General features: G+C 42.3%; 1 protein-coding gene across 8 annotated transcripts; it reads left to right on the plus strand.

Moving 5' to 3' along the window:
• The first annotated feature begins 33422 nt into the window (after nucleotides 1-33422).
• On the plus strand, nucleotides 33423-110018 carry ST6GAL2 (ST6 beta-galactoside alpha-2,6-sialyltransferase 2). Of its 8 annotated transcripts, none has more exons than XM_072742509.1 (7): nucleotides 34316-34704; nucleotides 74337-75341; nucleotides 84623-84720; nucleotides 86179-86280; nucleotides 87712-87886; nucleotides 95224-95366; nucleotides 104998-110018. In XM_072742509.1, exons 2-6 carry the CDS (start codon nucleotides 74393-74395, stop codon nucleotides 95343-95345), a joined length of 1446 nt encoding a protein of 481 aa, XP_072598610.1. In that variant the 5' UTR covers nucleotides 34316-34704; nucleotides 74337-74392; the 3' UTR covers nucleotides 95346-95366; nucleotides 104998-110018. The 8 variants fall into 8 exon arrangements, with proteins under 8 accessions (XP_072598607.1, XP_072598606.1, XP_072598611.1 ...); XM_072742507.1 differs by lacking the exon at nucleotides 95224-95366 and adding an exon at nucleotides 35511-35639 and having other exon boundaries at nucleotides 34329-34704; XM_072742506.1 differs by lacking the exons at nucleotides 34316-34704; nucleotides 95224-95366 and adding an exon at nucleotides 33423-33590.
• Nucleotides 110019-144179: the final 34161 nt, after the last annotated feature.

Genomic DNA, 144179 nt, shown 5'->3' on the forward strand with positions numbered 1-144179 from the left:
AAAATATCAAAAAACTGAGGGACAATTAAAAAGGAGTAGCATATGTACAATAGAAATATCAGAAGGAGGAGAAAGAAGGGAATATAGGAAATATTTGAAAGACTAATGGTTGAGAATCATCCAAAATTAGTGATAAGCATTATACCACAGATCTAGGAGGCTTAGAGAACACCAAGTAGAATAAATAGCAAAAAAAAAAAAAAAAAAACCATCTGGGAATATCATATTCAAACTTAAAAAAAAGCAAAGACAAAAAGAAAATCTTGAATGAATATAGAAGGGGGAAAATATCTAAGCTGTAAAGAAACAAAAATAAAAGTTATGTTAGATTTCCCTTTAGAAACCATGTGAGTAAAAACAAAGGGAAGTACAATATTTAAAATGTTGGAATGAAACCACATCAACTTAGAATTTTGCCTTCAGCAAAATTACTCTTCAGAAATGAAGGAGAAATAAAGACTTCCACAAGCAAAAATTGAGGAAATTTGTCACCTTTAGACCTAACTTGCAAGAAATGTTAAAGTTCTTCAGAAAGAATAAAAGTTATATAGATCAGAAACTCAGATATACATTAAACAGTTTGTTCAAAATAATAGCAACAATGTGTCAAGTGATTATAGCTTATAGATGAGAGAAATGAACAGAATTGTCATACAGGATAGGAGAGAGAAACTGAGAAGACTGAGCTGTAAAATACTTGCAGTATCTGTGAAGTGGCATATTGTTATTTTAAAGTGGATTTAGTTGTAAGTGTATATTGCCAACTCCAGGCAACCACTAACAATTTTTAAAAAGAACTATAATTGAAATGCGAAGAGAACAAAGAAATGCTCATTCAAAACCAGAAAGGGGGATCCCTGGGTGCCTCAGCAGTTAAGCACCTGCCTTACGCCCAGGGCGTGATTCTGGAGTTCTAGGATCTGGAGTCCTAGGTTCAAGTCCCACATCAGGCTCCCTACGTGGAGCCTGCTTCTCCCTCTGCCTGTCTCTCTGCCTGTCTCTCTCTCTCTCTCTGCGTGTGTCTCTCATGAATAAATAAAGTCTTAAAAAAAAAAAAAAACAGAAAGGGCAGAAAAAGTGTAGGACAAAAAAAAGAGAAAAAGAAAAGAAACAAAGAACAAGAGTAACAAATTAAAGAATTATAAATACAGTAGATATTAATCCCATTGCATTTATAATCACTTTAAATATGAATGGTCTAAATATATCAATTAAAACACAGAGACACCTGGGTGAGACATCATGGAGACACCTGGGTGGCTCAGTGGTTGAACATCTGCCTTTGGCTCAGGTCATGATCCCAGGGCCCTGGGATCGAGTCCCGCGTCAGGCTCCTCACAGGAAGCCTGCTTCTCCCTCTGCCTATGTCTCTGCTTCTGTGTGTCTCTCATGAATGAATAAATAAAATCTAAACAAACAACAACAACCAAAAAAAAAAAAAAAAAAAAACCACGAAGCTGACAAAGTGTACTAAAAAAAAACAAAAAAACAAGACCCAACTATATTATCTACAAGAAACCCATTTTAAACATAAAGACGGGATCCCTGGGTGGCGCAGCGGTTTGGCGCCTGCCTTTGGCCCAGGGCGCGATCCTGGAGACCCGGGATCGAGTCCCACATCGGGCTCCCGGTGCATGGAGCCTGCTTCTCCCTCTGCCTGTGTCTCTGCCTCTCTCTCTCTCTCTCTCTGTGTGTGACTATCATAAATAAATAAAAATTTAAAAAAATAAATAAACATAAAGACATGGATAGATTAAAAGCAAAAGGATGAGACAATACACTGTGCTAACACAGATCAAAACAAAGCTTGGAGTAACTATTTAATTTCAGACAAAGCAGACTTCTGAGTAAGCAAAGTGACCAGGATAAAAAGAAGCATTGCATAATGATAAAGGGATTAATCCCAAGGAAAACATAACAGTCTTTATCACACTTAAAGAAAAACATCAAAATACAGGAGACAAAAATGACAGACAAATCCACCATTTTAGTGGAAGACTTAAACACGTGTCTATGAGTAACTGACAAATCCAGCAGACAAAAAAATCAGTAAGGATACCACTAAACTTAGTAACACCATCCACTAGCTAGATTTAACTGACACTCATATATAATATTTCATCTAATGATAAGAGAATACACTTTCTTCTCAAACTCATATGGAACATTCCCCAAATTAGAGTAGATCATAGAACATAGAGCACACTTTAATAACAAATTTTGAAGAAGAGAAATTATATGAAGTATGCTGTCATAGCACAGTGAAATTAAACTAGAAATCAGCAACAGAAAGAGCTAGAAATCCTCCCAAAATATTTAGAAATTAAATAGCCCACTTCTAAAAAATGCATAAGTCTTTGGGACACCTGGGTGGCTCAGTGGTTGAGCAACTGCTTTAGGCTCAGGGAGTGATCTCAGGGTCCTAGGATTAAGTCCCACATCGGGCTCCCTACAGGGAGCCTGTTTCTCCCTCTGACTGTGTCTGTGCCTCTCTCTGTGTCTCTCATGAATAAATAAATAAAATCTTTTTTTAAAAAATGTATAGGTCAAAAAAGTCCCAAAAGAAATTTTAAAACATTTGTAACTAAGTGAAATGAAAATGCAATTCATCAAAATGTGTGTTATGCAGGGAAAGCAGTGCTTAAAATTAAATTTAAATTTATAGCATTTAATGCATGTAACTGAAAAAACAAAAGATACAAAATCAATAATCAAAGCTTCCATCTTAAGATATAGAAAAGGGAGATCAAATTAAACATGCAGAAGAAAAGAAATAATAAAAATTAGAAAAAGTAGATGAAATTAAATTCAAGAAAACAATAGAAAAAATATATTAAATTGAAATCTGATTCTATGAAAAGATCAATACAATTGATAAAATATCTTGCCAGGCTAACCACAAAAAAAAAAAAAAAAAGATACAAAATTTTACTATTAGAATGAACTAAAGATGATCTCTACTGATACCATGGACATTAAAAAAATAATAAAGGAATATTTTGAATGCCTTTATGCCCCCAAATTTTATTCATTGATGAAATAGAGCAATTCTTTGAAAAACAAAATATACCAAACTAACACAAAGAGAAATAGATAATCTAAATAGACCTATATCTGTTAAAGAAATTAAATTAATAATTAATTGATAAGCTTAACCAATAAATAATTAATAACCTTCCAAATAACAAATGTCAGGCCAAGATGGGTTCACTTGGAAGCATTAAGAAAAGCAATGATATCAATATGTTGCTCATAATTACAGAGAGAACGCTTCCTAACTCATTCTATGAGGTCATGATTATCCTCTCCAAAACCAGACAAAGAAGTTACGAGACAGGAAAACTACAAATCAATAGCTATCATGAGCAAAGATGCAAAATTCCTCAGGGAAACATGAGAAATGAAACATAAGAAAATCGAATCCTAAATGAAACATGAGAAAATTGAATCCAACAATGTAGAAAGGCGATTATGGTATAAACATACCTTATTCCAGGTATGGAAGCTGCCTCAGCATTTAAAAATCAATGTAATCTATCACATCAACATATCAAAAGAGAAAAAACATATAATTATACAAATAGTTGTAGAAAAGCATTCAACAAAATCGAAAGCACATTTATGATAAAAACCCTCAGCAAACCAGGAATAGAAGTTAACTTCCATTACCCCACAACTTGACAAAGTGCATTAATGAAATGCCTGCAGGTACCAACTTACTCAGTGGTGAGAAACTTTCCCCTAAAGATCAGGAGTGAGGTAAGGATATCCCTTTCTACCACTTCCTACTGAAAGTCCTAGCTAATGCAATCAGGTAAAAAAAAAAGAAAAAATACACAGATTGAGAAGGAATAAATAAGCTTTGTGGACAGACAACATGATTGTTTTTGTAGAAAATCCCCAAGAACCAACAAAAAAAAAAAAAAAAACTCCTGGAATTAATAAGTGATTATAGAAAAATTTCAAGATATGAAGTTAATATACAAAAGTCAATTGTTTATATACCAACAATAAATTATTGAAATTGAAAATTAGAAACACAGTACCATTTACAATAGTTGTCTCCTCATGACTGCAAGGCAGATGGAAAAGGTCTGAGCATCTCCTCTTCATACAGCAACATCCAAGACCTGGGGAAGAATGGTCCTTATTTGCATCATTTTTTAATAAAGAAGAAAGCCTTTTTAGAGAAAAGAACCACCTCCCCCCCGCCACACACACACACACCACTACCAGCAATGACGAATTCTGTTCAAACCTTTGACCCATTTTTTAATTGGATTCTCTGTTGTCTTATTATTGAATTTTTAAAGTTCTTCGAATATTTTGGATACCAATCCTTTATCAGGTATGTTTTTGCAAAGATTTTCTCTCAGGCAGTGGATATCTTTACATTCTCTTTGCATTATCTGTGACAAAGCTGAAGATTTTAATTTTAATGAAGTCTAACTTATTAAATTTTTTTTTCTTTCATGGATCGTGCTTTTGGTGTTATATCTAAAAAATCATCACCAAACCCAAAGCAACCTAGAATTTCTGCAATGTTGTTATCCTTGGAAAAGTCTTATAGTTTGTATTTTGCAATTAATGTTATTCCATTCCTTCTACTAGTGATTGTTGTGAGTCTGTTGTGAGCAGAAGGACATTTGCATTCTTTTTTTTTTTTAATTTTTATTTATTTATGATAGCCACACAGAGAGAGAGAGAGAGAGAGAGAGAGAGGCAGAGACACAGGCAGAGGGAGAAGCAGGCTCCATGCACCGGGAGCCCGACGTGGGATTCGATCCCGAGTCTCCAGGATCACACCCTGGGCCAAAGGCAGGCGCCAAACCGCTGCGCCACCCAGGGATCCCGACATTTGCATTCTTACAGCAATCTTTGCTAAGAGGAATGGAATAGCTATAATTGGTTTTGACTATTGATTATCAAACTTCTTCCATCATTGGAATCACCTTGTGCGTTACCCAGGTCAGGGTTCTCCAGAGAAACAAAACCAACGAGGTGTGTGTGTGCATGTGTGTACATGTGTACATACGTGTGTGTATTAAGGAATAAGGTCACGCATTTATGGAGATAGGTAGGTGCAAAATCTGCAGTGTGGATCAGCAGGCTGGAGACCCTAAGTGGTACACTTCCAGTCCAAAGGCCTTCATATGGAGAATTTCCCCTTGCTTGGAGAGGCAGTTCTTTTTTGCTCTGGTCAAGCCTTTAGCTGATTGGATGAAACCCATCCACATTATGGGGAGCTATCCGCTTATTCAAAGTTCACTAATTTAAAAGCGAATATCTCATCCCAAACACTCTCCAAGTTGACACATAAAATTAATGATCACGAGTGAACCCCCTGTCAATTTGGGACTCCTTAAACTGTTGGTTGTTCATTTCCAAGTAGAGACACTAGCAAGGTCATACTTCCACTTGACATTCCTGCAACAATGAAACACTCACAAAATTCTTTCCCCAGGGAAGATACAAAGTCCTTGCAGGATGTTTACTCTTCTATCTGATATGCCATAACTTAAACACTATGATATGAAGCTAGCAATACTTAAGTAACATGTTAAAAAATCAATATGACATAGTTACATAATAAGAGAGTAAGAGAGGGAAGAAGACAAAGGTATTTGTTTAACACACACACACACATACACACGTTCATGACAAAATAAAGAAGAAATATTCATGACAATTACATCTCTCATTTCTGTAACTGGTGACGTGGTCTTAGCTGGTATCTATAACTACCTTCCTCCACTACTCATTCTGTATTCTCTTTACCTTCATCAAGCACTTTAGCCACTCATGGTTCTTTACCCAGTGGGATGACCCAAACTTTCATTAGTAAAAAGTCTGGGGCATTAGTAGTCCTGCCTGAATTGTGGTATTGTAGTTATCCATGACGTTAATCACAGGGCATGGTGATACTTAGAAATGCCTAAAGGATCTCGTATATTCCAGACATGCTCTTCCTTACCTTTACTGTGAAATAGCAGTTCCAATTTCCCAATCAGAATCAGTCGCTGCACCCTGCACTGTAACTCCCTTCTTTGCCTGTTAAGTCAGAGGCATAAGGATTTCCAAGTGGCTGGGTTAGCGGTCTTAACTTCCAGTTCAATGGAATCATTACTGTGCCTGCTGGAGGAAACATTCCTCCCTTTAGAAATAAGTCCTTTAGGGGCGCCTGGCAGGCTCAGTCAGCAGACCATGTGACTCTTGATCTCGAGCTTGTAAATTTGAGCCCCATGTTGGTTGTAGAGATTACTTAAAAATAAAGTCTTTGAAAAGAACTTAGAAATAAGTCCTCTCGGCCTGCAGAACCTAAGATCACAGGGATAGGAAACAAAAATTTTACTAGCAGGTCAGTAAGAGTAACAGTGAGTGATACCATTCACATTTCCACCCCTCGATTCCTGTACTGTGAATCCTGACTATGGAGGACACAGCACCATCTATTAGATGCTGATTTAGAGCACACATGGCCTCCTAGAGAACTTTGTCCCAGCTTTGCAAGGTATTTCCACCTAGCTGACACTGTAAACAAATTTTCTTTTTTTTTTTTGTAAACAAATTTTCAAAGGCCATTCCACCATTTTATCTAGCCAGTTGTTTCAGGATGGTAGGGAGCATGTTCAGACCAATGAATTTCATGAGCATGGGCCCATCACCACACTTCATTTGCTGTGCAATGAGTTCCTTGATCAGAAGCGATGCTGTGTGGAAAAGTATAATGATGGATAAGCATTCTGTATGTCCACAGATGATAATTTTGGCAGATGCACTGCACATAGGGAAAGCAAATCCATAGCTAGAGTAAATGTCTATTCCAGTAAGAACAAAGCCCCTTCCATGAAGCAAGCAGTCCAATGTAATCAGGTAACTAGCTAATCACCCTGGGGAATGGTGCCAAATCTGAGGCTCAGAACTGGTCTCTGCTGCTGGTAGATAGGGACTCAGCAGTGGCCATAGCCAGGTAGGACTTGGTGGTAGGAGTCCACGTTGCTGAGACCAGGCATAGCCTCCACCCTGCTACCACAGCCACTTTGTTCATGAGTCCATTGCATGATAACAAGAGTGACTTTGGAAACAGACTCACTATTATCTACAGAAAGTATCATCCTGTCCATTCCATTATTAACATCTTCCTCTGCTGATGTCCCTATTTGGTGAGTATTTTCATGAAACACAAATATGGTCATGTTGGCTTTTTTTCCCATTCAGAGAAGTCTATCCACATATGCCATCCTCAAGTTTCTTTTTTTTTTTTCATCCTCAAGTTTCTTTAACACTATTTCATTCATGTTCCTTTTAAGCCCCTGACTATCCAGTCCAACCTTTGGCCACAGTCCATGAGTCAGTATATAATCCTATGCATAGCCATTTCTTCCAAGCAAAGTGAACAACCAGGTGCACTACTCAAAGTTCTGCACCTTGGGAGGATTTCCCTTTACCACTATCTTCCAGGGATATCCCAGAAAGGGGCTACCACCCCACAGATGTCCACTTTTGAATAATGCCTGTATATCATGCAGAGCCACCCTTAACCCAGGTCTCAGTAGTCTTTTCTTTGTTAACTGATCATAAGGAACTCCCTATGAGGTCATAGGCATTTGGGAAGGAGAATGCAGCATGCCACTTCTTGGGCCTTAGGGCCTCCTCGGGCTTGATCATGTATATACCATCTCCATTTAATGATGGCATGCTGCTGTGCCCAACCAACTTCATAGTTTTGCGAGTCAGGTAACACTCACTTCCTGTTGGGCAGCTCAGCCTACATGGTAACTTGGTGGGCCAGACTTAAGCATTCAGTCTCTGCTGAGGCCCAGTAGCAGACCAAGAGTTGTTTCTCAAAAAAAGAGTAGTTATCTGCAGAAAATGAAAGGACTTTTTCCCCAAATCCTAAAAGTCTGCGCTGCAATTCACATATACGGACTGTCAAAAGTTCCAAATAGCATCCTTCTCTGCCGCTGACACTTCCAGCACCAGTGGATCTGCTGGATCACATGACCCAAGGGGCAGAACAACTGGAAGGTAGCCTCAACCTGTTGTAAAGCCTTCTCTTGCTCTAGACCCCAGGTGAAAGCAGACACTTCTGCTGGTCGTTATGAACAGGTATGGAGAAAAAAGTGTTTACATGATCAATAGCTGCATACGAGGTACCAGGCAATGTGGTAACTTATTCAAGCAAGGAGACCACATCCGATACAGCAGCTGTTGTTAGAGTTAACACCTAGTTGGATTTAAAATAATCTACCATCATTCTCCAAGATCCATCTGTCTTCAGCACAGGCCAAATAAGTTGAATGGGGATGTGGTGGGAGTGACAACCCCTGTATCCTTCCAATCTGTGATGATGGCACTAATCTCTGCAACATCTCTAGGTATGGATATTTCATTGGGTTTACTATTTCCTGGTTAGAGGCAGTTCTTGTGACTTCCATTTGGCCTTTCCCACCATAATAACCCTCATTCCATAGGTCAGGGAATGAATGTAAGATTCTTCTGGCGACTGAGTGTACCTATTCTAGTTATGCACTCCAGAGCTGAGGAAATACCTGTAAGATGTATTCAGGAACACACTGGACCCACTTTGAGATGGATCTGAGTTAAAACTCCATTGGTCACCTGACCTCCATTAGCCCCTGATGAACAGCAAAGACATTTTGGGTCTCTTGGCATGCATGTTATCTCAAAGACAGTATCCAGTGGTTCCCATCCCTTAAAGGTCTGGCTATCTCTTTTTCCCTAATGCAGGTACCCTGATAAAAGGCTGTAGGTCCCTTTGGGGAAGGCTGTGAGAAAGATTTATAGTATACGTTTTCAGTAGTGGGGTGCCTGGGTGGCTCAGTTCATTAAGCATCTACCTTCGGCTTAAGTCATGACCTCAGGGTCCTGGGATCAGGATGGAGGCCCACCTCGACATTGGCCTCTGCTCAGTGGGGAGCTTGCCCCTCTCCCTCTGTGTTCTCTTTCTCTCTCTCTCAAATAAATAAGTAAAATCTTTACAAAGATAAAATAAATGTTCAGTAGTGTGTCAGGGGTCTTTTCTCAAGAGCATGGCCTCCCCTACATTCAAAGTTTCTTTATCTGTAAATTGGCTCAAATTTGGGAATTACTATTGAGAGGCTGCTGATTCTGTTTTTATGATTCAGCTTGGGCTTTGTTTCATTTTACCTTGTTTTCTGCTTAAATAAACTGAGTAAGAATCTAGCAGGCTTCTTCTCTATTTCACTTCTTGGAACACCACCATCAACTAGTCACCTCCATAGGTCTATGTGAACCTGAGATTCTGAGTGCTACATTGATTCTGCTGGATGCTACAGTAATTATGTCCGCTCTGCCTTTGGGGGTTGATACTATTATTTGTCTCCTTCCACCCTAGAATCCAATCATTCCCAATGCATTTAGATTTCCCAATTCAGTGATCACAGTTCCCACTATGAGTTCTGGCCTAGAGAGAAGAACAAACCATGAAGTTTGTCAAGGATGCTGGGGCTCACTTCACAAATTTATTTCTCACAGTTTTGGTGGAAGGTAGATTTTCTGGATGCTTGCCGTGTAGATGAGTAGATTTGAAGTGAGAAATTCACTCTAACAGTCCAATCCCCTAACACCCCTACAAGCCTTCTTCTACAGTAAACTAAAGCAGGTCCAGCATTTCCAGTTCACTCACTAATGGGCTACCTTTTGGTTCATGTTTTAGTCAACCATTAGAACCTTTTCTAACCCTCAAGCTACAATATTAAAAAGAAATCTCTGGGGACGCCTGGGTGGCTCAGTGGCTGAGCATCTGCCTTTGGCTCAGGGCATGATCCTGGGGTCCAGGATTGAGTCCCACATTGGGCTCCCTGCAGGGAGCCTGCTTCTTCTTCTGCCTGTGTCTCTGCCTCTCTCTGTGTGTTTCTCATGAATAAATAAAATCTTAAAAAAAAAAAAGAAAAGAAAAAATTAAACATCAAATTGCCATATGATCCTTCTGGGCATATCCACAAAAGAATTTAAAGCAAGAACTCAAATAAGTATTTGTACACCTGTGTTCATAGCAGTATTACTCACGATAGCCAAAAGGTGGAAGTAACCCAAGTGCCCATCGGTAAATAAATGGGTAAACAAAATGTAGTCTATACAAACAATGGAATATTATTCAGCTTTAAAAAGGAAGGCAATCCTGACATATGCTACCATATGCACAGACCCTGAGGACATTATGCTAAGCGAAGTAAGCCTGACACAAAAAAGTCAAATCCTGAATGATTCCACTGATATGAGAGGCTAACGTAGTCACGTTCATAGAGACAGGAAGCAGAGTGGTAGTTACTAGGGGCTGTGAGGGAGGTATAAGGGGTAATATTGTTTAATGGGTATGGGGTTTAGTTTGGGAAGATAATTTTTTAAAGATTTTATTTATTTATTCATAAGAGACACACAGAGAGAGGCAGAAACACAGGCAGAAGGAGAAGCAGGCTCCATGTGGGGAGCACGACATGGGACTTGATCCCAGGATCCCAGGATCATACCCTGAGCCTAAGGCAGATGCTCAACTGCTGAGCCACCCAGGGGTCCCAATCCATAAAATCTTAAAAAAAAAAAAAGAAAGAAAGAAATCTCTGTTTAGTGGCCCCATATCTATAAATTCATCCTGATCCAAATTAATGTTCCTTTAGCTATTATTCCACACTTTTATCCATTCCCACACATATTCCTCAGATTTTGTGTCTGCAAAAATTAGAGAACTCAACAGAAGACAACATACCTTCCCGGGTCACACTTTGCACCTTATCTTTAAAAGCCTGCTGGAACTCGAGTCAAGGCATAGGTCTAGAAGAACAGAGGGGGCTAAAGTAGTTCTTGAGAATCAGCAGTGTCTTACTTGGCAACAGTCTCCAGGGAGGTCAGTGCAGGGTCCTTAGGCAATTCACGTCAATCTCCTCAAATGGATAATCTATTTCTACTGACAAAGAAGATTCACCAGAATTTAAAGACTCAATCTCTACAGCTCAATTTGGGTCTTCTCACATATCCCCATTCCAACTGTTAAGATCCTGTTCTTTCTCAATTAATGTCTTCACTTTAAACCTAGAAATCCTGAAAGATTTTGTAACTCAAAAAACTTGCTCAATGAAATTCTGGATTTGGTTTACAGCAATTTCTGCCAACTGGTTCCAGGAAGTAACTTTCCTCCTTCAGCAAAGACATGGAAACTCTTGAGTCATTGATGCAGTGCTTAAACTGGGATCCAAATCCTTAGGCTCATCCTTTGCTCCTCTTACTTTGTCCAGCAACACTAGGAACAATCAGTCTATATCATTATACTAATTCATTTGATGAAAATACTTGAAAATAACAAAAGCATGGTTACCCAGATCCTTCCTTCTTACAGTTGCTTGATTAGGAGTGTCCAGTGGTGATATTTGGAGTATCTCTACTGTCAAATCACACTATGGACTATGTGCTCTCCTTAGTACTTGAAATCAAGACATTAGTATCTTTAAATCTAATCAGATTATAGAGCTTATTCCAGCAATTTCACAATAAATTCTGAAGATTTATCCTTAAGATTCTGTTCCTCTAGAACCTCTCATTATCAAAATTTGTATTAGTCTGTATTCTCTAGAGCTACAGCACCAAAAGGATATGATTTGTGTGAGATTGCAACTGACTCATGAAATTGTGCAGCCTGGAAATTCAAATTTTGCAGTGTGGGCTGGGAGACTAGAGATCCAGGAGAATTAATTGTGCAGTTCCTGTTTGAAGGCAGTCTTAGGAGATTTTTCTCTTCCTTGGGAAGCCAGTTTTTTTTTTTTTTGTTTTGTTTGCACTTTCAACTGATTGATGAGGCCCATCCATGTTATGGAGAGCAATCTGCTTATTTGAAGTTTATCAATGTAAATGTTAACCCAATTGCAAAACACCTTCTGAGTTGACACACAAAATTAACCATATACCTGGGGAACTTTACAAAATACTGATGCTTGAGTCTCATCCGCAGTGATTTTGATTTCATTAATCTTACATGAATTCTGAGCATCCAGATGCTTGAAAATCCCTCAAGTTATTCTATTGTGCTATCAAAGTTAAGACCCTCTAGATTAGATGAATTAAGATTTATATTCCTGGAGCTAGAGAAGACCCTTGGAAGCACAAGACCTCTTGATGGCTGAACAAAACTAGAGTTAGCAAAAAAAAGGCACATGGGGGTATTACAGCAACTAGTTTGGTATTAGGAGCCTATTATCTCTACCACAAAGTATAAAATTAAATTCTTTTTCTAATTGTTTTTATTATTTATTAATATCCTCTTTCCTTCTTGTTTTATATGTGGCCATTTCTCTCTTTTTTAAAGATTTTATTTATTTATTTATTTGAGAGAGAAAATCTTCAAGTGGACTCCATACTGAGCTTAGAGTCCCAGGTGCAGCTCAATCTCACAACCCTGAGATCATGACCTGAGCCAAAATCAAGTCAGTCACTTGACACACTGAGCCACCCAGGCATCCCTACATGTGACCATTCCAATTTAAGTTTATATTAATTAAGAATAAGTAAAATAAAAAGTTTAGATCTGTAATCACATTGGCCATTTCCCAAATATTCAGTAGCCACCAATGTCTGGTATCCACTATCAGGCAGCACAGATAGAGATACTTCTATCTTCACAGAAAGTTCTGTTGGGCACCACTTATGAATAACAAACTTAATAATAATCTTAATAATTGTCTTAATAATCTCTGTTTTTAGTTTCTGGCACACACAAAGCTCACCTAAGTTTGCTAAGACACAATACTGCCCTCACAAAGTTTACTGGTGAAGCTGAAGAAGCATTGTATATAAATATGTAATTATAATAAAATGTTATATTGGCAATCATAACATATTTATTGCACCAATATTTCAGAGGTAAAAGATATCATGAGCCACTGAATTTTTTTAGCAATCCACTTTTTAAAATATTTCAGGCCATTTTTCCCTTTAGGTATTAAAACAGTACTTCCATATATTTCTTTTGAAAAAGGAATGTTTATAAGCATAGAAAATAGGGATATAGTGGTAAAAGAGACACCTTTTAAGATATTTTCCCACCCCACAAAAAAACTACCCTCTGTCATCACTGTTACTGGGTATAGGAGTTAACCCAGAGCAGCTGTGTCTATAAAGTTGGACTCTAAAGTCTTAGCCATCTTTGATAGAACCAGGAAGGACTCAAATTAAATTAATCCTCAAGAACTGTAAATGGAAGTGAGAAGCATGACTCTTGAAATTTGACCAGACCTGGGGTTGGTTCTCTCTTGGAAAGCTCACAAGATGCAAAAATATGCAACCAGAAGGCCAGCTCTTACATTTGCAGTCAAGCAGACCATGAAATTATTTCAGCCCTGCTGTTGAATTCTCTCCCAGTAGGCAAGCTACATGGGAATCCCAATCATCAAAAGTTTGTGTGCAGGGCATCAGAGTTAGTGCATTTGAGCATGAAGTGGTAGCAACCCCAGGTGGCCTGGGGTGTCTACAGTCATAAAAAGGAATTACTTGTTGGGCTGTCTAAACATACCAAGGTAATACATGGAAATGGGGAGCAGATCAATTTTGAAAATTTGGTTTTGGATCAGCTAAGGAAATATTCTCTCAGTCTTTCTCTAGTAACCATCACCTTACACTAAAATCTCTAACCAAGACTTATTTCCAGAAATTGTGGGAATGCCTTGTTTTCCCTTGCTTAGCATCCTCACTCACTCAGTACCCCCTTGCAGAGGTCGAAAGGAGATAGTCACGTGACCCTGGCCCTGCTAATCAGAGTCCTTCAGCGTGACTGGTCTGAAGGAGGTGACCATAGGTCTGTAACCTCTGAGATCATGGAGCTGACTGAAAGTGAAGTAGTTTAATTCTTGAAGCCTTGTTACCTTATGGAGAATCCTTCTTGTACTAACAGAGAATGGAAGATATTTAGAGACCTTTAGAGTGATTTGTAAACCTTTAAGTAATTTTGTCATCTCAAAAAGTTGAAATGTTAGAAAGGAAAAATATGAATAAAGAATGAAAAGATATTTGCTTTTCTGAGATAGTCCTAGTTTTAGTACAATTTTGATCCCATGGATAATATTTTTTTTAAAAAAAGAGATACTGGAATACCTGGCTGGCTCAGTCGGTAAAGCATATGACGCTTGATCTCAGGCTCATCATGGGTTCAAGCCCCATGTTGGGTATAGAATTTACTTTAAAAAGATTAAAATTTTTTTTAAAATACACTATAATGGATTAAATAGTGATTCCTCAAAGGATGTGTCTGAGTTAACTCCCCAAACCTACAAATGTGACTTCATGTGGAAAAAGGGTCTTTGCAGATGTGATTAAGTTAAGAAGGTCATCCTGGATTCTCTGGATGGGCCCTAAATCCAATGACAAGTGTCACACAGGAGACAACAGGAAATCAGGCCATGTGAAAATGGAGGCAGAGGTTGAGGTGATGCAGCCACAAACCAGGGAAGGCCTGGAGCTACCAGAAGCTACAAGTGAGGGAGGATTCTCCCCTATAGTCTTCAACAGGAAGACAGCCCTACCAAAACCTCAATTCTTGACTTCCACCTTCCAAATCTGGGAAAGAATACATTTCTTTTTTTGTAGCCCACCACATTTATGGTAATTTGTTATAGCAGACCTAAGAAACTAATCAAATGCTAAATAAAAAACATAGTTTGCTTACTCATTCAAAACTTTGGCTATAGGTGGTATACACCTAAAACCAATTTCTTATTCATGTTAATTCTTGGTCTGACATTAAAAGAATATTAAACAAAATGCTTTGGGGCTCATCCAAAAATATTTTCTTTCAACCTAAGCCAGATTTGGGAAAAGTCCTGGCCTGATTTCACAGACCAGCTTTGAATCCTATTTCTTAAGTCAAAAGCAATGTTCTTTTTGACTGCCACTGGAGGTGGCAAAGAAAGATCATTCAAAAGGGAATCTTTACCTTCAGATAAATTTCATATTTCTCATGTGGGGTGGGATGTTTCTAACCATGTGAGTATTTTGACAGGTACATATAAGGCATTTAAGAGAATTTTCATTGTTTGACTCCATATTCTTACATTTTGAGCCTAGATAAAAACATGAAGAAAAGATAAAATTGCTATTATCCTTCAGGAAATAAGGGATACAGTCTCTTCCATACATTTAAATTGGTTTCTTCATGTTTTTACATTTCTCTAAGGCTTGAAGCAGCCAAGAGCAGAAATGACACTTCCTTCTTATAAAACATCTTAGGGTCCCAGCAAGAAAAGCATCCTATGTGATTATAGGGAAAATTAAACAATTATATTTTCAATTGATTCTTACAATGCCCCACTGAGGTAGTTCAATATTATTTCTAATTTCCTGACAGATGAAGAACCAAAGTACTAAATTATTTTCCCCCAAAGCATTTAGTGGCTCAGGAAATGGCAGACCTCTTCCTCACGGGCATCTGCATTAGAACACCAGGCCTAGTGTTAATTTACTCATTCACAAGGTTCACTTGCCAAATCAAAGCTTCAGAGAGGTGCTCCTTGTCCTTAAGCTGAAGCCAGAGGTGGACTGGTTCCAGAATAGCTGTAGGTGGCAACCCAAGTGCAGTTGCTATTGTGTATTATCAAGGAGAGAAGGGAAGTCAGCATTCTCCTCCCACTCTACAATAGGCAGCCTCTCTTAGAGGCACAGTTGCCAGAAATTGGCCATTAGAAGCTCATTCATTCCCCGTTAGCATGTAACTCAACCTGCAGTGGTACCATACTCAATTGCTAACCTCTCATCCTGGATTTGCCCACAACTATTTTAGAGAGATGAGACTCAGGATCACTAGAGAACATTGAGGACTGCTTTTTAAGAAGGCTAGAATAGGGAAAGTTCTTTTAAACAAACAAACAACAAACAAACAAACAAACAAAAAGACCAGTAAGATGGTGAAACAAGACACAAGGAAGATAAGCTCCCCTCCTGAACAGTGTTCCTACAACCAATAAAGAAATAATTATGGACGGAAGTCTCTAGCTGAAGAACACATTTTTTTTTTCATCCAGGTACCAAAATGTGTTAGTGGAGAATTCCAGGTAACTTCTAGTTAAGTGCTCAGTTAGTGTTGCTGATGCTGTTGGTTCTCTGCCATTCTCTGTCAAGCCTCGTCACACTAGTGCACCAGGCTGACTTCCAACTGCCATCATTTAATCTCTGTGCCTGGGGACTTTCTGTGACAGCTGGAGTCCTCTTAGCCAGCATCAAAAATGGATACCTCCTCCCACCCACTCCCCCATTCCAGGCACCCTTTGAGCAGAGACTGACAGGAACTTATAAAACCCCAGCCCCACCATACTTGAAGCTGTGTGTATGACTGGTGCCCACAGCACCCCAGCAGAACTAGCTCTGGGGGCCTACACTGGTTATTTGTGTCACAAGGCACTCTTTACTGGCTGCCTCCATTTCCAATCCTTCTTTCCCCACACCTCCTCCCTGGGAGGAGCACCTTCAAACAAACTTGCACTTATCTCAAGGCCTGCTTCTGGGAAAACCAAACTGAAACAATTGGCAAAGTTAGCTGTAACCAGAAGTTTCCTCTGCCTAAATGACTGCTGCCGTTGCATTCACAAGGCCTTTCCTGCCAGGAGTGCTATCTTATCCTCTCAAAAAGAACCAGCCAAAAGAGTTATCGATCTAAATATGCAGTTTCCTTCTTGGCTTATGATTTGATTGTTGACAGAGACACACTTTTAGATCTATCGCTTTTAATATGTGAAGAAAAGAAAGTTTGCAAGGTGCCAAGATGGTATCAGCAGAGGCCTACAGGGCACCTACCCCCGCAACCCAGCAATACCAAGGAGTCCCATCTGTCCCCACAGAGGCCAAATAGAGAACTGAGATTTTTCCTGCTACCTGAAAGTAACAAGGTAGCACCCTCTTTCCCTCACTGGAGTAGTATCAGAGGACTCCTTCCAAAACACAAGATTTAAATACGATCCTGACTCCTATATCCAAAATATCTGGGTTTCAAGATAAAAAATCACTTGTCATATAAAACATTAGGAATATCTTAAGCTACATGAGAAAAAACATCATTAAATACCAATAGCAAGATGACACAGATATTAGAATTACCTGACAAGGGCTTAAAAGGAGCCATCAAAAAAATACTTCATTGATCAAATATGAAAACTTAAAGTTAAAACATAGAAAACCTTGGAAAATATATAGAGGATATAAGAAGAACCAAATAAAAAATTTAGAACTAAAAACTACTATAGTCAAAATAATAAACTCAGTGATGGGCTCAATAGTAAAACGGAGAGGAAAGAAGAAAGAATAAGTGAACATAAGATAGAATGATAAAGATTACCAAATTTGCAACATAGAAAACACACGCATACACAGAAAGATTGAACGGAGTCCCAGGGACATCTGGGATTATAACAAAAGATAAAACATTTATGTCATTAAAATCCCAGAAGGAGGGACACTTGGGTGGCTTTGTGATTGACCGTCTGCTTTTGGCTGAGGGCATGATCTCAGGAACCTGGGATTGAGTCCCATGTGGGGCTCCTCATGAGGAGTCTGTTTTTCCCTCTACCTGTGTCTCTGCCTCTCTCTGTGTGTCTCATGAATAAATAAATAAAATCTTTTTAAAAATCACAGGATGATCAAAAAAGGGATGGGAATGGAAAAATATTTAAAGAAATGAATACTGAAAACTTGCTAAATTTGACAAAAGTATAAAACTACAATTCAAGAAGTGAGCAAACTGCAAACAATAAAACAAAAGAAATCCACACTAAGATACATAGACAAATTTTTGAAAACTAAAAACAAAGAAAAAAATCTTAAAAGCAGTCAGACAGAAATGACACACTACCAACAGGGGGAAACCAATTCAAAGGACAGAATTTCTTTTCTTTTCTTTTTTTTTTTTTTTTAGATGACAGAATTTCTGATCAGAAACCATGGAGGTCAGAAGGACATGGCACAACAATTTTTCAAATGATTTGAAAAAAAGGCACTGTCAGCCTATAATTCTGTATCTAGTGAAACTATTCTTCAAGAATGAAGGGGTCATCCAGACACTCTCAGATAAATGAAGGTTAAGAAAATTTGTCACCAGAATATTTACCCTCACAAGAAAATGCTAATAGAAGTTCCTCAAATGGAGGTGCCTGGGTGGCTTAGTCAGTTAAGCATCTGCCTTCAGCTCAGGTCATGATCCCAGGTTCCTAGGATCAGCCTCCCAGCTCAATGGGGAGCCTGTTTCTTCCTCTCCTCCCTGTCTGTGCTCTCTCTTACTAACTGTCTCTCTCTCTCTCAAATAAATAAAATCTTTAAAAAAAAAAAAGTTTTGTAAATGGGAAGGAAATTATTTAAACAAACAAACAAAAGAATCTTGAACATCAGGACAGACCAAAGAAAACAGTTAGGAAGAATTTAGGTGACTTCAACAGAATTTCTCTCTCCTCTTGAGGTTTCTAAACTGATAGGGAAAGCAAAAATTATAATACTGCTTAGTGTGGTTTACAGTAGATAGAGGAAATGTTTAAGACAATTATAAATAGGGGAATATATGAATGTAAAGGGAAGTAAGGTTTCTGCACTTCACTTACAATAATAAAATACTGATGCCAGTAGAATTTGATAAGTATGTATCTGTAATACAAAATCTAAACAACTACTAAATAAGTTATAAATGAAATACACTCAAAAACACCATATAAAAATGAAAATAGAATTCTAAAAAAGTGTTGATAGCTTACAGAAAGTAAAAAAAGAGACCCAGAAGTAAAAAACAAAGATAATCAGTAGTAAACAAAATATAAAATATCAGACTTATGTTTTAACATATAATAATTGCATTAAGTGTAAATGACTTTTAAAACTCAGAGATTGTCAGAGTGTATTAAAACATTACCCAAGAATATATTTTCTTTAAGAAACTCACTTCAAATATAATGGCATACATAGTTTTAAAGTAAAAGGATGAAATATTATATACCATGCAAATATTAATCAAAAGAAAGGAAGGGTGGATATATTAACATCAGATAAGACGGTTTCAAAGCAAAGAAAATTATCAGAGACAGAGAGGGTCATCAAGTGACATAACAATCCTAAATGTGTGTGAACCAAACAACAGAGCTACAAAATGTATGTGAGTGTAACTGAAAAGAGAAATGGAAAAATCCATAATTATAGTTGGAAACTTCAACACCTCTCTCTCAAATTGACAGAACAGCTAAAGAGAAAGTCAGTAAGGACACTGAAGAATTCAGCTACTTCATCAACCAACAGAATCTAATTGATATTTAAGAACACTGTACCTAACAATAGCAGAAAACATTATTTTCAAACATCCAAGGGATATATACCAAGTTATACTATATCCTAGAATATAAAACCAACTAAAACAAACTTACAAGAATTACAATCATGAAGACCAGTTTCTCTGATTACAATGGTATCAAACCAGAAATCAATAATAGGAAGATAACAGAGATATGATCGAAATATAGAAACTAAACAATACATTTCTAAATAATCCATTAGTCAAAGAGGAAGTATCAAGAGAAATTAAAAAAATATGCTGAATTGAATGAAAATGAATCTACAGCATATCAAAATTCATGACATGCAGCTAAAGCAGTGAAATTTATCGGCCTGAATATATACAATAGCATAGACAACATCAACATCCAAAAATCTGTTATATTTCTGTATACTAGAATGAACACATGGAAATTGATATTTAAAAAAATGAATTTCTGAAGAATAAATCTAACAACACTTGTACTGAAAACTAGAAAATATTTATTAAAGAAATTGAAAGAAAATATAAATAAATGGAGAGACATACCAGATTCATAGATTCAGGAAGTCTCAACATATTAAAGGAAGTCAATTCCTCCCAAATTGATGCATGATTTTAACCAAATTCCCATCAAAATTTCAGGAAGAATTTTTAAAATATAAGCAAGATTATTCTAAAATTTATGTGGAAGTGTAAAATAACTAGGTTAAAATAATTCTGAAAATGAAAAATGAAGTTGGAGGAATCATTCCACCCAAGTTCAAGACTTATTATATAATAAAGTAATCAAAATTATGTGGTATTGGAGTTGATAAAGACATGTGGGTCAGTGGTTCAGATTTGATAGCCCAGAAATAGCCTGAAATGATTGTGATCAAGTAATATCTGATAAAGATGTGAAACAATTCAATAGAAGGGGGTGTCTTTTCAATAAATGATGCTAGAGTAATTTGGGCATATATGGGCAAAAACATGAACCTAGACTCACCTCATGCTTTATACAAAAATTAAAAAACACATTTAAATGTAAACCATAAGATTATTAAACTTTTAGAAGAAATGTAGGCAAAAATCTTCAGGGCCTAGGGCTCAGTGAAAAGTTCTAATATGTGACACTAAAAACATGACTCACCAAAAATAAAAATGATAAATTTAAGTAAATCAAAATTTCAAACTTGCTCTGCAAAGGATCCTGTTAAGGTGATGGAAAGACAAGGTAATACTTGTAAATCGCATGCATGACAAAAGACATGTCCGTGTCTTCTATGCAAAGCACTCACCAAAAATCAACACTGGAAATATAGACAATCTGGTCAGAAAATAGATAAAGACATGAAGAGAAAGACAGATGGCACATAGCACACAAAGAGGTGTTCAAAATCATTAAGCATCAGGACAATGCAAATTAAGACCAGGGTATGATATCCCCACACTCTTATTAGAGCAACTAAAATTAAAGAACGATGATAATACCAAATGCTGGAAAGGACGTAGAGAAACTGAATCACTCATTCATTGCTGGTGGCAAAGGAAAATGGTAGAGCCATCCTCAAATATCATGTATTCTTTTGTTTCTGAACTATTTCACTCAACACTGTGTCTGTGAGACTCAGCCATGTTGTTGCACGGGGCTACAGTTTGTTTACTTTCATTACCGTGTAATACTCCGTGGCGAATAGACCATAATTCATGTATGTCTTATGGTTGAAGGACTTTGGAATGCTTCCAGATTGAGGTATTAGAAATGATACTGCTACACAAATTCTCCTCTTTTTATTATTGGTATTATTAGTCTTTTACTAATTTTAGTTATTCTGGTATAGAGAATAATTATAGACTTAAGCCCCATTTCTCAGATTACTGAGAAAGTTGAACACAGTTTCAGATTTATTGGCCATTTATATATCTTGTTTTATGAAGCACCTGTTCAATTGTCTTGCTTATTTTTCTGTAGGTTGTCCCTCTATCTCTTGCTGATTAGTAACTGTTGCAAATGTCTTCTCCCATTTTGTGAATTTCCCTCTCCTTCTCTTAATAATGTCTTTGGATGAACCTCTTTTAAAACAGAGAAGTTTCCTATCCCAAGGTTAGAGGGAGGCCAAAATGCTATCTTGTTCCCATGACGATGGCATCATTTGGGAAGAAGAAAGATAAAGTCCCTAAGGTAAGTAAAGATGCTGCCATGGTGCTGCACTGGCATGGGCTGCCTGAGATGTAACTGGTGCTCAGCGAGGGCTGGAACACAGAAAAGATTTATTTTTGAGCACAGATGAGATCCTCCTCCTTCCTCCCTCCATTCCTTCAAATCTAGGGAAACTGAAAATAAAATGGGAAAGACTGTGAGACAATTCAGTGTCTAGCAATGGAGAACTAGAAAAAGATCTGGCAAAACTCTATTTGTTACTGTTGGCAGAACCAGGACATTGTAGCCTGAGAAAAAAAGGTGGGCAAAAAATGAAATACTTTCCCAGATTCCAGAGTTACTGATCGCATGATAGAAATGGATCCTTTGTGCTGTGATAAGTGGCATCATGGCACCACTTGGCACTTGTGATATAAGAGCCCAAAGAGAATGTGGCTGATGCTAACTGAAGGCAGGGGAAGGAAGTCAGGGGAACCACGCTGGGAAAGCAAAGAAGACCACATGTCAATAATCTGGGGAAGAGAAAAGAAAAATAAAAACCAAAGGTTCTCAAACTTTCTTAGTTTTGTGCTCTTGGTGCCTCAGAAATCTTTCTTCTTTCTTTCTTTCTTTCCTTCTTTTTTTTTTTTTTTTTTTTTTTAGATTTTATCTATTTATTTGAGAGACAGACATAGAACACGTGTGCAGAAGACCGGAAGAGGAGTGGAGGAGGGAGGAGGAGAGGGCCGAGCAGATTGTCCTGAGTGCAGAGTCTAATAGGAGACTTGATCCCAGGATCCCAGGACCAGGACCTGAGAGGAAACCAAGAGCCAGTAGCTCAACTGAATGAGCCACCCAGGTGCCCCTCAGAAATTGTTCAAGGTGTATTTAGGCCAAAAAAAAAAAAATACATCTAATAGCTTTAATTCACATATTAATTAATTAGGTACAAACCACTTTCCAAGTATATATAGTCTGACGTCTTAGTACAAGTGATCCTCATTATTTGTGGCTTCCATATTTGCAAATTCACCTACTTGCCCAAAAGTATCTGTAACTCCCCAATTGATACTCATGGCACTGTCAGGGTCATTTACAGACATACACAGAGCACTGAAAATTCTGAGGCAACATTTTGAGAACATGTTCCCAGCTGCGGTCACACAGGTGACACTGCCTTCTTGTTTCAGCTCTCATGCTGTAAACTAGTGTCTACATCATGGCCTATTAAGTGCCATATTTCTCACATTTCTGTGCTCTTTATTACTAGTGTTGCTGTTCAGAACACCCCAAGCATAGCACTAAGGAAGGTTCTGAGATACCTTCTGGAAAAAGATGTGCGTTAGATAAACTTCCTTCAGGTGTGTGTTATAATGCTGTCAGCTGGGAGTTCAATGTTAACGACTCAACAATGTATATTAAATAAGATGCCTCTAAACAAAAACACTAGTAAACAGGGCTATGAATTGATCAGTTGATGAAGAAGTTGTGGTCAGGAGCTCGCAGCAACCAGCCCTTGTATTTCTTCTTGGAGCGATGATTCAGTATTTGTGAATTCACTGTTTGCGGGAACATTCTGGAACATAACTACCAAAAATAACAAAAATCAACTGTAGCTATTTGAAAAATAATTTCTATAAATTGAAGAAAAAACACATAATTTTACTTCACTCTGAAATATCCAAAATTATTTAATAATGTGTATTCCTGTGGAGCACTGCACAACTTCTCAAACTCAGAATCAGGTTGAACACTGCTGCTTTCGTTTCTTATCACCAACAACAATGTAGCCCAATCTGATGTTCAGACTGTCAAACCACATTATCCTACAGGTATCAAGTGTCTCTGTTTTTGCCTTAAAAATCTAAAATATCCTGCAGCATCTCAGTGAGTTTGCTGTGACATCCTGAGCACCTCTGCACACATTTTGAGAACCATGGGTCTAATTAAAGAAAGAAAAAAGACACAGCAAAATTGAATATTTTTTCAGGAATAACCAATTTGGTTACAGTATGTATAAAAATTGCATACTTATGAGAAATGGTAGAAAATGAGGCTGGAAAATGAGATTTGAACTAGCAAAGGAAGACTATGAACACCACTTTGTAAAACTGTTTGGCTTTTATTCTCAAGGCAAGGGAGAGCCAAAGATTTTAAAGAGGGGAGGGCAGATGTACAAACCTGTATATAGATATGTTTAAATGATACGTAGATATAGCAATGCATAGGGATCGATGAATTCACATACATATATTTTAGAGAGAGAGAGTGGAGGAGGAGGAAGAGGCAGGGACAGAGAGAGAGAGAGAGAGAGAGAGAGAAAATCTTAAGCAGGCTCCACCCTCAGCACAAAGCCCAACATGGGGCTCTGTCTCATAACCCTGAGATCATGATCTGAGCCAAAATGAAGAGTCAGATGCCCAATAGACTGAGCCCCCCAGGGTTCCTCAAGTATATATTATACATACTTAATATATATGAAAATATAGGGGCACTTGGGTGCCTTAGTTGATTAAGCGTCCAACTCTTGGTTTCATCTGAGGTCAGGATCCCATGGTTGTGGGATTGAGCCCTGTGTCAGTCTCCACACTCAGCGGGGAGTCAGCTTGAGACTCTCTCTCCCTCTGTCTCTATGCCTGCTCTCCACTCTCTCTCTCTCACACAAGTAAATAAATGAATCTTTAAAAAGATATATGAAAATATATATTATGTATACAAATAAATCTAAAATTATAAAATTGTATAAAATTTACATGACATAAATAAATATATATTTATTTTATATAATATATAACATTATAAATATTATATTATAAATGAATAGATATATTTATATGTAATAAATATATATATATGAATACAATATGGTGGCTATGAAGGATGGATTGAATTGGGGAGAAATTAGAGGTGGAAAGATCAGACTGTAAACTACTTTCAGCCTCAGACCACAAAAATCTGACCCAAAGCATGGGACATTTGGGTGGCTCAGTAGTTAAGCATCTGCCTTTGGCTCAGGTTGTGATCCCAGGATCCTGGGATCGAGTTTCACATCGAGTTCCCTGCAGGAAGCCTGCGGCTCCCTCTGCCTGTTTCTGTTTCTCTCTGTGTCTCTCATGAGTATATAAATAACATAACACCTTAAAAAAAAAAAAAAAAAAAAAGAATCTGACCCAAAGCAACAGAAAAGGAAAGGAACATTTTAAGAGATTATGCAAATACAGGAGTTAAAGAAGCTAAATATTTATCAGGAGTTAAAGAAGCTAAATATTTATCATAAATATATATGTTGTTTACTTCCAGCTTCCTAGCTCAGGTGGAGGGTGAGGCCATTAACCAAGCTACACTCAGACTTGAGTTTGGATTTCTTTTCCCCAGTGTTAGATGAGAAGGATGAATTAAAGCTCAGATTTAGTCCCTATGCCAGTATCTCAAACACTGCTGCTGGTCTCCATCATAGTTTCATTTTTCTGTCAATGTTAAATAGCAAGCATTGAGAGAAGGACTCACAGAGATTCCAGAAAGAGCAGCAGATTTCAGGAACAGGGGGATAGCCCTGTGTTAGGGGGAAGGCCTGGTGGGTGGGGCTGAAGGGTGGACAGAGGTGAGGAGGAGCCTAGTTATCGCTGTTGACTCAGCATGCACCCAACAGATATTTGCAGAGCACCAAACACAACAGATGACATACTTGCTTTTATTTATGCAAATAGGGAAAAAGGATGTCACAGAAACTAGATCATTGTACTTAAAAACTGTATACTTCCTTATGATATTTAATAAATGAATAACATATTTTTATTGCTGTTTGCTGTACTCTCTTCTACCACTCTGAGGCCTTCCCCAGCTAGGTTTGTTCCTTCTTCTCTGTGAGGTTTTCCCTGATCAGCCTTTTAAAAATAGCAACCCTCACACTCCCAAGATCCTGTATGTTCCTCTATGCTTTATTTTTCTCTAGAGCTCTTATTATCTGGCACACTATATAATTTATGTATTTATTTGCTTATTACCTGTCTCCTACCACCCTATACCAGAACGTAAGGTCTACGAGTCCTGGGATTCTTTTTTATGTCTTTCATTGATGTGTCTCAGTGCCTAGAACAGGCCCTGGCACATGGAAGACATTTGATAAATATTTGTCGTGCTTGAATGTGATTCTAGTTTGTCACATGCAACAGAAGAAAAGCACTACAGGCCATGAAGTTGTATTTTATTAGTAAGTTTTTCCTGAGAAAATGAGATTGAAACTTAGATGTGTAGATTAGGAAGTGAGCAAAAAAAGGCCCAGGGGCTGGAAGACCTCTGAGGGGAGGGGGTCAGGGAAATGCTGTGCTAAGAAGAGGGCTGTAGCTGGAGAACCAGGTCATGCAAACTGTGAGGGACCAGCCCAAAGTCAATTAGCCTGGACCTCACCACATTTCAGAGCATTTTCATGGTCAGTTGTGCCCCAGCATTACAGCTTAGTGGTTCTCAAACTTTTTCATCTCAGGGCTTGTTTTCATTCTTGAAAATGACTGAGGCCCCTAAAGACCTTTTATTTAGGTGGGTTATATCTATTGCATATTTACCAAAATTAAAATAGAAGTTTTTAAAATATTGAATTTATTTATTTTGTTTTTTAAAGATTTTATTTATTTATTCATGAGAGACACAGAGAGAGAGAGAGAGGCAGAGACATAGGCAGAAGGAGAAGCAGACTCCATCCATGCAGGGAGCCCGATGTGGGATCAATCCCAGATGCCAGGATCATGCCCTGAGCCAAAGGCAGATGCTCAACCGCTGAGCCACCCAGGGAACCCCAAACATTGAATTAACTTAAAAATAATAATATAACTAAAATAAGAAATATAAGAAGCAAGCATTGGTTGGATGTGGAGAAAGGGGAACCCTCTTACACTATTGGTGGGAACACAAACTAGTGCAGGCACACTGGAAAACAGTATAGAGGGTTCTCAAAAAGTTAAAAATAGAGCTACCCTATAACCCAGAAATTGCACTATTAGGTATTTACCCCCCAAAAATACTAATTTGAAAAAGCATATGCATCCCTATGTTTATTGCAGCATTATTTACAATAGCCAAATTAGAGAAGCAGCATAAGTGTCCATAAGTGTCCATGGATAGATGAGTGGATAAGAAGATGTGATATATATATATATTGTATATATCACAATATTCACTATATATATATATAACTATATATATATATATATACACACATATATATAAATAATCTCCACAAAATGGAATATTACTCAGCCATAAAAATGAATGAAATCTTGCCATTTGCAACATGGATGGGTCTAGAGGGTATAATGCTCAGGAAAATAAATCAATCAGAGAAAGACAAATACCATATTCTTTCACTCCTATGTGGAATTTAAGAACTGAAATAGACAAAGGAAAAAAGAGACAAACCAAGAAATAGACTCTTAAGTCTAGAGAACAAACTGATGGTTACCAGAAGGGAGGTGGGGAGGGGGGATGGGTGAAATAGGTATCAGGGATTAAGAGTACACTTACCAGGATGAGGACTGAATGATGTATGGAAATGTTGAATCACTCTATTGTACCCTTGAAACTAATATAACACTATATGTTTATACTGGAGTTTTTTTAAGTTAAAAAAAGTAATAATAATATGAAGCTATTAGATGTTAACATAAATCATGTTTGGTGAAAAATTAACTGTTCTTCTCAAAACAAAATGAAATGAAACCTAGGAAGAAGAACCACATTGCTTCGCACTTTTGCAAACTGCTTTCATGTCTGATCAAAAATACAGGTGAATTCTCAGAGCTGCTTCTGCAGTCTGCTACACTATTACACGTCACACAGCCTCTATAAAACTCCACTGTACACTCATGACAAAATGAGAATAAAAAAGGAACTAATACCTAGTATTACTAGGAAAATAGCTTTGACTTCATGAGCCCTTTCTGAGAGGGCCTTGAGGCCCCTAGACCCCTGGCCTCACTTAGAAGGGGCTGCTCCCTCATTCAGGAAGATGACCATGGAATGCAACCCCTCTGTCCCCAGGACAATCTTTGTTGACATCTTGGAACTCTTCCTTCAAGAATGTTCTTAAGTCATTCTCAAAAAAGAGTAAAATCATGAATGTGTACTTTTTTCCTCTTACCATATCTCAGTGGCTCCATAGAAAGGAGCATCTTCCAGAACCCATGTAAAAAGAAAGAAGATGGAAGGAAGGAAGGAAGGAAGGAAGGAAGGAAGGAAGGAAAGAAAGAAAGAAAGAAAGAAAGAAAGAAAGAAAGAAAGAAAGAAAGAAAGAAAAAGAAATTTAAAAGTGCTCTCTCAGGAGAATAAATTATTCATTGTATCTCATCAATACTGCTACCATAATTTCCAGTTGAATGAATAGGGCAAAGGAGTTTGATTGTGTCCTTCTAATATTTTTACATGTCATGGGATAATTGGTTCCCCTTAGCCAAGTCAATCAAAAATCTAAAAATTATTTCCTGCATGTATTAGGATGCAGTTTGCTTTGTTGGTTCTTTTTTACTTCTGTTGATTTTTGATTTGAGGAATGTATGCCTATCTAAAATTGTGCTATTTAATATATAAAGTACAGTCACCCCTGGTCATGTGAGAATGCCTTTGGGAAGCGTGCATTTATTTTTAAACTGGGTTAGATGAGAATTATGTTGGAGAGAATAACTTGAACCAAACAAGAGAAATATCAGACGACCTAGCACTTCTTTTGAAAAGCTAACAGGTAGGCTTTTTAAAGGAAAAATTTAGTCTGAAATTTCTACTTTGTATTCACGCTTCTGATGTCTCTTAAATTAGTGCCATTATTATCTATTAGTTTCTATAACTGAAGCTATTTTGTACCATTTCTAGCATTGGCTGGGAGAAAAGTAAATTGCTGTAGGATTTAGGCTCTGAAATGGAATGGCATTTTCACCTCTGTTGTAATTGTATGGTCGGGACCGCCTGCTGCACCTTCAGATGATTTGTGTTTTGTGAGAGATGTGTAACAAATTGCAAGGCTAATCAATGGAAAAATTACCCAGTAGTCGAGGTAGGTTTTAATTAATTATATTGCTAGTTTGTTAGAAGAGAGGGCTTTGAACAGGTAATCAAAGAAACATCACATATGGGTGGTTTGTTCCTGTATCGTTATGTTTAAAAAAGAGGTTTCTTGACTAGCCTTGGACCACCTCCAGATCCTGCCAAGGAATGGGGATGGGATTAGTATCCTTCTGGCAACTTGCTGATGGGTCTTTCCTTGCCCTGTGAGGAAATAAATGAAGACCATCCGAATGAGATCCCACAGAGGCTATTTATTCAGAGCTGGCTCTAGCAAGGGAGTCAGCCACCATCATATGCGTTTGGCAGAGACTCAAAGACGCGAGGATGGAAGAGGGGGAAAGCTTTAGAATGGAGACAAGGGATGATTTCAGGGGTCCCTTGAGTGAGATGGTTGGAATGGGGAAGCAGCAGATGATGTGTTATCGTGCTAGGGCTGCCATAACAAGATGCCACAGAGTGGGTGCTTTAAGCAACAGAAATTAATTTTCTCACAGCCCTGGAGGCTGGAAGTCCCAGAGGAAGGTGTTGGTAGGAGCAATTTCTTTGAGGCCTATCTGCCTGCAGATGGCTAGCTGCTGGCTGTGTTGCTATATGGTCTTTTTTCTGTGAGAGGGTACCCTGGTGTCTCTATGTGTGTCCTAACCTCTTATTCTTATAAAGACACCAGTCAGAATGGATTGGGAATCACCCAAATGACTCCATTTTAATTTAACCATCTCTTGAAAGGCTCTATCTCCAAATATAGTCATATTCTGAGGTACAGTATGTTAGAGCTTCAGCATAAAATGGGCAGGGACATAATTCAGCCCATAAGCATGGAGTAACTAGACACAGGGCATCATCCCATGTGATTGGTTAGGGAAGCATATTTGGTTTTCTATATGATCTTAAGTTGTAAGTGGGGACAAATACTGGAGAAACTGGCAGCTATTACACCCTGACTGTGTGGGGTGGATTGTGCAAAGGTTTTGCTTCCTGGTTTGTTTGTCGCTGATTGTTAGTCAGAGTTTTATTGTTACAATATAATCTGGCTATTGTCGGTTTGTATGTTTAGTCTCACTTGGAAAAAATAGAAGGTAGTGAGAGCAAATCCCTGTTCTGTCGTCAACTTCTAAAGCACTAGTTCCTAGAACTGAGCCTGGTGGATAGCTGGCACTCAAAATAGTTGCTGATGGAATGGACTCGGGGTCATAATGTTTCTTGGTACCAAACAGTCATGCATCTCTCTTGCCCTCTATATAAAATCTACATAATATAGATTTTCTTATCTACAAAATGGGCATTCTCCATCACTTTAATGACAGTTATTGTTTATCAAACAATTACTATATGTTCAATTGGGGTAGGCACTTTGAAGTCACTATCTCATTTAGTTCTCTAAACAGCCCCATAACATGGATTATTGTTTTGATTTTATAGATGAAGAAAGAGAATCAGAGGCGCTATCTTGCCTGAGTGACAATTACTAGAGATACATTTTTTTATCCAATTTTCCTGTAAGACTGAAATTATCTCAAAATAAAAGGTTGAAAATGAAAAAAAAATTTTTAAACCTTTGCCTCAAGGATTAAATGAGTTGATACTTATAAAGAGCTTAGAACACAGATTCAAAAAATTTTAGTGACTACATATTCTTATCACCGCAGAATCAAGAAGTGACAGGGCCACCTCTCTGTGTGCCTTCCTACCTTCCCTTCATCATTCAGAGTTGTGGAAAATCCAGTGAGATAATTGACAGGAAATCCTTTACATAAATTGTGAAGTGCTGTACGCTCGCCAATGTTTCTGATAATTGACAGGAAAACCCTGACATAAACAGTGAAGTGCTGTACCCTTGCACACGTTCCTCAGCTTGTGGTGAGCTTAGATGCTTGTAAGTAACTGCAATGGGTTACTCCGTATTGTTGGTGAGGTAATTGAGGAACAGCAAGCTCAAATGACTCCACCAAGGTGACAAGCTCAGAACTAAAGGCGTGGCTTTCAGCCCTGTCCTTTCGATAGCAAGGAAAAGTTTAGGGAAAAGAAAAACGTTCCCACCCCGACTTCTTTCATGCTGTTTTGTCTGAAAGGAACAGATTGGCTAGGAGAGGTCAGGTGGTGACCCCTTAACCTCGCTCTGAGGCCAGCTCAGTCACCTAGCCTGGAGCCCCAGGCTGGGCTGGGAGTGGTGCTCACTGCAGATGAGGCAACTATTTGCATTTGTAACCTTCCTTCTGTATCTGATGCTGAAATGACATCTTTCTTAAGCTAGAAAATTTTTTGTCTTTCTCTCCACCTGGAAATATTGGAAAGAATGGTGTGGGGGGGGTGTGGGGGTGTGTGTGAGTGCGCACGCGTGCTTGAGAGTAGGAGGTCCCCCTGCATGCCCAGGATTCTGACCTCCACACACGTCCAAATTCCCAGAGTTGTTTCTTCTTCATAAGGATCTGTATCCTTATTAACATTTCTAAAGAGTAAATTAATTAAATTTAAAAAAATCTATATAGGTTGGCTAGAAAACAAATGCTTCCTCCTGATCTTAGTATCGCATAATGGGCTCCAAACAAATGAGTATCTGAAATTCATTTTTTTTACACTGACCACATACAGATTTGTTTCACTGATTAAATATGAAGAACACATCTATAGGCAATTTCCCTCCCTGAGGTGCTAAATGCATTTTACAGAATGGTGATCACAGGTGAGTCAAGACCAGAAGGGAAAATGCTTAGAGAAAAATGATACTTAAAAAAATAAAAATTAAAAAAAAAGTTCTCAGCCTCAGTTTCCCCACCTGTAAAAGAATCTGTGGGTTTACTGTGACAGCTGAATGGCACAATAAATAAGAAAGCAGTATTTTCTATAAACAGTACTTAAGTGAAAAGAAATACTCCAGATTCAGCAATTCAGTTCCTACCCAAATTCAAATCCTTCCCAGCTGGGAGATTTCACTGAGCCTCCTGATTTGACTGCTGCCCAGTAACAAGTTCCTGAAAACAGAAGGAACGTTTCCTGTGAAATATAGCCCATCATGGGTCAATAGTGGGTGGGACAGTGGAGGGAGCCCTGAGTTTAAAAACAGAAAAGGAAATTAAAGTTATTATGAGCAAATGAGTAAGAGCAAGCAAGTTTCTGGAATTTTTCTTATTTGGAGGAGTAAGTTTATTTTGGTTTTTTGTTGTGGTTTGTTCTGTTTAAGGAAAGGGATATTTAAGTGCCAGAACAGCCCAGGAATGTCTCACCAATTGGTAGACTCATAAAAACATTAAATTATCTGCTCCTATTTGGCATTCCTGTAAGCAATTAAACTAAAGGATGTCAAAACATTTTATTTACCATTACACTTCGACAGAAAGATTCATCAGTTGATAGCTTTATATACATCAACTGGCTTTCTGATTTCTTCAGGAAGCAATAGATTATGCCACTTTAGTACCACTTCATTTAGTACCCCCATAAATAATAATCGTAAATAATAAACTCAATTCACTTTAAATTTTACAACAATAATTTGCATATTTGCCTTCAAGTGGTAATTTTTCTACAAGCATCAAGTTAATTGTTATTTGGCCACTCTTCTTTAACTTCTCATTAAGATTTCTTTACGGTAGTCAACATGTCAACTTTTTCAGCACGCATGCAAAGAAACAAGAAATATATACAAATATGAGAATATACAAGAAATGTATACAAATTATTTCTTTACTTCACTGTTAAATTGTTTTAACAGCATTATTTATTAAGTAGTAGCATTTATTAAGTATCAGATTCCAGGCCCTAAGAGACACTGTTAACACCCGATCTCTACTTCTTACAGCAAACCTTGAAGGTAGGTACCATTACATGCATTACACAGAATGGAAAAGCAGGGTCCACAGTTGGTGACCTGCTCCAGTTGATAAGGGGGTTACTTCCCGCCTTGCATCACTTCCTTCCTCCACCTCCACCAGCCACTGGACCCTATCACGTTCCTTTTTTTTTTTTTTTGTTTTTGTTTTTTTTTCCTTCCAGAACTTTCTTTTAGCCCCACTATAGTATTTCACACTAGTGGAATACAGTCGTCCTTGTTGTTAAATCCGTGTGACACATTATCCCTCCATGCAGTTCTGGCCAATTCCAGGTGTCAGAAACCATTAGCATAACCCGGGAAATACTGAGTAAGCTTTCCGGACACATGCTCTTGACGGAGCACAGTGCATTTTGCCCAGTCAGTTTTAGTTGACCCCCGTGATGTTTTAAATTTCTGCAAACCTTTGAACGGTAGGAAAGAGGTTTCCATCACCTTTACACGCCTACTGCTGAACCCGGGTCCCCAGCACACAGCAGGCACTCCGTGATGCTGAATGACTTGGGTGCCTCGGTAACTGTTTTAGTTTAAAAAGCCTTCATTAGTCAAATGAACCTCGTACAAATTTTAAAGTGGTGTGTTTAGTGAAGGACTTGTCTCCGAAATGTTCCTAACCTCTGCAGGGACCTGCGCTGGGGAGGACAGAGGGTAACTTGGCCCTCCACGTGGTAATCCCACCCACCTCAGCCTGTTCTACCTGCGGGCTCCCCCACACCTGCACGGTCCTCGGCCGGGAGCCGACCCCGCGGCGGGGACCCAGCGCCCCCCGCACGCACGCGGCGAGCCACGTCGAAGTTCAAAGGAGCGTGTTTGTCAGCAAACAAAGGGCGGCGCGGTCTCGAGTCCCGCGGCCGGCTGCGGCCCCGGGGAAGGGCGGGAGGGCCGCGGCGACAGATGGACATTCCGCACGCGAGCAGACGGACACCCGATCTGCGGCTCCCGGCGGCCCCACCCACCCGCGCCCGCGGCCGGGGCTCCGAGCGCCCAACGAGCGGCCTCGGGCGCCGCCGTCCCGAGAACTTTCCCGTCCCCTTGGGGACTGGGGCCGGCGGTGGGGGGGCGGGGAGGCGGGGAGGCGGGGAGGCGGGGAGGTGCGGGCCTTTCCAGAATTCCTGCCCCGGACGTGGCGGGAGGCCCTCTGCAAGTGGGAGGTGGCTGGTGCCCAAGTCCAAGCCCTCCGGGGCGAGGAGCCGGCGGCCGCGCGGGGGAACAAAGGGACCCGCGGGCCGGGGAGGATGCTGCGCTGCCCTGCCCCACCCGGCGGGCGGCGGGCGCTGCCTCCTGCGCAGGTAGCCCGGCCTGCGGCGCGGCGGGAGGGTGTGTTCAAGGGGGGAACACAAAGACTCACTTCCGCGGGGCCGGGCGCCCGGACTCCCCTGCCCGCCTCGCGGCCCGCCCGCATTCCTGCGTCCCTGCCGCCCACGCGTCCCCGGTGCCCGCCGGCTGCCCCGCGGTGCCGGCGCAGGTGACCCTCGGAGGAGCGAGGGCTGCGGGCGGCGGCCGGAGAGGCGGGGAGGCGGAGAGGCGGAGAGGCGACCTTTCTAGGCGGCCGCGCCGCCCGCGCGCCCCACGCCGCCCGGGTCTGCAGTCGCTCTCCGCCGGGGCACGGATCAGCGCCGAGCCGGGTCGGGGGCGCGGGGAGCGGACTGTGCAACTTCCCGGCGCCCGGCCGCTAGGTGAGCCCAGGCCGGGAAGGCGGGGGACGGGGGCGCCGGCGGAGGGAGGGGGCCCGGGGCGCGCGGAGGGGAGGCGCGGGGCCCGCGGGCGGGGCGCGGCGGGAGCTGGGCGCGCGGGCCGGGGGCCGGGGGCCGGGGGCCGGGGTCGGGAGCCGCCGCCTCGCCCCGGGGCTCCGGGCCGCGGCTCCCCCCGCCGCCCGCGCCGCCGCCGCCGCGCTGCCGGGAACAATGAGGCGCGCGGCGCGGAGCTGAGCGCAGCGCCGCGCCGGCCCCGAGGCCGAGCCCCCCGCCGCGCCTGCAGCTGCCGCCCGGCGCCGAGGCTCCGGCCGGGGGAGGTGATCGCGCGGGCCTCCCGGGACGCGAGCGCGGGCAGCCGGGGGCCCGGGAGGCGGCGCGGGGAGGTGGCTGCGCGGGGCGGGGCGGGGCGGGCGGGGGCGGCCGCGGGCGGAGGCTCTGAGCCGCGCTCGGCCCCCGCAGCCCCAAGTCCCGCCGCGCGCGTCGGGCGCCCCGGCCCCGGTCCCGGCTCCGCGGGCAGCCGAAGGCGGTGGGAGCGCGTGGCGCGCGCCCGAGCGGCTGCCGGGGAGTCGGCGTGACAGGCACGCCCCCGCCTCCCCTCCCCTCCCCTCCCCTCCCCTCCGCCTCCGCCTCCGCCTCCGACTCCGACTCCAGCGCCGCGCGGCCGGGCAGCGCCGAGTCCCGGGGCCGGACGCCGCGCCTCGCGGAGAAGGTGGGTCCGGCGGCCGCGCTGCTCGGAGGGCGGAGGGCGGCGGGGCGGCGGGGCCTCGGGCCGCTGCAGCCGGGGCGCCGCTCCGCAGGGACTTGGGCAGGCGGCCGGGACCCGGGCTCGTGGACGGGCGCACGCCGGGGGCTTGGGGAGAGGCGAGGCGCTCTGCGGGAGGGTGAGCCAACCGGGGCTTGCGCTTTGGGGACCGGGGCACGCCGCTGTGCCCCTGCCTTCGGTCACTACAACCGCGATCTTTTATTGTATTTAATTTGGCTTTGGGAGGGAATCGGGGCTTTTAACTGCCTTCCTCGACCCCACCGCCGTGCAGAACTGCACTCCTTAAAGCCTAAAGTGTGCTCCATTGATCTCTGGTTCGCTGTGGCTGTAGTGTTTAGGGACAGAAGGGATCCTTCGCATCCCACGGCCCCGGGTGTTCATTCCTACGCATTTGCACGAGGGAAACTCTTGCTTTTTAAGTTGTACTTTTCACCGTGCAGAGAAGCTCTGCGATGCATTCTTTTGGATAAGCAGCGTTTATATCCGTCTCTTTCGGATTTGACGGCGCTGGGGCACGGAGTGGAGTTAAACTTGTGGCTCGCAGCAAGTGGTGCCTTCCAAAGCTAGAGCTGTATTTGGGGAAGCCCTGCTTTCCAGGAATTTAAATGAGACTTTTTGTGGTTGCCTTCCAGGGCTCTCCTAGTACCATATTTGTTTTGTCAGGCTGAACTTTCAAAGCTGTTTTATAATCCAAGAAGCACTTTGGGAGAAAAGTAATGCTTGGCTGGTTTTTTGTGAACTTATTTTTACAGGGTCTTGCTGAAAACTCGACGAGAGGCAAACCATATTTGGTTGAAATCTTTGTTTTCCGTGCCTTTCGCCTTCTAACAGTGAAGGGGCTTGCAGATCCTCTGTGCGGGGGACTGGCTGCCTGGGTGAAGGTATTATTGGAGCACCTGTAGCAGATTTTGTGTTAAGTGCTTTGTGCATGTTTGAAGAGCCTCATGCAGGTTACTTGATATTTATATTTGGGGGAATTTTGCTCGACATATCTTGCCGTTTTGAAATAATTGTGACTAATGAAGAATTTCAAAAATTGAAGTGCTCTATGTTGCCAATTGTTGCAGACTTCTTCCTTTAAAAGGAAAAATGATGTGTGGCCTTGAACTTTACTTTTACCCACTTTCCTTCTCCCGTTATTTTTCTGAAACTGACAGCCAGGATGTTTGCAACACTCCAAGGCTTGCATTGCCTACTAAAGACTGAGAGAAACTGCAGTTGGTGAATGAATATTATAATCAAAATGGAGAACAACCTAAAATAATAGGTGAATTGCCTTAAATTTTCCAGCTACGTTTAAAAATGGAGGCACTCAGACTTGTTGGATTCTTGATCCAGTTTTTATTGCGATTGATGTAAATTTTTGCATTTTACCTTTTTGCCTGGTGCAGTTGGAGCTTCTGGAGTTTTAAGGGAAATCTCTTGGGAACAGTGTGATGTGAGCCTTCGCTCTTAGTGGATTTCTGAGCCCCACAGTTTAGACAGAAGGTGGAGAGTTTTGGTGAGCAGTCAGAGCAGAGCCCAACGTTTGGTGGGTTTCTTATGTGGTGCAGGCTATCTAGGAAGTAAAGATCATGAAATGAGGATATGCAGACTGGAGGGTTCAAGGCTGAGATAATTTAATGTTTAAAAATAAGTGAACGGGGGTGCCTGGGTGATGCAGTCTGTTAAGCCTGACTTGACTTTGGCTCAGGTCATGGTCTCAGGGTCCTGGGATGGACCCCTGCATAGGCTTTGTGCCCAGTGGAGAGTCTGCTTGTCCCTCTGCCTCTGCTCCTCTAATTGTGCCAGTGTGCGTGCGTGCTCTCTCTCTCTCTCTCTTAAATAAATAAATCTTTTTAAAAATACATATATGTGAATGGATTTATTAGGCAGGTAAGCGCAATCAATCAACTATGCTCACTTTCTGGTGAGGACAGTTAAAAAGGAAGGGAAGGTTTTACTCTGGGGTTGAAGACTTAAACTGGGGCTAGGGGAAGATTTGTGGTCAGCTGGCGAGATACAGGTTAAATAGTGAAGTCGTTGCTGAAAAAGTCCTGGAGGTGCTTGTTTTTAGAGGTTTTTTCCCCGAGTTTCTCCTCTTTCTGAGATGATTTAAGTGTGTGACTCTCTGACCTACTGCTTATATGAGCTGCAGTTGCATACCGTAAGTCTAGAATGTACCCAAGTGTTGGTTTGCCAAATGCTGTGTAAGTCTTTCCTAACTTGACAAACCCATCCTGAGGTTTCTGCATCTACTGCTTACATCAAATAAATGATGAGTTCTGTTCCACAAATAGAAATATTTGCCTTTTGAGAAACCGAGTTGATTTTCAGACTTAATGCCTCATTCCCGATATTCCTGAATAAAAATATCTTATGCGTTGATAATGGGGACAGTCTTTTAAATATTCACCTCTTTAATTGTAATGTGTCGTCACCCACCCCCCACCCCTGATCTTCTGTTATATAATCTTAAATTTTGATTGGTTACATTAAATGAAATACTTCATTCAACTTTCTAAGCAAAAAGTAGTGCCCTCAAGCTACGTGTACCTTAAGTTTGAAGTTTTTAAGCATTGAAAGCTCCTCCTCCTCAAAAAAAAAAAAAAACAACTATGGGGTGAAGTTCACCACTGACTCTAAGAGAAATAATTACATAGAATCAGATGCTAATTTTGGAACCAGGAAAGTGCCAGGTGTACCTTTACATAGCAATTTTCAATGTTCTCAACAGGTTAAGGTCAAGGTCAAGGACTGAGTGTGCTATGGCAATGGACCAGCTACTGTTAGTGCATAAACTTCAGACCCTCAGTTTATGTATCTACCATTTATCTGAAAGCCCCCCTTCTTTTGAGAGATTTATCTGTAAACATTATTAAGTACACAGGACACAGAAATATCAGAGAGATATGGATTTATTATGCCACTTACCAAATCCCATCCTGATCTGAAATTCCAAGTCCTCTCCTCTGAATTGATGGGGGACAGTTGCTGTGCTTGGAACCCACCCAACCTTGGGGCAAAGTGGTGGCCGTTCAAGGATGTGAGGTGTGAACTGGCAGTCCTAAAGCTTTCCAGGCATCAGTAGTTTGGTCCAGCACTACTAGCATGGGTCCGGTAAAAGCAGGTTACCAGCAGCTGCTTGGCCACTGTCTTCCCTTGGCCGCTTGCAAGTCCCGGGCCATCCTGCAGTGCCGAGGCCCTTCTGATTTGGGGAGGAATTGCTCTATGGCTGGAAATGACATCAGAAAAATGCTACCCCTCTCTCCGGGATTTGTCTGCCTGGAACTGCTCTCTGTCCCTTCTGGGTTCTGCTGCCCCCTGTGGTCTTCCCTAGGAAAGAACTCTGAATTCCAGGTAGACATGGGGCTCTAAGGAGCTGCTTGGAAAGGTGTGTGGGTTGGGTTTGCAGTTTTGCCCTGGACTTTCTCAGCAAGTGGAGAAGAGCAAGGAAAACTCTTGGCCAGAGCCCTCAAATCTGAGTCCTAGGGAGTGCTGGCACTGCACAGCAGGTCACTGGAGCAAGTCTGAGCCTTACCAGGGCTGGGAAATGAAGCCATACACAGATTAAATCCTCACCAGGGTGGCTTCTCTTGCTGGGATTCCATGCAATTGAGAATTGCATATTCTCGCATACTTAAGAGCAAATTCCAATGATTGGGGCGAATTTGCCTTTAGTCAACATGCTGGACATCCCTTCAAATACCATGTAGCCCAGGGGAGTGTTACAACACAAAGACTGCGATTGCTTCACACTTACTGAGGACCATACTGGGCCTCTTGCTCTGCGTGGGTTATCAAAGTACACCTCAGCCACAGCCCCGGGATGTCCTGTTATTCCCATTTTACAGGTGCGGAGACTGAGCCCGAGAAAGATGAAGTGCCTTCCTCAAGTGTCCTGTAGTGAGAAACTGGCAGTGCTGGGATTTAGCCCTGGGTTTGTGTGTTTGGAAGTCTGTGCTGTGGACTGTGCTCAGACTCTGTGGAGGAGCAGGCTTGACTCCCCCCCGTAGTCATCATGTTGGAGCCAGAGGAGGGCTGTGACCATGAGCTTTCAGGTCTCAAACCATGGCCTAGCTTGCTGGATCAGGAAGGTTGTCTAGGATGGAAGGGGGTGGCAGGGGCACTCATCAGACTAAGCCCATGGACTCACCGGAATGTGGGGGCTGAAAGGGGACATAAAATGCAACCTAACAATGGCCCTTATGGGTGAGACTATCCAGGCAATCAGTATTAGAATGAAAATCAGGCTCATAGGCAGGGTGAAATTTTCAAGGGAAAAATGTAAGCTAAGATTTAAGGAAATCATCCCGGCTCTCTGAGTTATTAGGTCAGTGAAGAGAGCAAGCTCAGAAAAGTAGTCTCTCGGGACATTTAGAAATATATCGACTAAAGCAGGAGAGAATACACCATCAAGAAAAATCCTACAATATCTTGATCACAAGCTGCTGTTTTCAGAAGTTTATAATTCACACATTAAGTTCTTCTCTAGGCTGCTCCTAACATTTGAGCCTGAGATGGAAATGTATTATTAAATTTAAGACAATTGGTTTTCCATGTTCAAATTCTTCACATTTTTCAATTGGAGGTTCTTGCATGTTGGCAATTGTGGTCTCTAAAATGACTTGGCTTTAAATTAAATTTGAAAAAGGATAAATCTCTTAGATAATCTGAGAGCTTTCTTTATTCAGGGATAAATTTGAAAAGTAGCCTCCTCGAAAGTGTAGTTATGACTTTTCTGAACAATATTATTATGTGCTAAAAACCTGTATTTGCGCCTCTGACAATAAACCGGTAGAAAAAGATACAGTTAATATTGGATTTGTTTCTTAAATGACACAGTTAAGGTAATGAACTATAAGTGCATGATGGAATGAATGGATTTGGTTGTACGATGAGAAGAAGGATCTTGCTCTGTAAATTATATTTTAAAATTAGGAAAACTATCTCATACAGAAAAGAACATGCATGCACACGCACACACACATATGCACATACATGTGCAAATACAGGATGAATACATCCCTGTATTCATTTGATTTGCCATTGGTAATTGGGAATGGGAACCTGAATGCAGATACTTAGGCTTTAATTGTTGGGATTCACAACTGTGTGAGTAAAAAAGTCAGGACTCAGAGCCCTGACCTTCTGACCAAGTGAAGAACATTCTTTTTCCTGTATTACATATCTCTGAGAGAATTGCGTGTTCCAAATTACCAATGGCTTACATGAAGGTTTTCAAAATGTTTTATTTATTATTAATAGGATAGATATGGGAAAACACATTTATGTGTGTATATGTATATGAGAGGGTGTATCTGTAAGTATTTACAACAACAGCATTTTCAAGGTACCTTTGGTGATTTGCAGAATGTTTTTGACTCTTGACACTAACTCACAAGGGCTACCTCTCAACCAGGGCAGCCGGGAGAACCAAGGCTGGCGTCCTATACATTAGTTAGCTGTTTGCTGGAATGAAAGAAGTGGAATCATTTTAGGAGTTTCGGGTCAACCTAAAGTTGGCCAAACAGTGTTTGTGACTTAGTCTCCCTCTGAGACAATAGATAATTATTTGAAGTTACCCTGAATTGTAGAGTCCTCTGGTCTTTGAACTTTAGGTAAAATAATTAAGGCAATAGCAAGCTCACATGTTTAATTTTTTTAAGAAAACATTTGATACCCTCTAGTGCTCAAGGTATTTTTTGGAGCAATTTATGAATAATGGGAGGCTGACTAGTGCAACGTGGTTTACTTTATACTCATATGTATGTATCTGTGTGTATATAGCATGTATGTAGGTATTTGATTTACATTTCTCACAGGGAAGTTTCCTTCCTTGGAATCACAGTGTAGTTACAAACTGTATTCCTCTGCCCTCTGTTTCAAAATTAGTAGCTAGGAGAGTTGAACTAATTAAGTAATTTGCCCAACTAAATACTTGATACTTTATGATAACATTCTGAGAATGCCATTAAACAGATTGCCTCATTAACTATTTGAGGTGGAAGAGATTCAGAAACTGAGTTGATAGTAATAGGAAAATGTCTATAATGTGACTGAAATAGTGGAAGTGCTTCCATAAGTTAAACATGAACATGTCTCTACTGGCCACACTCTGTGATTTTCACATAATTAAAACATATCATTAATGTATTATAATCCTACCCCAGTAATACCCCCCATATTACTGTTTAATACATACACAGAAAGAGCAGAATTAATTTTTGGCTTGGGGGTTTTTCAATATTTTCATGACTAGTAAGCATAGCATTAGATGTAAAACCAGAAGTGGGTGAAAGAAAAAGCTTTAAATTGTATTAAATCATGTGCCTTGTGAGAGGTAGTCAAAAGATGCTGGGAATAAGGAACATTCGTTGTTTCTAGTTGGTATATATAACCCAATTACAGCATGAGTACTATAGCTGTAGATGGTATATATAACCCAATTATAGCATGAGAGCTCTGTAAGTATAATCGGATGTGTGATGTGCATGTTTTACTGACAAAACTAAACTCAGCTGACCCCAGAGCTCCCCTAGTGGGCCCATGCCTCTCAGTTGCTCAGATTAGATCTATCTTGAACTTATTGCATGGTATTGAAAATGAAAGGTGAGTTTATAATATACAAAGTTACCCTGCATGATGGCCCAAACATTTGATCTGGGAATTACCAATCCACATGGTGCCAAGCAGCATCCTCAAGTGCTTAGGGGCACTTGGTGCAGCAAGCAACAAACGAGGTGCCCGGGCTTGCTGTCTGCAGGTCCCTGTTCAACCTAGAGGGTTACAGCTTGGTAGGAGGGCCATTCCTTAGAATCGTTCCTTGTTGAAATACATCCATAGATCCATTAATTTGCTTTCCCGGGTACATATTTCCTTTGAACCCACAGAGTCTTTGCTCTCAGGAAAAAAAAAAAAATCAAGTTCTGTATGTGAGGAAAGGTAGACATAGAACAGAATTATAGGAGGAAGGTCATGTGCGTTTTGCTTATTTGCTTTATATTATTGTTGTTTTCTTTATGTTGTGGGTAGAAAACAAGGATTGATGATTGCAATTAGGTATTTAAACATACCCCTTGTTTGTTCTTTGTAGCTGCTAAGCAGATCTTTTTATTTCTGAGATAAGGTGAAGTCCCTTGGACTGTGTACTCACGTGTGTACCTCAAAATAAAGTTTCCTTCACTTGGTGCTGACAGTTTGTAGCAGGAGAAAAAGCAGTGACTGAGTCAGGAACCCCACTGCTTGCGTTGGTAGGATGGAAGATACGTGTTCATGTTGTACCAAGAGAGGCTAATGCCGCCAGCATTTGTTCGGCTCTGGGAGCTTAGCTTGGAAGAGTGATCTCATTGAACAAAACAGGTTCTAGAGCCTATTTTGTTTAGTTTGTTTGTTTTCCAATTCAGAGGACTACATTTGCTCTCGTGTCACATTATTCTTGTCAGCTACCTTTTTGCTCATATATCACCTTTCATCAAACTCAAATACAATGGAGGTGGAGCCATGCCCCCAAACCACCTTCTGGGGTCTCAGGAGGATACAGAGAAGTAAACTTCGCTATTCCTTTGCAAATCAAATAGACCATAGGAGATTTGGCTAAAACATCCAGGGTTGGTAGACACTCATTAGTAAGAACTGGCTTGTGTTATGAATGTCTTGAAACCAGCAATGGAAGGCATCAGATGGAATCCAGGAGAAGAAAAGAAGTACAAAGAAACCTGTCATTTCCACCTCCATCCCCACCCCACCCCCGGGCCCCTTATTTATTTCTCCAGAGACTTCTGATCTCTTATTTTCTTTATTGTTCTCTAAACGTGTCTGTGTGTGTCACGTGCTTCTTGTGTCCGTGGGGTGTGGGAGGGAAGCTGTGTTACTTCTCCCAAGTTCAATTTTACTCTGACTTTTGGGCAACAGCTTTACTTGTATGATTTTCTTTGGCTATATTCCTAGACAGATAATTGCTGGCATAGAAAAGTTACTTATTGAATCTTTAGCCAGTGTTACTGTGCACAGGTCGTAAGTGAAAAGTTTGCTGAATTTTTCTACACCGAATACATGCATGTAACCAACTATATCAAGAATCAAATATTACCCACATCCTGAGCTTCCCGTAGGCCCTTAGGGTCACTGTTCTGTGGCAGATAATCTCCTGATTTCTCACGGGACAGACTAGCTTTGTGTCACCTGCTGACATTCAGTTTTAAACAAAATAGCATTTTAATAATTCAGTATTATTTTTTTTTAGGGTTAAAGCAGCATTAACCAGCAGTGGTCGGTGCTTTAAAGTAGAGAAGTTTCATGTTTGTTCTAGTCATTTAAACTTCCATACTGCATAAAGTGCATTTTGTTATTAACAACCTCACAGTTGTTAGTATTACAGGATCTTAGTTTTGCCATTTGTTGGATGCTATAGGTCTTCCTTTGTGTTCGCTCCATCACAGGATCAGAAATAAATTTTAAAGTGTATTAAAGGTTATAACATTACGTTCTAAATCTTGGAGATACATTTGAATATATTTTAGTTTATTAAAAATAAAACTGAACATATGACAGTCCTGTGGGGAAAGAAACTTTAAAATGAAACTTTCTTTACTAACTAAATTTAATTTCATTTGGCAACTTTTAGCTTCTGACTTGTGAATTTGGCCTACTTTAATACTGCAAGTGGACGCTGAAAAGTGGATAGTTCTATGAGATATTTAACATAACATAAACTTTTTAGGAGATGTTTTTTAAGGAGCTAGCTCAGAAAAATTCAGCAAGAAATAGAAAATTAAAGTCACATGGATTCTTTAAAGTTTTTGTCTTCATAGAGATATTCTACATTGCAATTTTGAAATAATAAAAATCCACAAACTGAAAAAAAAAAAAAAAAAACGAAAAAATCTAAAAACTCAGTTCCAGGCTGTCCATTGCCTGGCCTATACTTAGGGTATACTGACCAGCTTGGGGAGAGGCTTTCACTATACTAAACAACTAATGTTCAAAGGGATATAAAGAAAAAGTAGAATGATACCTCCAAGTTTACCAGAAAGGAAAAGAATAAGAATTGGAAATGTGATTTAAATAGTTGTGAAAAGGTTTACACAGGCAGGTTGCTTCATAATGATCCGATGTACTCAGATTATGTTGTCTAAATTCAGGATTTGCCCAAAGCCAAAAAGATTGGCTTAGACCCAAAGCCAGATGCCAATGGAACCAGTTGGTAGAGAGCAGAGTATTTGGCAGCCAGGCTTACGCAGCGTCAAAAGTCTCATCATTTGGTTTCTGTCTCCTGAAGGGGAAGCTGTATCTCTTACCTGCCTCTTAAAATGCTGGCTTGTGTACAGCATGCCCTTGGGCATGTGCTGCTTAAGTGGCTCAGAAATCTGTGATTATACTTCATGTGACTGTCCAGAGTCTCTTTCCTGACATTTACCGATTCTGGAGGGCAAAGTGTTTTTTGGGCTTCAGCTGCTATTGTTGATCATGTTCTTCACAGAAAAATATGGAGAGAAGCCCTTCCCTGTTAGCAGAGCATTTTTTATGAGGAATTCATTTTACAGATGGCTCCATCCACTCTTGCTCACCTCTGGAACCCCCGTCCGTGGTCCATATTGGCAAAGAGGCATTTTTCCTGACCCTGACCTTGGTCATGTGGCCCTCCCTAGATGCTCCAGTGCCCACTCCGTCCTCTCATTGCATACAGGACACAGCCTGGAATTTTTAGAACATCATGTGATTCTGAATTGGGCCCTGGTGTTTGGTCTCCACTTTCCTACTTTTAGGGTCTCTCTGACCATGTCAGCCTGAGTCTAAGGATGGACCTGCTTCTTTCTCCCTGTCTTTGTATCTCTGTGTCACAGAGATACTGGGCTCAGTAGGTGCTTGATCAATGTTTGCTGAAGGAATGGACGTAAAAGTACTATTCGATTAGAAAGGACTTTTTTAAAAAATTTAAATTCAGTTAGCCAAAATATAGTACATCATTTGTTTCCAATTTAGTTTTCAATAAATCATCAGTTGCATATAACATCCTGTGCTCATCACAGCAGGTGCCTTCTTTAGTGCCCGTCACCCAGTTACCCCATCTCCTGCCCACTTCCCTTTCCGCAACCCTGTTTGTTTCCCAGAGTTAAGAGCCTCTCATGGTTTGTCTCCCTCTCTGATTTCTTCCCACTCAGTTTCCCTCCTTCCCTTATAATCCCTTTCACTATTTCTTATATTCCCCCATATGAGGAATATAACCCTATGATAATTGTCTTTCTCTCTGATTGACTTATTTCACTCAGCATAATACCTTCCAGTTGCATCCATGTCGATGTAAGTGGTAGGTATTTGTCCTTATGGCTGAACCATATTCCATTGTGGAATATATATATATATACCACATCTATATATACCACATCTATATAGACCACATCTATATAGATCACATCTTCTTTGTCCATTCATCTGTCGATGGACATCTGGGCTCTTTCCATAGTTTGGCTATTGTGGACATTGCTGCTATGAACGTTGAGGTCCACGTGCCTCTTCTTTCACTACATCTGTATCTTTGAGGTAAATACCCAGTAGTGCAGTTGCTGGGTCATAGGGTAGCTCTATTTTTAACTCCTTGGGGAACCTCCACACTGTTTTCTAGAGTGGCTGTACCAGTTTGCATTCCCACCAACAGTGTAAGAGGGTTCTCTTTTCTCCACATGCTTTCCAACATCCGTTGTTTCCTGTCTAGTGTCCTCTCTGTAAATATGACTTCTTAAAACAAAAAAAAAAAGAAAGAAAGAAAGAAAGAAAAGAAAAAAGATGATTTCTAAAAATGAAGGGGACAGAGGGGGATGTTTTCTGCCTTTTTTCCCAAGCTGAATCCCCATTTATATAGCTCCCCCAAATCTAGCCATCCATTTGTCAACAAGACATTCTAAAGATAAGCAATCATGGACCAGATGGACTGTTCTTTACATATTTATCTTTAGAATTACTGTTGATCACTCTGGAAAAATACATTTATTTGCAATATTAGGAAATTAGAATTAAATCCTTCACCCTTATAATTTTTATGCCTTTTGTGAATCACACAGAGAAAACTGGGAATTCACATTTCTTTTCATAAGTGTTACAAATGTGGTTGGGCATCTTTGTTCCCCTCCTTAACAAAGCATTCACAAGTACAGGACATGTGTAATTGGTAAGTGATTAGTAAATAAATTGGGTAGGATCTGCCCAGGGAGGTTTCATAAAAGCACTTTGTCTAGGATTCATAAATGTTGTATCAAATTCTAACAATTAGAGCTACGTACATTATCAGCACCTAGTGTGATAATAAAGGCTGCTCTGGAGCAAATGGGCTCAGCAGCATTTTGTTGTTGCACTGCATTTTTTTTTTCTGGCTGCCCACAAATCATCTATGGATGGGTATTAAAACTTGGAAAGGTACAGCTAGACTGGGGACAGTGTAAAATATCATCTGTCCATGAAGAACTATAAATGCAGTCCCTTGATCTGAGATCGGTTCAACCTGGTATGAGTAGAAAGGTACACACACCTTTAGTTGACAGCCTGGGAAAGGCACGGTGCTGTGCCTTCTTCCTGTGTTGGTCAGATACGAGGCCCTGACCTGCCAGTGCTCCCTGCAGGAGCCAGCAGCAAGGGGTGCCTTCCCCCAACAGAGGGTCATGCGAGGGCCAGTGTGCCTCTGAGGTCCTTAAAGTTTATGTCGAATATGGTGTTTTTTCACAGTATCTTCCCGGATGCTTATCCTCAAGTGCCAAACGCTATGCATTTCTCTCCCCACTATGTAAGACAGTTTTGTTTTAAAGTTTGCAGTCTCCCAGAAGGTTGAGTTAGAGCTAGGGCATGCCTGGGATAAGTCATTTAATTAAAGGGACTCTTTCCCTTGCTCTGAACCCATACTAGAATTAAAATAAAAAATGTGGGCAGCCCGGGTGGCTCAGCGGTTTAGCGCTGCCTTCAGCCCAGGGCGTGATCCTGGAGACCCGGGATGAGTCCCGCGTTGGGCTCCCTGCATGGAGCCTGCTTCTCCCTCTGCCTGTGCCTCGGCATCTCTTTCTCTCTCATGAATAAATAAATAAAATCTTAAAAAAATAAAATAAAAAAAAATGTTACCAGTAGTTGAAGTTAGGGACCTTTGGCGGTTCTCAGTGGTAAATAGACCATGGCAGGAATTTAACAAAAGCACAGGGAATTTAAAAAAAAAAAAAAATGCATGGAGCATTTGAATAAACTATTTCCTTGCTCCATTTACATATGCTTAAGATACTAGGGACCACTTGGGAGTAAAGAAGAACCTAAGTGTGGATTTTCTCTCACCCACGGAAATACCTTTAAATCGCTTTCATAGTCAAGTTAAGTGAGTTTTAATGACTTCCTGTGTGTTGACTATTAGCAGTTGTCATGCTGCTGACTGTGGCACTCTGGGCAGTTCATTCTGGAGACCCCACCGTTGCCTGTGGGTAGATCACATCTCAGGACAGACTCACTTCTGTCCCTGGATTCACAGACCAGGCAAAGGAAGCTCTTTAAGTGAGACAGCTCGATCTACTGATGGAAGTCTGGTTTAGGTCCCAGAGCATTAGGGCATTACTGTTATTTAAAGTAATGTATTCAAATCTGAATATCTTTTTAAATTATTTCATTTTCCTTAATGACCTTAGATCTCTACCTACCCCCAAGCCCTTTTAATTTTCCTTATGAGTCATACTATGTCAGCTTAATAAGGCTTGCCATGCCAGTGGGTTTCTCTGCACTTTTTAATTATGTTGTCCCAGACATGGTTTTTGATAACTGGTTGTGGTTAGAAAATTCTATCACTGTGTTCTGGAAATCTAGTGCCAGCCAGGAAGGCTTCTTCCTGCAATAAAACCCAACCCACCAACTTTTGTTGAACCCTCCAGGAAATTCATAATAATCATTGGGTATTAGAACTCTTTTCAAATGGATCCCAGGCTTTTGTGGGAGGCAGTGAACTTGGTCTGTGCCTTCAGTGATGAGTTTGGTGTTTTGCTTATTTATTGGTTTGGTTTTCTTTTTCTTTTTCTTTTCCCCTCACAATGGGGAAACTTAGACTCCTTAAGAAGGTTTACTCTCAGGCAGTAAGCCTCAAAGTAAACACAATTTTGTGGCTTCCTAGAAAATGATGATGAATAATATGGATCTAACAAGACGTACTACATTTACCTTGTTTACATTTCATGCATATCTAAAGTAGTTTCAAAATTTCAACTTTTCAGGTTCTCTTACTGAGTCACTATTAAACATTCAGTTTGCACACCAAAATAATTGTCTTTATTCTTTCTTTCTTTTTTTCTTTCTTTCTTTCTTTCTTTCTTTCTTTCTTTCTTTCTTTCTTTCTCTTTCTTATTTCTTTCTTTCGGAAAGCAAAGCCTCCTCTCAGGAAGGGAAGACTAGCATCCTGCAGGGTGATATGAATAATGCCTTCAGCTCTCTCTGCTAAGGAAAGGGTGGAGATGTGGCCAGGCAGTGATTGAGAGAATTCCTGTCCAAACAGTAGCTGAGGGCGGGGATCCCCCAGGTGACTACCTGTACAAACCTGGCTTTCCCTGAACTCCCCTCACTGGCCATTTTGTAGATGGGCTGCCTAGCAGTTGGCAGAGGCACATCGCATGGGGCCGCACAAGGTGAAGTAGCACCTCTGTGGCTCAGCACAGAAGTCAGCTCAATGGTAGTCTTCACAGTGCCTCCAGGGCTGGGGCCACTGCTCAGTCCTGCCTTGAGTCTGTGAGGTGTGAGGTGCAGGTGTAAGGGGGAGCCGAGGGAGGGGGCTTCAGCCTCAGATCCCAGCATGGCTGGACCCCTGCATACCTGGATGCCAAGTGAGGCCTCCGCTCTCAGCCAAGTTAATGAGAAGGCTTAAAAGCCAACAAATCCTTTCTTTCCTCCCCAGGGTTCATCAGTGTTCTGGAAGGGTCTGACTGACAGCTTTGAAGGCCCCACTCCTGCCCAGAGAGCTGAGGCAGCGGGAGGGAGCTTCTGCACTATGTGAACTGTCAGCCTCTCTCCTCCTGGCCATAGAAAACAGGTGGGAGAGGGGGTCCTCGGCCCTTACCTCGGGCAGGTTTCCTAGGACAGCAAGGGTTATCATTGAGTTCAAAGGCCAGCCATTGTTTGGGGGCTTCTGGAGGGCAAGGTAAAAAGATGAGACAAAATATGTTTTCTGTTTGCTGAAGGAAATAAACAGACTTGTCTGGGTTTGGTATTTCCTGGAATATGTGAGTGGAAGAGGTAAGCCCTGTGTGCAGGGGAAGCTGCCAGAGATGCAGATGTGCTTCCCTTGCTCCCTGGCCACACCTGCTAGAGAGGAGCCCTTGTAGTCCCTGACTCTATGGGGCACCACTCCCTCCCCATGGCTTACATCTCCTGGGGTGGCTGTCCACCCACAAATCTTCACCCTCCTCCACCCCGAAAATTCTTAAATACGGATGGTTTTCCTCACTTAACCTTTGTGTGGCCAGGGCCTAGCAAATTCCTTCCATAGATACTTGTTGAATAAAAGAAGCTTCTTTCATGGTAAACACAGCCTTATTGCAACCTAACAATAAATCACCCACCCATCTATTTTTGGCCTTACTACCAACCTGGCATGGAATGTGGTGGCTTTCCTCCCATGAACAGTGTATTTATTTATTTATTTATTTATTTATTTATTTATTTATTTTGTTTTGTTTTTTTTTGCATTCTCTGATTCATGCTCTTCGGCCATAGTGAACACAAGTGGGAACAGAAATTTATAGAAGGTACATTCTGAGGTTAGAAAGTTCCTAAAAAGAGAGAGAACACGTTGGCTTATTCTAATTATCTCTTCAGCCCCCTTCGCTATCTTGATGATAGATTGATGACAATTCTTTTCTGTGTTGGATTCTCTCCCCATCTTTCTTCAGCTTCTGGTCCCTGTCTCTTGGTGTGACACAGGATGTCAGGACTTGCACATTAACAGCAAGCACTATTGAACCACTGCTGGAGGTTTTCAGGACAGTTATCATTGCTTTGGGACTTGTACACAGATATTCCGTTTATTATGGCAGGTTCTAAAAATTTATGACCTGTGAAAAGTTTATTTTCAGTGTAACTGAGGTCAGAATTGGACATTTAATCCAAAATCCATATGGCGCTGAGTTGCGCAGTGTATGAAGGTGCTTTGCAAACCATAGAGGACGGCCTGAGGAGAGAGATGGGCCTGGACTCAATAGACTGGGTCTCAGGTTCCAGGGCCTCCTCTCTAGGGGGTTGTCTGTTAGTTCTTCTCCTTTTCTTCTTTTATTTCTACATTTTTTCCATTAGGACTTCCAGAGGAGTTTTAGGTTCATAGCAAAACTGAACAGAACACAGAGATTTCCCACCTGCCCCCGACCCCGCAGGTGCAGAGCCTCCCTGACCAGTGGCCCACATGCAGCCGTACACATGTCACGGTTATGAATCTGCGCTGACCCATCGCTGTCAGCCCGAGTCTGTAGTTCACATAGGGTGCACTCTTGGGGTTGTACATTCTGGGGTTTTGTCAACGGTGTGTTCACATGTATCCACCATTGGTACCACACAGAGTATTTGTACTGCCCGAAAAATCCTCCCCCACTCCCACAACCACTGATCTACTGTTTCTGTAGTTCCCTCACCTTTTCCAGGATGGCATATAATTGGAATCCCAGTTTGCAACCTTTTCAGACTGGCTTGCTTGCTTGCTTGCTTTTAAGGACTTTATTTATTCATGAGAGACACATAGAGGGAGGCAGAGACACAGGCAGAGGGAGAAGCAGGCTCCCTGTGGGGAGCCCAGTGTGGGACTTGATCCCAGGACCCAGGGACCCCAGGACCGGGGGGTCATGACCTGAACTGAAGGCAGACACCCAACCACTAAGCCACCCAGGTGTCCCTCATGCTGGCTTCTTTCTTAGTATTAGTGCTTTGAAGATTCCTCCCTGTCTTTTTATGTCTTCTTTCTTTTTAGCGCTGAATAGCATTCCATTGGCTGGTTACCACCATTTATTTATCTGTTCGTGTTATCCAATGAATTATTTTATCCATTTGGCCAACTGAGGGGCACCTTGGTGGCTTCTAAGTTTTCACAACTGTGAACGAAGCTGCTGTAAACATCATGTGTGGGTTTTTGTGTGGATATGAGTTTTGAGTTTCTTCTAGTAAATACCAAGGAATGCGATTACTGGATCATATGGGAAGAGTATGTTTAGTTTTCTAAGAAACCAACAAACTCTTCCAAAGTGGGTGTCCCATTTTTGCATTCCCACCAGCTATGAATGAGAGCTCGTGTTGCTCTACATCCTTGGTGGTGTCATTCTGGATTTCGGCCATTCTGATAGGTGTGTAGGGGTATGTATTTCATGGTTGTTTTAACTTGCATTTCCGTGACGACTTAGATATAGAGCATCTTTGCATGCACTTAATTACCATCTGTATATCTTTTTTAAAGATTTATTTATTTATTTAATTGAGTGAGAGAGAGAGAGAGCAAGTGCAGGGGGAGGGGCAGAGGGAAAGGGAGAAGCAGACTCCCTGCTGAGCAGGGAGCTGGATGTGGGACTTGATCCCAGGACCCTGGGTTCATGACCTAAGCCGAAGGCAGACACTTAACTGACCGAAGCAACCCAGGTGCCTGGATATCTTCTTTGATGACTTGTTGGTTAAGGTCCTTCACTCATCTTTTAATCAGGTTGTTTATTTTCTTGCTGTTGACTTTTAGGAATTCTTTGTATAATTTTTTATCACAGTCCTGTATCAGGTGTGTCTTTGCAAATATTTTCTCCCAATCTGTGGCTTGTCTTCTCATCCTCTAGCGATTGTCAGGGAGTAGCAGCTATTTATTTTAATGAAGCTCAGCTCTTCCACTCTTCCTCTCATATATTGTGCCTTCGGTGTTGGATTTAACAAGTCCTCGCCATACCCAATACACAAAGTCCTCAAGGTTTTCCCCTGTGTTCTCTTTTAGGCATTTTTATAGTTTTGCCTTTGGGGTTTAGGCCTATGATTTCTTTTGCTTCTCATCACTAAGACTCTTCCCTTGTAAAATGAGAGTAAATCATCTGGGTCTCTTTTGATAAACAGGATGCTTATGTACCAACCAGCTCACCTGTCCTGGGCTCAGGAGGGTCACCTGTGGCTATTATTAGTTGAACCGCACCACCACAGTCAAAGGCAATGGACTTTCTGCATGTCTAGCAAATTTTTTTGGCCTTTGCTTAATCAGCCCTCGACAAGGTTTTGGCGTTTTTGTGGTGGTGGTGGTTTAGCTATTGCATTTCCTTCTTATATAATACTTTAATCTTTGAAGTGGGTTTTGGCTGAGGTAGCTTAACCCAGTAAGTGGTTTGAGGGTCTTGAGGATTCAACAAGGTCCTAAATGAAAATCCCCTTGACTGAAAGTTTGCTGTGGGACTGAAGTACACAAAATTTTAACCTGCTGCTTCTCATCCACATTTGCTGTTCAACCAAACACACCATCTCTGCACTGGAATGCCTGTTTAGCTGCCAAGTGCTCATTGCCCATCCCTCCTCCGTTCTCACCAGCCCAGACCCCTAAAGCATTATACCTACCATAAAATGCAGCCATTGGTTATGGAGATAATTAAGTATTGGGGGAAAGAAGGAGAAAGACTTTGAGGTTACATAAAACTCCTCATTTATTTGTTTTTATTAAGGTTCTAGAAATGACTTCACCATCTTCGTCTCTAAAATTGTATGCTTTGCTGAGACTCTGTTGGATAACAGTTCTGTGTTCCTGGCTCAGAGTGAATACTTACTTGGTGAATAGAGAAAAGACAACCTAAGTGATTCAGAGAAAACAAGAAGGAAAAAAAGGAAAGCCAAAGGGAATAAACAATTAACTGTCAGATGTCCAGATTGCTAACAGTGGAATAATGACAAAAATGTTCTGAAACTGTGGGAACCCTGTTGCTTTTAATGAGAGACTGACGAAGATGGTGTCAAAGCAGCTGAGCTTTGGAGTCAGCCTGGGTTCAGATCCTGACAATGCCACTTACATTCTATGTGCCCCCCGCCCCCAGACCAGGGCTGGCTGATGGACTCCATGAAAAATTAAAATGTGGGGCCCCTTGTACAAAAAGCGGCGGGGAAATGCCCTTAACACCATTAAAACAAAACACTTTTTCCTTCCCTTCCCTTTTTTCCTCTGTCTTGACTTGTCATGGTGTTTTTAGTGTTCTAAGTAAAGAAAAATTAAAATTTAATAGTTAGCATGATTTTACTGTTCATCTTTTCATTGTCCAATGCTGGTTTTGAGTGCAAATGTAAGAGCATTCAGCGCCTGTGTGGAATCACCAGGATTACACCATTTGTACTTCATAGCTGGCACATGCTTACATGTTTCATTCTTACCAGAACAGTGGAAACACAGCTCAAAACTAACTCAGCTGTTCTTATATATACAGATTTTATTTATTTGTGAGAGAGAGCACAAGCAGGGGCAAGGGGCAGAGAGAGAGGGAGAAGCAGACTCCCCACTGAGCAGGGAGCCAAGTATGGGGCTTGGTCCCAGGACCTGGGGATCATGACCCGAGCCGAAGGCAGACACTTAACCAGCTTAGCCACCCAGGTGCCCCGACTCAGCTTCTTATTTCTCTTAGTGACACATCCTCATTCTACCAACTTCAGCTCTCCAATAAGGAAGGAAGGACTTTTCTATACATGATCATTTTTAGCACGTGGATGATTAATCCAGGAAAGTAGAAAAGGACGTGATAGGGCCCTTGGTCCATTGTGTTTCTTGTTTTGCTTCTGAAGCCAGTCCTAGCTCTAACAAAGCATGGCTTCTGGGGGCTGTCAGTTTCCCCTACTTGGTCACAGAGGTAACATGTTTACCGTGTTCTTCACTCTGAGTCGAGCTAACTTCCTGTGCATTGTGGGCTCATGGGGCATCGCACAGGCTGTAAGTGAATGGGGTGGCAGAAAAGGGTGGACACATACTCAATGCACGTTCTACACACCTGCTCTACTCATACACACACTTCATTGCCCCATTGTCCCATGTTCCCACTGGCTTTTTCTTGGGAAGCAGACTCAAAGACAAAATTATTAAGCACATTCAGGCAGCAGCCGGAGAACAGTGAAGTTAGCATGGTCCTTCTGAATGTGGGGACCTAGGACACTGCACAAGTCACAGGTCCATGAAGCTGGCCCTGCTTATGTCGAATGGATTCTTAATCTCGAGGAACCTCTTTCCTCATGATAAAATCAATCAATAATGTGACCTAACTTGTAGGTTGGTTGCTTTTATGTGTAGATGAAACCCTGTTTGTGGTTTATGAAGTACCACGCTTGGTACATAGTATGCTTTACTAAAAGTTCATTCTTAATCAACTTTGAGCTATGGAGCGAGTCTTCAAACAAAACAATTCTATTGCTGGAAAGATAGCCTAATGTGGAGGCAAGCAGGAGTCATGAAATGCCACTTCTAGAATTGAGCAGGTGGAAAAAAATATATAGAAAATTATAAGTCACAAATATATTTTATTTCTTTTGAAATGATTCAGTGTTTGTACAGATGCATAAGAAAGTAAAATGTGCCTTGAGGGCTTTGAAGGGCAAAATGATTTTATAAAAATTGAAACATGGCTTCTAGTCCCACACCTCATTACCTGTGGGCAACTTCCTTCCTTCCCCTGTGCCTTAGTTTTCTCCTGCGTAAATTGAGAGTGTCGGGTGTCTGACATGAATACTAGAACTTGTCACATCATGGCATAGGGTCTTATGACTGGAAGGGACCAAAGATGAAAACAGACTTCCAAATGTATGTAATAAGAACGAGATGGAAAGAGGAGTGATAATCTGTTTTACTATTGCCACCATGTTGGCTGGGTGCTGGCAACGTGCGGTACGCTGTGGAGCTTCCCTCTCTACAGCCAAGGCTTTGTCCAGCAGATCTAATGCACAGGTGCACCCCATGGGTACCATACAGATGTGTAGGACTGTTTTGTAACCATATTTCATCCTTGTTTCTACAAGCATATATTTTCCATGTCTCTTTAGAGGGTCTACATAAATAAAGCCCTCTAGGGGCACCTGGGTGGCTCAGACCATTAAGTGTCTGACTCTTGTTTTTGGCTCCAGTCATGATCTCAGCGTCCTGAGACCAAGCCCCACATCTGGGCTCCCCACTCAGCAGAGAGTCTGCTTGAGATTCTCTCTTTCCCTCTGCCCTCACCCCCATGCACACTCTTTCTCTCAAATAAATAATCTTTAAAAAATAAAACAATAAAGCCCTATCTATAGTCTGAAAAACCTAATGCTCTGGAATTAACACCCCTATAATCAGCTTTTCCTTGATGAGGTGAGATACAGTGGTGTGCTAGAGCTGGCTCGTGCATATTCCAGAATTTTGTGAGCCAATTGTTAAACTACATCAAAAACAAAGGTAGTCAATTCTCAGCACTCACCATTTCCTAATTATTTCAATTACATTTTACTATCATCGATGCTCTTGAGGTTGTTTACATCTGCTGTGTCTGCATGGTGTGAATACTTGGCAATGATGCGCTTCTATGTGTCTCTTCCCAGCTCTGTGTTCAGTGACATCACCCGAATAGTTTAAAACTGGCTGTGGCAGAAGTATGACCACGGAAATGGGCAGATGCCAAAAATCAGCTCTCCGCTTCCCACTTCTCTTTCCCAAGAGCCAATTGTCAAATATTTATCAGCATATTATTAAGTAGGAATGAAATTGGCATAGAAGTTTCTTTTGGAAGGTTTGTTACAAGCTCTGTAGGCTACTGCAGCCCATTACAGAACCAATTAGAAAGTGTGCAAAGGGAAAAGGGGGAAGGCAAGCCTCTGTGCCCGGCAGTACATTGATTGACTTTCATATAGAGGTCAATTAAAATCCTCTTAAAGGACGGCTAAGCTGAGTGATGTTACCTCAGTCTTGCAATTGAAGAAACTGGTCAGTGGTTTAATAACTTGCCCACGTTGATAGGGTTAATAAGGGAAGGAACTTGTATTGAAGTATTTGAATGTAGGTGTTTATAATTCAACTCATTATCTTTTCCCTATAGAATGGAAATTTGAATGCCTTTTGTAAAAGGAAATAGTGTTGCTAATGCTGAGGTAAGATTTTTGTAACCGTCATGAATACCGGATTTTTTTCTTTCATTCATTTGTATGCACATCAAGCATTGAAAGTCAGATATGGTCATGCGGAGGCTCTGCCCCAGGGAGGAGTAGATATGTGTGAAGTCCTGGGGCTGCCGAGGCTGGCTCTGGAAAGGTGATGTTCTTTTCTTTCTTTTTTTAAAGGTTTTACTTACTTATTCATAGGAGATACAGAGACACAGGCAGAGGGAGAAGCAGGCTCCCTGCGGGGACCCCGAAGTAGGACTCGATCCCAGGACCCCGGGATCATGCCCTGAGCCCAAGACAGACGCTCAACCCCTGAACCACCGAGGTGTCCGGAAAAGGCGATGTTGTTAAAAGACATAGATGTGTGCCTCGCTGGTGTAGTGTGTGGCTCCAGGGTGTGAGGTGTTGTGGTGCATTTGGTTTTGTTAGAGATTGTATTGTATTGTATGAGATTGTTTTGTATGAGATTGTGGTCAGAGGGCACCAGGGGGTGGGGGGGGAGGGGGCATGATTTCTTCCAAACCCCAACCCCCCTGCCCACGGCGCACTTGGAAGGCAGAGCCCATTCCTCTAGCCTCCCTGGCTCACTGCCTCCTCGCTGCAGCCCTGGCAAGGCCAACGGCAAGGGCGCACGGCCCAAGGGGAAGTGTCTACAATGAAGGCTCCAGGGCACTGCCCCTCTGATTTTGGTTCAGCAAGTTGGCAGTGGAACATGGGAATATCCTTTTTAACATGCAACGTAGAGACTCCAAACGGCCCCGGGCCTTTGTTCTACAGCTTCTCTGCTGTGTCCATCAGGAAGAGAAAGCTCACACACATGTTAATGGTAACCGCTCTTCCTAGCTTCCCACTGCTCTTACTCTCAGTCTCTGTCTGTCCCCACCTTTACCCGATGAGGTGTTCCAAGCAGGTAATTGCTCTTCTTATTCCACAGTTGAGACTGGAATTGACTGTCTGGGCTCTCCAGGCTATTTTGGACTCCAGTGGAACAATTCTACAAACACTACAATGTACTAATCGTGTTCTTCGGATTCTTCATTCCCAATTTCTGCAGCATTCTGTTGGGCTACAGAACTTTGAAACACTCTAGAAGTTAAATCCATGATCTGACCTATTCCATATCATTAGATGACAAGGAATGTACCCTGAGTAGTCTGCCTCCAGCCAGCTTTGCGACACAGTTAACGCGCTTCGTTTCCCCACACCATGCATTCTTCATGAGAAAGAAGAGAAATATCATGTCCTTTTAAGATTTGTCCCAACTCTTGTGAAAGTTCTTGAGTCTCCAGGATGGAGCAAGACAAATATCACCACTGATTTTACTTCTTTGGCTCTCGCAAGACAAATAACATTGACATCGTGAGCCATGAACTCATGATTCTATTATTATATTCACTTATCATGGGGTTGGGGGAAAACAGAAATGTATTTTTATGCATCGCATTAATTAGACTTAAAGGAGAAGTCTCAACTGCCCTGCCTCCATCTAGAAATGTGGTTTTCTTATATGCCCTGCCTCTTTTTAGGGCCTGCTCCATAAAGCAGGATGAAATTACACTCCTCCTGGCACATGCCTCTCAGTTGTCTTTACTTGGAGCCGATATTTTGTTTGCTTATAGAATTGAGACTAAAATTTTTACTAAAATGAGAAGGGAAACCAAGTCAGAAATGCTTTTCTAGCACACGCTGTGGTATAAGCCCACGGTAGCCCATGTGGCTTGACCTGAACTTTATATTCTGAGAGACCGAGATCATACATTAGGGTGTATTCTTTTCTTTTCAATTCAAAGTAATCACTCCACACTGTTCAGAAATGAATTCTTGCTATAGATTTTTATCAAATGCATCTGACATTTTAAATAAATTTTAGACTGATGAATTCAGTGTTTCTGTGACAGAGATCATAAACATTTTCCTTTTTCAAAAAGCAATCTGATAAAAGTATATTTGTACTGTAGTTAATGCTGTGTTAAGTCAGTGTAATATAGTTGCTGCAAACATTTGTAGAGCAAAGGAAAAAAAGCCTTTATTTAAATCTTGCCAAGAGCAGAAATAAAATGAGCAAATGCACAGTGGAGTGAGAGAAAACATAAAGACCCATACGGTTTTATTACTGTGGTGCTCTGGTGTCAGCATCTCATTTAAGCTGGATGGAATATTTGGTATGATCGCTAATCATAATAACTTTACGTCGGAGTGTATGCCTTACAGAGATGTTTGTTGAGTGAATAAATGTTGGATCAATTTTTTTTTTTTTTCTGTTACAGAACTTTCATTTCCTCGGCATAGAAATTAGATACAGATACTCTAAGTGTAGTGCTATTTGTATATTTTCATAAGAATAAGAAAAAATTAATGAGTATAAATTCTAATAGTGAAATGTTCTTGGCTGATACAGGTACCATGAAGACAACTTTAGTAGTTATTTCCATTAAATTATAGAATTGGGAGGGATAAGGATGAGTTGCATTGTTCTTTTAATCCCCATCATGTAGCACAGTGCTGGAACATGTAATAAAGGCTTAACACGTGCATCGTGTGTGTGTGTGTGTGTGTGTGTATGTGTGTGTGTTCCCACCAAGGATAGGTGGGCAGCTAATATGCCATGGCTTATTTACAAATTAGATAAAAGAGCTTTTTTTGCAGACCAGAGAAAAATTACAGCTGGATGGAAAAAGGGCTGGGGAGGGCATGGGATTAGATGCCAGAGTGCTTGTTTAGCATAGATATTGGACCAGAATTCATCAGAATGATTTATGATTCGTGGTGTCATCCCAGAGACACAGTCTTCAGACGACATCTTTCATCTGCTTCGATGCGCTGTATTCCTGTGTCATCCTGGTTGCGTTAAGTTCACGTTCTGATGATTTCACCAAGACTCTGGACTCACCCTTCCATCCCTCCTTCCTTTTCCCTGACATTTCAAGAGTGGGGCTGTCCCCTCTCCAGAGCAGATCCAAGTTTCCAGCACCATGGACGTGGTACCTGGCCTGTGTGTCTGGTCTGTAAACGTTTGGGCCTACTCTTCAGCAAAAGTTCTGTGCAATCCATCAAGGCTGGGGGAATGTGGATATATTATTATTTTCGTGTTTCTCTCTTCTCCCTAGTTCTCTCCGTCACAAAATAAACATCCAGAACCCATACCCCAACTGCATGTGGCTGACTTTTAGCAAAAACTGTCTGTGAGGGAAGGTTTTCACTGAGCTCTGATGGGGAGGCTGAAACCCACTGCTTTTTATTTATGTCATTAGATGTGATAAAGACAATAAAATTATAGTGTTTCTCAAAAGTTCTTGATAGTATATTTCATAGAACCTGGTGTTTCCATCTCATGTTGTGTTTGCAAATTAAGTAACAAGTGGTTTGGTCTTTGCAAAGAAGATCCATTGTATGCCTGTGCACTCACCCAAATTACAGTCCAGGCAAGCACGCAGATTTCCACCTGTCCCGCCCCACAGCCCCTGTTGTTCTACTTGAAATGCACCTGGCCCCCAAGTACCAAACTTCTCACCATCTCAGCTTAAATATTACTGCCTTTACATGACCTGCCTGGTCCCCCCTAGCCTAAAAGCCTAGGTCCCCGCAGTCTTTTGTTGTATGGTCTTTCATTTCCTTCCCCACCTGGTTCCTGGAGTACCTGAGCACTTACTTGTGCCAGGCCCTACCTAGGGAATGAGGAAACACAGGTCCCCCTCCTGGAGCTTATGGCTTGTTGGAGAAGAGCTTTAAGCATACAACATACCAGGTGGTGAGTGGTACCAAAGGTGAGGAGAGAGCTGCTGAGAGGGGTCAAGAGGATGCGTGTTGCAGGGAAAGCCCTTCTGAATAGAGCCGACTTTAATAAAGGCGGGAGGAAGACAGCTCAGATTCTAGAGGATGGCCCCAGGCAGCAGGGCCTGGGCAAAGGCCCTGCAGCAGATGCAGTGGGAGCTGAGTGTATAGGAAGCTGCAGGGACGGGGAGGAGGAGTGTATAGGAAGCTGCAGGGCAAGGGGACGGTGGTGGGAAATGGGGTCAGTGAGACCAGTGGGGACACATCGCATACGTGAGGGAAAGAAAGGGGAGGGAGAATTGATAGCTGAAACCCGGCTACATTAAATCTCCACTTTGAGAGTGTCCCTGTGCCTCCTGGAGCATCCACAGAGGACAGACACAGAGGGATAGAAGCAGGGAGGTCAGGTAAGGGTCATTGCACCAGTGCAGTCAGGTGGCTCGGACCCCTTTGGGGCAGTAGAGAAAACAGCCAGCCGTGCGAGTCCATGCATGTTTTAGGGTTAAGGGTTGTCAAAGTCAGATTAGGGCTGGTGGTCAGGATGGGATGTGGGTTTAAGTGGAAAGAAAAAGCAAGAATAACACCAAAGTCTTTGACCCAGGGGCGCCTGGGTGGCTCAGCAGTTGAGCATCTGCCTTCAGCTCAGGTCATGATCCCGGGGTCCTGGGATCGAGTTCCGCATCAGGCTCCCCACAGGGAGCTTGCTTCTCCCTCTGCCTGTCTCTGACCCAGGCACCTGGGTGAAAGCGCTATTTACTGGGTGGGGAAAGGCTAAGGGAGGAAAAGAGACTAAGGACGGTTTGGTTTGGACACATGAAGCTTGAGATTGCTAGGAAACACTAAAGGGGAGCCGTCACACAGCACTTGGTTATAGGGGTGCAGTTCGCAGGAGAAACCAACATGGTGGATGTAAATGTGGGCAGCGTTGGGAGAAAATGTAGCACACTTTGGCCCGGACACTAGCAGGTGTATGTTTTCAGCCCACATCCAGGAGTCTTCAAGAAATGCAACTATCTCAATTCAATGTAAGCTATATTTTGAGACCCGATTCCAACTCAGCGTTGGAAAATGTAACTGCCAATTCAGCCAACCTGTTCCAGCTGATTAAATTAACCAAAGTTGCCATTAAAGTCTTGGTTCTTAATTTAGGTTCTTTTTTCCTTCCTCTATCTTAGATGGCCTCATGACCTCAGGGAAACTGTCTAGCCTGTAGCATCCAGGGACTGTCCGGGCGTGGGGTTGCTGGCCTGGCCTTCCGCCTTGTAGCACATTATAGTCCAGTGCCCCCTCCACCCCCCTTCATCCCTCTGTCCATGCTGCATGCCCCCTCTGGGCCTGTGGATTCTCTCTACTTTGGGGGCCTCAGGTGGTTGTTCCTCCCTGCCATTCTGGGTACAGAAAACCCAGGTTCCTACAGCCACACCCTGAGGTGTGAGGTACAGAGTGGGGCAAGATCCCACCTACAAACTTACCTAGAGTTCTCTGTCCTTGCCCTCTTAATTGGTAGGAGAACCATCTTCAGGAGCCCTGGCCAGTGTCCAGCTGTTCTGTTTCACTTCCCACTCTGCTTTTTTAAAAAAAAATTTTTTAATTTAAATTCAATTTGCCCAAGTATAGTATAACACCCAGTGCTTATCCCATCACATGCCCTCCTTAATGCTCATCACCCACTCACCCCATCTCCTACCCTCCTCCCCATCTATAACCCTTTATTCCCCAGGGTTAAGAATCCCTCATGGTTTGTCTTCTTCTCTAATTTTTCCCCACTCAGTTTCCCTTTCTTCCCTTATGGTCCCTTTCACTATTTCTCATATTCCACGTATGAGTGAGACCCTATGATAATTGTCTTTCTCCCATTGACTTACTTCACTCAGCATCATACACTCCAGTTCCATCCATGTTGATGTAAATGGTGGATATTCATTCTTTCTGATGGCTGCCATCAGGCAAGAAATCTTTTCAGTCTCCATTTGGGTAAGAGAAAACTGGCTTTGCAAGTATTCCTCCCAGGTTTTGTCCTGCACTTCCCATTGCTTGAAACACAGCTTTGGAACTTTATTTTTTATTTATTTACTTATTTGTTATTATTCTTATTTATTTATTTTAGAGACTGAGAGCAGGGGAGGAGCAGAGGGAGAGGCAGACAGAGAATGTTAAGCAGGCCTCACATCCAGTGCAGAGCCGGATGCGGGGCACTGCCTCACAACCCTGGGATTCTGACCTTGAACCCAAACCAGGCTTAACCACCAGAGCCCCCAGGTGCCCCAGCTTTTGAACTGTAAAGACAAGAATTAACATCACTGCTTCTGGTTCCTTTGTGACAGTTTCCTTAGGGCATGGGAGGTCTTAGGTTTATCTTGGTGAATGGAGGAAAGTCATGGGGTGAAAGGGAATGTGCTAAAAAATTCAGCTAAAACGCACAGTATCCCGCAAGATTAGTAGGCCTGATTTCTGTCTTTCCCTTACGGCAAGCTCAATGAGGGGACAGGTTATATTTGATTTGCTCAGTGTGGTAGACATAGTAGAATGGAGGTGCCCAGTTATGTTTAGGCCGGATGAATCAGTGAAGTGATGGAAGACCAGTGCTGTGCTCGTATGAACATGTGCGCACAGATATAAAACACATTTGTGCTGCTGTTCACAGGGTGACCTTGACTCAGTGGTCCTGACAGGGGTGTGTGGGCAATTAGAAGATATTCTAAGGGTGAGCTAATCCTCAGAATTAGAAACTGCAGAAATTATTTCATAATCTGGATTTTTTTTTCCACTGGCTTTGAAAAATAAAAAACTAGAGAAGCATACCAGAGAGAAAACATTTGTGAACTTTTCTTAGGTTGGTCTTAAGTGTGCTGGGGCCCTGATACTCATCTCATCCCAGCTGCTCAGGCTTTTTCTTTAGGGAGGACATTTAGCTTTGGAAGTTCGGAGGGCGGAGTTCAAAGTTCAAAGCTCTGCACCGAGATATTTCTTTGAAGTTTCATGTTTTACATGAAATCTTCAAGTTGATTTTCTATTTGACTCCACAATATGTGTGTATATGTGTCTTTTTTTTTTAATTTTTTTTTATTTATGATAGTCACAGAGAGAGAGAGAGAGGCAGAGACACAGGCAGAGGGAGAAGCAGGCTCCATGCACCGGGAGCCCGATGTGGGATTCGATCCCGGGTCTCCAGGATCGCGCCCTGGGCCAAAGGCAGGCGCCAAACCGCTGTGCCACCCAGGGATCCTAATTATATGTGTCTTTATATAAAATTAATGCATTAGTCCTCTTACTTCTGTGGAAAATGTATCCTATCATAAGGAACTTGGTGTTAGGGCATTAACAACTTGGCACTTTCTCTCTTAATGATGTTTTAAAAGTTCCAATCTTAAAACCAAACTTCTGGAGTGTTAAGGCTGAAGCCACTGAATAGCCTTACAAAGCAAACAATTGCCATTTTTGCTTGCCCAGAAACATGTTCACCATTGATGATTTTCACTGGCACCTCTACATCTGCCAAGGTGATTTTTTTTTAATATTATTTATTTATGATAGTCACAGAGAGAGAGAGAGAGAGAGAGGCAGAGACATAGGCAGAGGGAGAAGCAGGCTCCATGCACCGGGAGCCCGATGTGGGATTCGATCCCGGGTCTCCAGGATCGCGCCCTGGGCCAAAGGCAGGCGCCAAACCGCTGCGCCACCCAGGGATCCCTGCCAAGGTGATTTTTTAACACATAATGGGATCATCTTTTTTATTTATACATATTTTGTGCGACAAAAAAGTCAACTGAGATAACTTTGACATGATAATGAAATGTAAATATTTATGATTCCTTATATCCTGAAAACTGGATGAATTTGTAGGACATCAGATTTCAAGTGTTCCTACTAATGCATTTTTCTTGGGCATTTTCAACAACCCTGGAAGGTAAGGAGAGCAAACATGATTACTGTCCTCATTTTGAACTGCCTACAATTTTTCCAGGTACTGTCCTAGCTCCAACACATGCTAACAGTGGGACTTTTAAGTGACTGTGATTCATACTTCTCATCCATAAAATGGGCTTCACCATAGGATTTGAGAGGCACCGAAGTAATAACTGTTCAGTGCTTTAGAAGATACACAAATGTCAGAGAGATGGAGGTTAAATTATTACACTCATGACTGATAGTCATTCCTAACTTGTGGCTTGGGGTGTGGGAACACGTTGGATTGCCAATTCCCCACCTTACTTGCTGCAACTATCAAAACTAGACTTAGGGCCAACTCAGTTCAGAGGTTCATACCATGATCCTTATTTCTCAATGGACTGGGAACACCTTCTATGTGGAAGAATTAAGAGGTGGAACAGAGACCAAAGATGTTGCTCTGTAGATAACGGTCAGTTTAGCCAACACAGGACTGTGAGAGATTCCATCTCTCAGGCAATGAGGAGTAAACAAGATGGCACCATGAGTGCATAACAGTGCCAGCAGCCACATGGAATAGCTATTTTTAGATAACTAAGGTGGCAACAAGAGAAACTTTATTTTCATTTTATCATTAAAATATGTTATTTCGTGTCAACTTGTTAACCTTGGGATTATTTTCATAGTCATTTGATGAAGCTTCAAAAGGTCAAGTAACTTGCCTCAAATCGCATACCTAGAAAGAGTGAGGGCCAGAATCTCAGTGCTTTTCTGTGTTTTCATAAATCATTATAGCTGTAAGTTATTCTTTTCTGGATTGACGATGGTATCACTTGAGTCTTAACCAAGCTGGAATCCAGTGTGGAATCTAAATGTTAGATTTATATTTTGTGCTAACAGAGTAAGCAGGAACTATTAGCCAAAGAGATTAGGAAATAAGGGTATAAATATAAACACAACTAATTGATTTCTCTTTCTCATTTTTACAAGTCTTAATAACAACTTTTATTTTTACAACCTTTGTTATGTGTAAAATTATTATGTTTCAATCTGTTCAAAACAGAGAGAAGAGGCACTTGGGTGGCTTAGTGGTTGAGCATCTGCCTTCGGCTCAGGTTATGATCCCAGGGGTCCTGGGATGTCTCTGCCTCTCTCTGTGTGTCTCATGAAAAAATAAAACCTTTAAAAAGAGAGAGAGAAAGAGAATACAGGGGCTCCTGGGTGGTTCATTCAGTTGAGTGTCCAACTCTTAGTTTCGGTTCAAGTCATGATCTCAGGGTTGTGAAATCGAGCCCCGTGTCAGGCTCTGCACTAGGCACAGAGTCTGCTGGAGATCGTCTCCCTCTCCCTCTGCTCCTTCCCCATTCATTTTCTCTCTCTCTCTGTCTCTCTCTCTCTCTGTCTCTCTCTCGTACTCTCTAAAGTAAATAAAATCTTAAGGAAGAAAACAGGGAATACGTAAGAAGTGAGCTTATATACTCAGATTTAATGCCTATCACTACTCTGCCTTACTAATTTGGGTCTTTTCTTTAAAGGGACCCTTTTGAGCAATGAGGCAAGTGTCCAACCCCCACGCGCTCATCCAGATCTCGGCCCATCTTCCTCAGAGGTAGCCCCTAGCTGAGGTTGGTACTGGCATTTTAAAATCTTACATAAATGGTACAACTCTTGTGAGTTTGCGTCTGCAGCTTGTTTTTCCCCCAGCTTTACATTTGAGATCTGCTGGTGCTGATCTATGGAGATGGATCTAAAGCAGTCAGCCTTTTTTATTTTTGTGATTTGTTAAGATGTGGCTCTTGCCACAGAAAACCACTTTCTTTCCCCTGATGGGCAAAACAAGTGCCCCGTGGGGCCTTTGAAGTTTCCTGAAAGGGGGTTCTTCTAAGCACTCTTTCTTCCTGGGCTCTTGTGAGAGCCTCATTGTCTGGACTGAAGAGACGCTGGAATTTGAATCTACCGCGATTTGAATCTACCGCGGGCTTTTCAGTCGTTCACCCTTGGTGTTCAAGAATTTAAATCTTACTTTCCCCAAGAACTTCAGGTCCCCCAAGGGCAGAATGTCCTAGGGTATAAATATTCAGCCTGACATCAGGTTTAATAAATATTTCTTGAAGTATAGCAACATAAACCAAAGCTGACAGGACGAACCCATTAGAAGATACTTCGCAGGCCTTCAGCCTCTGACAGGTTCTGCGGTTTGTGACCGAGACACCAGAGAGAGGGCTTTATTGAGGCAGGGTTTAGTCTACACTTATTAGCTTGAGTCAGGTGTTAGAGTTTATCTGAACGAAGGCACATCAGTTTGGGACCCTTTAAAGAGAGGTTCACTGGATGAACCTTCCAGTATATACATATGGGGCCAGTACTCACAGTGAAATCCATGCTGGTTATACCACTTTTTTATTTTTACAGACTCTCAAAACTGGATTTGAAAAATCCTATTTGTGTAGCTTTCACCTCAGGCCAGGCACTGTGCCAGTCAAGTCACACGCAGTGCCTTACTCATTCATTTCACAGAGCCGTGACTCACATTGGATGAAGAAACTGAGGATTTATCCAGAATAACACAGCTGGCAAGCCCCTGAACACGCCATCTGACCACAGGGCTTCCCAGTCAGCCATACATTGCCTTTCCTCTTTGTGGGTAGAGTCGTCAGTATCTCTCTGCAACATTGGGTAGGCCAGAGATGGTGGCACTGGCCTGTCCCCTGTGTGGTGCCAGCACTCCCTTGCCATCACACACATCCACTGTCAGCCCACACTGATGCTTTGGACCCCTCTCAGGCTGGGACAGGAGGGCATGCTTTTCCCAATAAAGAGTGGCTCCAGCTGGTACAGAAGCCTCCCTGTGAGAGCCACCTGCAGACCACCTATATTTTTACCCAGATGCCCACTTATATTTAAGGCAACAGAATAGAACCTTGCAATCTCAGTGGCAGGTAGGCAATATTTCATCTTCTTGACTATTAAACATCATGGCTGAAGCTAATTTACAGCTTCAATCATGAGCCTTGGCATATTATTGGTATAAAGTGTAAATATTTGAATGCTAATTATCGTAAAACAAACAGGCCACTGTGTCCAGAGCAGATGAGTGCTGTTTCGGGAAGCCAGCAGACCCTAGCTAGTAGGCAGCTTGTGTTGTCTCTGTACAACCAGTAATAGACGTCTGGAATCATTTCCACCTCCCTCTGCCCCAACAGCACCTGCTACCTCATTGCAGAAAGTTCTGAAAGCTAAAAGCTGCCCGGAGTGGCTCACATATGGTCGTCCTTGCCTTTTAAACTATTTCCCATCTGCCCTGCCATTTGAGGAAAAATCTTTAGTGCTGAAATTATTCACCCGGAAAGAGAATACCATCATCTTAATACAATGAGCCCTCCTTGTCCACCCTGAGCCTGCCATTCCTGGTCACCTATCTTTGCACCGTGCAAATTCTCATCCCAGGCACACTTAACCCAGTTGTTCCACTGGCTGGAAATGACTGGTTTCATTCTGTACCAATGTGGGCTTCAGCATCCAACCCTAGTCCCCCTCCTCTTTAAAGTACTCCATGATTACTGTCCTCTATATCACTCCTCTGTACATTCACCTGTCCTAGGGCAGAGAATGAGAAGCCAGGATTGGGGTCTTCCTGCCTAGATAATAGATTCCTTGAGATCTTGGACCTTCACACCTGTAGCCTCACTGGGAATGTTAGGGCATCCCATTCTGACTGGGCAAAACCCACTCGGTTGGCATGCCAAGGCTACGCTGTCTCCGGTGATTGCCAAGCAGGTGGATTCTGGGAGGTGCAGATCCCAAGGCCTAACTGGAAGATCAGTTTCTCCCGCAGACAAACACGTGTTAGGGAAGACGGGATGCTAGGGGATCCCGTGGTCCAGTCAGTGTAGGGAGCTAGCCTGAAATTCGGCACAGTACTTTATGGCAGAGGGAAAAAAATGTTGGTTAAAATTTCAAGCACGATGCAACATCCCCTGGTTTTGTGATATAGTTAGTGCAACAAGACTGGGGTTTTGGAACAGTGTGCATGAAGGAGACCACTTAGAGCTTCAGTTTCTCCATATACCGAACAAGAATAGTAGTGTTTACTATGGAGCTTGATATAAAAATTACAGTGGGAATGAATTAAAATGAGACAGTACAGATGAGGTGCTTGATACAGTGCCTGGCACATGGAAGCATCTGGTACCACTGCTGCTGATTCGTTCCATCTCCCTGACCACTCCTGACTGCTGTTCCTAGCCATATGACACCTGATTACTTTGCAGGGAGCCATGCTCACACTCCCGCTGGCCTGGGAAGGATAGCCAGCAGTGTGTTGCCCCCGTTTGAACCCAGCCAGGAGTCCCATCGGGCCGTCTCACTTATTTTGTTTTATGAATTGCAGTCATTTAAAATATTAATTTTCATATTTAAAATATTAGTTTATTTAGAGTATCAATCAGGAACCTTCCATGGGACCACCTGTGCTGTTTGCTGGGAATACAAGACTGAATATGAGGTGGTCCCACCCTCAGAGAGCTCCCACTTAGACCCTACTGAGATGACTCAAGCATCCAAATTTTTAAATCAACCAGAAGCCATGGCATCCGTGTTTTAAACTCAGGCCTTTACCAAGCAAGCTCATTTGAGTTGGCCAGGCCTAACATAACTGTTCCGTTCTGGAGTCCAGCAGCTTCTGGTTGCAGGTGACTCGGCCTGAGCCCCGCTGTCTCACCCTTGGAGCTCATAGCCTGACAGTGAGGCCGCCTTTGTAGGACAATGAAGCAGCATTTCTGCCAGGACCTGTTAGCGGGTGGGCAGCCCTTGCACTCCAACCCTACTGACCGGGCTGACCTTCTTCTTTCTCTTCTTCTGGACATTAGCTTAAGAATGGGCTGAGACCGAAGCTAGAAAGAATTAGGGAGGGGGCCCTGGGTGTCCTGCACGCAGTAGTCTGGAGGCTTTCTTACATTTACAGAAAATGAAAGAAAGGAAAGAAAAGGGATTATTTGTGAAAGGAGCCGATGGGGTTGTGAAGAGAGAGAAGCATTCCAGCTGGGGGTGGCACCTCCCTCTTCTGCAGACTTGAGTGTTTTCTTGGGTGTGTGACAAGAGCTAATTTTAGAAAAATGAATCTTGGAAGAAAATGACTCCTGAAGGCTATTAAGACACATGAGTGTCTCACTAAAGCTCACAGACTAAATCTTCTTTATTATATCAGTGTTCACGTAAATACTTAGATTTATGATCCTTTAGACAACTTTTACACAAAAAGAGACACGAGTGTTTCTCAGACCAACAGAAAACCCGGCCAGATGGCAGCTGTAATACACACATCCATCAAAGTGGGTTAAAAAAATACTCTCCATTCAGGAAAAAGGGTGAGCCAGCCTGTCAACCTCCAGGCATAAGAGGGATGTCGTTCAAGAGGCAAAGGCCAGAATTAGCTTCTCTTTCCCCTTGAACAAAATGAGAAGCTGGCCATATTAACCCTTAGCTGCATCATCTGTGGCTTGCACTTCCTAATTTCATCTGATTACTTGTAATGAATGGTGCCTTTTGGAAAATGTGATCTCTCTCTGAATGATTTCAAGGAGAATTAATACCCTTTTGTATTCTTTTGGACATCTGTGCAGAAATGTGACTCGTTGCTTTGAGAATTAGTATCTAAGAGCCACCAAAATTCCTAAGCAGGGGGAACAATCAAAGTAATATCTGGCAGTGGGTCATTTTTCCCTTTAGTCTATGATCATTGCTGTAGCATTCCCATACAGGTTCCCTAGAGGTTTGCCTCCAAAGGCAACAAAATGGGAGAAAAGTGAGAACGGACAAATAGTAGTTCAAGTGGGCAGAAAACATCTGTGTACTTGGAATGCAAACCTTAGCTCGTCTGGGTAATAATGTTAGAATCGCTGCGGAGCAAAGAGAAGGCCACACCACACACACTGTGCTTGTAATGTTGCCAGTTCTCTTCCCAAGGGGAAACCGGCAGGAACTCAACCACCTCAGTCACTTAAACTCTCCCCAATGAAGCACATGTGAACATAAGATTAGGGAGCACTTTGTCACTGACACCTGGGGACAGATGATTTGCCTGATGTGCCTCTTCTGTCTCCCCGATGCAATTTATATCACACCAGCTAATGAAAGGATATAGCATCGAGTATACTTTACTTTTTTAAGCTATATCATTATAATATTTCAGATATACTACATTAGAGGGAAAAAATATTGTTGTTTTTCTTTTAATGTTGCTTAGCTGAACATTTCTTCCCATGAGGCTGCATGGTCCTCTTAAGGACAAGAATGACCAATGGCATATAACTTGACAATGTCCTCTTCCTCTGTCTAACCTGGATTTTTATAAAGATGCTGATGACAGGACCCAGAATACATAAAATGATTTCTGTAGCATCTTGCTGGTAGAGGATTTGCTCTTGCCTTGCAATTTAATCATTTTGGAGAATGTTCCCTTAATTGGCAGCAGAAGGTTTGCAGCGACAGAGGTAGTGGGGAAGGCTTTGGATTATTAAAAGTTCAGCCTAATCATGAGCTGAGACAGTGATCCCACTCCTTTCTATTATTACTGTGCATCAAAAGCCACAAAATCTTACCTAATGAAAAATCCTCATTATTGCATTGGGATCCCTAGTGCTTTCAAGATACTCAGAGGGCTTCACAAATCCCACCTTTCTACCTCCCAACAAAGTGGGCAGAGAGAACACAACCTGCCCCAGGCTCCTGGCCCCTCTGCTGCATCTTCTCTCCTGCCTTTTTTCCCTCATAGGCTTTCCAGAGCTCCTCACTCCCTCCCTTCCATGTCTGTCATCTCCCCACAGAAAAAAAGTCTGCCTGCTTTGCTGGGGAACCAGGTGTTACCGTATGATGGAGCCTGTATGTCTGCTATTACCATTCTGCTGTCCCCAGGCAGCTAAGGGTCACCTGTCATCTGGTGCAGGGGGTGGGACCCTCGGTTCTGAACCCCAAGGCCAGAGGTTTTCAGGGCCTCCCAAAGGATCAAGGCTTCCTCTTCATCATATCATCCACAGCTGCCCTCTGCAAACCCCTCCCCTTCTGACTTTGCGTCTTAAAAATAGTCTCTCAAGCAGATGCTAAACAAAGAACCTCCACTCCCCATTCTTTAATAATCCACCACGAATGCACCCAGAGCTGTTGCTCAGTGTGGGGCAACCAACTAAACAAGTAACGAGGATTTCCAGCCAGACGAAGGAAGATGCCTTTTGGATTAGCAACTACTGCCTTGCTGTGGTGTGGTCATTTGTCTGGTCTTTGTCCTCAGTTCCTGATATGGGGCTTCTAAAACCCTGGCGGTTTCCTATGTGACAGGAGTGTCTTTGTTATGTCCTGGAGGTGACTCTTGGTGGGTCCCTGCCTAGCTTCAGGACAGGGGCTGGTCACCAGAAAGACCTGTGGCCAGCCTGACCTCTGGGGGTGGGGGGAAGGGGACTGGGGACTGAATCAGGGATTCAGTCAGTCATGCCTAGGAAATGAAACCTTGGGAGAAATCCTGGATGCCAAGGCTTGGTGGCGGTTCGTGGTTCATGAGAACACAGTTATGTTGGGAGAAGGTGATGTTCTCTGACCCCACAGAGGGCAGAGAATCTGTGTTTGGGATCCACTTCCCAAGACCTCGAACTACATATATACCTTACACAAAACCTGGCCATTTTTAGTATAAAGTTCTTCGGAGTTCATTCTTGCTAATGATGAAACCCCAGAGATATCCTGGGAACCTTCCAGATTGCTGGCCAAATGCTCAAAAGTGCAGGTAAGCCTGGGGTTCCCACTTAAGGCTGTTGTCCAAAGCAGAGGTGAGGACTGAGTCCTTAACTCCGGGGCACAGTGCTAACTCCAGAGATTAGCATCAGAGCTGTACTGCAGTGTGCTCAGTGGGGGTAAAGGCAGAATTACTGTCATTAAGGGCGATTTTCTGATTTCTAATAGAAATGTCGAAATACTGGAAATAGGCTCTACATCTTCTGGCCGGGCATTACAGTTTGAAGCACTCGCCCTGGGGTAGAACAGGTTTAGAAACATCATTTAGTAGATTCTTAGTCAAAGTGTGGTCCCCAGACTGTGCACGTCTGCAAACTGTTCATTACCAGCTCCTGATGAGATGTGTACGGAACTTGGTAGTAAGCATTTTGAATTTTTTACAGCAGTCGGGCCTTGCCAAGACATTCAGGAATGGAAATATACATGTATCAGAATGTGACAATTTGGAGGGAAAAAGTGATCCTTCACCACAGATAGTTTAAGGAGCCTTATTTAGAATATATAGCTTCAGTTGGTATGATCGAATGGAGTCAGAACTTAGTGTTCAAAGTGTGAGGCCTGGAATCAAGCAGATGGAGTGGTACGCAGGTTCTGCTGCTTGCTATCTCTCTGGCTTTGGGCAAGTTACGCAATCTCTGAGATTTATAAAATGGACAGCAGTATCTCCTACCTTACGAGGTGCTGGGAAGACCAAATGAGATAATCCAGGAAGAGTGCTAAGCACAGGCTGTGGCACCTAGCAGGTTAGCTGGTGGCATTGTTTCTTCGATGTCAATTTCTTGGCATCCGTGTGTGGCTTGGTGAAAGCATGCTCTGTGCGTGTGTGTTTGATTTACGACTGTAAATGAAATCGACAGCCTTGCCTTTATGTGAATACAAGGTACTTTTGAAGAGCCAAAACTTAAACATTTCAATGAATATTGCTCTTCATACAATCCCTGGGAGGCTAGAGTCTCATTTCAAGGATGCCCAGATGTTGGAAGCATTTGGGGCATCTCTTATTTCACATTTCCGTTAGTGCCTGTTCCAGTGATCTATTCTGATGTAAGAAATTGCCTCAAAACCTAATGGCTCAGAACCACAATCTATCCTTATCACTCTGGTTCTGTGGGTAGACTGGGCTTGGTTGGGTTCTCACTCGGGGTTTTCCCTGCAGTTGCAGTCAGAGGTTGGCCAGGGCCGGATCATCTGAAAGCTCAACTTACCTGGACATGCAGCACGGTGTCTTCGGTCTTCATGTTTGATGCCGGGCTGGGACAGCTGGAACAGCTCGGGGCTTTCTGGGTGTCTCTCAGTCCACAGGGCCTTTCCACAGCTTGGATATCCTGGCTGCTGGGTGGACTCAGGTCAGAGAGATGTCTTTGTTGGTGGCCAGCTTCCCCCTGAATGAGCGTTTTAAGAAGCAGGAAGTGGAAGCTGCTGGACCTGAGTCCAGCAGATCAGAGCAGTTACAGAGCCCTCCCCAGAATGCAGGAAAGGAGACATAGACCCCACCTCTCCATGCGAAGAGGGTCAATGAATCTGTGTCCATATTTAATCAGCTACAGAGCCACAAAGCAAATGTGGTTTTCTTACATTGGCATATCTTTTAACCACCAAAGCGTGTAGCTTCCACAGTAACTACATTTATGTATCACTCACTTTGACACGAGTTATCTGAGTAAGAACCCAGCTGTTGCATTACGGTCAATGCCTTTGAGTTATGCTTCCTAGTCTAAGTCTATGTCTTCCCTAGTCTATGCTAGGGAAGTTCCCCCTCTGAGTACCTCCCATTCTACTCTGAATGTCCTGATTTCTACTAAGGACCTTCTAGAAGCCCCCTCCTACACTCTGCCCTGTCCCTCTTACCTGCTACAGAGAAATCCAAAAGCCCATGCAACCAACATGGTACCCTCTTGCTCCGACAACTTCACTCCTCCCCATTTCTCACAGAGCCTGTGGCTCAGATATCCAAGTAGGCCCTCAAGGTCCCCCATGGCTGGATGGGGATCACATCACTATCCAGTTCAGTCCCTACTTCCAACCCCATCACCCAAACATATAGCCCCCACCACCAACACACACATGTAGGCTGATGTCATCCTTTTAGCCAATATTTATTCAGTGCCTGCCTGTGTTGGACGCTGTGCTTATTGTTAGGCTCCAGTAAGCTCCAGTATTATTACATATGCCTTATATTTTTTTTTTCCTTTTGTGGGCTTTGCTTACATTCCCGAAGGTTAGGTGCATTTCTTATTAATGTTTTATCCCACACAGCAATGTAGCAAGAAACATGGGTTACAGTACCGTATCAAGGAGAGGTTCCCCCTGTCTTACATTTTATCTTACACTTTTTATCCCTTTCCCGGTTGGAGGCTCATCTAGAGACAGCAAGCTCTCTCCTCATCTCCTGCCTTATTTGAAATGTTAACATACTTCCCTCCTATTCCATCAGGGACTCATGATGGGGATGAAGTAGGAGGGCATTTATTTGAGTGCATTTTTGAAGTCCACAGACACTCTGGCATAACATTGGTCCACGGCCACGGTCTCTGAAGCATTGCTTATTCGGGACCATAGGTGGACTTCTGGTATGTTCCAGGCAGCCTCCAGGCCCTGGGAGGGACTGTGAAGAATCTGATATAGTTGTCACCCCTTAGAAACTGAGCCTTTGGTGTTCCGATAAAGCAGAGAAGAGAGGGCCAACTCTGCTTAACTCAGCTGCTTTGCTTTACCAAGTAGTAGAGTTCTGTAAAGGCAGTCGCAGGGAGAGGTTGTTGGGATGGGCCCCAATTAAGGAGCTGTCAGGGCAGGGAGGTGGTCACGCCTCGCCTCCAGAGGTTTTCCAAATATACAGCCACTCCTCCTGGTCTCTCCCAAGACTCTCGGTGGGACCCCTTGTCTTGCAGGGGTTGGGTCTGAGAAAGCAGGGCATATGACACTTGAATTTAGTCAAAATTCCCCAAAGATCCTGGTTTCCCAAGCCCCTTTTAACTCCTCCCTGCAGGACCACTGCTCAGGCCACACTGACCCCAGCGCCAGGGCCCTGCGGCTAACTGTAGACCTTGGCTGTTTTTCAGGTTCATTGGGCCTCCCACCGCTGTAAGACCCCACGTGCTGGCCCCGGAGACCTGCCATGAAACCACACTTGAAGCAATGGAGACAACGAATGCTTTGCGGGATATTCGCGTGGGGGCTCCTCTTGGTGGTGATCTTCGTTTACTTCACCGACAGCAGCCCCGCTGAGCCCGCGCCCAGCGCCTTCTCCTTCCTGGAGACCAGGCGGCTCCTGCCGGTGCAGGGGAAGCACAGGGCGATCATGGGCGCCCTGCAGGAGCCCTCCTGGCCCGGGAGCCTGGGTGCCCGCCAGGGGCCGCTGGAAGGCCGCCCGGCCGCGCTGCCTCGGTGGGCCCCGGCGCAGGGCGGCTTGGAAAATGACGACGAGTTCGTCTCCTCCCAGGTCGGGAGAAAATCGCAGGGCGCCTTCTACCCGGAGGACGACCACTACTTTTTCGCCGCGGGTCAGCCCGGGCCGCGCGGCCGCGCTGGGGGCGCGCCGGGGGGGCCCTCCCCGGGAGCCCCGGGAGCGCCGGGAGCCCCGCGAGCGCCGGGCCGGCGGGAGGGGGGCGCAGCGGGCGGCCCGGCGCCCCGGAGGCGGGCGAGGAAGCGGCCGCGCAGCGCGGGCGGGAGCCAGGCGCTGGAGGGCGGCGACGACGGGGACAGGCTGTACTCGCCCATGTCCAGGGCCTTCCTGCACCGGCTCTGGAGGGGGGACGTGTCGTCCAGGATGCTCGCCCCGCGGCTGCAGAAGGCCATGCAGGACTACCTGAGCGCCAACAAGCACGGCGTGCGCTTCCGCGGGCGGCGGGCGGCCGGGCTGAGCCGCGCCGAGCTGCTGTGCGCGCTGCGGCGCCGGGTGCGGGTGCGCACGCTGGACGGCAGGGAGGCGCCCTTCGCCGCGCTCGGCTGGAGGAAGCTGGTCCCCGCCGTGCCGCTGAGCCGGCTGCACCCGCGCGGCCTGCGGAGCTGCGCCGTGGTCATGTCGGCCGGCGCCATCCTCAACTCCTCCCTGGGCGAGGAGATAGGTGGGTCCCGCCGCGGGGCGGAGGGGGGCCGGGCGCCCGGGCTCGGTGCCAGCGCGGGCCTCGGGGGGCGATCTTGGGGCAGAGGGGCCCCGCCCCGCCCCGCCCCCAGCTGGGGTCAGGGGAGGGCAGGCCAGGCCGGCGCCCCGGCCCCCGCAGCCGCCCTCAGTTCTTCTCCTGCGGAAACTGTCCCACGTGGACGGGCCCCGAGGTAGCTTGCGGAGGCCTGACCGACCGCGAGGTGCCAGGGTCACGGGGGACGAGCAAGAGGACAGAACGGAAAGCAGAGCTCCCACGGGGCAGCGACAGTGATGGGGTCACCTCCAAAGAGAAGCAGGCATGATAATCCTGTTCCTTAGCCCCGGGACTAAATGGATGTTGTGGGCTCAGAGGAGAGCCCTTCTGGTCGGGACAAGGAGCACCGACCTCACGCCGTCGGGTCGGTGCACGTCCAGCCTTTGGGTCACGGTCGTGCACCTAGCAGGGGCCTCTCTCCAAAAGGGTAGTAACAGGACCACAGCTTGGGCCTCCATCATTCCTTCTGAACTCGGCCTTCAAAGCCGTGTCAGGAGCCCAGGAGCACTCCTGGGTCGTAGTTCCTGTATTAGGCCTCTCCAGAGAAACGGGCTGATGGGAGATTAGATAGATTAGATACATAGATAGATAGATAGATAGATAGATAGATAGATAGATAGAAGATTAGATAGATACATAGATAGATAGATAGATAGATAGATAGATAGATAGATACAGAGAGAGAGAGATTTATTTTAAGCACTTGCCCCTGCATTGTGGGGACTGGCAAGTCTGAGATTTGTAGAGCAGGTGAGTAGGCTGGAAACTAAGGTAAGAGTTGAGACCGCAGTCTGGAGCCCAAAGTCCATAGGGCAGGCTAGCAGGTGGGAAACTGAGGCAGGGTTTCTCTGTTGCATCTGGAAGCAGAATTCCTTCTTCCTCAGGAAACTTCAGTTTCTGCTCTAAGGCCTTAGACTTCCCATTGTGCCCAGGCTCATCCCATTGGCATGGCAGTGAGTCATCCGTTTGATCCTTCAGACTTATTCACTCAGTTAACAAGCACGAGTTTGGTCCCTACTGTGTGCGGGTTTCTGTACTAGGTGCCAAGAAAAAAAGTGTGATTCAGACATGGCCTGGGCCTCACGTCCAGGTGTCAAACAGCTGTGGGTGATACATTCTCACAGTAGATCATGTTGGTGAGAGCCCATAACTCACCTGGAAGTGACAGTGCAGGGGCATTTGCCCACTTGTAAGACAGGAATAGACATTGTTTCCAGGGTCCACCAGTGTGCTGTGTTCCTGAGGACCAGCCAATATGCCAGAGCTGTCCGGTGCCATTGTAATCAGGCTCCACAACCCAAGCCCCATCTCAGACATTCTTGGGAATGGAGCTGAATGTGAAAATTTTTTTAAATTTTTTTTTAAAAAGCTCAGAAAACCAAGGCCCAAGCATGCGCTTGAGGTCTAGGGTCCCAGTGTCCCCATGCTGACATTATAGCAGGCTCACAACACTGTCCATGTGTCACATGCTGCCAAAGCTGGAGCAGAGCAGTCTGCAATTGATTAGGGAAGAACAGTGGGTTAGAGCTCCCTGGGGTGAAGTTCTTAACCATTCCCGAGGACCATTATTAATAATGTAAGAAGGAATTTAAGTATTATGCTTTAAAGCAGGCAGTAACTTGCTTCTGGTTTTGTTTTGCTTCATTTTAAACACCTCTGCATAGTAGTTGCGTATTTGGATTGCTCTTGCGTGTCAGGGAGATTTCTCTTGCTCTTTATTCTGGCATATGTATCCCTGACCAGAGTCTCGTAAACTCTACTCAGAATTTGGAAGACGGCGTGAAAGATACCAGGAATTACACATTTCTGGAGAACGTGAAATGCCACTTATATCTTTGTTAGTTTCTAGCATCCAAATTTAATTTATATTGCCGGCACTTATATGAAGCTTCATGATTAGGATTATAGACTCATCACGGAAGAACACACTCAGAAATTATAAGAAATTCTCTCTATTGTTTTGCCTAGGGTCCTTTGAATCAAACTTTGTACTAAGATTTTAAGAATACATAATCAAGGGCACGTGGGTGGCTCAGTCGGTTAAGCGGTCGACTCTTGATATCGGCTCAGGTCATGATCTCAGGGTCCTGGGGTCGAGCCCTGCTCTGGCACCATGTTCAATGGGGAGTTAGCTTCAGGATTCTCTCTCTGTCTCTCTGTCTCTGTCTCTCTCTCCCCTCCTGTGCCCCTCCCCCCACTTGTGCATGCTCTCTCTCTAAAATAAATATTTTTTTAAAAAAAAGAATACATAATCAGAGCATAGTTCAATGTGTAAAAACAAGAAAACCTTTCATTTTTATAAGCTAGTGTCTCTCAGTCTCAACACTTGGGCATGCCAGGTGCTGACGTTTCTCCTTCCTACTCCCCCGACGAATGTGTGCTTATTAACACATAGTTGTTAATGGCTCTCTCTTGCGGAAAACAGATTCACGCAGAGGACTCCTTCAGGCAGCTTGCAATATTGGGGCATGCTCTGCTAGTTAGCTAAAGTCCTCTTGGCCCCCACATCGCTGCTTGTGACATTGGCTAAGTGAAGATCAGAGGACTTACCAAAGGTCATGGGCTCATGAAAAACTGGGGAAGCAGCTAGGAAAGTACCCGAGGCTAGCCCCAGGTCAACCCTGCGAGCCGGTCTCTCCAGGCTGCCCTCCAGGGTCTCTTGCGAGGTCCCTTCACCCAGTCACCCAGTCGGGCCTCAGCTCTGAGCATCGGCTGCCATCTCGCTCCCCCTGCTGGTTGCTCTGCTGGCAGCGCAGCCCCGTTTCCCGCTCCGAGATGCTGGAGTCCAGGGGTGTGGTGGTTTTTGAGAACAGTGCAGCAGTTGTAAACACCTCCACTTTGAATATATTATTGAAAAGCCAACTGAACTGTTTTTGGAAACATGGAACAGCCTTTCCTAGAACTTAGAGATGATTTCTTTTTAGCCAACATACAAACAATAATAAATTGGTGGTGAGATCAGCTACCCACGGTCCTGTGCAAACACAGGACAGAGTCTCCTCTGTGATATCTGCTAGATATCTAACAGGAGTAGCCTTGGTGTGGGAAATCAGGATCCGTGTGCCTGAAAATCAAATTCTGGGAAGTGTATGGGGAATGGGAGGGTGTAGGAAGCAGGCCTAGAGTACTTGGTGGTAAAAGCTTGCGGATTTGGCATATCCTGATACTTTGGAAGGTGAGAAAGGAGATCATATAGTCATTTAACAGGCATCTATTATGTATTGATCCCAAACTCACTGAGCCCTGATACTGTGTGAGGCACTAGGGATGCAAAGATGAATAAGGCACAGAGCTAAACTTCAAATCCTCTGCAGCCCAGTAGCGGGGACCGCCTGTCACAGGCAATTCCAGTCTCATGATTTGAAGGACAGAGAGATACGCAGACTGACAGGGAAGAAATGACAACGGAAACCTAACACACCATGAGGGCTAGTGGCCAGGTAGAGGGAAGGTGAGCCAGGACTGCCCAGAAGAGGGAAATCCAGGCCAGAGGCCATGGTCACAGGGAGATGAGACACAGTGTAAAGAATGCCAGGAGTGGGTGTGGGGGCTTCTCAGGAGGGTACAGGGTGGGGAGATGGAGGGGGGGTAGTGAGAGCTACAGGGAGCACCAGGGGCCGGGAGTGGGGACAAACCTAAGTTGATAGGCAGGTAGGCAGGCAGCTCACGATGTTCTTGGGCATCATCCTCCAGAAAATAGACTTCACTTAATAATTGTAATAAAAGGTGCTGCTTGAAGGGTGTCTGCTGCAGACAGTCCTCTTCTAGGTGCTTTTATGTTAACTGTTGAGAACCAGGGCTCCAATGGTGTCTGCTTTATGGAGGTACCTAAAGGCACGGGGGGTGGAGCCTGGACTCCATTAAACCCCAGTCTCTTGTCTCCAGAAACCAACTCTGACCCTTGGGCCCACGGTGCAGAGAGAGGCATTGCGATCTTTTTTTTTTTTTTTTTTTTAAGGTTTTATTTACTTATTCATGAGAGACACTAAGAGAGAGAGAGGCAGAGACACAGGCAGAGGGAGAAGCAGGCTCCCTGCGGGGACTCCCAATGTGGGACTCCATCCCAGGACCCTGGGATCACACCCTGAGCCGAAGGCAGATACTCCACCACTGAGCCCCCAGGGCATCCCAGCCTTGCAATCTTTGAAGCAGGGAAGCAGATGGGTCAGCTTTTCTTTTGAGAGAGACTGTTCCAGAGCCCGGATCTGGAGGCACAAAGGAAGTAAGTCACATTGCAGCAGTCCCAGGATGATGGAGTCTCCAGAGGGATGAATCATCTCGTTGGCAGGCCCTTCCCTAAAGACTGGAGGCTTTTGCACCCTTGCTGGTTCAGATTTTGTTTTCTGGAGGAGCACAGGAGAGGAGGAGGGGGACGTGGGAGCCGGTGCCCGAGGCGAGCGGTGACTTAGTGTGTGCGCATCACTCGTCTGGCTGCTCCTTAAAGGGTTTTTTAATCTTCCTTCAGTGAATGCATGTAGCCTGGCTCGCTTCTCAAGGTCAACACGAAATGGCTCTACCCTGGAAATGCCTTCTCCAGAAATGAGGCTTTCCTTTATTCCCCGTGTGCTTGCTGTCTGATCCATTCCTCCTTCTGTAAATAGGAATGGACAGCTTAGTTTTTCAGGCGCATTATCAGGGAGGTGCACAGCCAGGCATACATTTACAGAACGTGTCTGCCTGATGGACACACTCTGGGCTTGGCCTCCACCCCTGCTCCCCCTCCCATCCTGATCCTCCTGGAGGCTTTAAGGAGGTTCACTCTCCATCCATAGCAGCCTCCGACTCTACCTCCCTGCCTCCTCCACGAAAACTGGCCTCTTAACTCTTCAGACTCCTACCACTTCCAAAGGAGTTAAGCCAGATTCCATTTCTGTGCCCTGTGCCCTGTGCAGTTGCTGGAAGGGTGGACACACACACCTCGGTGTAGGATACTGGCATTTCAAAGCTGTGACATTTTCAGGGGCCGTATGGTGAACTGGAATTTCTACGTGATGGCTCTGAAATGCACCCACTGCTTGGGAGCCTTGGCTTCTTCAGCTTTCCTTTAGATTGAGGCCGTGACCAAGGGCAGCATGGTCTAGTGGCAGAATTTTGGTTCAGGAGTGTTGGCCTCAGGCTTCCCGTCTTCAGATTGTCCTGATTATCTTAGTTCCTGAAGGTCAGCTCACTGGAGCCTCTTCTCTGCCTCGGGAGAGAGCTGCCCCAGATCAGCAATTCACATGGTGGGTGTGGTTCACATTTGGGGTCCCCGAGATCCCTTCAGGGGCTCAGGAGGTGAAAACTGTTTCCATAATAGTGGGCAGGGGTCTTTTGAACGGTTGATATTCCCACTGATGATGCAGAGGCAGTGATAGGTAACACTGTTGGTTAGTGTCCTGCCCAACAGGACTAGTTGCTGTGGTGGTTTTCGGAGTCATGCTCAGCAGGAAGAGAAGAGAGTACCAGTTTCATTTATGGATGGTCCTTGCTGAAGCAGGAAAAAATAATTTGTTTTATTAAATATCAATCTTTGACTACATGTGTGTGGGTTTTTGTTTTTAGATTTTACTTATTTATTCATGAGAGACACAGAGAGAGAGAGAGGCAGAGACACAGGCAGAGGGAGAAGCAGGCCCCATGCTGGGAGCCCAATGTGGGACTCGATCCTGGGTTTCCAGGATCACACCCTGAGCTGAAGGCGGTGCTAAACCACTGATCCACCCAGGCTGCCCTGACTACTTACTTGTGTTTTTAAGACAAAGTGGGCAGTAAAGTGAAAACACACTTCTGCATACCAGTGCACGATGGAAAGGCCTCCGTGTGGTTTGAGTTGTGAGCAGAACTAGCCACTTGTGTCATGAAACACAATTTTTACTTGAAACACATGACTGATAGACCGGTTTTATTCAGACTTGGATATTTGGTAGATATTGTCTCAAAAAGGAATTGAGTGAGCCTGTCACTTTTAGGAAAATTACTGACAATATTTTTGCCAGTGATAAAATCCAAGCTTTCAACCATGAACTTGTAACCAAACCCAAGTTCATGTCCCTGATGCACAGCAAAGGCGGTCACTGAGACATCAGGTATGCAGCAAGGGAAGGGTTTATTTATGAAGCTAAACTGGGAGACAAAGGGACAAGCCTCAAATCTGCCTCCCCAAAGGGGGAGAGAATGAGTTTTAAATAATCATAGGGGTTGAGATTGCATACATACTGATGAAAAGGGCAGGGAAACTTATGACAGCTCGTGAGGAAAAATGGAACCTGCACATTGAGCAAACATACATGTAACATACATCCCGTGTTCACTTTGGGGTGGAGACAACATCAGAATGAGGCGGCATTCAGCCCCTGATGTCAGGAGGTTTTCTTCAGATGAGGAGAAAGGGTTTGGGTTTGTTCCAAGCCATTATAAACTGGATGGTGTCTTGGGCTTGTTATCACGAGTAAGGAATGCAGGGCCTCCTTTGCTCATAGCCTGGAACTGTATCAGTTGATCTTGAGTCCAGGCTTCTGCAGAGGCAGCCAGTGGGCTTGTTTGTGGGGTCTGAAAAGACACAGTAGCTGCTTAGGGGGAAACAGTTCTCTGAAAAACAAGCTTTCAACTCTGCTAGTTTCAGCCTCATCAACCCCATGACACATGGTTTCAGACTTGGACACTTCCATGCTTAGATGTATGGTAATACTAACTGATGGGATCTGGAAGGATACTTCATAATGAAATGCATCAATATTTGGAAGATCTACATATAACTGATGGAACTGGTAGTTCCAAATGATCATTGCACAATGCTACAAAACCGTGCCTGGGTGAATCCTCCATTTTAAAAGCAAGATGAAGTATTTGGATGTATTCCAATGCAACGGAGCATGGAAAGTTCCTTGATATTGTTTCACATTCCATATTACAAAAGTTTTTTTTTTTGTTTTTTTTAAGAAACTAGCCCTTGCCAAGTTTTGATGAAGTACCAAAGAAGAATATTCTCAGTAATCTGGAAAGACTTAAAGTACTCCTTACATTTTCAACAATATATCTGAGTCTTGACATAATTCAACTACAGCAATATATTGCGGCGGATAGAATGCAGAAGCAGATAAAAACCAATGGTCTTCTGAAAAGCCAGGCATTAACGAGATTTGTAAACATTTAAACCAGTGCCAGTCTTCTTGCTGTTTTTTTGAAAAGATGGTTATTTTTCATTAAAATGTTTTAATTTAAAATAAATAAATAAATAAATAAATAAATAAACAAACATCTTTAAGTTTTGCTTCCCAGGATGGCATATGTTGAAAGATACAATCCAAATAAACAAAAGAACTTTGAGTTTTTGATAATTTTCAAGAGTGTAGGAGTGTTCGGAGACCCAAAAGTGAAAACCACTGCTTTGGGTAATCTAATTTTTCTAGCTCAAATGGCATTTGGTTTTTTATGACCAAATACTATTCAATAAAAATAAATACTAAGTTCATTTAAAAAATTGTACAAACAAGTGCTTATATTGTAAAGAAGATAGAAAGTGTTAGTGTGTTAGTGTTTTTTGGCATCATTTATGCAAAGCATGGATCGCCTAGAATGTAAAGATTGGCAAACATCTTTTTTCTTTTTTTAAGAGCCAAGTAGTAGATATTTTAGGCTTTGTGAGCCATGGGATCACTGTCAGAACTCACCTCTGCTATTATACACAATAGATAAACAAATGAGTGTGTCTGTGTCATGGTACAGGTTTATTTACTAAAACGGGTAGCAGGTCAAAGCTTGCTGACCCCTGTAACATTTCCCCTAAAAGGACAGTATAGAATTTTTTAATGATCTAGCCAGGTATCCTTTATGCATTCTTTGTGTTCTATTTGATTTTGGTGCTTGAAACTGGAATACAAATTCTTCTGAGCTCAGAGCTCGTCAGGAAAGGTACCCGATGGTACCTTTGGTGGCATGTGTCCCGAGTCTTTGCTACTTTGGGAATAGGAAGGTCTCTCCCAGGGAATCTGCTCAGGAGAGGACAGCAGGACTTAAGGGAATATTATGGGCTGCTTAAGGGACTTGCATGTGGGGTACCATCACAGTAAACGCAGGGTACATCCACAGGCTCTTTGGCAAATCAGAAAGAGGTCATCTTACCTTTCTCACACACACACAGGCATTATTGTTACTCTAAGTTTAACTTGAGATGTGCATAGAATTTTTGAAGCTAAAGATAGCCCATAGAAATTCCCTTATTGCTGATTAACTCTGGTTTCTGAGCAACACAGTAGCTGGCTCAGGAAATTTCAAGACATATGTATGCATCTAGACTCCTTTATGGGAAGGGAACATACCCTCATTCCCATCACTTAATCAGCCAAGCCCATTCTCTTCTACCTCTAGATCTTTGTGTCCTTGTCAGCCTCTAGGATATGGGAAGCTTGGTTTTTCACCCAGGACCTCTGAGAACTTGAAAAAGCCTGTCAAATTGAATGAAGAGGGACATAGATTTATGCTGTAGTTGAGGCTCGGTGAACCAAGGTATGCCTTACAGAATATAAAGACCATTGGCAGCCAGTACCACTGGTGGTCCAGCTTCCCATCATCTAGGTCTATGGCAGTAAGTCCTACCATTGCTGGGCATACAGAATGCCCTCAGTTGCTCTCACGTAGGTCTTCTGGGCATCAGTTTTCAGTTTTACTTCTAGTATAGTTAACGTACAGTGTTATATAGGGCTGGTTTTCTTTCAAGCACAAACCAATACCCTAAGCTATAGACGTTATATTAAAGGCTGGCTCTTCCTATATGAGAGTTGCCCTTGGTCTTGATGCAGGCAGGAGCATTAGCAGCACTGTGAACAGCCTCTGTGCTCCCAGCAGGAAGAAGCCATGTAAACAGCTCGTGTCTTACAGCGTCCTTGCCTCCCACAGATTCCATCTTTGAAATATTCTGGGATCTCTGAGAGAATGGCTGCATAAAGCATTCCATCTTTAAAGAATATGAACATACAACAAGTATCTAAATATAGCTGAGATGATACAGGACCACTGGTAGTGGATTCATATGTTCCCATGTTGATTTGTCCCCTAGCCAGCATCTCACTCTAAATAAACACTGTACTGAAAATTCCGTATGTGAGTATCTTAACTTTCTTGGTTGTTTCTAATTCACTTCGGGTATTGAGACATTTGCTTCAATGCTTTTTCTCAATTGTGTTGATTCTACAGCAAAAAATAAAGTCAGTTTCTCATTTATGTGTCCTTAGATTCTCACGATGCAGTTTTGAGATTTAACTCTGCCCCTACACGCGGCTATGAGAAAGATGTTGGAAATAAAACGACTGTGCGCATCATTAATTCCCAGGTAAGATGGATGGTGTGTTTTCATGGATGTACATCTTACAGGTAAGTAGTTTAACTGGATGAGTGAAGAGAAATTACCCAGTTATTCATGACCACGGTCTTGCTTATGTCAATGGGTCTTGTAATGAAAAAGAATTAATGAGAAAAAATGCAGATAAGTGGGAATTTATGTGTGACAGGAATAGGAAGAAAGATTTAAGGGAAAATCAGCGTAGATATGGAAATATGTGTGTATATCCATATACACGTGTATGATATAATCATAGACTTAGCATGTCACATTTTATGAATGGAGGAAAAAAGTTAAATTTAGAAGAAATCACGGTGGAGAGAAAGGGGATGAAGGGAGCAAAGCAAAGGTGACAGAACCCAAGGGTCAGTGGGGTGGCTCGCAAATCTTAGTCCATTATTTGAAAATTTTAAAAAAGAAAATAGATTGTTTCATTAAAAAATGATTGTATTTCTCTTCCTGGTGTTCTTCATAAGAATGTTTTCCAAGTTCAAAGCAAAACCATTCTCAAAACCACAGCAGTTTCTGGAGTTTCAGACTATGTAGAAAGCACATGAGGTGACAGATGATTTATGACAGGTTGCCTGCAGAAGGGAAGATTAGCTTTCTGCATGGTACCCTGAGCCAGGCAGCCTGCAGCACGGAAGAAACAAGGGCCATATTTCCTTACTTCCTAGATACCATCGATCATAGGAGCCCCATTCCTTTAACCCCAGCTTCCTAGCTTCTCGGGTTCTCAACCCCACCAAATTAAAATCCGTGTCACCTGTAAGGTACATCCTGGCTTAAGAAATCCTCAAATGTGAAGAAAGTGCATCTTGCAAACTGAAAGGTTGCTCCTTAAAACTGATGAAAATACTTTTTTTGCCTCCAAAACTGTAGTTTAAAAAAGGTGATTGGCAGGTGAGATCGAAGGACTCATGCAGGAACCAGATAGGGCCAAAGAGGGAGGAAGTCACACGGGGGCTGCCGCCTGTCCTCTGGCTGTCCGTGTTCCGTGTGTCCCGGGGCTGCACTCTAGAGGCGCCTTCGTGAGGCAGATCATCCACAGCTGCACCTCCCTCTCCAATCACCTGTGGAGGTAATTGGAGAAGAGGTTAGGGGTGCTGAGTTCGCGAGGGCATCATAGCTTTCAGGAGCTGATTTGATCCCACCAGCTGAGTAGTAAGTACACTGCTGGTGCAAATATAGGATCTGGTGGATTTTATTTTTAACCCTCATTTCCCCAGAAATAAGGGATTACCTCATTGCTTACCTCATTGCTTACCTCGCATTAGCACGCAATGTCCGCAATGCCCGCCTCCCTCTCTCCCCCAGAGAAAAATACAAAGTCTGAACCACATTGTTTCTTCTTGCTCTGATTCATTTTTTAAATTTTTGTCTTTTTTTAAAATGTGAATTTGAAAAACCAAACACTTGTTTTGAAATGATTTGGGTATGTATTTGCAGATTCTGACCAACCCTAGCCATCACTTCATTGACAGTTCGTTGTATAAAGACGTCATTTTGGTGGCCTGGGATCCTGCTCCTTATTCTGCAAATCTTAACCTGGTAAGTGCTGAAACCAAGGCTGGCCATTTACCCAGCACGATTGCTAACAGGTTCTTGACTAGGAGTACAAGCCAGAAGCACCTGGATAGTATTTTTCAGATGTATCTGTCAGAGCCCCATTTCTAGACCTGTAGCCTGCAGCCTGGGTGTGTATTTTTTTAGAAAGCTCTTCAGCTGCTTCTCACCGGTACCTCTCCCAAGAGTCAAGAGTGAAATGCATGTTGGAACTCTTGAGCTTTCTTTCCAGTCTGAAGTTCTCTGGTTTAAATTCTGATGGATTTCTTGCTGTTTGTGAACAGATTGAGAACTCTGGCTTTTGGACTTTGTTTCTTCCTCCTGTGGAAGCATCCAAGCCCAGGGCACCGAGCTGTCCAACCCAATGGACATGGGCCAAAATCCAGGCGACAGGGCTGGATTTCTGAGCGGTGGTGCTCTGGATGAGGAGGGGGTGAAGAAACTGAAGCCCATACTCCTCTCGCTTCCTTCCTGCTGCCTCTTGGCTTGGGGGCAAAATTTACTGGAGATGATTGGGCCTTGTCCTTCTTAAAACTGTTAAAGCCACAGAACCCATTCAAATAGGGAATATTACTTGGAATCTTAATAAATACCTCCTATCTCCCTAAGGTATCTGTTTGAAGGGAGAATGGGGCCCTCGGAGCCTTATGAGCAAAGTCTCTCCCCCACATACCTCGCAATTCCATCTCATGGTGGCACTGGAGACTTTCTAAAGACATTTAAAAGAAAATCAACCTTATTGTGCATCTTTTCATACAATAACATATGTATAATCAATAGAAGTATACATTTTAATGAGTATTAACACAATTATATAGTCATGTATCCACTACCCCAGTTAAGAAATGGAATATTTTCATCACTCCAGACAGTTCCTTGTGCCCCACCTGTCAGTCTTCCCAGCCCCAGACTTGGGCAATAACTGGTATGCTGTCATTTGGTATACATTTGATAGGGAAAATATGTTTTTGAAATGCAATGCTTGAGCCCCGGGTTGAGCAAGCAGGCCCAGATGTGGCCCTGTTTTGTAAATGAAGTTTTATTGGAATGCAGCCATGCCCATTAGTGATGTATCATCCGTGGCCTTCTCCGTACAGTGGACGAATTGCCTGGTTGCAGAAGACCATGTGGCCCACAAGGCTTGAAGTGTTGCCTGTCTGTTTACAGAGAAGTTTGGCCTTGTCTCCCATATTTCATGAAAAACAGAGCATTGGTGCCAAAGGGCTGGAACCCTATACCTCTCTGTTCCGTTTCCCTCATCCAGTGAGGCAATGCCTGCAGAAGTGACAGTCACCGCCTCCCCTCCCCTCCTGTTCCCTCAGCCTGGAAAAAGCTTCCACCCCCACCCGGGTGCTGCGGTTCCCTTCTCGCAGTGTGGTTCTCTGTACTTGATTTTGTTGATTTTTTTTTCCTTAGTGGTACAAGAAGCCAGATTACAACCTGTTCACTCCATATGTTCAGCACCGTCAGAGAAACCCAAATCAACCATTTTACATTCTTCATCCTAAATTTATATGGCAGCTCTGGGACATTATCCAGGAGAACACCAAGGAGAAGATTCAGCCCAACCCACCATCTTCTGGCTTCATTGGTAGGTGTATATGAAAACGGGTGACAGGAGGGGTTAAGCTTAGTTTTTAGTAAATGTATAGTTATGTTATTTAATCGGAGCAATTAAAAGGTGGTTTCAGAAGAAGCCTAGATTGGCTGAAGATTGTAGAAATACTCTTCAATTGTCTATTGCTGCATAACAAACAACCTCCAACATTTCAAGGTATAAAGCAAACACTGCTTTATTTTCTGTCATGATTTTGTGCATCAGGACGGGCTTGGCTGGGTGATTCTTCTGTTCCACAGGCATCGATGGGCAGCACTTGGTGGTATTCACTTGCTTCACAGGATGGCCTCACTGCCATGGTTGGCCCCCTTGGTGGGGGTGGCTGGGAGGGTGGGCTCAGCCAGGACTGTTGATTCTGTGCCTGCACGTAGTCTCTTGCATGGTGGTCTTAGGGTAGTTAGGCTTCTTAAATGGATGCTCAGGGCTCCTGGCAAATTTCTTAAGGCTGAGGCCTAGAGACCTACACAGTGTCACTTGCACTATATTCTGTGGGTTAGAGCAGTCGAGGCCCCAGGGGTTCAAGGGGAGGACACATTGATCCCACCTGGGTTGTCTATGATCCACTCCCACTCACCCATTCACAATTGTTTATGTGATGCCAGATCAAGACCATACAGTAGTGTCATGTGTTGCAAAATAGCAGGTGCAGGCTTTGATGAGACTAATCAAACACAGGTCCTAGAGGACCTTACACAGCTCTTGCTACCGGAATGCACTAGCTCTAATCTAAAAAATAGTGGGTTTTTTTGTCTAATAGGATCATCACCCTTGGCTTATTATGTATATTTTTTGCAGCCAGGCTTTGATCCTCAAAATTTATGGTGTTGCCCCATTGTTCTTACCTATTTTCAGCTAATCATCCCTATTATCTCTTTACCCGAGTAGGGTAAGTTAATATTACCTGATCGAATATCTTCGATCCCCTTGACAATATGAAAGCTGTAATAGAACAAAGGATATTAATTTTGTCCAGAAAAAACTGTGACATTCTCTACTCTAATTTCAATGAATTTACAACCTTGCGTCTTAATTCAGGCTGCACAGTGGGTCCCTGTGATTAAAGGAGAGATTTATGGAGATAGTAGTGGTTTGGTTATGGATACAGAACACACAAGTATCTGAGTTGGGGCTTGTGGATTTTGGAGTGATTCTCCGGTATTGCAATAATGAGAAATATTTTACATAGAATTCAAGACAGGATTTACAGTCTGACTCTGCAGATGATTTTCCTTAAGCATAGCTAACTCCCCTGTTAAACTCATGCCTCTGACACTCTATTTCCAAATCAGTCTTATGATCCTAGGTTCTTTATCTTTCATGCAATTTCATGGGATCCCGTTGATTTAGGAGAGAAAATGTAATCTAGTTTGTCAGCAAAGGTTAAGTGGGATAGAATAACACTTAGACAGCATAATACAGTGTGGCAGAAGTTTAATAAAATCTCTTTCATATTGTTGCCTTCTCATGAATTCATGGGACTACTGTTTGCTTAGAGCAGAGGTTTTAGAGTCCAGCTGGAGGCTGTCAGGTATACTTACCGCGATGTGGCGTTTAGAAGACTCAGGTTAGATCCTCGTAGCCAGAGAGAAATATTTTCCCTGGTGCTTTTGTTGGAAGGAATCCTGCCACATATGCCTAGCTTCCTTTCATAGCTATTTACTGAGAATTGGGAATTTTCAGAGGCTGATGCTTGCCTTTGGGACTTCTTTTACATGAAAAAGGGGAAATGACACCGATGTCACAGAAGACTGTGGCCTGCCATCAATAAATGTATTTGCTGCTCCCATCCCCAGCCGGCCGTAAGGGTGAGCCCCCCTGAAGGATGGGCAGGAGCTGCAGCCGCAGGAGCTGGGCCCAGCGGAACACCCCTCGCTCTCTGAATCCCCCGAGGATGTTGCAGTGTGACTCCCTCCTCTTTGATCTTGCTCAGAAATAGGCAGCCAGAGTCCGTTTTATAACTTCTCTGATGTTCCTAAATATTGGTAAAATGATGTTGCTCACATCTCAAAAGTATCTGCCATAAGAGTTTTTAAAAATCAGCGAGTTATTTTCTCTTATCAAAAAAACGTTCTCCAGGAGTGCCTGAGTGGCTCAGTCGGTTAAGCATTTGATTCTTGATCTCAGCTCAGATCCCAGTCTCCGGGTTGTGAATTCAAACCCGTGCACTGGGATCCATGCAAGCTGGGGAGCCTACATTAAAACATAAATAAATAAGAACATTCTCCAAATACTCCTTCGTGTTCCAAGGTCACGTTGAAAAAAACTGTTGACTTCTTATCTCACCACCTTATCATTTCCAGACACTAATCTCCTCACTGAACAAAAGAACCCCTTGTAGAGCTGGTCAGCAAGATCAGGACATTTCTGAGTGCTCTCTGGGGGGTTCCACCCAGGTGTGGGGGATTTCTTGTTTCTTGGACTTCCTCTATCAGAGAAGATAAATTGCTCTAAGAACAGTATCCTGATATTCTGCTTTCCTTATTAGCATAGGGCTCCACCTGCAGGTAAAGCAAGGTGAGTCTCTGCGCTTTAATGATGTTCATCTATACGAGAAAATAGTGTCACATTTAATTGCTTATATTTCGAAACCCACTGCATACATTTTCTTTATATGTACTTCTGAATCTGCACGTGTAAAATAGAGGGACAGTAAAAGTCGACTGTTTTGAACACACAAGACATTTCTTTGTATGGAAATTTACAGTCGATGGCAGATTCCCAGAGGAACACACCTTGAACTCCTTAAATGTAAGGTTATTGGTTGCTATTCAGAAGCCTGTTCCTGGGGCCTCAATTCATCATATAGGAGGAAGGTGGGAAAGATGGAAGAGAAAAGTGGATATTGATTATGCACCTCCTATGTGCAAGGCACAGGGTGGGGCCCAGGGGTCGTGGGAGGGAAACCAGGCAAAGGTCCCGCTCATCAGGAACTCACAGTACAGTGGGTGACTGACATTACATAGGTGTGTGTTCTCTAAATAAAATATAATCACAAACTGAAAAGAAGGAAAAGAACGGGCTGCATTGAGGGCTAGGAAGCATGTTTTGTCTATTCTGTTCCCACTCTTAGCCTAGCTCTTAGCCTGTTCTGTGCTAAGCTAAGAATGGGAATAATTATTTGGAGAATGGAAGGAATAATTATTTGGAGAATGAATGAAGGTTTTAGCTCAGTGGTTTAGTATGTATCAGAATCATTCAGAGGGCTTGTGTATTAGTTAGCTAATGCCATGAAGCAAATTGCCCCCAGAACATAGCTACTGGAAGGAATAAGCATTTATCTTGTGCAGTGTCTGTAGTCAGTGTTGTGGAAACAGATTGGCTGGATGGCTCACGTGGTATCTTTATAGAGGTTGCACTGCAGCTGTCTGGACACAGGTTAGCCAATCTGTTTTCTGAATGGCTCAATTACAAGATGGCTGTTTGCCAGAGGCCTCAGTTCCTCATCACATGGACCTCTCTAGGTCTACTTGGAAGTCCTTACAACATGGCAGCCGGCTTCCCTCCAACAAGCAATCCAGGTGAGAGAGCAAGGAGAAGGCCACAGTACTTAGTATAGTGTCATGAACTATCACTGTGGCTAAATTCTGTTTATTATATCATTCAGTACCCTTGTTGTGGGTTGGAACTACCCAAATATGTGAACAACAGGTAGGGATATTTGGGGGCCATGCTGGAGGCTGGCTACCACACCTTCAAAAACACAGACAACAACACCCACCCTAGAGTTTCTGAGGAAGTGGAGGGGGCAAGGATTTGCATTTCTAACGGGTTCTTAAGTGATATTGATACTGCTGGTCCTTGTTCTGTGTGTTGAGAACTACCATTCTGGCATTTTAGAATCTTAAAGATAGAGGGAACTTTACATATCTAGTCTGCAGATCCTGTCTTGATAGACGTGGTACCATCAAGGTAATAAGCATTTGGCTAAGTAGGAGAACACTGGATGCTACCAATTACATTATTCCTTTTGTTTCTTTGAAGACATAGCTAAAAAATTTACTCATCATTCCTGATGGACTCCTTTCATGTTCTGAAAGTTTGCAAAATGTCAAACATGGTAGCTGGCTATAAATGTTCTTAAAAGTGGATTTTTGTTGGTTTGGTTGGTTGATTCTATCATCTTGGGACCCAGATTCTTTAGATATACTGATGGTTTGGGTGTAAGTTTGGGCACCAATAAGCAAGGTCACAACTCTCATTGGTCGCAGGAAACCATCCTCAGTAATATTCAAGCAGATAGTTCAGCCAACATCTCTTATTCTAGAAGCATGACATCCTCTTTGGACCTTCATTAGGAACCCCAGCCCTTCCCAGCCATCTCCTTCATGGCATACAAATCATGAGGGCTTGCCTGGTAGATTGGAGCTCTGGTGGGTATGAATGTTTTCTGTGGGGAAGAGAGAAGTCATAAATACAGTCTCCCCCTCATCTGTAGAGGATACATTCCAAGACCCTCAGCAGATGCCTAAAACCTCAGATAGTACCAAACCCTATTCCAACTGTGTTTTTTCCTGCACATACATACTGATGAAAAAGTTTAATTCATAAATTAGGCACAGTAAGAGGTGAATAACAATAACTGATAATAAAAGAACAATTATAACAATGTAGCACAAGAAGGTTTTGTGAATACAGTGTCTCTATCAAACTCTTACTGCACTGTATGCGCCTTTCTTCATGTGATGGTGGAGGATGATAAAATACCTACATGATGAGATGAAGTGAGGGGAATGATGTGGGCACTGGGATTTGGGGTTAGACACTATTGATCCTCTGATGATATGCCAGGAATGATGTGGGCACTGGGATTTGGGATTAGACACTATTGATCCTCTGATGATATGCCAGGAAAATTGTCTGCTTACCCAGAGGTGGCTCTGGGTAACTGAACCTGCAGGATGAGGAGAGACTACTGTGTTGAAGTAGAGAAGAGTCTAGAAGCAACTTCTGTCCACTGCACCATTCTGAATGTTCCCTAGAGTAGGCTTCAGAATATTTCTGCATCAGCTTTCTTTGTCTTTGATCACAATACCCGAGTATGCATTGTACTTTTTCCTGGGTTCTTTCTTATGGGCAAGACGTCCTAGTAAGATCAGATCTGAGCACAAAGATTTGATCTGCACCTAAATAAATTCTTCTTGTTTTATCTACAAATAACAGGAGTTGCCTTCTCTGATTATAAAGAAAGAACAGTAAGTTGGGATCTGAGGAACATGTTGACCCAGCATTGAAGAAAACAAACTCTGAGAGCTTCTTCACTGAAACTCATTTTATTACTGAAAAAACATTCCAGAAGTTTCTTTTTTATTTGTTTTTTTAAAGATTTATTTATTTGAGAGAGAGTGTGTGCGTGTGTGTGTGTGCAGGTGGAAGGAGGGAGAGGGAGAGGGGGAGAGAGAAATCTGCTGAGTGCAGAGCCAGATGTGGGGCTCAATCTCAGGACCCTGAGATCATGACTTGAGCTGAAACAAGAGGCACTCAACCACCTAGGAGCCCGCAGAAGTGTCTAATTCACATATGTAAAGGACTTACCAAAGCTATTAATTTAGTATGCTTTTTTATAATAAAACTAGAGAACATAATGAACAATTTTTCTAATATTGACACAATGTAAATACGTTTTAACATCAAGTGAATTAAACTATACTTTCATTACAAGCTTTATTTAATATTAATAAGATACTTATTGAAGATTTAATATCTATGATGTATACTCAAGCTAGTACTCTCATATTTCTAACTGAATATTTTTAAACTATGTTTTCTTCTTTTTTTATAACGTCAAGTCTGTATTACTATCAAACTACTCTACCAAACAAAATATTTTGAAGAATCACTGTTAAAATGATGAATATTCACTGCAATTAAACATAAAAACTGACTCAAAGTTTGACATCAATTAGTGATAATTATCTTTCAAAATATCTTAAAATAACTGTATAAATATATTCTGACTTTTGTTAACAAAGTCATTATGGGAAAATTAGTGAAAACTTGACTAACTTTGTAAGAAATATCATTATTAACATATGGAAGTTTAAGAAGATTTAGGGATTATTTATCCCAACATAGATATTGGTCCAAAGTTTTCACCAAACCTTAAAGAAGAGACTGTCTTGCTTTATATGATTTTTCTTTGTAACATTTTTGAAGTCTCCTTTGTAGGCCTTATGCAAAGGGGAAAATAACATTATAACTAAATATTTAAACCTCTTTTTAAAGCACCAAATAATCTCACCACCACCCCCAGAATTGCCATCTGATTGTATTTTAGTCTATATTCTTCCAAATCTCGACCACATATTGAGTTCTGTTTTTTTAACATTGTTGTAAAGAAGGGCACCTGCGTTGGTTGAGTCTGACTCTTGATTTTAGCTCAGGTCATGATCTCAGGGTGTGGGATCAAGCCCCCCATCGGGCTCCATACTCAACAGGTAGTCTGCTTGAGATTCTCACTGCCCCTCTCCCTCTGCCCCTCCCTCCACCTGTGCTCTCTCTCTCTCTCAAATAAGTAAATAAATCTTTAAAAATAAGACCATTGTTGTAATGAATGAGCTTCCCTCAGCGTGTGGCACTGCACAACAGGTGCACAATAAATGTTTGCTGAATGAATGAGATGAACAGACGAATGGGGAATTGTGATTTATGTCACCTTATAGACTCTCACCTCTGATTCAACTGGTCTCACATGTAGAAGGATGCCCACCTCTTCCCATATCACTATATGTGTGTGCTGTGGTTAAGACCCTGGGCTCTACGGAGACCAAAATCAAACCTTGGTTCTACCAGTCAACTAAATATGTGATCTTGAACAAATTACTCTAAACCTCCGAACCTCAGTTCTTTCAACTAGAAAATGAAGATACTAGTAGTGCCTTTGTGTTTGTATTACCATGTGCTTAGCACAATAGCTGACGTTTACTGTTCACTATTACTGTAATGTTCCTCATCTAAAACTTTATGCTTGGTCAAATACAACCATATTCATGAATATAAAAACGCTGTTCTTTCATTAAGCTACATAATCAACAAAATAGACTTGTTCTCTTTGATATTACAGAGGCCATATAAGCACATCAAACAATTATATTGATGAGTCTTCACTATATCTATGTATGAACAATACTATAGTTTATTCTGTATGTGAGCACATAGACTTTTCTTTCCTTTAAACCATTTGCTTAAAATAAATTCCCAGGAATATTAGTGCTGAGCAAAGGGTATGTATGGCATTTTGATGCCTGTTGGTTAAGTGTTGACACACTGCTTTTTCTTTGAATTTCTAATCAGAGCCATATTTGCCCTTACAGTTCACAGAAAGAGGAACACTAGTAGATACCCTGGAAATGTGCTGCGTGTACCGTGCTCTTCTCTAGAGAAGCAGCAAAGGGATTCTTACACCTGGTGGATGCACATGGATTTTGTAAATTAAAAGGAAGTCACATGGATCAAGGTAATTTTGATGATCCATTAGGACTGTTTCCCTGGAACAACTTTGTCATCTTATTAGGTTCCTCAGCCTCAGCCCACTGGGGAGCTATTCATGCACAGATGAGTAGCATTTCTTTCTTTCCTCCCTAGTTGGATACTAGAGATTTATCTTGTTATTTGGTACTTTGAGGTCATTTTGACTGTACCTTAGCCTGGCTGAAGATAAGGAACAATTTACTTGGAATCCCACAGCTTCCATTTTGTTCTCATAAAGATGTATTTTTATAGAAGGTCAGTGAACTCACCTAGGATCATAGAGCATGGCTGGATTGGTTTGTCACCTACAGGCAGTGGGGCATCCAGCCAAGCCAGGAGGCACCAGCTTCACCATCCCTGGCTCACTCACTGCCCAAGGACCAGCAGGCAGGGAGGCCTGGGAGTACAGGTCCCAACCAGCAGCACAGAGAGGAGATTCTCTACTTAAATCTACAGTTGACCAATTGACAATATTTTTATTGTAGAAACCACCAACACATCCTGCCACTTTTTAAAAGGCAGACACTACTGATTATATTATAATTAATATTTCTGGAATTCATAAATGCAGGCACTATAATTTCAGGCTATTTGAATATGCACAAAAATAATAGACTTAAAGGCAAGTCATAACTTTCTCATCCATTTTGTATTTCTTTTGGGGGTTCTAATTTCCCAGTATATCACCCAAACTCAGATGTTTAACGCAAAATAATAAGCCATTTAACATTCATCTTTAGGATTGTGTAAAGTGTGTCACAGTTACATTGATTAGGAACAGCTTTTTGCATTTCCTTGTGAATAATGAATCCTGAATGTGTGTTATCATCAAATAATACAATATTAATCAGTGAAAAATTGGCCATTGAGTATTGTCCTTGCATTATATGATTTTATCTAATAAGGTAGATGCTTCTTAAGTTATTATTATATTACATCAAGTTCAAATCTCCAAACCACTTTTTAATTACAAATATTTTCTGGAATTGTCCTTTGAAGAGTTGCTTTTGCTTTTAAATAATCCTGCGAATGGTTCTCATAATTTCCTATTTCATGATGAATTTAGGAGAAACCTGACAGAGCTGCTAGATTTCCATTAGACTGGCATATTCCAGACACTTGGGTTTTGTTTCACTCTGACCACTCCTTCAGAAATGTGTTTTGTATGTTGTGTTGGTCATTCTCAGAAATTCCTAATTTACCTTTCCTATGACTTATGTTCACATGTTAACTGGAAGTGATTGATGTAAGCCAGTATTTTGTCTGTCACTTGCATTATGTTGTTTATATCCACAGCTTCTTGTGCTTTGTATTGAAAGAATATATTCATTAAAGAGAAAATTCTATCAATCTGAATGTTTTGGATGTTACTTTAAATATTTTGCCAGGTGACAGCAAGATAATTTTAATCACAATTAAAATCAAGACTATAAATGATTACACTATACTAGGTCTGAAAACACATTAAATACAAAGCTAGGTATGCAAAGTATAGTTTTATAGGGGAAACCTCATTCATTCAGAATTTGTGATACTCTGCACATGGTTTGCAGCTAGCTTTTTATCCTGATTTTAGAGTAAATAAGTGTATATACTTCTAGTATGTTGAGTCATATAATATGACATTTTATTAAGACTGGTTGAAATGCTTTTTAATTGGTTTGATAATTACATTGCATTATATAATAATTAAAGATATGCAATTTGGCAAATGAATGCTTCTTGAGTCATAATTGTCTGGAAAAATGTGCACTTTTTCTTTTTCTTTCAATGAATCCCTAGTATGGACTCACTTGTAAAAACTGGCCAAAGAAACTGAATGTTAATTGAATCATATTTAAAGATTTAAAGTCTTTAAATTAAAAGCTAGCCACATGCCCATTTGATTGGGTTACAAAAATACACTAAAAAATGTCTAAAAACTGATCTGCCTATCTGAAAGTCTGGCTTCATGTGAAAAGCAAGAATATTTTTTATTGAGGTTTAACTGATGTGCAACATTACATTAGTTTCAGCCATATAGCATGATGATTTGATATTTACATATATTGCAAAAGGATCAGCACAGTAAGTTTGGTTAACATCTGTGACCACACTTGGTTTGCAGAATTTTCTTTCCTGTGATTGAGAACTTTTAAGATCTATTCTCTTAGCAACTTTCCAATATGTAATTCAGCATTTTTAACTATAGTCTCAATGCTGCATGTTATATCCCGTGACATATTTACTGTATAACTGGAAGTTTGTACCTTTTGACCCCCTTCACCTGTTTTTCCCACGACCCCCACTTTGGCAGCCACTAATCTGTTCTCTGTATCTATGTTTTTTGTTTCTTGGTTTTCTTTCTTTTTTTTTAATTCCACATATAAATGAGATCACATGGCGTTTGTCTTTCTCTGTCTAACTTATTTCACTTAGAGTAAGACCTTCTAGATCTACCTTAATTCACTTAGCAGTGACTTCAAGGACACTTAGGCTGTTTTCATATCTTGGCTATTGTAAATAATGCTGCAGTGAACATAGGGATACAGATATCTTTCCAGGTGGTTTCATTTTCTTTGGGTAAATACTGAAAAGTAGAATTGCTGGATCATAAGGTAATTCTATTTTTAATTTTTTTGAGGAATAGCCATACTGTTTTCCATAGTGGCTGCACCAATTTACAATACCATTGGCACTGCACAAGGGTTTCTTTTTCTCCACACCCTTGCCAACACTTTTATTTCTTATCTCTTTGATGGTAGCCATCCTAACAGGTGTGAGGTGCTATCTCATTATAGTTTTGAGTTGCATTTACCTGATGGTGAGTGATGTTGACCATCTTTTCATTTACCTCTTGGTCATCTGTATGTTTTCTTTAGACAAATGTCTATTCAGTCTTCTGCGAATTTTTTAATTGGATTGTTTGTTCTATTTCTGTGGGGGAAATGCCATAGGGACTTTGATAGGGACTGCATTGAATCTGTAGGTTGCTTTGGGTACTGTGACATTTTTAAAATATTAATTCTTCCAGCCCAGGAGCATGGAATATCTTTCCATTTATTTGTGTCTTCTTCAGCTTCTTTCATCAGTATCTTACAGTTTTCAGTGTGCAGAAATTTTGTTCTTTCACATCCTTAATTAAATTTATTTTTAGGTATCGTTTATAATGCAGTTGTAAATAGGATTGTTATCTTAATTTTTCTTTCTGATAGTTTGTTATTAGTGTAGAGATTTTTATGTATTGATTTTGTATTCCACAGCTTTAGTTAATTCATTTTTTAATTCTAACAGTTTTTGGTCTAGTCTTTATAGTTTTGTATATAAGTAATATCATGTCATCTGCAAATAGTGACAGTTTTACTTCTTCCTTTCCAATCTGAATGACTTTTATTTCTTTTTCTTGCCTAATTATTCTGGCAAGGACTTCAATACTATGTTGGATAAAAGTGGCAAAAGTGGACCCTCTTGTCTTGTTCCTGATCTCGCAGGGAAAACTTTTAGCTTTTCATCATTGGATATAATGTAGCTGTGGGCTACATTTATTATGTTGAGGTACATTCCCTCTATGCCTATTTTGTTGAGAACTTTTATCATAAATGGATGTTGAAGTTAGTCATGCTTTTCTACATCTACTGTAATTTTTATCCTTAATTTTTTTAAGATTTTATTTATTTTTTTAATTTTTTTATTTATTTATGATAGTCACACAGAGAGAGAGAGAAAGAGAGAGAGAGGCAGAGACATAGGCAGAGGGAGAAGCAGGCTCCATGCACCGGGAGCCTGACGTGGGACTCGATCCCGGGTCTCCAGGATCGCGCCCTGGGCCAAAGGCAGGCGCCAAACTGCTGTGCCACCCAGGGATCCCCAAGATTTTATTTATTTAATCATGAGAGACACACAGAGAGAGGCGAGCACAGGCAGAGGGAAAAGCAGGCTCCATGCTGGGAGCCTGATGTGGGACTCGATTCCAGGTCTCTAGGATCACGCCCTGGATGGCGCTAAACTGCTGAGCCACCCGGGCTGCCCTATCCTTAATTTTGTTAAAGTGGTCTATCACATCAATTGATTTATCAATTCTGAATCATCCTTACGTCCCAGGACAAATCCTACTTGATTGTGGTATGTGATCCTTTTAATATATTCTTGGATTTGGTTTGCTGATATTTTGTTGAGCATGTTTGCACCTATGTTTATCAGGGATATTGGCCTATAATTTCTTTTATTTTGGTGTCCTTGTCTGGTTTGAGTATCAGGGTAATGCTAGCTTCACAAAATGAATTTGGAAGTGTTCCCATTTCCTCTGTGTTTTGGAAGAGTTTGAGAAGGATTGGTATTAATTCCTCTTTGAATGCTGGGTGAAAGCGATAAAATTTTATTAGTGATGAAAGCAGTTACTCTGTGGTAGTCCATAAACAAAATTACGTAACATAAAAGTTTAAGTAATTTTTTTCTTTTAAGAAGTTCTTTACCGAAAAAAAAAAAAAAAAGAAATTCTTTACCGAATAGAATTAAATTATTTGTATTTTTTTTTTATTTTAGGTAATCCTGAGCAGTCCTAAGAGAGGAAATGAAAAAAGGAATAAAAACATTTTTAGCATAACCAGATGTGAATTCCCCATATTGGTCTGGCATGGAGAATTAATTATGAAGTAACATGATACTTTGAATTTATCCATATATGGTATCTTTGCAGAAAAGATTTAACCTGGCAGGCCTGACTGCTGATCTTTAGGAAGGCATGCTTACAAAGTTGGCCCTTGGCTGGCATCTGGGATCTTTGATTTGGGAATGTTTCCAACCCTATAACTGATAAGAGTAGTTCACCATGCCTAGACTGTTTATGTAAGTAGTATGGTTTATGCTCAACACCTGCTTTCATTCTGGAAGCCTGGAATTTTGGTATGTGCCAGGCAGAGACTGCCTACATGACCAGTTCCCAGTAAAAACTTGAGTACTGAGTCTCTCCAAAGCTTCCCTGATTGGCAGCATTTTACATGTGTCGCTAGGGGTATCAAGCAAATCCTGTGTGACTCAATTGGGAGTAGAAACTTGGCCTTAGTTTCCTCTGGACTTTTGCTGATTTTGCCTTGTATCCTTTTGCTTTAATAAATTATAGCTGAGTATCACTAAATAATGGGTCCTGTAGGTCCTCCTAGTGAATCAGCAAACCTGGGGATGAGTTGGGTACTCTTAACATGGTACTCTAATTGGTGGTAATTCACAGGACATCTGGGAACCATGTGTTGTTGGTATTTACATCATTTGTGGATAATAGGCTCAGCATCACAACATTTACCGAAGAAATGCTGGTGGTAGTACTCAAACATTTTTTTCTTGGTGCGTTATGTAAAACACTTTCTTCAAGTGATCCACAAAATTGTAGGTTATGGGCTCACTACCTGTTTTTAAATTTAAAGGTTAGTTCTTTAATTTACTTTCTTCCTTTTCTTAGACTTTCTCTTAATCCCCAATGATTAGCACTGTGTCCAGTTTAATAAATGTTGAATTTAATTGAAGAGGCCTCCAGCAGAACATGAAGGCTTTGATCTTTGCCAGCCCCATCCCTACCCTGCCTCCCTGCAGTGTCTACACCCACACCCCCATTCCCTAACAAACACTCTGTGAACTGTGCCAGGGTCATTATATAACTCCAAATATTGATGTTTACCTAGTTTCTTTTTGCAAAACAAGAAGAAATTTTGTCTTTAGGATTTTGTGTGTGGCTAAGTACTGTTAACTCTAAGGGTAACTGATGTGTAGATTTGACCACATTTAGTAATAGTGATTTTCAGCATTTATTATATGACAGAGTCTGATTCAAAACTCAAAACCAGGTGTAATAACGACTTTAATAAATTGAAAAGCAGAGTGTGCATATGCCAAATGAATTGACCATGCTGTCTAAAAAAAGTTCAAAATGAGAAGAGTATTCTCCAGCTTTGGTACCATAAATCTTGTCCACCTTTTACATGTACCCAACAAATGGTAAATTAATTTTTTCCCTTCCCTTTGAAGGTATTGCCCTACCAATTATGATATCAGCACGACAGCTGGCTGCCACTTAAACACTTAGAGCAGATTCTGCTATTATGTAAATTTTAGGATGCTCTAGGCCCATGGTTACAGAAGCCACAAGTTCACATGAGTACAGATGGGATGGAAAACAGCTGTTATAAGTCTGTATCATATAGGGAAATATCAGGAGGGATTGTGCAGATAACTCAAGGCAACAACCCACACTCTTAATTTCTTTTGGCTTCCCTTTTGGACTCTTATGAACTCAACATCAAGTTTCTGCATTTCTGAAGCTCTACAAGTTATTGTAAAATACAAGGTATTTATATATGAGAATGCTAAAATATACCTATTTACTCACAGTGAAACTCTAACTTCTTGCCTAGTCTCCTGACAAAATCTGTATTGTGTATATAGTAAATGCATTATTTAAAATGTAAGAGTGAAAATTTTATCTGGGAAACTTTCTAGAAAAAAAAAGTCAGATTCAAACATCTTAGTAGATGCTTTTTTTCTCTTCTTCTTCTCCTTCTTCTTCTTCTTTTTCTTCTCTTTTTAGAGAGAGAGTGCAAGAAGAAAGGGAGAGAGGGACAGATGGAGAGGGAGAAAGATTCAGTATATGGAGTCCGATGTGAGGTTCGATCTCACCGTCCTGAGATCATGACCTGAGCCCAAATTAAGAGTTGAATGCTTAACCAACTGAGCCATCCAGGTGCCCTTTGTCCATGCTTTTTGGGACCAAGACAATAGTAAAGACTAGAGAGACTACCTACAGATCTTCTCACTTAGGTGTGGATTGCATTTCCGCTCTAGATTTAATCTAACCTGGAATGTCAGGCTACTTAGGAGGCAGCAGAGGAATTCCTTACAGTCTACTTTTTCAAAGAATATGTGTGTTAATACCATCATGGTTCCCAAAGAATGGTCCTCAAAGCATGGGAAGTGAACCAGCATTGGTCCGGAAACATTAGTCATTGTTCTACAAGCAGATCATTATAGAAATTGAAACTATTTACAGACTTGTGTAGTAACTTAACATAGCATGGCATCCAAATATGTGTTCATTTTTCTAGCAAATCATTGGGTTATATTTTATGGAAGTAATGGTCTGTGATACATTGAACTTTTTCTTTTTTCCATGGCCCTTCCCCACAAATAGCTTAGGAATGTTTGTTAAAAATGCAGTTTCCGGGCAGCCCTGGTGGCTCAGTGGTTTAGCGCCGCCTTCAGCCCAGGGTGTGATCCTGGAGACCCGGGATCGAGTCCCACATCAGGCTCCCTGCATGGGGCCTGTTTCTCCCTCTGCCTGTGTCTCTGACTCTTTCTCTGGGTTCTCTCATGAGTAAATAAATAAAATCTTAAAAAAAAAAAATGCAGTTTCCTGGACCCCAACATAAACCAGTGGAACCCAAATCTCTGGAACTGGGTACAAGTCCCAAGAATGGACATTTAGCAAGCTGCCCGGTCATTCTTTTTCATGCCAGAGTTTGAGAACTGCTTTAGGAAGAGAGCCAATAACATGGCTCTCCAATAATACATTTCTCAAGTAAGAGATTAACTTTTGAAAGCCAGCCACCCCAAGGACCTTAGTTGCAAAGGTGATAACTTGTACCCATTTGACTTCAGCCCTCATGGGGGAGGTTGTGTCATTGGCTCACAACACACTCCAGCTAAAAGAGACCTCTGGTTTCTAGGTATAGTTCCATTGCTAGGTTTTGAGATGCCTTTGTGCAAGACACCCTTGAAGCCTCTGCACTGCCATCTGCAGGAAAGTTGTTGTATTAATTGTATTAATGGAAGGCGTCTAGGTGTGTGAATGATGGCTAGGATCCTTTGATGTGGTTCCTTTCTGCACAGCTGGCATAGCCATGCGCCATGCCCAGGAGAGGGAGAGCAGCTAGCTCCGTGATGTGGTACAAGAACTTGTACCTGATTAGAAAACACTGGAGCCATCCTCAGCTCCATAGACACAGGCCTTGTGGCCCTCATCGAGAAAAAACCTACACATCAGAGGGGCTCTTGTTTGCTGCAAGTATAAAGTAACCAGGATCAAAGGGGGAATTTGATGCTCCCCGGGCACATGGCTTTCTCATTCACCATGTCAATCAATAGATGATTTTATCAGGAGGAGGGAAAAAGTATTTCCAGAGCAGTCAATGCTCATCAGAAGAGAAAGACTTCTTTATCGCCTGTGCTACATGTTCAGGTGATGATACCCACTCACCTTGGTGACTTTGGAAGGGAGATGCTGGTCCTTGGCTCCCCCTGAATCACCATCCCCTTCAGGCATCCCAGGGAAGGGGCCGCAACCTGGCAGTAGGTCAGCTGATAAGGAGGAAGAAATGGGTTGTGGGAGGAAAAAGAAAGGAACAGACCAGTAACTTGTTTTGACAGAGCTGTGGAGGACATTTTTGCTTCTTAGAATTTGAACTGAAATACCTCCTTCTCTCTGTTAGGAGTGTGTTTTATTCTCAGCCGTAATACTGTGCCATGGCTCCTGAGTGACACCTTTAAAGGTTTCTATACAGAATGCCATTGTCACCTGTGGACCAGCACCCCTTCTTCTGCTTCTGTTCTTCCCGTTGTCTGCCAGGAAGCTCCTCTGGACTCCGGGCAAATTGAGGCCCCTTCTCTCTTCTGTCCCAGTGGCCCTTATGCATGACTTTCTCTGGTTGTGAGAATTTTCATGATTGATTAATTAGAAATACGATTGTCCTTTGCAGACAGATACTGCCATTTAACAGGAACTAATTGTTGTGACTATGTTTTTTATAAGAAAGATAGCTCTTTTGTGAAAGGGATGAGCATATATGTTTTTTTAAAGTTTAAAGGATGTTAACAAAGATAGTGGTGGTGCTGGGAAAAGAAAACCCATTAGCCCTTCTAAATCAAGAACTAGATTTGCTGGGCCCCCTGCTCAGTGGGGAGTCTACGTCTCCTTCTACCCCTGCCCTCTGCTTGTGCTCTCTGTCTCTCTCTAAATAAATAAAATCTTTTTTTAAAAAAGCTAGATTAGCTCACTGAGGAAGAGGTTTTATAGCTCTCTATTTGAAACATTTTTAAAAAGGGGGAAAATTAAAGCAACTTTAATATTGACAGTTCCAGAGAGATAAATAATTTTGATAATCTGAATCTTAAACGCTGCGTCCCCAATTCCATCTCTTTCCATTCAAACAACTATCCTGTAATCAGTTATAATCAAGCAACTATTTTATAGGCAGTTTTTTCTAACGTGTTTCTTTGGAAACTGCTCTTGCAAATGAGAACAGAAGCTGCCTGCGTGAGGACGGTGACTCATGATACTCTAACTTAGGGGAAGGCAAATCTGTGGCTCACTGGATTGTCTTCTTGTTAAACCAGGCACCCCCGTCTCCTCCTCCCTCTCTGCCCCGCACACAGTGATCAACCAGATGTGTGAAGGTCTAATGGTGTCATGTCTCTGTGGGCGCCCACACCCCACGGACTGCAGAGAGGCCACTCCTGGAGGTTCTGACCCCGCAAATGTCTAAGTGACAAGAAAGCGGGCGCAGAGCAGGTGCAGTCATTCCCCCCGCCTCGCTCCAAAACATCCTCCCTCCTGCTTGGAGTTGTTGATCGGCTACTTTTCTTTTCCGAGGCAGGCATCCTCATCATGATGTCCATGTGCAGCGAAGTGCACGTGTACGAATACATCCCGTCCATCCGGCAGACGGAGCTGTGCCACTACCACGAGCTGTACTACGACGCGGCCTGCACGCTGGGCGCCTACCACCCGTTGCTCTACGAGAAGCTGCTGGTACAGCGGCTGAACACGGGCGCCCAGGGGGACCTACACCGCAAGGGGAAGGTGGTCCTGCCGGGGCTCCGGGCCGTGCGCTGCCCCGCGCCCAACCCCGCAGGTGCGCCCTCCTGAACCCGCGCTCCGGAGAGGCCACGTGCAATAAGGTACTACTGTCCTACCCGACGTCCGGGAGAATACTTGAAGATACGTGTTAGGCAGTGTAGTCTGCGCTCTTTAGATTCTAACTTAGTGGTGGCCACGAGAATTGTTCTTTTTCTAAGCCATTGAGTATTTATTACTGTTTTAAATATAGAAATGGAATTTAAAAGGAAAAAAAAAAAAGCTCAAGAAAGATGCAAAAAAAAAAAAAGAAGAAGAAGAAGAAGAAGAAGGAAGGAAGAAGCAAATGTATGACCAATGGGTACTATACCTCCAGAAATGTAAACCTTTGCTTTACTTACGCCGTAGACACCCCTTATCTGGTTTGGTTTCAGCTACAGGTTTCAGTGATGTACCTGATATTACAAAATGGTTTATACGCCCATGTTGAGGTGCAGTATCACTTAACGTGTCGCTTGTACATTCACTCATTATTAAAGATCCTAGCATTTATGACGTGCATCTGAATTATCACTCAGATGTGTTTATTTTAATAGCAAAATCCCCCATATATGTTGAGAGATGTGCATGTTGATACACGGTTGCATTCCCCAGCTCTGTCTCCCATTCCCCACCTAAGCTTTGCTTTTTGTGTATTAGGATAGATTTCTATAACCATAAAGCATCCATCTCAAGCAGTCCAAGAAAAAGCCAACACTGGAATAACACTACAGTGGAGACACTTTGTTTTGCTGCAATATTTTCTTACTCTGGCAAGTAAATCCAGAATCAGGGGGCTGCAGGGTGGCCCAGGGCCAGAATGTTCACAGCTCCAGCTTTCCTGCATTGTACCTCCTCAGCTGCCAGTCCTTCCCACAGCCCTCACACTGTTATGCCCGTGGACCCTTGGGGGCCCCCCCTCTGCTATGGGGGAGGGCTCCTTCTAGTCTAGAAGGAGGGAATACGGAGCCTTCACTCTGTGCTTCTGGGGATGCATGCCTGTCTCTTTCATGGAGATTTCTTTCAGGTCAACATCAGCTGCTGGAAACCCAGCAGTGGTGTACTGGATTTTCCCTAATTCTCCCGGCAGACAGACCTTGAGGAATCCTGTCTCTGTTTTCACAAATATATTTTATGTTAGCAACATACAAGCCATATAGTTAAATAAAATTGTGTGAAAACGTTGACCTTTAACCACACGGAAAACACCTATATGTTTGAGAGGCAAAGGCAGCTAGAGGGGAGGAAGTAGTCACCCCCATACGTTAGCTATATTCAGATCTGTCTTGTCTTGTTTTTAATCTCAACTTTTATGACTGATACATTGAAAAACAATCTTTTTCTATGAATGTAGTGAAACAGAAACATTTTGGAATCCATTAATTAAACACAGTATCTCACTATATAACCAGAACATATCTCAGCAGTACAGGTAAGGCTTTTTTAATTAAAAATGTTCTCCCTTGCAAGTGCATGAATGTCAGGAGAGCTTGGTGAGAAAGGTTTTTCTGTTGCAGGATTGGTTTTTTCCTGAGTGCTCTCAAAACTCCTTTCTTGAGCAAGAATGGTTTAGAGAAACTTACCGCTTCTATTTGGCTAATCTTACTCTCCAGAAATGGGGTTGGGCAATAGGCATCTCCCCTGTCTTATTATAATAGTGAAGCAGAGGAGTAATTGAGCAGTTTCATTCATGACAGCATCCACTAAAAGCCCATTTTGTGAGCTTTCTTCCTAGACCTCTGAAAAGAAATCAGTAATCTTATCCTACACATGAGCTTATATGTGAGCTGACATGGTCAAGCCATTTTTCTCTCTGATTTCCTGAAAGAACTTTGTCTTGTCTCCATGTGTAGTGAGTAAGGAGTTCAGTGACTGGAGGCTTGTAACGTAGCTCTGATCATGCTGAGCAGTCCTCCCAGGGCCTTTCTTCTCCCTGGGACCTTCCAGACTCTGCCTTCAAATGTCCATGACATTTCATAGTCTTCCCAGTGGATTTCCTTCTGACCTCATTACCCAGGACAACTCCCTTTGGTGACATAAGAGCTTGGTTAGAGGAAAATTCATTGGAGGTCCATATAAATATTCAAGTTCAAAAGCCCCAGAAAACACTTTAGAGATTTTTAAGTAGCATTTTGTTGTAACGTTTATACTTTTAAAAAGTCCTTTCAGTCTCACTGAGGTTACAAGAAAGACTGAAGAGCATAAAGGAAATTTAATTAAAATTTTTTGAATTTATTATGGCCTTAAAGACTCTTGGGAATCAGGGTCTGTTAAGCATTCAGAAAATGTGGTACACATATTAATATAGTGTGGCTGGGCAGTCTTCTCTTTGAGAGAGTTTAAATTCTTTTGCCTCCCAAAAATATCAGGCAGTTATCGTTAACATGATGACTGCATCTAGTATTAGCTAAATTGGTCCTAAGTGGCAGTATTTTGCCAGACAATGATTAAGACCTTCTAAGGCTATATTTATGGAATTGCAGTAAACACACAGCTCTTCCATGGAGTGGATAACAATGAATGCTGTCCTAGTACATTTGTCGCAGGCTCTGTCCCTCACTGAATGCTCCATCCACTTCTGGAAGGGATACTGATAAAAACCCTAATGTGCAACCTGAAGCCATTAGGTGTCCTTTTTGCACGCAGAAGACTAGCAAAGGTCACATTGCTTTACAATTCAAGGTAATTTCACTCCATCTTTTGTTGTAGTGGTGGCTATTATTACAAAGATACCAATGTTGACCAAGAAGGACAACTCCTCTTTATGTAGGTTCTCACTGACTAGTTTCCCTGGTCCCTCTACCAGGTATGAGGGTGGGGTTCAATAGGTGTCCAATGCTCTCCAGGCCCCAGGGAATACCAGTGCTGGCCCTGTGTACCTCACCTTCCCCACTAAGTCCTTACAGAGCTGCTTTTATCAGGAACTTCATGCTTAGGCCACAAGGTGGTCAATTAAAGTTGCATATATGCATCATGCAACATCAAGGACATGTATTAAGCCAGGTGAGGAACTTTTGCACATGTTTCAATTACTGAGTCTTTCCTTTCTGCCTGGATGCAGAGCTCCAGGAGCCCTGCTTCAGTCACGGCACTTTGAGTGTCTCATGCCCTAGGTCTCTGAGCCAGACATTTAATCAATCCTGAACTCACCAGTCATCATCTGTCATTGTAGCCATAGCGTCTGGACAAAACGGTTCTGAAATAATCGTTAGCATTTTCAAAATTGGGAAATGAAAGTAACTGTTTAAAGCTACCACGGGGTTGCTCCACTACGTGTTTATGAGCCAGTTCACTCTAGTGGAACAGATTAATACCTTATGTTGTTGGCTGACCCTTCCGGGCAGGAACACTTACATCCACTGAATTAATTAGGTCCTGTTTGGCTGCATTAAGTGGGATCAGTCTCGTGTGAGTAATGGCATGTGATGGAAGCATTTTCTAGGCACAAATGACATGATTACAGCTCTCTCTCCAGCCTTTCTTAGAGATCGACACACAGTGCGTGTTTGAGGTTGGTGGACAAAGTGACCTGGTCCTATTTCTGCTTAGCTATGGGAAGAGACAGATTGAGGAACATGGGGAATTCTCAAGAAATCCGTGACAGGCCAAATAGTCTCTATGTCTTGTATTATCTGATTCGACTTTCCACTTTTTGATAGGTTTGAGCTCTTGCTCAGTTGTTAGCAGCCAATGAAGGCAGCTGCATTTAGAAATTAATCACTTAGGTAAAATGTGCCTGAGTTCAGACTTGGTTTTTCTTTTTTATATTCTGGACAGTTCCATTGCAAAAATACTCTGCATGTTCTTGTCACTTGGGCATTATTTACACAATTGGTAAATGAAAGGTATCTCTCTGTGAATTCAAGGATAAAATGTAAGTTCTGATTCTTGTTTTATTAAATGATTGAAGCCTTTTAGTAAGAAATAATAATCCAGAATACTCTTCTACAGGCTTGGAATGATAGAATTTAAAGAATTAAAGACATTGCTATAGTTCTTACTTTTGTTATAAAAGTGTGCATGTAGATATAGTTATATAATTGTATATATACATATCTACACACATGGTTGGTTTTATATTGTCTTTTTTCATCAAACTTTATTCCTGAAACCTTTACAATAAATTTTATTTTAATTATGCAAGTGCCAGTTTTGTTAATAGAAGAAAGCAAATGATATATGTCCTTCTATTTAAAAAAAAATCAGTCTTCCAACACACTGATATTCTAACACACCCTGGACATGTTTAAAAGTATGGCAGGAATATTTAAAAGGCACTATGCAGGTAGAACCACTACCTGAACGTCGTAACCTCATCAGAAGCCTAATGTAACGCTGAACGTTGATGGGAAGGATACTTATTATAGCTCATGGCTTTTACAAGGTTGAGGGGAAAAATGAATATTGGTTCTGTGGAAAACAGTCTTCTTCTTACCTGGTAGGTTTCAAACAAATTAGCCGCACTGTAGTGCTAAAACCTAACCTTTATGATACCACACATCCTGTTTTATTCTCGCTAAAATACTTAAGAAATTTCCCCGGTGGGAACCAGTGAACTTTTTTAACAGCTTTGGGAATTTTTTTGTATGATAATTTTTAAACTGAAATGTGTACTCTTCCAATTAATTAAGGCCTGAAGTTTTTCCAGGAGTCACATTTTAAAAGTGTTTGTATGCATTTTAACACCTTTGATATTTTCTATTTTGGTTTTGTATATTTTTATGTATACACAGTGTACAGACTTTTTTCTTGTAAATAAAACATGTTTTCATTTGTCTAGAAGTTTCTCTGTTTTATTTATTTATTTATTTATTTATTTATTTATTTATTCTAGTTTCTCTGCTTTAATTTGTAAAAGTCGCAGCTACAAATGAGCGAGTGGCAGAAAAGGAGCCATCCCTTAGGAGGACATGGCACAAAGCTGAAAGCTAATTATAAAGTTGTAAATGAGGTAACAACAGCAGGCTCTCCAGCTGTGAGGATGGACACAGCCCAGGCCTCATACCAGAGGCAGGCTGGGTCTTCTTCACCCAACGGCTAATTGCCAAACACAAAGATCCACTGTGGCAAAAACAAGCAGGAAAAGCATATTTAGGCTAACATAGCACAATGTTGAGTTAGTGGCCTGGCATTTTGGTCAATTTATTGCCTTGGGAGATGCTTCCCCAGCTTTGACAGGGTTTTAGGTCTTAGAAAATATACGTAAATTATTAAAGGGAGGCTTAGGGATGGTGAAATCACCTTAACCTGCTACAATGTCAGATTAGCCTTGGTGTCTTCGTGCTCACTGTGTGAAGGGGAAATTGGTTCATTAAGCTCCTAGAAAGAAGTTCCCAGACATTTGGGCTTTCTGGCTACAATGCAAGAGGAGTCTTGAAGGGAGGAGCTGGTGATGTCTGATGTGAGTACTGATGTGAGCAGCTGGGGAATTCGGGAGCCCATAAATCACCGCCGACAGTTGTGCTGAATTGGAAAGGGCTCCCACCACCTTTGTGTTACTGTCATTTTTCTTCCCCTACAAAATGACTGCCTGCTTCCAGATAATTAAAACACAGGCCTGGCTCTGAGGGCCCTGATGGGAAGGATGTTCCCCTACATTCAGAGAGCAGTGGGGGATGAGCTGCCTTGCAGCAGAGGTGCCTCCACAGGGGCTGGCTGGAGGCTTCTCATGTCTGGCTGCTCCTAGGAGGATGAGGGGGGAAGACCAAGAATAGTTCAGGTAGCCTGCACCTGCACTGAGATGGAGGAACGAGGGGAAGGGCGGGGCTGGGGGTGAGGGTGAAGAACAAGGTGGGGAAGGGGAAGGGTAATACAAGTGCCCAGGATCTTTAGCACTATTTTCATAGCAAAGGCATCAACTCCCAAACAAACCTACCTCCTGGCTAAAGGCCCAAAGTGTTAGTGGAGCTCTAGGCACTGAAGTGTTATGTTCAAGAAACCCTGGAACACAGAACCCTGGGGAGGAAGGACCTCCTGCCCTAAACCTCTGCTGGCCCCTCCGGGAGCAGGGTTTGGCAAACTGTTGCCCACAGCTTATAAATAAAGTTCTATTGGCACACATCCATGCTCACTTGTTTACTTCTTGTCCGTGCTGCCACATACCAAGAGTTGCAGCAGAATCCTTATAGTCCACTCACCAAGCCTAAAACATTATCTGGCCCTTTACAGGAAAGGTTTGCCCAGCTCCCATTATAATACAGTGGTCCTCAGCACTATCTGTGGTTTTGCTTTCCATGGTTCAGTTACCCAAGGTCAGCCACCGTCCAGAACTAGATGATATTCCTTCTGACCTATCACCAGGAGGTCAATGGTAGTGTATCGCCATGTCACAGTGAGTCACCTCGCTTCATCTCATCACATAGGCATTTTATCATCTCACATCATCACAAGAAGGTGTGAGTACTGCACAATAATACACGGAGACCGACCACATTCATATAGCTTTTATTGCAATATATCGTTATAATTGTTCTATTTTCTTATTAATTACTGTTAATCTTTTACCAGACCTAATTTATAAATTAAGTTTTATCATAGCTATAAAAAAATAGAGTTGAGTACTATTTTTGGTTTTAGGCATCCATTGGGGTCTTGAAATGTATCCCCTGGGAATAAGGGGAAGCCACTGTACAATAAATGAAGAACAACTGTTTAGGCAAGGCTTCTGGTAGATGATGGCATGTAGGCCTCACAAAATCACTTTCTAAGTCTATCTTATTCTTTCTATCACTTTCTATCACTTTCTTATTAGTCCAAGGAAAGTTGAAACTCAGAGAGGTTACTTCATTAGCCTATAATTGCACAGCCAGGAAGTGACTGAGGCTGGCTTGCAATCCTTGTCTGATTTCAAAGCCTGTATTTGGAACCACTATGGTAGGCTTTTTAAAGCAGCCTCTAGTATCTAAAGATACTGCTTTAATACTCAAGTATCCCGTACCCTAATACTCCACGGGCTCAGCTTTGGAGGATAATTATATTTTGAATATTTTGAGAAACTGTGCTATGCAAGTTATGGAGATTAACACAGAAGATCCAGGCTTTTCAAGGTTTCTAAATCCCTAGGACACAAAATGCATCTGAACTCCATGTGTCCATCACGCACAACTTTTATTTTGTTATTAGAAGCCAGTCTCTGGGGATCCCTGGGTGGCTCAGCCGTTTGGCACCGCCTTCAGCGCAGGGCCTGATCCTGGAGTCCCAGGATGGAGTCCCACGTCACATTCCCTGCATGGAGCCTGCTTCTCCCTCTGCCTGTGTCTCTGCCTCACTCTCTCTCTGTGTCTCTCATGAATGAATAAATAAAAATCTTAAAAAAAAAAAAAAAAAGGAAGAAGAAGAAGAAGAAGAAGCCAGTCTCTATGTGTGTCACACCCAGTACGTAGTGTGCCTCTATATGGCGTGGAGAAAGCAGACCTGGAGGACCGGCATTTCATTGACTATTCCCAGCTACTGTCCTAACTAAATTGCATCATACTGGAGAAACCAACAGTACTTAACTTGAAAAATGAGATGTCAGCTGAGAAGCTGATCACAAAAGTAAAAGAAAAAGAATAATCGCTGACTTTGAAAAATACATTCCTGTCATTGCTCACTTCCTGATCCTCACAGGGGGGCAGATAAAAGAGGATTAGAACAATAGCATGCCCCTTGGCTTTTTTACAAAGGATGCTTGTCTGAAGCCATTGGGGAGGGTACTTTTGAACTGCTGTTCTTCTCATTCATGAAGCCTGTTTGAGTGAGTCCTGGCACAAGGCATCTAGGAGAAGACACGCAGACACCTTGGCAGCCATGTTGCACAGCAGTAAATGAAGAACCAGAAGCCATGGTACCCTGGCTGCCTCACCACAGGGGCTCTGAGAGGCCGACTCAGCTGACCTAGGAGTCCAGAGCAAACGGTGGTGTTCCGAACAGCTCCATCCAACCTACATGGCAGGTGTGTATAAGAAACGTAACTTTATTTTTTCCATCTCTAAACTTAATTTCTGTCTTGAATCACCTTCCCAGCCCAAGGTAAAAACTACCATATTTCATGTCATCTAAGACATCATTAAGTATAAGATGAACCACTACAGAGAAGAATGCTGTGATTAAATTAGCGAAAGCTCAAATGTTTGATGCCAAACACAGTAGCCACAAGCCACATAAGGATATTGAACGCTGAAATGGGGCTTATCAGTCTTGAGATGTGAAGTGTAAAGTACATGCCGAATTTCTAAGACTTACTGTGAAAAGATGGATGCAAAATATCTCAATCATTGTGGTATATTGATGAAATTGAAATGATATTTTAGACATTTTGGGTTAAATAAAAATACATGAAATTTAATTTTACTTGTCCTTTTTACATATTTAATGTGCTTATTAGAAGATCTTCGTATCTATGCTCACATTATATCTCTGCTAAACAATAGTTATTTTGAACTTCTATACTGGTTGAAAAGGCTTTTAGGTTTATTTAGACATATTTTTATTTCATTATCATGCATGAACATACAGAAAAACAAAATCTAAGCAAAATTATTTAAGGCTATTTTTTTAAGATTGTATTTATTTATTCATGAGAGACACAGAGAGAGGCAGAGACATAGACAGAGGGAGAAGCAGGCTCCCTGCGGGGAGCCCGATGTGGGACTCCATCCCAGAACCCTGGGATCGTGACCTGAGCCAAAGGCAGGCATTCAACCGCTGAGCCACCCAAGGGTCTCTATTTAAGGTATTCTTAAAACATTCATATTCACAGGCTCTATCTCCTAAATCACTTTTTTGGATAAGAGTCATTAATTCTATGACTCATAGTTTTCCTCTGCACCCATCTGAAGCAATGAGGATGCACGACTTTTTAAAGGGTGCTCTACTATCATCTTTAGAATTTTCTTCTGAGCTACTGATGCATTCTGCAATCTTAATGTCCACAAGGAGACAAGAACAAATTCTTAGGATTGCAGACTGGCAAATAATGATTGGAAACTGCATTTCAACTTCTGAGATGTTAAAATATGAGGGGAAAAAATCTTATTATTATGAAAAATTATATTTCTAATCTAGCTTGGATTTAATCCTGTTTTTTCCCCTCAAAGTTGTGTTTAAATTCTGGACTGCAGAAAAACACTTCTCATATGGCAGAGTAAGGCCTTCCAGAAATCCACTCCTTCCATAAAAGCAGCAAGAACACTGGAAGAAATCATGGAAATCAAATTTTTCAGACATTAGGACAGTAACTGAGAGCATACAACAATCTAAGGAGTTTATTCTAGAAAAATGTCTAAATCTCAATAAGAACAGTGAGCTTTGTGGCATTTTTAACTTGCCCTATTCTCTTCCCTTCCTTACCAGGTCCATAAGAGTCTTGAACAACAGCCTCACAGCCGTGATAGCTGTGAAAAACAGAATATTAGCAGCCACTGGAGGGTCAGAATAGCTTTTGAGCTTCCCAGAAGCCCCCACAGAATCATCATTATTTGACCTTTCTGGCAACTCACAGCAAAACACCTTTCTTAGAGATTGTAGTTCTTTTACTTTGAGGCTCAGAGCTGTCTGTCTGGGGCTAATAGCCTGATCACTAACATGTTTGTTGAAAACAACCACCAGCAATTCTTTAACATGGCAGCTGAGACAGTGATACCAGTTGAGGCTAACAATAGGCTGACCAAAACCTGATAATAAAAAACTGGGAATGAGACGTCTGTAGCAGGCTTTGGAAAAGCTCCATCATCTTCCTGTGAATCTGGAAGGCTATCCACATATGCAGGGATATGTGTATGCCCAGAAAAAAAAACAAGATTCAAGTGTTGAAGACATGCTTCAATACACACATAGACCCCTTGGCAAAGGCTAGGTGACTTATGGGTTCAAGGCATTGAAGAAAATCAATGTCCAATCACTAGCTGAACAATCCTGCATGCAACAAAGAATATAGAATTTACATAATTAGTCCAGGGAAGTCAGTAAACACACAAATAGCAAAAGTAAATAACCATAGAGAAGGGAGGAAAATCTGATGTCCAGAATTGCCATATTATATAATTTAAAATGTCCAGCTTTTAACAAGAGATTATGAGACATAAGACAAACAAGAAAGTACAACCCAAAGACAGAAAAAAATCTATGAGGAAGAAAGATGTTAGATTTACTAGACAAAGAGTTTAAATCATCTATTATAAATATGTTCAAAGAACTAAAGATAACTATGTCTAAATAATTTTTTAAAGTGCAAGAACAATCATTCACAAAGCAGAGAATATCAATAAAGTTATAGATATTATAAAAATAATGAAATAGAAATTTTAGAGTTGAAAAGTATGATCTTGGAAATTAAAATTTTGCTAAAGGGGCCTAAAAGCAGATTTTAACAAGCAGAAAAAATCATTAACGAATTTGAAGGTGCATAAACTGCACTTCACCAAAGTAAAAACCTTTGTGTTTCAAAGGGCACCATCAAGAAAGTGAAAAGACAAGTCATAAAATGGGAGAAAATATTTGCAAATCATATATCTGGTAAAGGTCTAGTTCTGGAATATATAAAGAACTTTTACAACTACACAATAAAAAAGTATAGAAGTCCAATTAAATGGGAAAAGGATTTGAAGAGATATTTCTATAGAGAAGACATGAAGCTCATGAAAAAAAAACACTCAACATCAAGTTATTAGGGAAATGTAAACCAAAAGCACATGATACCACTTCACACACAAGAATATTGATAATAAAAAACCAGATGTTACCAGTATTGATGAGAATGTGGAGAAATTGGAACATTCATAAGTTGCTGGTGGGGGATGTAAAATGGTGTGTCTGCTTAGGAAAACAGTTTGGCAGTTCCTCAAAAAACTAGAGATACAGTAACCAAATGTTTCATCCATCCCATCCTAATCTCTGGAACCTGTGAATATGTTATGTTACATGGCAAAGGGTATTGTGGTGCCTGGCTGGCTTAGTCAGGAGAACATGGAACTCTTGATCTTGGGGTTGTGAGTTCCAGCCCCATGTTGGGCATAGAGTTTACATTAAGAAAAAAAACTAGGCAGCCCAGGTGGCTCAGAGGTTTAGTGCCACCTGGCTAAACCTGGAGACCGGGGATCGAGTCCCACATCGGGCTCCCTGCATGAGCCTGCTTCTCCCTCTACCTCTGTCTCTGTCTCTGTCTCTCTGTGTGTCTGTGTGTGTCTCTCTCATGAATGGATAAATAAAATCTTTTTAAAAAAGTAAATAACAACAAAAACTACAAAGAATTCCCACATGGCAAAGGATAGTAAGATTACAAATAGAAATTAATCAGCTGACCTCAAAATAGGGAGATTATTCTGGATGATGGTCCCAATATAATCTTAAAAGTAAAGAATTAAAAGATACAAATAGACCCAGAGAGATGGCAATGTGCCATCTCCACTCCAAGCTTCTATTTTTGATGAAAGAAGAAAGCCATGAACCAAAGACTGTGGGCAACTTCTTGAAGCTGAGAAGGGCAGGGAAGGGAGAGCCTCCAAGAGAGAGTGAAGCTCTGCTGGCACCTTGATTTTAGTCTAGTGAGATGAATATCAGACTTCTAAACTATAAGATAATAAATGTTTGCTATAAGCCACTATTAGAGGTAATTTGTTATAGTAACCATAAAAAACAAATAAAATCCTCAAAAAATTGTAAATGTATATACCCATACAAAAATTTATACATGAATATCCATAGCAGCCTTATTCATAATAGCTAGAAAATAGAAAAAACTCAAATATCCATTTTGATGAATGGATAAAGAAAATGTGGTATATCCATACAGGGGAATGCTGGAGTTTTTGCCATAAAAAGGATAAAGTAGTCATATATACGACAACATGGATGATACTAAAAATCTTATATTAAGTGAAAGAAGTTAGCCACAGAAGGACAAATATTTTGTTTCCTTTTATATGAAATGTCCAGAATTAGGCAAATCCACAGAGACAGAAAGTAGATTAGTGGTTCCTGGAGATTGGGGTGAGAGAGGCATAGAAAGTGACTGCAGATGGGTACAGGCTTTCGTTTTGGGGTGATGGAATCTTCTAGAATTAGTGGTGATGGTTCCATGAGTCTGTGAATATGCTCAAAACTACTGAATTGTACCCTTTAAAGGGTGAACTGTGTGGTATGTGAGTTCACATCTCAACAAATGAAAAATAAATGTCTTTTTTGTTTACACTCAAATGTATTTATACTCAAAAATAAAACTAAAATTTCATTGAAGTAAGATTCATGACCCCGTGAGGGAACAGCTGAGGGAACAGCTGCTCATGGCATTAGGCCCTGGAGGAAGTATCTGGTTCTTGGTCACCATCTATCCATTCTGAAGTGTCCTCATTGCAATCTAGAGTCCAACCACAGGTGCATCCAAGAAGACCCACCACCTCTCCTCTCCCTGCAGTCTCAAGGCCACTGAAGACTGTTCCTCTCACAAGCTACTTCTTTCCCACTTCAGCCAGGCTCACAAGTCACAACTGTGTCTTGCTGGAGTGAGGGGACACCTCGGAATCTCTCTGGCTTGTTGCTTGTGGAGTCCATTTGCTATTCTATGCCATCCTGGTTGTGGGAGGTGCCCTATATCTTGCCTCATCCCATGACTCCCCAGGACGAGCATGTCATGTGTTCTCTCTCTTTGGAGATCTTTAAACCCACCTTGGGGATGCTTTCACTGACTTCATTTTGGAGTCAGCCTGGGGTTGGGGGAGCAGGGAAACAGCTCTTGGTTCTGGGCCACAAGTGTCTACCTTTCTGGGTTCTACTCTGGCTTCTCTTTCACCCATACTTTAGAGAACCTTTAGCCAATCTAGATCTAGATAAAAACTAGCTATTCGTGTGGCATAGTCTTCCAAATCTTCTGTCTTAAAAACAACTGTGGCTAAAGAAAATCAAAAGCCAAATATCTGATTCTTCATTTCTTTGTATTTTACTGTCACATTCCATCTTTGAGGAATGATGTCAACATGCCTTAACCCCTGAGCTGGAGAAAGAGCCATGTGTACTAGGTATTGTGGGGGAGGGGGCAGCTTAAATTACTGTTTCATACTATTATCACCACATACCAAATTTGCAAAATGACCAAGTTCTGAATGAAACACCAATCAGAAATAGTCATGGCTTACGGACTTGGTCCCTGTTCAAGACAAGCTTTAACTGAATGATTCCACCACACCTGAAGGTCTTTGTGAAACCTTCAAATGTCAGTATGCTGCATTCGTCTGATATACTAGAAAAGCTTTCCTTCTGCAGAAAAGCTGTCTCTCATATATGTTCAGTAGAAAATTATAACCACGGGCCTACCTGAAGAACAATAAAACAAATTACTGAGCTATGAATGAAAATGTATACCTCAGGTTTACAGTTTATCTTCCTTCACTTCTTGTTTATTTGTTTGCTCATCTGCTGTCATCATTAGCTGATGAGCAATACTCAGCACCAAAGATTGAAGAGAAGAATGTGGATGGTGCCACCAGTAATCATTGTTTCCCCCTGTAAATTACGGATGACTGCTCTATTTGTTGCTAAAGCAACTCCCAATATCATATTTGAATTTTGCTTAGAAGGGAGTTAAACAGGCTGTTTGGCAGACATCCTTCCTCATGGTGAAAGAAACACAGTCTGCTCTGATTTGAAGTTCTTTCATCCCCTGAGGGCTTTGGAGCCCTCTACACATTCTCTCCATGTCCCCCCAGGATGAAAGAAGACAGTGCTGACAGGATGCCATGAGACATGTTAGGGGCTTCAACATGGTGCATCTTATTTCTGCCCACGATCCCCATACCCCGAATTGATCACATGCACCATGCCTGATTGCCAGTGTTGGGGATGTAGTCTAGCTGTGTCCTCCTGGGAAGATGATGGCCTTGTAATGTCTCTGGCTCAACAGCTGTTAATTCAGATTGGTGTTTTAGAGAATGTAATTTGAGAAACTACTTACACCAAAAATGTTAACCAGACCCAGACATAAAAGAAACTATAAAGATTCATTAGAACTATGGAGGCCAATTGAAATGGGTACCAAATAGGAAGTTCTGGATCAAATGAACATTCTGGAAAACCTTAGGTGGAGATACTGTATACTGGCATTGAAAATGTAGCAACATGTGCTAGCCAAACACAGTTCAATGAATGATTGCCATGGTGACCAACACCACAGACACGAGGTCTAAGGGCAGTATTTCTTGTATTTTTCACACAGAGCTCTCGTATAGAAGAAAATGTTCCTGGACTCCCACCATCAGCTCAATTTATCCTTAGTATTATAATGCTGTGATGTATTTCAATATGAAACTAGGCAAATTTCTGTATGTTTATTAAATGAATGAAATCCATATTAGTAGCATTAATGGGATGTAATATTGGTTTGTTTAAGCTGAATCACACAAATTGGATATGGACCGCAATAGGGCAGATTCCTTTAAAATTCCTGTATCCATCCTATTACAGACCAAGTCTTCTGATACTCTCTTCTACATAAAATTTGTTTATATAATGTATTCTTACATCATTTAGCATTAAATTTGTGTTCTTGTCTTGATAACACCCATTCAGTTGGTACTATATGATGCCAACTTGAATAGTTAAAAAAAAAGAACAAATACTGAAATATGACAGTGCATGGCCAATAAATGATGTTCTGCAGCTAAATCTAGCTTACTGTTTGTTTTTGTAAATAAAGTTTTATTGGTACATGGCCAGGCTCATCCATTTACATATTGGCTATGGCTGCTTTAATGATACAATGGTAGAATTAAAAAATTACATCAGAGACTATATGACTCTCAAAGTCTAAAATATTTACTATCTTGATACTTACCAAAAATATTTGTAGATCCAGATTGAGATGATTTGGAATAAATGCACAATATTGGGCTGTTTATCTATTGCTGCCTAAGAAATTAACTTTCAGAGAGTTAAGCAGCAGCCATTTTATTATATCTTATAATTTCATCATTTACATATTCATGCAGCACTTGGCTGATGATTCTTCTGCTCTGCGTACTTAGCTTATGGATGGGCTGTTCTGAGGACTCCAAGGTGACTTCACATATCTGGCACTTTGCAAGGATGGTTGGAAGGCCGAGCTCAGCTGGGACTGTTGACCTGAGGGTCTACATGGGGTGTTTCCAGCGTAGCAGTTTCAGGGTTGTCAGACTCCATCAAAGGCCACCTACAGCCCCCAGAGAGAATACACCAAGAGGACAGGGTTGGAAGGTGAGGGCCTCTTATGCTCCATCTTCAGAAGCCTCAGCATGTCACTTCTGCCACATTCTATTGGCCAAGCAAGTCACTAAAGCAGGTTGAAGGGAAGGAGAATTAGCCCTCACTTCTTAGTGGGAGGAACACAAAGAATTTTTAGCCACGCTCCATCTACCACACCTACTTCTTGACTATCACTGAAATGAAAGCACACAACTTAAATTACAAATACAGCAAACACAAAACCCTGAAAATACATTTGAGGAGGCTGATGAGTCTGTGATCCCAGTTTGAAAAAAAACTACACAAGAAGATTGTAGGCAAAAGATAAGAGCATAAGGGTGAGGGAATCTAAGCAATTGCTTCAATTTTCAATCCAGAGTATCTGTACGTGCATTATGTGTACATCTATATGTACATGTATATATGTGTACATATGTATGCATATCTATATATTACACTGTGTGTGTGTGTGTGTGTGTGTGTGGTTTAGCGGAAAGAACATAGGTTTTGATGGTGTAGGTTGTCAGAAAGGAAAATCCACATCCTGCATTTTGTTTCTTCATTTATATGACCCAAGTGTGATGGAAATTAGAGCCCTCAAATATCCATAGCCATCCAAGTTAGCACTGCACCCAGCTCTCCAGCAATGTCACCAGCAACAACAGTCATCCCTTGTGGAAAGCACCTGGAATCACATTATTGATTAGAAAGACAAAGTTCAGTCCCTCCCTCCCACACTATCTAGGTGACCTTGCATAAATTACTTACTCGCATAAAAAGCTCAGTTCCCTCACGTGTAAAATAGAGATAACAGTACCTACTCATTGAATTATTGCAGTTATTAATTTAGACAGTAAATGTAAATTATTTAGCACAGGGCCTAACACCTAGTGAATGTGAATTGGTGATGGTGGTATTATTATTATATTTTGATCTCTTCAGTCTAACACATCTAAATAATTAATAAAAGAGAACACCGATGGATGCATTGAACGTTGAAGATGGCACTTTATCAGAGAAGTTTCATCTGTTTAAGTTTCAGAAGTCAAACAAAGCTAGTTCTTAGTGGCGGTGATTTGTTTTCAAGGTGATCTAAATAAAACTACAGGAATCCTTTTTCACGAAATGAGAAAAAAAAACAGGAAAATATGTTTTTAAACTGTTTTTCTTGTTTCTGTCTTCTTGGTAGCTAGCCAACCAGCCACTTGGTTGGATGCATCAGATGCCCAACTCCATCATGAAGAAGGAAGGGATGTAGGATTTTTCTCTGGAATTCTTACTTTACAATAAATAAGGACTTGCATTCCTTGCTGCAATAGTTGCCAGTGCCTCTATCCATGAAATTTTGAAGATCTCATCAGCTGTCTTACTGATGCTGGCTAGCTGGGTCCAAGGACCCAGAGTGGTGTTTCAGAGGACCAGCCAAGAGGGTTTTGGGCTTCTCGCAGACAGAAATCAAATGCAAGTGGAGAGAAAGTAAGAGCAGAGTTTATTAGAGAAATAGAGAGAGTACAGATACAGACAGAGCATCTGGGAGACTCAGAAAGAGAGGAGAGTGAAATAAGACTCAGAAACAAGACTCACTCTTATCTCCTTTCTGAGTCTCCTTTTTGCTTGAAGCCTCAAGTATTTTTTTTTAATAAATTAATTTTTATTGGTGTTCAATTTACCAACATACAGAATAACACCCAGTGCTCATCCCGTCAAGTGTCCCCCTCAGTGCCCGTAACCCATTCACCCCCACCCCTCACCCTCCTCCCCTTCCACCACCCCTAGTTCGTTTCCCAGAGTTAGGAGTCTTTATGTTCTCCCTTCCTGATATTTCCCACACATTTCTTCTCCCTTCCTTTATATTCCCTTTCACTATTATTTATATTCCCCAAATGAATGAAGCCTCAAGTTTTTATTGAGGATGGTGGTCTGGTGGCCTGGTGCTTGTGGCTTCCAAGTAAACTAGGAACAAAGGTGTTTAGGTGTCCTCCATAAGTTACTCATATCCTGGAGCCAGAGGACTTGATAAGCCAAGGGTCTTAGGAACCGTTCATGATGACCCCACCTGGTCACTCCTTAGATGTTATCTGTTGTGCTGGAAAATTCCAAAGAAATCATTAACTCCTCCACCTTTACAAGGACATATATTATCTGATCTGTAAGGTGTGTAAGGCAGGGGTGTGGTCCTACCAACAATGGAAGTATGTAAAGGAGCAGAAAAAGCAGTTTTTCATAGGGTCCTTTTAGTTTCCCTGTCTCAATACCACTTCACAGGGCAAGGCTTCTGACCCAGTAACTCATTTTATGTGCAGGAAGCGCGGTAATAGCTTACACTCAGAATCCACTGGTTTCACCAGATTCCCTATGGCTACGTACGGATGGCAGCATCAGCAAAGTAACAGTGATGTGGCATATGCTCTGACCCAAAACTAGCACAGGTGGATCCAGGAACCTTTCATAAACTGCAGGCAAAATACTGGCTCCCCCTTTCCAGATCATCGACTGAGGTCTTTGGTCATGTGACTCTCTTAGACCAATGAAGCATGAACCTATGTGCATTTTTCTAACCTCATTTCTCTGATTGGAGCAATTCTACTTTTAAAAGATGGGCCAGAAATTAAATTCTTATTCCTGAAAAGTTACTCTTCTGTCCAAAAGAAGCATAGATGATTTGCCTGAATCTACTTTTGAATTTGATGTTCTCTCTTTAGATTAGGGTCTTGGCAGTGACCTGGCATGTCACTGAGAAATGACTTCAAATCCTTCAAGGCTGGTGACCACAACCCATGCCTTGTCCATGTTCCTTCCCCCTCCAGATGTCTTACAGGAACCCACAAGTGCACAGTCTTTCACAATTCAGTGCTAAAACATTTATTGTACTTAATAAATTGCTTTTCAAGAATGATAGAGGTGTTAATGAGATGGGGGAGGGGGGTGGAGCTCTAGGGGGTGGAGCTCTAGGGGGTTCACAGCTCCCAGGGAGGTCATCAGGACAGTGACACTGTCAACCGACCAAGAAATTTCCAAAAGGTAGCATTTGGGATTTATGTGAGGAGCCTCTGGCAGAGAAAATACTCCTCTTCCTAGCCCTTACTCCACAAAGCCACAAACAAAAAACAACACCCAAAGCTCTAGGGAAATAGAAAGTTGATTCTCTGATGTCCTGAAGCCTGTCCAAAGGTGATGAGGACCAGCTTCCCTCTTCTAATTATAGCAGACATTGTTAGATGTTCTCCAAAATCCACATTCTTCTCCAGGCATTTAAAAATTTTACTCTGAGACTAAAACACAAACTTCAGTCTCTATCTGTCAGGTGAGAAGGGCTTGTTCTAGTACCCTGTGCAGAGGGGAGTTCATGGGGCCCTGGTCCTCAGGGCTGGGGAAGTCAGAGCCTGCATGCAGCTTCCCATGTCTGCGGCCACAACTGGGGAATACACCCCTTTGGGGAAGGGAAAATGGGCAAGGTTGACCTGAATTCTGCCACAGAAAGAGGATGTGGTCCTGAGGCTAAAAGGTGGTCAGACTCAGATGTTAGTGGATTGATTAGGAAGTCACTGCGTGTGAGTCATTTTCCAGGGGCTTTGACACAAAGCGCTGGGCTAACTCTCATCTCCCAATATCCCTGGCATTGTGTGTGGTCACGGGATTGAGGGTAGCCAACGGGATGTGAGTAATGGCGATGCCCACCACATCCCAGCTGGGTCATTATAAGCCTTCCATAAGTACCCCTCCTCTCCCTTTTACAACGAGGTGAAGAAGGCCTGAAAACAGCAGAGCTGCCATCAGCCTGACTTCTGCACTGATACAGATCCTGTCAGATCAAGACAAAACATATGGTAAAATTATTGCCTAATGTGACTTGATAAATTAGCTGAGGACTTGCCAAGCCTGTGACCCTATGGAAAGTGGTGGGAGAGAGCTAAAACACTGGAGTGCACCGCTTGCTCCTCATTGTATTTAGCAATATGTTGCAAGAAAGAGATTAATTTAGAAAAGTCTGGCCAGTTTGCAAACCAAATTAAAAGGGAGGAGGGTATGTCCATAAACATAGGATCTCAGTGGGATTAAAAACAGCTAATAACATCTAGACTCCAAATTTTTAGAAGAAAGACTTAGAAAAGTTTTGGGTAATAATGATTCATTAAGCCTTAGTTAAATAAAGTGAGTCATCCCTGTGGCAAGTATCAGATCAAGGATGTGGCCTTGCCCCAAGCAATTGCTTCAATGGCCTTGCCCAGACATTGAAAGAGGTATGGAACTCAGAAATTAAAAAACAATGCAGTCTTGAGAATTACATCTAGAAAATGTCCTTGGGCTCCTGACATGTGGAACAGAGTGGGCTCACAGGATTGGAAGGATTAGAAGAATTATCCTGCTGAGGAGGGTAGACAAAATAACAAAGCTCCCAAACCAAAAAGCTTTGATTCTTAGAGAAATCTTGGCCTCCCAACTTAGAGAAATTGAGCCATGGAAGCTCACAGCCCTATTGAAAGAGATCAGAACATACGCCCTAAAATATGCCATTGTGGCTTAAAAATTGTTTGAGCTGAAGGCAATTAAGAGGCAGTGAATACAGAAAAAGATCTCTGCCATCTCTCTGTCTGCTTAAAAGCAGGGCATAAATTTCCATTCATGAAGAGGTTCCTCCTCCCCTCTCCCGTACAAGAAGGCAAATAACCACTATCCCTGGAGGCAGAAAGTTGGTACCAACTTGAGTATGCATAGCAAACTTTCCTAAAATAATCCTCAACTTCCATTAATTTCACCCACATATCCACCTTTCCACAATGTACCACTCCTTAAAGCCCAGGTCCGTTTCCTTTGTCTTGTTGCTTTTCCAGAACTCATCACTCTTTGTTAAAATGGCTCATAAGCCCTTGGGTCTAACTGCTTCTCTTAGTCTACATTCTTTTTCTATGAAAGCCTCCGTATGCATACATAATACACCTTTCCTCCTCTTAATCTGCTTCCTGTCAGTTTTAAGTATAGACCCCAGTCACTTACAGAGAAGAGAGGAAAGAAAAAGATGTTGTTTTCCTCTCCTCCACTGTCTAATACTCTGGAGTCCTTTCCACTGTGAACACATGATATAGGGAACAAGAAAAATCCATCCAGAGGCAGAATCGCAGAACTCAATGGGCAAGGCAGTACTTTCTAGGCTAGAGAGGAGAAAAGATGTTGAATCAAGGAACTTTGCCCCATGATAGGGCAGAAGGACCTTGTAATGCCAACCTAGATTTATTTGCCAGTTTCCTTTGCAATTAGATAGGGCAATGTGGCTGAGTTGCAGCCAGTGGAATGGGACCAGAAGTGATGGGACCCACTTCCTGGGCTAGCCCAACATTTCTCTTGTATGATGCTCCAGATTGTGTCCTCTTCCCATGACTGGATAGAGATGACCAGGGCAACTTTGAAAGTTAAACAAAGCAGAGCCTCATTCAGCCTGGGCCCCTGAGGGGCTGCACAGAGCCAAGCTCCCTGGTGACCAGAACCACTCAGAACTGAAGCCTGAGCAAGATATAAACTTGGGTTGTTGGAAGCCATTATGTATCTGGGGGGTTGATTTTTTAATCCCAACTAACAGTACCTTAAATAGTATACTGATTGTGTCCAAATGTTTTCCTGATTTCCTGGGCTACTAGTCAAGGTTGAACTTCGGAGTCAGCTGTCAATGACAATTTTGCTGACACTTGGAAGCCTCCTCTGCCTCCAAATAGCCCCCTTGTGTTCCAGTGCCTAAAACCACTCTGCTGGAGATACTCCCTTCATTTTGCTAGTTCCTTGATGTTGGACAAGACAAAGAAATTCTCTGAACCCCAAAGCCCTGAGTTGTGATGTGGGGACAGCAACAGAGCTACTTCACATGACCATGTGAAGAAGGAACATGGTAATGTCACAATGCCTAACACAATGCATGTTCAGTAAAGGCTCCCATTATTGTTGTTGGTATTATATTTATGATATGATAATATTATTATTATCTTAAAGAGATCCGTATTCATGTGAAAATCTTCTTGATCTGAATTCTTCAAACACCTTCCAAAGGAGAAAAGAAGGTGTAATCCCCAGTGCCTGAATGGAGCAGCTTAGTACTAACAGAGAGACGGGGCAGGTAAGGGAGTAGGCTAGGACCTGGACCTGTGACCCTTAACGGGGCCAGGGGACACCACAAGTGAAGGCATCTGTGTTAGGATCCCATTGCAGCCCAGGCCAGTTGTGACGTCATGGTCACTCACGACAGCTCGGCTTCACGTAATGCAAAGAGCTGGCAGCTGAAGGAATGAGGATACTAGGTTTTGAAATAAAAGGAGTCTTACAGGAGTAGGGGAAGAAGCAGCAGTTTGAGGAGAAACTAAGCTGAGGGCAGGCAGAGAATTAGGAGCTAGTCTCTCAGGGCAAGGCCAGAGTCAGTTTGGTCAATGGCTGTGGAGGGACAAAGTGTTTTTCATAATATTTTCAGGCCACTCACATCACACTTAGGTTCCAGGCCAGCTTGCAGGACCTCCTGAATCATATCCTCTGGAGGCAGAGCCCAGGAATCTGAATTTTTAAAAGTCTCTCTGTGATACTTATCACTATCATTCATGAGCTAGTAGTTGCTCGGTAACTGTTAATTTTCTTTCTCTGTGCTGGTGAAAGACATTGAAAAGATCCTTGCACCTGGTAAATTATCCCCTGGCTCCCACAAAGCTGCATATCAGAAAGAAATTAAAATTGATTCCTTTATTTGCATACAAATACTTCTGTCCTAGTTGTGTTTCGAAAGATCTGTGTTCAAACAGTTATCTCTTCTTTCACGTAACCCTGATCTGTAAATAATGTTGGAAAGTGTAAAGTCTAAGCTTCCTGAGGGTTCATTCGTGTGTGTGTGTGTGTGTGTGTGTGTGTGTGTTACTGACTGTATTTTCAGGCCCAGCACACAAAAGTTCTACAATGAGGGCTTATTATGGTGTATTAAGTTTTAAAATAAGACTCAAACTAGAATCTCAGCTTAGTTTCTTGGTAAAATTCTATTCACATCATTCATCAGAAGTTCTATAGAGAAAGTTAAGCAGCTTCAGTCTCTATTATGAAATAGCATTGTTCTTGGTGTTCTTTTCATGCATTTAATTAATCATGATATGATGACTCAGTAATATATAATAAGAAGGCCAAGCTTTGCATTCATACAAGCACTAACTGCACATATCCATATGTATTAAGAAACACCACAATTTATAACAATAGGTGATCAAATATTTAAATTGTTGGTGAGGCATTATTTACTATTGTTTATGAAGTGTGTCCCAATTAAGATCACTGGTCTTGAATTCATTTTTGATCATTTTATTCTTACCACACTCTGTAAAAAAAAAAAAATTCTTGAATAGAATACTGGTTTTCATCATCTCACCATGGAGAGGGAACATATCAGAAAAGAAAAAGAAAAGAATCATCCATATTGAAGAGACCAAAAAATTGCATTTTTGTGTGATGTATTCATACAAGAAAAAAAAAGTATTAAGCATGCACTATGTTCTAGGTATTACTCTAGCTAATAGGGCGTTCAAAAAAGTGAAACACAAAGTTACTCTCCTTTGGATATCTTATAGGAGAGATATAAATCCGTGTAAACAAAAGGTTGTTCAGGGGATACTACCTCTTGTTTCCTCACCCCCTCCAGGGAACCCCGCATCAGTCAGTGTGCAGATCCAGCATGAGTAAGAGGCCAGGGGACATCCAGCACTCTGCAGAGTGACATGCTCTGTTAGCTACTGCCCTGAACAGATAGGAGAGGAAGCAGGCTGGTAGATAGAAAGCTGTAGATTGTGCTCTCAGGAAACCCACTCTCCAGAGGGGTGGGGATTGCAGTGCCAGGAGTTTCCAAGGGAAGTACAGTCTATGCATGGGGCAAAGCCAAGGGGCGGGGGGCGGGGGGGGCCAGGGTGCCTGGTCGGTGCCTGCTCAGAGCCAGCCGTGTGCTCTGCTTTAGCAGAGGTGGCTTCCCTCAGCCTTAGAGGGAGTGTTGTGAAGCCGTCCCTGACCTCTCTAGAAGCTTACAGTCCAGTTGAATAACAAAACAAATGACATATCCAGTTAAAGAGCAAGTAAGGACCAGTCGGATGTGATTCTGAGTTTACTCTCTGGATCCTGCAGCCTTGTCTCCTCCCAACTACTGGCTGCCTGTCACCTGTAAAGTGTGTAAGCCCACTCCCTCTCTTTTTCTGCAGTCAGGCTCTTCCATAGTACTGACCTCTTGGGTGGTTGTATTCAATGACCACCTCTGGGTAGGGTGCTGGGAAGGTGCTCGGCACACAGTGCATGCTCAGCAAGCAAGAGCTATCCCCGACCAACACAAAGCAAAAAGTGTCCTGGACAGTGCTTGCTTCACATTCACAAGGAAGATTATGGTTTTCAGGAGGAACAGAGGTGAGTAGTGACTGCACACGGAAGCATCCTTTTTATTGGAAGCAGGACAGGAAAGGGTGGGGGGCTGCCCCTCCACAGGTGTGGCTGGCCGACACTACACCATCTTCTCTGAGATTAGTGGCAAAGCTACAGACGCCAAGAAGGTGTACTTTTTCTCAGATGAAAGACTCCCAGTTCATTCCCATGAAGACTGCACTTCAGTACCAGCCCAGTTGAATTAAGGGAGTTCCAAGGCTTAATTTAAAGAGAAAATAAGGTTTGCCACAGTAATTAACCAAAAAAGAGACAAGACATCTTAGAAGGAAATTCAAATTATCCCAATGCTGAAGTTAATAAGAATGCCTTTTTGCTTTTCTCCCTAGAGGTTATCTGGATCTCACAAATTTGCAGCGTGCCTCAGCTCGTTGGTATTCCTCACCGAGAACTACTGGCTGCAGAATAAAAGGTGACTCTAGAAATAAGACCCTATAGTGCTGCTTCCCTGGAGCTGTTCTAAGGGTTCTGTGGCTCACTCACCCTTCTTTTTCTCTGCCTGGTGACTCCTGAGCACTCATGTGTGGATTCCTATTATGAAAGAAAAGGAAATAGTAGGGTTAACTTTCACACCATGAATAAGAAAAACAAGGAATTTACATCCTAAGAAATGGTCAGAAATAGCTAAGAAAAAAGCCAGTAAAGAAGTGTGAGGAAGACCAAGGCATCCCAGCCTGGTCTCTGGGAAACCTGATTGCCTCTCCCGCAAGCTTCACACATCCATCCATCCATTCATCCATTTCCTCATCAGATATTGATGGGCATTGACTATGTTCTGGGTCCTCTGCAACACTTTGAGGTACAGGCATAAATGAGACAATTGCTGTATGCCTTGGGGTTAGATATTTCCCAGCTCCAGTCTTCTATGATCTGTCCACCTCTCTTAGGAGCTCAGTTTAAGTTCTATCTTTATTATTCCCTGGGTAATGATATTCTAAGTTAATATGTCTTTTCATTTTAATTGGACCAACTTAACAGGCATTTCAAATACTAAGCTGAATAACTTTTTTGGGCAACATATCCAGTCTCATAGCTTGAAATACTACCTAGACACCAATAACCCCCAAAGTAACCATTCAGCCCTTGTTCTAGACTTGTATATACAAAAGCTTTCTTGACATCTCTACATAGACATCTAATGGAATTCTCAGGGTTAATATGTTCAAAGTGAGCTCTCTAGCTTTCCCTCAATACCTCCTATAGATTTCCAACCTTGATAAATTCAATCTCCCTTCTGCTGCTGCCCAGCATAAGAACAACAGAATCTTCCCTAACTCTACTTTCTCTCACACTCCATATCCAATCCATGAGCAAATGCTCCTATTCTCGTGTTGTAAGATCCTGAACATCATCCTCTCTTCTGAGGAATACTTAGGAGCCTTTACCTGGTCTTCCTTTCTTGCCTCCCTTCTGTTTAACAACTTGGACAAAAAAAAAAAAGGTCCCAAACCTGACAAAAGATAAGCGTTCAATCTGTTTGTTTATGGCATACAGAATGCTGGAACTCCCTCATAATTCAGCAGGCAGCATGCATTTCATGTAGTTTTAGTAACCTGGTGCTACAACCAGTTGGTAGTTTCTTTCCAGGACTTCTATACATGGTAGATCAGCCAAGAAAATCACACCACGGTTTGTACTTAAATTCTGCAGAGCTCCACTGTGACATTTATTAACTCTGCCTACAGTGTTCCTTCCTTAAAGGAGTGGGACCATTCCCCTCAAAACGAGACAGGGCCACGCAGGAACATCACCCACTTCCAGAAAGGAGGCCATTCCATCCTGTCTTGGTCTGTCACTCATTTACTCTGGCACAGACATTCCCCCAGCTGAGACCCCTACTCTGTGCATGCTCACTCCTGCTGCTGCTGCAGATTGCCAAGCAGCCTCTCTCCCCTTGTCAGTTTTCTGGCTCATTGGTTCCCCCATCTAATTTTAAATCCCAATTGAATATCATCTGTGTCTTGCCTAGGATTCTTTTGTCCCCTGCCTCCATGCTGTGTGTTTTTGAATGCTATCATTATCACCTATTTCAGTAGAGGAACTTCAGGAGAGACTCAAGACAAAACAAACAATTCTAAATGATGCTGTAATGTGCGTTTTTATTGCTGCCATTACCTTTAGACCAAGAGGGAACTGTTTTTAAGGGATTAGCGAGCCATGTTGAGAATTTAGGAAGGTTAATAAGTACATGTGATTTGCTTTCTGTTAGAATTTATAGTTTATAGGAATAATACTTGGCTACTTTATGTAAGGACACAGAAGAAAAAGAAAGGAGATCATTTCCAAACTTTCCAGGAGCCAATTCACAAGATTTTTTTTTTTTGACAACATTCTTTCTTCAAGTAAGGGATTAAAGTTTAGTAAAGACTTTGATACCTTTTGTAAAATGCATATCCTTAAAATCTACTGCATTCCATGGTCTTTGAAGAAACTTCTAGAATGAGGAAAAAAAGGTAATAGATTTCTAAGAAGGCATATTTTCAATATATGCATGTTATTGCTCATCCATATTTATTCACATTCAGATTAGAGCCTTGTGGATATGGAAAATAGCATTTTTTTATTTTTGCAACTATCAGAGCATTCAAAGTCATTTGATAAATTCACGCCTAGTATGTTCCAGGAGCAATATTGAGAATTGGAAATCACTGACCACCAAATTAGTAGTGGCAAAGAATTGTGGCAGCCAAACACTCAGCAGACTGCTTCATGCCATGTGGTCAAGTGTGAGCCAAGTGCTTGCTCCTCAGTTCTGCAGCTGTGGGAGACTGCTTCCAGAAGCCTGATGGATGCTTGCATTGACTACCTAACTTTGATCATCGTCATCGCTGCAGGATGCTTCTTCTCAGAAAGACTAAGTTAGGGCCCTTGCTTTACATTTTCATAGCATCTTAACTGTTCTTTCATACCACCTTGCCCACTTAAAAATGAATCAATCAGGGCAGCCCCAGTGGCACAGCGGTTTAGTGTTGCCTGCAGCCTGGGGTATGATCCTGGACACCCGGGATCGAGTCCCACATCAGGCTTCCTGCATGGGGCCTGCTTCTCCCTCTGCCTGTGTCTCTGCCTCTCTCTCACTCTCTCTGAATGAATAAATAAATAAATCTTTTTTTTTAAAAAAAAGAATCAATCAAGATTTACATAGGCAGGGACCATATTTGTCTTATTCACCATGTCCATAGCATGTAAATCATAAGAAGCCCATGATAAATATCCATTAATTGATTGCCATGTTGGCTGGCTAAGGCCATAATAAAACTCTAGCAAATCTATACAGGGGCAATCAAATGGGGCAACCAAGGTAATAGAAGGCTGAAATGAATCCATTCTGAAAGATGGAAGTTGTTAATGGATCTGCACCATTCATATAGCTTCAGAAGATTTGGGCAAGGTACATTTTGTTTTAGAATATTAGATGAATGGGCAGCTTTCAATACAGTTCTACTCAGCATAGAGGATAGCAAACTTCTGAAATGATATAAGTATCTGATAAAAATAAATACATACGTTAAAGAAGCATTACAATCTGTTTATGACTGAGGAATTTATAAAATGTTCTCAAAAGGAATACATGATATTTGGGTATTCTTGTACTTTATATACCTTCTGAAGTGAGATTGTGTTGGTCACAGATATTTCTTGGAACTGTAGAGGGCAAAAGACTTTCCCCCTCTTCTTTCGGGTTCTGTGGCTGGCCTCAGAATCACAGTGACAAAAGACTAACAGGAGAAAAGCATACAGACCACATTTGATGTGATGTTTGTGATAAACATAGAGGCCTCCATATATAAGGAATGAAAACCCAAAGAAGCAGGTAGGCTTGAGAGTTCATATGCCCTTGTCACAAAGAATGATAACTGTGCAGACATCCCAGAACAAGGTGAACAGGGGTTTGAGGTAGGGAGGGCAAGTTGTGGGAAGGTGACTAGGAAATGTACAGGGAAACTTAAGGAAAGGTACAGTTATTTTTTTAAAAGATTTTATTTATTTATTCATGAGAGACACAGAGAGAGAAGAAAGAAAAAGAAAGAAAGAAAGAAAGAAAGAAAGAAAGAAAGAAAGAAGAAAGAAAGAAAGAAAGAAAGAAAGAAAGAAGAAGAAAGAAAGAAAGAAAGAAAGAGAGAGAGAGAGAAAGAAAGAAAGAAAAAGAAAGAGAGAGAGAGAGAAAGAAAGAAAGAAGAAAGAAAAAGAAAGAAAGAGAGAGAAAGAAAGAAAGAAGAAGAAAGAAAGAAAGAAAGAAAGAAAGAAAGAAAGAAAGAAAGAAAGAAAGAAAGAAAGAGATAGAAACAGAGGGAGAAGCAGGCTCCCCACAAGGAGCCTGATGTGGGACTCAATCCCAGATCCTGGGATCAGGACCTGAGCCAAAGGCAGACGCTCAACTGCTGAGCCATCCAGGCTCAGGTAGTTATTTTAGTAGGTTTTTTGGTACAGATTCACCTCCATGTCAACTCCTCGTCCCCAGTGATTAAGATATTCTCCTCTACCTGGTGTGGGAAGGCAACTTTCTCAGGAAAAATGTATGCCCTGCTTTTAGGTAGAAAGGAGGAAGTCAGAGGCCATCCTCATAACTGTATTTTTCTTAATTTCCTTGAGTTTAAAGTAAGTATTATGACAGAGTGGCATATCTGGGGGTGTAAGTACCATTGTTAATGTCAGTAACACACTGTTGAGTATGAAGGACTATGGTGGTATCCTGATCTTTATGTCAGATTCCATACTGCATGCTTAGTATGGTAGAAATAAAACTGTTTGGGCTTGTTTTAGTGATAGAAGCTGCCTTAGAATACTGTGTTTTGCAACAACATGGATGAATCTCAAAATTTTTTGCTAGGTAAAAGTAGTCTTATCAAAATAGTATGCACTGTATGATTCCATTTACATGGAGTTCTGGAAAAGATAAAACTAATCTACCTTCAGAAACAAACCTGAAAAATAGTTGCTTCTAGGGGGTAAGGGTGACAATTGACCGGGAAAGGGCATGAGGGACATTCTGGGGGAAGCAATTTGCAATGTTGATAGGGATTTGTGTTATAGAAGTGCATATTTTTGTCAAAACTATGCATTCATTCTATGTAAATTTCACCTTATATTGGATTCCAGTTCATGATATCTGTGAGAGAGGAAAAACTTTTCCTCTACCCTCTTATGTTCTGGGACTGGGGCCAGCAAACTAAACTGACAAAATATAGATTAATGGGGTGGGGATACACATTTTATTAACATTTCACACACGAGGAAATAAGTGAAACTCAAAGAAGCAGTTAGACTCAGGGACTTACATGCCTTTTTAAAAAGGAAAGAGAGTTTAGATATGAGGGATGATAGATATAAGAAAATAGGAAATATTTGGGGGAAACTAATGAAAGTTAAGGGATATTTTGATAAGATCTGTTTATGCAGACTTATCTCAATGCTGACTCTTCATCTCTCTTATTGCTGGTACAAGAGACAGGGTCACCCTGGGAAAGGAAAATTTATGCCCTGCTTTTAGGCAAAAAAAGGGAGAGAAGAGAACTCTTCATACATTTGTTGATTCTCAATTGCCTTCAGCTCAAAATAATCCTTATTCTAAAGTGGCATATTTTGGGGTAACATATCCTCATCTGCTTCAATATGCATACTAAAGCATTTAGAGGGAAGTATACTGATATGAGAAATTTACTTTGAAATACATCAAAGATAAGGTGATTGATGAATATATGGAGGATTAAATAGTCAAACGGATACATAATTTTTTAAGTACAATAAAATGTTAATGGTAGAATCTAGATAGTAGGTATAGAGGTGTTCATTTATAGAATTATTTCAACTTTGCCAAATATTTGCAAATTTTCATAATAAAGAGTCAGTAATCATGTTGTGTCCACTGTCCAGGGAATGGCGTCTCACTGAACCCCCTTGGTAAGACTGCACTGCTGCAAGATCCACAAGCCCATCCCACAACTTCCCTGAGTCCAGTTGTGTCTCCAGGGATTCTGGACTTTTCTGGAGGTTCACATGGTCCTTAGTGATCTGACTTGGACTATGTGCTTCTGATGAATTCCCATCTCTACTTCATAACCTGTGGCTTTGTACCTTCATGTCGCAGAGAGCTGGAACTAGCCCCTTGCCCTTGACTCTCCTTGGAAGCCCCCTGAGCAGAAACTTTACTGAAAATCAGGAGGGACAGAGAAGGTTGGCACTGCTAACTTGCAAAAAGCACCATTGGAATATTCAGAATTCCTGCTCTTGCTGCCAGACCCTCTGCTGCCTCCAGCCCCGCAGCTCGCTCACCTCTCCTTCTTCAGACCTAACCCTGGCACCTATCGTCTCACTGCCAAGGGTCATCAAAATAATTTGCCTAACAAAAAACTGTTCTTTCCCCAGAGTAGCTCTGTCCAATGGAAAGAGAACGTGAACCACATCTGTAATTTTCAATATGCCATTTGCCACATTAAATACCTAAAGAGAAACTCTGCTGTTGGGAACAGCATGGCTGAACCTGGGGCCCATGGTGCCACGTGACACAGGCAGACCCAGAAGAACCAATGCCATATAATCCCACTTATATGAGGAATGGAATTTGAGCAGAAGCAGGGTAAGAGTGCAGTTCCCTGGGACTGAGGGAAGGGGAAATGGGGAGGTACTGTCAAAGGCTGCCAAGTCCCAGTTAGCAGAGGTGAGCAAGTCCTAGGGTCCACTGCTCAGCACAGGGCCTCTATTTACAGTACTTCCCCCTTATCCGCTGACTTTCCACATTGCTTGCGATCAGCTGGGTCCAGAAGCAGATGGTCCTGTTTCTGGTGAATTGTCAGAAGGTCACTAGTAGCCTAATGCTCCATCACCACACCTACGTCATTCACCTCATTGCATCTCATCGTGCGGGCATCTTATCATCACCCATCGCCACAAGAAGAAGGGTGAGCACAGCACAGTAAGGTATTTTGTGTGAGAGAGACCGTATCTTTTATTACAGTATATTGTTATGATTGTTCTATTTTCTTACTATTGTTGCGAATCTCTTACTGTGCCTAATTTAAAAATTAAACTTTATCATAGTTATATACATCTAGGAAAAAACAGAGTACATATGAGGTTTGGTATTATCCATGGTTTCAGGCACCCACTGGGGGTCTTGGAATGCATGCTTCCCAAATAAAGGATGACTACCGTCTACTCAAAAATTTGCTGGGGTGCATGGGTGGCTCAGACTGTTAAGCATCTGACTTTTGATCTCAGCTCAGGTCTTGATCTCAGGGTTGTGAGTTCAAACCCCACGTTGGGCTCCATGTAGGGTGTGGAATCTACTTTAAAAAATTGCTAAGAAGGTCGTTTTATATGTTAAGTGTTATTACCATTCAATAAATAAATAAGATGAGAGGAAACTTGTGGCAGTGAAGGGTATGTTTATGTGGCATGGATTGTGGCAGTGGTTTCATGGGTATATACTTATCTACAAATTCATCAAGTTGTATACGTTAAGTATGTACAGCTTTTCATATGTCAAGTATACCTCAGTAAGTTGGGCTTAAATCCAAAAATAGAGAAACAGGGGAATAAATTTTCATAATATATTTTATTTAACCTGAAGTATTGGAAATTTCCACCTGTAAACAATATAAAAAATATTTTAAAAATTCTTTTTACCACCTTAGTAGGTCTTTAAACCAGAATGTATTTTACTGTTACAGCTCATCTCGATTCTAAGTAACCACATTTAAAGTGCTTGTTAGCACATGACAGCGGCCACCAAATTATAGAGTACAAATCTAGAAGAATTCTGCCTCTGGCTTTTAGACAGAGAGAGATCGAGAGAGAAAAAAAAAGTGCACGTGTTTCCTGTGACATGTACTTATAGAATAAGTTGGCAGCTATTGGCAGCAGGGAAAAAAGTAACGAGGCTTCCTTTTGGTTTTAGGAAGAATTCCCTTCATAGCTCAGTTCACAGCATCCTGGGAGGGGTACACAGTATGCATAGAAGCCTCCCAGAGGGATGGGGGGCAACATTTAAGGTTCAATATTATCATCATGTCTCTGATGGGCTGAGATGACTTGATGTAAGAAATCCGACCTACAAGGACACCAGGAACTCCCAAATTTCCCTATAGCACAGGAGAAGGAAAGTCTGGAATGTTCCTTGGCTCAATGTTAAGGCCTAGATTATAAAGAAGAAAGACTCCTTCTGCCCACAGCACTTGATAATGTTGGAGACACTACTAGTATGAGCTTCCTTTGATGGAGGTGTGTGCATGTGCATTGTATGCATGTGCATGCGTGTACTGAAGAGACCACAAGCTATAAAGCTGCAGAGGTGATGACATCCCCGGGGTCAGTGAGTGGGTGCAGCACTGCAGGCCAGAGACTTCCTTTAGCAAAGCCTTGAGGAATCACTGACAGGCCAGTGGCAGCAGCACAGGACTCGGCCACCAGGACAAACCCACCCATGGACAGGGAAGGCCCTGGAGTGCCAGGAAGCCGGTCCTGGGGACAGGGACACCAGCTTGCCAGGACAGGAGCTTGTGGGCATGCCACTCTGCAGACAGCACGTGGCCATCCCCGGGGCGGGGGTGTCAGAGTACAGAGTCTTGGGTCTCACTCACACCACCTACACTCAGTCAGGTCCTCCATGCTTCACATGCATGGATGTTTAAGAGATTGCTTTGGTGTGTTTTCCACTTTTCTCTAGAAGACACTCAACACCAGAGCTGACCTCTGGGTTTCATTTAACACAGGGGATCAGGGAGGGAAAAGCTCTATTGGGTTTGGCAGGGTAGGGGCTCCTAGGGTTAAATTTGATGAGTGACAGGAATGTGATCTGATGTGCACCCTAAGCCATTGAAGTTACAGGACATCTTCGTTACCTCACCAGCAATCATACCGTTCTACACTTAAATCCCAAATATTAAAAATAAGAATGCTGAAGATCAAAAATATGTATGAATGTATATTTATATCATATCTATTATCTATATTATCAGAGACTGGCTGGTTGTCCATTGCCCCATGGAAGGCCATGGCTTGGGTATTAGAGCAGAACCGTAGGTGTGAATGGTGAGCATTGAAGGATGGACACAATGGAGACGGGCAGAGTGATGGAGGAGAAGAGCAGCAAGAGATTAAGAGTAAAGGTCGTGGGTCAGAGAGGGGACCCTCAGCTTCCTGCAGCCGTCTCTCCAGCAGACTCTGTGTCTGTCCCTTATGGACACCCAAGAGCCTGTACCATCTGAAAGATGGACTTTTGGTGGGTAAAGGAAGCATCAGGCTTTGGTTCACACAAAAGGGAGGCAGAAATGCTTCCATTCAGCTCTTCATTCAAAATGCATGTATTGAGGACCCACTGTGAGCAGAGCATAGGGAGAGGTGTGGGGAGGGCGGGCAGGAGCTACAAAGTGCTAGACTCCCTCTGACTGTGGGAGCTTGCAACCAAGTGCTGAGTCAAGCTATAGGTAGAGCAACACTGGACAGGTGTGAAAGTCCCATATATATGATGGAGGTATGGGTACCACAGGAATGTTTCAGGAGAGATCCATGAGGCACATCATTAGAATTGAGACCCACCTACTATCCAAGAAGGAAAAGAAATGTAATCATCTTTATTCATATATTCACTGTTTCTTCCTCAGGCATGCAATTACCGATGCAGCAGAAATGCGTGATTATCATTGCTATCAACATCGAGCTCGTATTAAATGTCAAGTGCAGATTGATTAAGAAAAAAGATCACAAGGCTGTCAAACTGAGTCTCCCTCAAAAGACAGAAATGAAAGTAATCTCTCCCACTAGGTATCTTTCCTGGAGGAGAACAGGGCCTGTAGCCAGCAGTTCAGCTTAGCACTTTGAGAAAGATCCTCTTCTGAGCCAGAGGAGACTCTAAAACTAATTTGGTCATCCTAAGCTCAGGGTCCAGGGTGAGCCCACCTATCCACGTTTGGAAAGAAGGGTTTATCAGTAACACACTACAGCATGGCCACTTGTCTAACGTCCCATCAGAGGCTCCATCTTAAATGATTTCAGTGACCAGAAGTTCAGATCCTGAATCCCTCAGGATGGAGATGGTGACCAGGGATGATTTTCAGGTCAGGGTTCTCTCTTCTAGTTCTGTCTCTGGGGCTTGAGGCAAGGCTGCCCTCTCCATAGGCACGGGGACATTTTCATTGTCCCTGACCATGGGGGACCAATCTCCCAATGAGGGACTGTCAGCCTCTCAGTCCCGGGATCAGGGCAGCTCTGCCCAGTGCTGCTCTGTGCATGCACAGAAGCATCCTGTCTGCCCACCCTGCTTCCCGCCTCCCCCACCAGCCACACGCCCAGTGGAGGTTCTTGTGCGTCTCTCCTCCTAAGGAAATCACATGAGCTCAGGGTGGGTGCAGACAGAAGTCACCACTACCCAAATGTGCTGATAGTTCTACAAGACTTGTTTTATATACAAGAAGCCAAATACATTTGAAGCATGGGATTTTTCTGAATACAACTACAAAAGCCCATGTATACTTTTGATCATGCCACCATAGACACCCCTCAATTATCTAAGGGCTGATTGCTCCACAAGTGGGAACCATTCCTTTGTATCCTTTTAAGCCATGGGATTACAAACAAATAAGAGATAACATTTAAATCAAGTTGGATTGATGGTGATAGAGGAATGGACATCTCAGAAGGTGCATAATCAAGCAGAATAGGAACATGGTCAGAGAACCTAGGAGATGAGCATATGGCTCGTATAAATTGCAGCTAGGGCTGCAATCCCCAACCACAAACTCAGTGCCTTTAAAAGAACATTTGTTCTCTCACAGTTCTGGAGACTAGAAGTCCAAGATAAGGTGCCAGCAGGGTTCACTGCTTCTGAGGACTGAGGGAGAAGGATCAATTGCACACCTCTCTCCTTGGCTTATCGATGGCCATCTTCTCCTGTGTCTTCCCTATGCACCTGCCTGTGTCCAAACTTCCTCTTCTTTTTTTTTTTTAAGATTTATGTATTTATTTATGATAGAGGCAGAGAGACAGAGAGAGGCAGAGACACAGGCAGAGGGAGAAGCAGGCTCCACGCCAGGAGCCCGATGCGGAACTCGATCCCGGGACTCCAGGATCACGCCCTGGGCCAAAGGCAGGTGCTAAACTGCTGAGCCACCCAGGGATCCCCCAAACTTCCTCTTCTTATAGGGACAGCAGGCAGCCTGGATTAGTGCCCATGCTCATGACCTCGTTTTAACTTAACCACCTCTTTAAAGACCCTGTCTCCAAATACAGCCCCATTCTGTGGTTACTGAGGGTTACAAGTTCTTCAGATGAATTTTACGGAGACACAGTGAGCCCATAACATGGGTGTTACCTCTAAAATTCTTTCAACCTTGCCTTGTGTTTCCACCTTTTTAGAATTAAATGACAAAAAATGTTTAAATCAGGCAAATATGTTTCTTGTTTACAACTCTTCTGAGCTGTCTCGCCAAGGAGGAGAGATCATAATCCCTAAACCAAGAGAAGCTGGACGTCCGTAGATTAACATGCTGCGTGTCAGCCCTTCTCCCTGGGCAGAGATTAGAAGGTAGGCTGCAGCACTTCATTTACAATGGCTGCTAAAAATCTCATAACACTTAGTTAAGTGTCTTAAAATCTCTGGATGGTAAACACAGACAATACCAATCGCCATCATAGCCTGGGACCTCAGTGCCTTAATTTAGAGTGAAAACTGCTCAATAGGACCCAGCTTGCTCTCAAACCTCCAACAACATCTACCAACAGTCCAGGACAGAAAGTAGGCTGCAATTGGGAAGACCTGAGAGGAGAGTGTGCCACTAAGTGGTGGCAATTCACATGCAGCAGCCACCAAAGCATATGGGTGTGTTGGGGTGCCTGGAGCACGAATCTCCTAAGGATCAGCCGGTGGGACTTCTGTCCTGTATCTCCTCTGCAAAAATAGAAACAAACCCCAAGCCATCCCAAGGAGTAAACAGCTTTTAGCAAAATCAAGTGGATGCAGGTTAGGATCCAATCAGTATCCAGAGCAATTTACAAGTAATAAAATTGGCACTTAGGCATTTTAAATGGAAATTTTAAGTTTATGGAAATTCTAAAATTATGGTGGGAGTAGAGAAGCTACAGCAGGGGACTGCCCAAAATGTTTCAGCAGGCTGCTCAGTGCTCCCACAGACTTTCAACATTGGCACATACTGTAAGTGCAGAGTTAGGTCTCCTTCGATCTGTTTCAGCTCCTCAATAAACAGTGACGGAAGTGAAAGTGCAGTTATTGCTGTCTTTTTTCCAGATAGCTCATCTCAGACACTAATCATAGCAGGCACAGAGTGGACACACTCCACGGTTGCTGCAAAAGTCTCAGAAAATGATGGGGAATGTGGGGAATCAGAGCTTGACTGCTGCCCTGGTCATCAGCTGGTAGTGACCTTGAGAAAGTCGCTCTTTCTGGAGGCGCGGGTTTCTCCACTAATTGAAGGAGACAGTTTTAATCTATGTTCCAGGAGCACTGAGGGGGAGGAAGGGCTTGAAATATCCTGCATGTCACTGTTTATGACATCCCAGGCAATGAGGTCCATGTGCTACAGAGGGTGTGGATGACCTTCCTAAACAACAACAACAACAACAACAACAACAACAACAACACGGAGAGAATTTTTAATGCCTCGAAGTTTAGCATACCACTTAGGGGACTTTGAGACAAGATGGCATTGCTTTAGCCTCACACTGAGCCATTTGATCTGGTTTGCAGGAAGTACATTAAAAACAAACACAAATGAGCACTCGAGGTCCACGGGTATCCCGACTTTGAGCCAATCCAGTCCCAGCCGGAAACAGGCATCACACTCAAATTGTGTCATAGAAGAAAGTTTAATGGAATGATTATTTGTAAAGATGTGGCACAGTGTGGAGGATTGCAAAGGATAGAACAGCACCCAGGGGCACCTCTGGGACCCTGAGCAAGGAAAGGGAGGGTGATTCACAGTGGGGGCCACTGGAGAGAAGCTGTGGCATGGTCCAGGGGCACGGTCCAGCCAGAGGTGACACCGGACAAGGGAGCAGGAAGAGTAAATGCCCCAGCCTCCTCTGTCTCCTATTCCACCTCCTACGGCTGATGCCCAATAGCCCAAATCCGCAGGGGGCAGAGGGTCGGGAAGCCCAGTGTCGCCTTCCATGCAGGCCAGCCTCGCAGACAAGGAAGGAGGGCTCCACGGTCGCGCCAACTGTGAAGCCCACTGTGTGGTTAAACACAGGAGTTCTGCTGTTGGACTGCAACCAATCCTGGCTCTTCCACTCTTATGAGTTATGTGAGTTACGCCAACTTTCTGTAAACTGCCGATCCTAGTATTACAGAGTGAGCCAAAAATAATCGAACGTTTCCAAAAAATGTTCCTCAGCAACTAGGAGGGAGGTAAGAGTTGAAGCGCCTGGCCTGGGGTCCATTCACTCCTTGTACTAAGAGATACCCTGGCCTAAACTCCTTGTCAGCTAAACAAATGGGTGAGGGCACTAATGGTGTCTCCTGGGAGGAGGGGACTTTATTTAGTGAATGCCATTAGCAGGATGTCCTAATGAATAACTCTCAGTAAATAAACCCAGAATCTATGAAGCAAGGCTTCCTGGAGAGAATGTCACATAAGCTTAACTCTCTGGGGCATAGCACGGGATGTTTTGGCATCGGAACCCTCTCTGCTCTGTGGATCCCCACAGAACTTCACTCGGAGCCCATCTATTATTCTCTGCCAGACAGTGTGGGTCTGATAAGGGAAGAAAGCCCCTGGGAGCTACATGGGATGTTCCAGATCTCTCTCTCTATCTCTGCTTCATCTGTGGCACTGGGTTGTCTGTAGCCCAGAAATTATTGGTAAAGCTTGGTACAAGATAAGATCTCTCATTTGGTTGTGGCTGATGTGACAAGTAAATCAGAGCCAGGGGTTAGAGGGAAGACGTTTAAGCAAGGTGACAGGGGAGGGCTGAAGGAGGCACTCACCCACAGCACCGTGCAAATGTAGGTGGGCAGCTGGAGTGAGGACCTACTTCAATTTTGCATCCCGGCACCTGTCCAGCCCCTACCTTGTGCCGCCTTAGCCTGTTCTCAAGGCTAGTCAGTTAGTCCTGTGATCCTGCAAATGGTCAGCGGGCACCCCTTGTGGGGCAGGGCTCACCTCAAGCCCAGGGTCTGGTTCCATGGTGGTTAATGTGTGCTCGGAAGAGAAGCGGTGCCAGCTTTACCTACACCTTCCCAGACCCCCTCTCAGACGCAGAGATTTTCGTTGTCTGCATTTTAACAGTATCACTAGGTGTGTTGCATGGCTATTAAAGTCTGAGACTGTCTGCTCTGATTCCTTGTGAACTTTTGTGATACATCCTGGTTAATGATTGAAATGGCAGCCATGCCTTCCTTGTTCCTTGTCTGAAAGCTGGGCAGGAGGTGACCTATAGTGTAAGATCCATATCCAGCAGCTTTTGACAATTTTCATATGCGAGCTGGTTTCCAAGAAATCTGTTTTTTAAGGTGTCCAATACCTTTTGTATTTCTGTGCACCTAACTCATAGGGCTGTTAGGGGTTTCTGAGTGAACAGATTCAGAACACCTGGAATGGTTCCTGGTGCTTGGAAAGTTCTCAATAAATATTAGCTCTTACTATCCTATGTGAATTCTACACGGGACGAAAGAAAAAAAAAAGAGTTACATGTTCCATCAATTTGAGGAAATAAATTGAGAAAATGTAACTATAGTTTCTTGACCTTGGTCTCCAAAATCAAAAGCTTCTTATCCTCTTTCCAAATGAATGTCCAGATCAGTATATGTGAAGAACTATGAGGCTAAGGAACCAAACACAGTTAAGGAAAATATGGCATGAATAGGGACACCTCAGATTTGTTTACACTGGATTTGAGGATTATTGATCTCCAGTGGGGATCTGGTGTGTATCAGGGCTCAGTTGCCCATCAGTCTGTACGAGAACTAAAGTTCACAAGGGGGAGATTTCATGCCAGTTCTAGTTTATGGAAGTTCTTCTAGGCAGTGAAGGAGAGAGTTTTCTGGCACTCTCCAGAGAAAAACCATCTACAGCTTCACAAAGGGATAGAATTCTTCAGGTTTGGCCATAGCCAAGCAAAATAGAGTAGCAAATTCAGTTTTAAAATTAAAGTCTATGTATGTCTATTCTATTGCCAATTTATTGCATCTGGTCTTTTACAACTGTCAAGTTAACAGAAGGTTAAAGCTGTCATGTCTAATTCATTTATAATTGTGTTCAACAACGTAAGTCAGGGTAGAGCAAATGTTGGTGAGCAAAATATTTTACAATTCTTTGCAATCAAACTTTTAACCCAAGTCCCTCGATATATAATTAACAGCTCAGACAA

The sequence above is a fragment of the Vulpes vulpes genome, chromosome 16, assembly GCF_048418805.1.
Source record: "Vulpes vulpes isolate BD-2025 chromosome 16, VulVul3, whole genome shotgun sequence".
Classification (NCBI taxonomy): domain Eukaryota; kingdom Metazoa; phylum Chordata; class Mammalia; order Carnivora; family Canidae; genus Vulpes; species Vulpes vulpes.

Bases quoted from the DNA above. Each gene is read 5' to 3' on its own strand.
- ST6GAL2 (XM_072742506.1), top strand. From the start codon at position 74,393: ATGAAACCACACTTGAAGCAATGGAGACAACGAATGCTTTGCGGGATA. The intron at 75,342-84,622 runs GTGGGTCCCGCC...ATGTGTCCTTAG, and splicing joins CTCCCTGGGCGAGGAGATAG to ATTCTCACGATGCAGTTTTG. The intron at 84,721-86,178 runs GTAAGATGGATG...ATGTATTTGCAG, and splicing joins TGCGCATCATTAATTCCCAG to ATTCTGACCAACCCTAGCCA.